General features: G+C 37.5%; 1 protein-coding gene across 18 annotated transcripts; it reads right to left on the reverse strand.

Moving 5' to 3' along the window:
* Positions 1 to 25,309: 25,309 nt before the first annotated feature.
* LOC107809406 (uncharacterized) lies at positions 25,310 to 109,895 on the reverse strand. 18 transcript variants are annotated; one of them, XM_075229620.1, is made up of 46 exons: positions 109,089 to 109,895; positions 107,947 to 108,014; positions 107,412 to 107,505; positions 100,313 to 100,356; positions 100,095 to 100,163; positions 95,223 to 95,281; positions 93,983 to 94,175; positions 92,873 to 92,941; positions 92,696 to 92,775; positions 90,378 to 90,527; positions 87,588 to 87,651; positions 82,267 to 82,368; positions 81,165 to 81,353; positions 78,356 to 78,483; positions 68,837 to 68,984; positions 66,402 to 66,500; positions 66,158 to 66,259; positions 64,646 to 64,704; positions 64,350 to 64,476; positions 63,469 to 63,615; positions 63,279 to 63,395; positions 61,755 to 62,017; positions 59,164 to 60,713; positions 57,872 to 59,082; positions 54,930 to 55,058; positions 54,701 to 54,853; positions 52,273 to 52,890; positions 52,125 to 52,196; positions 51,541 to 51,999; positions 51,267 to 51,450; positions 50,424 to 51,168; positions 50,199 to 50,315; positions 41,126 to 41,399; positions 35,341 to 35,454; positions 35,180 to 35,263; positions 30,487 to 30,537; positions 30,223 to 30,402; positions 29,858 to 30,132; positions 29,392 to 29,760; positions 29,258 to 29,321; positions 28,936 to 29,082; positions 27,007 to 27,111; positions 26,792 to 26,902; positions 26,616 to 26,720; positions 26,325 to 26,394; positions 25,310 to 26,198 (listed from the first exon to the last, which is right to left on the reverse strand). In XM_075229620.1, exons 3-46 carry the CDS (start codon positions 107,497 to 107,499, stop codon positions 25,492 to 25,494), a joined length of 10,191 nt encoding a protein of 3,396 aa, XP_075085721.1. In that variant the 5' UTR covers positions 107,500 to 107,505; positions 107,947 to 108,014; positions 109,089 to 109,895; the 3' UTR covers positions 25,310 to 25,491. The 18 variants fall into 18 exon arrangements, with proteins under 18 accessions (XP_075085721.1, XP_075085720.1, XP_075085722.1 ...); XM_075229619.1 differs by having other exon boundaries at positions 108,171 to 109,526; XM_075229621.1 differs by lacking the exon at positions 109,089 to 109,895 and adding an exon at positions 108,819 to 108,944.
* Positions 109,896 to 144,179: the final 34,284 nt, after the last annotated feature.

Below are 144,179 nucleotides of genomic sequence, written 5' to 3' on the forward strand. Positions count from 1 at the left end.
ATGAGCTTATTACATCGTATACTCGACGAAATTTTAGATGTCCTTCCTCACCTATAATTATCTGTAGTTACTTACCTCCACGCCCTTATGCTTGTAGGGTTGCTTCTGAACTGATATTTTGACTGTTTCTCAGTGGCACTCTCTTTTATTTTTGTAACACTTATACGGCACCTTTAACTACCCCGACTCCAATCTGAATATATCTCAAGTATTACAATGTCATAACTGCGAGGCTGAATTCACCATATTGGATTTTTACTATGTTTATCTTGCACGATCGATCTGCTGATGTGTCTGTATCCTCTTGTCTAGCCATAACTAGGCTCTTCCAGAATCAACTACTAACTACTCGTTGGCCCATTCTCATATCAATATTCCGCGTAATCTTTCTTGGGTTATTTCCTTTGTCTTAACTTGCATCTTGCACTGGCTCCTTATTTATCAATAACATTTCGGACAGGAACCCTTACTTTCTCTTCTTGACGTCATGTTTGCATAATATTCTGGAATTATAGCATATCTGTAGGATGTGAATCAGTGCAATCTCATCCCTTTTTCTCATTCTTATCGCATTCTTCCTTTACCATTCCATAGTTACTAAAACCACTTAATTCTGACTTAATGCCACATCACTCCATTGGACCCTTTAGGGGAGTACTAAGATCTAGTGCTACGATGGTCTACCTAAAGATATTTTACCTCTTTATCTTTGGCGTCTTTTTGTCATGACCCAAACCGATGGGCCGCGACGAGCACCCGGTACCTTACTCAATCGAGTACCAACATAGCGTATCTTTCTTATTACATCATCATATACACGTGATATACGGGCCTAATAGGCCGACATCATTATTTATAAACTCAAAACATAGGCCGACAAGGCCGTACAATTTTTCACGTACACGACATATGTCTACAAGCCTCTAAGAGTACATAATTATCATAAAGGTCAGGACAGAGCCCCGCCATACCAAACCATACACATCTAAATCATACTGACCAAACAAGCAACTCCGGAGTAAATGGAGTGCACCGATATCTTCTGCTGAGCTGATCGCCTACTTGGAGGACTCTCGACCTATCTATCGAGACCTGCGGACATGAAACGTAGCGTCCCCAAACAAAAGGGATGTCAGTACAAATAATGTACCGAGTATGTAAGGAATGAAAATCAGTAAATAATAGACATGAGAGAAACATGGAGTAAAAGACTCGACATGTACGTGTGCATAGCTCTGTGAGTCATTTCATTTTTATAATGTCATGCATATGCGTATAAATGTCATACCATGCATAGGTATATGCGTTCATAGCATCATCAAGCCTCTAAGAGCATCCCATCATATCATTTCAGCCATTGTGGGCAACTCATCAACGTATACCAGCTAATCAGGTGGTGGTGTGTATATAATGCCATAACCTTTTTTCATATCCCATATACATATAATATACATATATACGCGTATATAACGCCATCTAGTCATGGGTCAATGTATATGTATAAATGCATGAAATGCATAAGGAATACGTTAATAATATTTTCTCGGAATGTCATAAAAATAATATGCCTGTCGGATAAATTTTATCAAATACGTATTTTTCTGAGACCCATGAACAGAAGATATAAAAAATAATTCACATGGGGAATCAAGAATATAGACATCCCTAATATTTCTATGAATAGAATCGTTTATGAAAACTGTGCGTTTGCTCATTTCTTTGTATCGTATTGATCATGCCAAAAACAATAAGGGATAGCATTAACAACCTGGAGTAGGAAAAAATTCGTATGATATTCTTGAAAAAGGTTGCACCGTACTCCTTTAGAATCGCAAAATTTTACGTTGCTATTATTTCAATAATTCTCGTTGGAATTATTTTGTCGCAAGAAATTTTGTTAAAACTTGCTAGATTATAGCGTCTGTTTGAATGTTTGAATTTAGGAAGATGTTATAAGGTTTCTTTCAGAAACTTGCTAGATTGAGGGAGTCTGTTTGAAATGGTTGATTTTGAAAAAATATTCCGAGATCTCTTACTTTGTTTCTTTAAGTCTAACGAAGCCAAAATGCTAAATGACTTACACGTTATGATGCCACCTTTCAATTAAGGTCATTAGTCACTTATCTTAAATGGAGGGGCTGCCACATTTAGTCATTAACACATATATCCCTAATTAATTAGGTAATATTCCATTACCCAATAATTAACCAATTACTCACATAATTAAGAATTACCTAAAATACTACTCCTTTTTAATACACTTTATACATCATACTATCATGGCCATGTGGTACCTTGTATGGCACTAATCCATAAATACCGCGTATCATAGCTCGGACCGTATTTTATTCCAAATTGTCAAACTTCGTGGAATTTTATTTTCTTCGATTTCCTTACCCTCCCTCCTTCATGAATATTCTCATCACTTATTTGGAATAGCATAATACTGATAATCCCAAAATAATCTTGTTCCCGAGCTTACGTCGATTAACTTACGATGAAATATTAGCGTACAAAAAATAATACGGGATGTAACATCTCATTTCCGAGATTTTATCAATTTACTTATGGCATACTTTTACGTACAAAAATATGGGGTGTAACATCATTCCTCCCTTTGGAACATTCGTCCTCGAATGTTGACTGATGCACTTATCATTTTCATAGCTTATATATTCCGAATACTTTAGAACTTCCCTTTCCATATAGGCCATTGTTCTGTGAATAAATCCAAAGGCCAAGGCATTCCCCCTTTAGGTCTCTTTCTCACACTATGACTTGTGGTCAGAATCCTTTCAATCTCGTAACTGTTGCTACCTTCGGTTATGCAGCATGTACGACCTTTTTCTTGTATGTGCGCCAATCTCTAGGCCTCACTTTGGGAACATATACAGAACTTGACAAGATGTCCCTCTGAGCATCTATGGTATAATGAAGTTCTATGGTCGGTATTTTGTTGAACTTACAATATTGCTATATCTTATTTCATAGACCCGGTTATCTATCTGCATGACTTTACTGCATCTAAATAGGTCATACTATATCATAACACTTACTTCGATTTATCGTTACTGAGGCCTGCTACCAAACTCCAGGTTATTCTCGTTGCTTATCCCATATGTATAAATCTAAGTCCTTTAATGCTTCCTCATTACTGTTCATCTTAAGAACGACGGTCTAATCTCATCTCGTACTTTGTGACTTTTGTCCATCCATTGTTGATTCACCTCAATATTGATCTACAATATACTACTGATAACTTGAAACTTCTTACGTAAAACCTTGCCACTAGGGCTTATGTTGCATCAAGGAATATTTGAAGTGATTTCTGTAATCGTATTTCATAGTATCTCGATGTGATTCGCCTTATGGGGGTATTCTGATCTCATGCCATTCGCGAAATCTTTTCTCCTTCTCCCCTTTATTTTTCATTCTTCAAATCATTATTTAGTCGAAGGCCCAACCGTTATCTTTTATGTGTCACAATTACACCTTCATTTCACTACCAGGGCAGCATTCCATCTCTTATAAATGCTACTAGTCTTAGACTCCTTTGAGTTCATTCAGGCTATACTGAGCCTTCTATAACTTAGAGAACCCATCGGCTCTCATGTTTTCATGGGCTCAATCCCGAGAACTGACCCATTCTCGTCACTTTCTTACTCGCCCTTTCTCATCCTTACTCCTGTCATAAAACCTTGTCGTTACTATACGTTAGCTTGCGACCTCTACGTATCTATTTATATTATTCACAACCTTCCTTCAACTTGCTTGCACCATTGATTCCCTTATGTTATTCTGAAACATTAAGCGAGACATCACATCGTCTATAACTCTTCTTTACTCTCTTGACTAGATCTCTCGGTACTTAGAAACCATAGGCTGGAAGGTACGCCACTGATGACGCTGCTATCGTTCTTGGATATTGAATCCCAGTGCTTCTAGCCTTCTATCCGAAGCATGGACTATTCAAGATCTTCTGCCTTTGAGTATCTTGTACGTTGTTCACCTTTACCTTACTTACCTTAAAATCTCGCATCGTATCTTCTATTTCTTTCATGACCTCCCTTCCACATAGGTATAATTCACGTCCATAACTTGAAGCTCTATTATAATACTTGCACCTCTGGTGCATACACAATCCGGTGGGAGTTTCGTACTGACTTCTTATGAGGCTGGTACTTTTCTAACCGGCTTTATCATAGGGCCGTTATAGAATATGGTTGTTGTACTATCCCTCTGGTACCTCTGATATTAAGAGTGATCCTGTAATGTTCTCAATCACGATTTCTATAATTTTCTGGGTCCAATAATCAGATTCTTGATTTACTTCGTTGATATAACCCTTTAGTTTCCTCCTTCTTCTGATCAGCCTTTATGTAGGCTTAAGCTATCTCTTGATCTGTGGCTCATGGTATTAGTTATTGCATTTAGCCTTTCATGGGCATTGAGAAATGACCATGATACAATCCTTTAATAATACAATCCTTCATCTATGACCTGGGCTCAATTTTTTCTTTTAACTGGAATCTTCTACGGCTGTATATGCTGCATGTATAAAACTTCCAAACTCTTAAGTGTGTTCATAACGTAACTAACTCTGGATCATGAATCTAATAATTCTTTTTGTTCCATCTCAGCTTTCTTCAAACGTAAGCAATTACTTTTCCTGGTCTTTCTGCCCCTTTTTGCGTGCATACTTAGCTTATCTTCGTGCCCATGCATATTGGAATTCCATACAACTCATATGATCTTGAATATCACTTCTGATTTTACTTCCCGTTCATCAGCCACAGTAGGTGCTATTTTCTTATGGAGTGCATACAATGTTGTTGTGAGACTGTTGTTATAAGACCATTTCCTCCTTAGGTCACCCAGCTTAGGTTAAAGCTTCCTTCCTTACTTTCTCAGCCAGTCTTTCATCGTAGTATTTAAGGAGGATTCTCTGACTCATGTAAAGTTGCGAGCTAATTACACCGAATACTTAATGTCCTATCTCTCCTATAATTATCCGTAGTTTACGCTCATGTGCTTGTAGGGTTGCTTTTGAACTTAAATTTTGACTGTTTCCAGTGGCATCCTCTTTTATTTCCGTAACACTTATACGTCACCTTTAACTACCCCAACTTCTATATGAATATTTCTCAAGGGTTCCGAGGTCATATCTGCGAGACTGAATTCCCCATATTGTGTTTTACTATGTTTATCTTGCACGGTCTGCTACCTCGTCTATAACCCCCTGTTTAGCCATAACTAGGCTCTTCCTGAATTAACTACTGACTACTCGTTGGTCCATTCTCATATCAATATTCCGCGTAATCTTTCTTGGGTCATTTTCTTTATCTTAACTTACGTCTCGCACGTGCTCCTTATTTATCAATAACATTTTGGGCAGGAATCCTTACTTTCTCTCCTTGACATCGTGTTTGCATAATGTTCTGGAATCGTAGCCTATTTCTAGGCTTTGAATAAGTGTAATCTCATCCCTTTTTTATTTTTGTCGCATTCTTCCTTTACCATATCATAATTACTAGAACCACTTAATTCTGACTTAATTCTACATCACTCCCTATTCCCCCTTTAGGGGAGTACTAAGATTTAGTGCTACGACGGTCTCCCTTAAGCTTAACTTTGCTCATATTGCTTGCTTTAGGGAAGCGTCTTCCTGAATGACCATTTTCTGAATTTCTCATGAATCGTCTTCTGTTGTCCATTCTATTATCATCGGAACACAAATCTGAAATTCTCGTGATGCTGACTATTATCAAGTCACCCAGTCCCTAATTCATGTTTAATTTATCTTGTTCACTAGCCCATACTGATTTTTATTATTCTGGGGTCTAACTTTTCCCTCCGGTAGTTGCGTTGGAGTCACGAACTTATTTTTCGAAGTGAGGGTATGACTTTATGGCCTATACTTTTTTGTTGCCTCAAGGCCTGTCACCTCTCATATTTTCCTTCCCCTGACTATTGACTCTATAATACTGCCATTTTTGTTTTGATCTACCATTGTCATCCATGTTGACATCTTACTCATAATGCTTCATTAACTCTCTTCTTATTTCCCTGCTAACATCTCTGTCTATCACCTTATTCTGAAAATTTTAACAAGACATTCTCTTGCTTTTAGCTCCCCTTGCTCCATCTACTGGCTCTTCGGGTTGCCTAACATTCTCTCTCTACTAGGGACGGAAGCCATACTAAGATAATATTTATCCTTTCCAGGCTTCCAGTGCCTATCTTTGTAACACTCATATCTAGCTGTACTATTTTAAAGTGCGCCATTTGGGTGTCTCACAAGGAGACCTATTAGCACATTTGCAATATCCTTCGGAAATGTCAACTAACGCAAACAATCAATTCACCATTTTGGGTTACTCTAACCCCAGCCGGACCATGATATCCTATCCTTTTCTTAATCTATATTTGTTAGCCCCTAATAGGGTATAACTGAGATGGGTGTAGACAATTATACTTACAATGCTTATATTTTTTTGCCGGAACTGTAATACTGATAATCTTCATTAACTGGGTGCCTTGTACCTTCTTCACCCTGCTTCATTTACTTGTTGAGACTTGTACTATCTTCTGAATTCTCATTGTCTTTCACCATAGGGGTGGATAGATATCCTTGCCTTAAGGCTCCTTATCAAGAGGCTTACACATTTTAGTACACACATGATCTACTGAATACCTTACATTTTCTCATCATAAGCATTATGAAAAATCGAGTTTCTCTGACTCTACTCTTCCATATCCGTATTCAATCTCTTACCAACTGGAGGTGTCGTCATATTACGGATAAAATAGAAGCTAGGAGTTTGAATTCTTATAAATGAGTTCTACCACACGATCTAGAGTAAGAAGAAAGAGTGACAGTCCTAAATGCCCTGTAACCTCCTGCTTATAAGTGTGGTGCACAACACACCCATAAACAAGACTCTACTAGACACTGCTTGTAGACTCCCTAGGACAGACATAACATACGGGCCTAATAGGCCAACATCATCATTTATAAACTCAAAACATAGGCCGACAAGGCCGTACAATTTTTCACGTACACGACATATGTCTACAAGCCTCTAAGAGTACATAATTATCATAAAGGTTGGGACAGAGCCCCGCCATACCAAACCATACACATCTAAATTATACTGATCAAACAAGCAACTCCGAAGCAAATGGAGTGCACCGATATCTTCTGCTGAGCTGATTGCCTACTTGGAGGAATCTCGACTTGTCTATCGAGACCTACGGGCATAAAACGCAGCATCCCCAGGCAAAAGGGACGTCAATACAAATAATATACCGAGTATGTAAAAAATAAAAATTAGTAAATAATAGACATGAGAGAAACATGGAGTAAAAGACTCTACATTTACGTGTGCATAGCTCTGTGAGTCATTTTATTTTTATAATATCATGCATATGCGTATAAATGTCATACCATGCATAGGTAAATGCATTCATAGCATCATCAAGCCTCTGAGGGCATCACATCATATCATTTCGGCCAATGTGGGCAACTCATCAACGTATATCAGTTGATCAGGTGGTGGTGCGTATATAACGCCATAACCTTTTCTCATATCCCATATACATATAATATACATATATACGCGTATATAACGTTATCTGGTCATGTGTCAATGTATATGTATAAATGCATGAAATGCATAAGAAATACGTTAATAATATTTTCTCGGAATGTCATAAAAATAATATGTCTGTCGGATAAATTTTATCAAATACGTAATTTTCTGAGACCCATGAACAGAAGATATAATAATAATTCACATGGAAAATCAAGAATATAGACACCCCTAATATTTCTATGAATAGAGTCGTTTATGGAAACTGTGCGTTTGCTTGTTTCTTTGTATCGTATTGATACCAAAAGAAATAAGGGATGGCCTTAACATACCTAGAGTAGGGAAAAATCCGTATGATATTCTTGAAAAAGGTTGCACCGTACTCCTTTAGAACCGCAAAATTTTTACGTTGCTATGATTTCAATAATTCTCATTGGAATTGTTTTGTCGCAAGAAATTTTGTTGAAACTTGCTAGATTATAGCGTCTGTTTGAATGTTTGAATTTTGGAAGATGTTATATGGTTTCTTTCAAAAACTTGCTAGATTGAGGGAGTCTGTTTGAAATGGTTGATTTTGGAAAAATGTTCCAAGATCTCTTACTTTGTTTCTTTAAGTCTAATGAAGCCAAAATGCTAAATGACTTACACGTTATGATGCCACCTTTCAATTAAGGTCATTAGTCACTTATCTTAAATGGAGGGGCTGCCACGTTTAGTCATTAACACATATATCCTTAATTAATTAGGTAATATTTCATTACCCAATAATTAACCAATTACTCACATAATTAAGAATTACCTAAAATACTACTCATTTTTAATACACTTTATACATCATACTATCATGGCCATATGGTACCTTGTATGGCACTAATCCATAAATATCGAGTATTATAGCTTGGACCGTATTTTATCCCAAATTGTCAAACTTCGAGGAATTTTATTTTCTTCGATTTGCTTGCCCTCTCTCCTTCATGAATATTCTCATCACTTGTTTGGAATAGCATAATACTTATAATCCCAAAATAATCTCATTCGCGAGCTTACGTCGATTAACTTACGATGAAATATTAGCGTACAAAAAAGAATACGGGATGTAACATCTCATTTTCTAGCTTTCATCAATTTACTTATGGCATACTTTCACGTACGAAAATATTGGGTATAACACTTTTCACATCATCAATAACCCTTACTCGCCTTGCGGTAATCCTTATGTACTAAGGATAACAAAATTCCTTACTTACGAGGGTGACACTTAGGGTAACTGGCACACAGTCCCTTAAGCTTACCTTTGCTCACATTGCTTGCTTTAGGGAAGCGTTTTCCTGAATGACCTTTAAAGGTTATTCTTCTATCGTCCATTCTATTATCGCCAGAACGCAATCTCTGAAATTCTCATGATGCCGACAATTATCAAATCATTCAGTCCCTAGTTCATGTTTAGTTTATCTTATTCACCAGCCCATACTGATTTCTATTATTATGGGGTCTAACTTTTCCTTCTGGTAATCACGTTAGAGTCACAAACTTATTTTTCGAAATAAGGATATGACTTTATGGCCTATACTCTTTTGTTGTCTCAAGGCCTACCACCTCTCGGCTTTTCCTTCCCTTGACTATAGACTCTGTAATACTGTCATTTTGTTGATCTACCGTTGTCATCCATGTATCACATCTTACTCATAATGCTTAATTAACTCTCTTCTTATTTCCCTGCTAACACTTTATTCTAAAAACTTCAACAAGACATTCTTTTGCTTTTAACTCCCCTTGCTCCATCTACTAGCTCTTCGGGTTTCCTAATATTCTCTCTCTACTAGGGACGGGAGCCATACTAAGATAATATTTATCCCTTCCAGGCTTCCAGTGCCTATCTTTGTAGTACACATATCTAGCTGTACTATTTTAGAGTGCACCATCTGGGTGTCTCACAAGGAGATCCATTACTACGTTTGCACTAACTATCCTTCAGAAATGTCAACTAACACTAACAATCCATCCACTATTTTGGGTTAATCTAACCCCAGCCGGATCCTGATATCCCGTCCTTCTCTTAAACCATATCTGTTAGCTCCCATAGAACATAACTGAGATGGGTGTGGCCAATTGTACTTACCTCTGTCATTGATGAAGGTACCAAAATGCTTATATTTCTCTGCCTGATTTGAAAATATTGATAATCTTCATTATCTGGGTGCCTCGTACCCCTCTTCACCTTACTTCTTTTACTTGTTAAAACTTGTATCTAGCTTCTGAATTCCTCATAGATTTTCACCATATTCGTGAATAGATATCCGTGCCTTAAGGCTCCTTATTAAGAAGCATACACATCTTAGTACACACATGATCTGTTGAAGACCTCATATTTACTCATCATAAGCATGATGTGAAATCGAGTTCCTCTGACTCAACTCTTCCACATCCACATGCAATCTCTTACCAACTGTCTTTGTGGATGTAGGTATCGTTGTATTACGACTAAAGTCGAATTTAGGAGTTTGAATTCTTACAACTGAGCTCTACTGCACGATCTAGAGTAAGAAGAAAGAGTGACAGACCTAAATGCCCTGTAGCCTCCTGCTTATAAGTGTGGTGCACAACACACCCATAAACAAGACTCTACTAGACACGGCTTGTAGACTCCCTAGGACAGAACTGCTCTGATACCACTTCTGTCACGACCCAAACCAATGGACCGTGATGGGTACCCGATACCTTACTCAATCGAGTACTAACGTAACGTATCTTTCGTATTATACTATCGTAGATAAATGAGCCGGAGAGGCTGTCGTGAGATAAGTAGAATAAAATACAAGGAAACACTCAACATTGGACGACCTAACATGTAATACAAACTTATACATATGACATACAAGCCTATAAGACCAAAATGATCACTCATACACTGAACAAAGGCCGACAAGGCCATACAATCTTTCACGTACATGACATATGTCTACAAGCCTCTAAGAGTAGATAAATACCATAAAGGTCGGGACAGGGCCCCGCCATACTAATCGATACATGTTCAAATCATACTGACCAAATAAGTAACTTCGGAGCAAATGAAATGCACCAACATCTTCCGCTGAGCTGATAGCCTACTTAGAGGACTCTCAACCTGTCTATCGGGACCTGCGGGCATGAAACACAGCGTCCCCAGGCAAAAGTGACGTCAGTACAAATAATGTACCGAGCATATAAGGAATGAAAATTAGTAAATAATAGACATGAGTAAAATATGGAGTAAAAGACTCAACATGTAAGTCTGAACAACTCTGTGAATCATTTCATATTTATAATATCATGCATATGCATATAAATATCATACCATGCATAGGTATATGCGTACATAATAGCATCAAGCCTCTGAGGGCATCCCATCATATCATCTCGGCCACTGTGGGCAAATCATTAACGTATACCAGCTGATCAGGTGGTGGTGCGTATATAATGCCGTAACCTTTTTCCATATCCCATATACATATAATATACGCATATATAATTCCATCTGGTCATGAGTCAATGTACATGTATAAATGAATAAAATACATATGAAATACGTTAATAAGATTTCTCGGAATGTTATAAGACCAATATGTCTTTCGGATAAACTTTATCAACTACGTATTTTTCTGAAACCCATGAACAGAAGATATAATAATAATTCATATGGGGAATCAATAACATAGACACCCCTAGTACTTCTATGAATAAAGTCATTTATAAAAATTATGTATTTACTCATTTCGTTTGTATCGTATGGATCATGCCAAAAAAAAAAGAAGGAATAGCCTTAACATACCTCAATTCCATCTTTTGATGACTACGACTAGTAAATCCTTTTTATAACATCTAACCTCGAATGCTCATACGAACTCGTTGAAGGTCATAGACGTTGGATCAAACTTGGGTTGCATTCTTGATAGCTTCACGTTAATTTACATCACTAAGAAGTAATTCCCGATTCGCTTTAAAACTTAGGAACAATATTTCGTGTGGAATAGAGTTTCTATATTTCATGATTAGTTTTCCTAAGGTGAAATCTCAACAAAAACTTTGTTGATGCTAAGAATGGGACGTTGCTACTATAAGAAAAGAAATCTAGTGCCGTACAATGTTTGTCTTCTTAATAACATACTTAACAAAGTAAGATAAAGGTGCAAATGTCTTTAAACACTGCCACCACCTCCTTAGCACATGAATAGTTGGCAATTTGTTGCCAAATTCCTATAATCCCACGTGGATGTTGCCCCTTTAATCATTATCCAAAAATCTCACTTAAATCAAGAATTAACCAATTATCCACATAATTAAGAATTATCTCAAATTACTTAAAATACTACTCACTTTTAACATACCTCATACACCTTACTATCATGGTCATGTGGTACCTTGTATGGCACTAGTCCATAAATATCGGGTATTATAGCTCGGACCGTATTTTATCCCAAATTGACAACCTTCAACGAAACTCATTTTCTTTGATTCGTTTACCCTTTAACCTTCACGGCACTTACTTATCGCTTGTTATAAATAGCATAAATGCTTATAACCTCAAAACTAATCTCATTCCCGAGTCTACGTCGATTAACTTACGATGAAAGTTTAACGTACGAAAATGCGGGATGTAACACCTCATTTCCGAGCTTTTATCAATTTACTTATGGCATACTTTCACGTACGAAAATATGGGATGTAACACTTAGTAGGTGTGGGCCCCACTTATTTGATGACTAAGCCACAAAACTCTCTTAAGGTGCCATCTTGCTACATGAATTAGAGTCATTTGTTGGGCTTTTGATCAAGACTCCCTTGGCTGCCACGTTGGGGGCTTATTAAGCTTATCCAAATAGCTTAATTACTTAGTTAATCTCCCACTAAAAATTCATAATTACCCAATTATTCACATAATTAAGAATTATCTCAAATTACTTAAAATACAGTACACTTTTAACATACTTTATATACCTTACTATCATAGTCATGTGGTACCTTGTATGGCACAAGTCCATAAATATCGGGTATTATAGCTTAGACCATTTTTTTATCCCAAAATATCAAACTTCGACGAAATTTATTTTTTTCGATTTGCTCACCCTCTCACCTTCACGAATTTACTTATCACTTGTTTGAAATAGCATAATACTTATAATCTCAAAATAATCTCATTCCTAAACTTACGTCAATTAACTTACGATGAAACTTTAACGTATGAAAATGCGGGATGTAACATCTCATTTTCGAGCTTTCATCAATTTACTTATGGCGTACTTTCACGTACGAAAATATGGAGTGTAACATCATTCCCCCCTTTGGAACATTCGTCCTCGAATGTAAACTGATGCGCTTATCATTATCATAACCTATAGCCCTTGCGAATACTTTAGTACTCTCCTTGCCATCTAGGCAACTGTACTGTAAATAAATCCAAAGGCCAGGGCATTCCCCCCTTTAGGCCTCTTTCTCACACCACGACTTGTGGTCGGAATTCTTTCAATCTCGTAACTATTGCTACCTTCTATCATGCAGTCTGTACGACTTTGTCCTTGTATGTACGCCTATGCAACCCTTCTCTCATTTTTCATCCAGCCTTTAGCTAATCTCTAGGCCTCGCTTTGTGAACATATACAGAATTATGACAAGTTATACCTCTGGGCGTCTATGGCTTTACTACATCTAAGTAGGTCATACTATACCATAACTCTTACTTCGGTTTACTACCAAACTCCAGGTTACTGAGGTCTGCTACCAAACTCCGGGTTACTCTCGTTGCTTATCCCATATGTATAAATCTAAGTCCTTTAATGCTTCCTTATTACTGTTCATCTTAAGAATGACGGCTTAATCTCATCTCATACTTTGTAATTTTTATCCATTCATTGTTGATTCACCTCAATATTGATCTACAATCTACCACTGATAACTTGAAACCTCTTACGTAATCACTAGGGCTCACGTTGCATCGAGGAACATTTGAAGTGATTTTCCTGTTCCACCTGGGGGCGATACCATACTTTCATAACCGTATTTCATAGCATCCCAATGTGATTCACCTTACGTGGGTATTTTAATCCTATACAATTCATGAAATTCCCCTTCTTTTTTTTTCAAATCATTACTCAATCGAAGGCCCAAATGTCATCCTTTATCTATCACAATTACACCCTTATTCTACTACCAGGGCAGTATTCCATCTCTTCTAAATGCTATTAGTCTTAGACTCCTTTGAGTTTATTCAGGCTATACTGAACTTTCTATAACTTAGAGAAACCATTAGCTTTCTTGCTTTCATGGGCTTAATCCCAAGGACTTATCCATTCTCATCACCCTCTCACTTGCCTTTCCTTATCCTTACTCATGTCTTCTTAAATCCTTGTCGCTCTACCATACTTTAGCTTGCGACCTACACATATCCATTTATACTACTCGCAACTTTCCTTCAACTTGCTTGCACCATAGATTTGCTTATGTTATTCTGGAACATCAAGCGAGATATCACATCATCTCAAACTCTTCTTTACTCTTTTAACTAGACCTCTCGATACCTAGAAACCATAGGCTGGAAGATATGCCACTAATGACATCGCTATCATTCCTGGATACTGAATCCCAATGCTTTTAGCCCTCTATCTGAAGTATGGATTATTTACAACCTTCTGCACCTGAGTATCTCGTACGTTGTTCACCTTTACGTTACTTACCTTAAAATTTCGCATCGTATCTTCTATCTCTTTCATAACCCCCTTTCCACATAGGTATGATTCACACCCACAACTTGAAGCTCTATTATAATACTTGCACCTCTAGCGCATACACAATCCAGTGGGAGCTTCATATTGACTTTTTATGAGACTGGTATTCTTCTAACTGGCTCTATCGTAGAGCCGTTATAGAATATGGTTATTGTACTATCTCTCTTGTACCTTTGATATTAAGGGTGATTCTGCATGATCTCAATCACGATTTCTATAATTTTCTGGGTCCAATAATCAGACTCCTGATTTACTTAGCTGATGTAACTCTTTTAGTTTCCTCTTCCCTCTGATCAGCATGTATGTAGGCTTAAGCTATCTTCCGGTCTGCGGCTCATAGTATTAGTTATTACTTTAGCCTTTCATGGGCGCTATGGAATATCTATGATACAATCTTCTAACGATTCAATCCTTTGTCTATGACATGGACTCAATTCTTTCTTTTAACTTATACCGGAGTCTTCTACGGCTGTATGATTGTCAACATATATGCTGCATGGATAATACTCCTAAATCTTATGTGCGTTCATAACGTAACTAACTTTGGATCATTGATCGAATAATTCCTTTCGTTCCTTCTCAGCTTTCTTCCCCCTTGTTGCGTGCATACTTAGCTTGCGTACAACTCATATGATCTCGAATATTACTTTTGATTTTACTTCCCGTTCATTAGCCACGGTAGGTATACCACTTTCTTATGGAGTGCATACAATATTATAGTGAGACTGTCTTTACATGACCATTTCTTCTTCAAGTTACTATGTTTAGGTTGAAGCCTTCTTCCTTATTTCCTCAGCTAGTCTTTCATTGTAGCAATTAGGGAGGACCCTCTGACTCTTGTAAAGCTGCGAGCTTATTACATTGTATACTCGACTGAATTTTTGATGTCCTTCCTCGCCTATAATTATCCATAGTTACTTACCTCTACGCCCTTGTGCTTGTAGGATTGCTCCTGAACTGATATTTTGACTGTCTTCCCAGTGGTACTCTCTTTTATTTCTGTAACACTCATACGGTACCTTTAATTACCCCTAATCCTATCTGAAATATTTTTCTTTTCAACAATTGCGATCTCATATCTGCGAGACTGAATTCCCTATGCTGGGGTTCAATACATTTATCTTGTACGATCTGTTGATTTATTTGTATCCTCTTGTTTAGCCATAACTAGACTCTTCCTGAATCAACTGCTAACTACTCGTTGGTCCATTATCATATCTATATTTCGCGTAATCTCTCTTGGGTTATATCCTTTGTCTTAACTTACCTCTCGCACTGACTCCTTATTAATCAATAACATCTCAGGGGAACCCTTACTACCTCTCCCCGGCGTCGTGCTTGCATAATGTTCTGGAATCGTAGCATATCCGTAGGATTTGAATAAATGTAATCTCGTTCCTTTCGCCTTTTCACCGCATTCTTCCTTTACTATTCCATAGTTACCTTTTCATCTTTGGCGTTTTTGTTTTCTTTTCACATCTTCACTGACATCTTACTCACCTTGCGGTAACCTTTCTATACCAAGGATAGTTGAATTTCTTACGCATAAGGGTGACACTTAGTGTAACTGGAACACTTAGTCCCTTAAGCTTAACTCTGCTCACCTTCCTTGCTTTAGGGAAGCGTCTTCCTAAATGAACTTTAAAGGTCATTCTTCTATTGTCTATTCTATTATTGCTGGAACGCGATCTCTGAAATTCTCACGATGTCGACTATTATCAAATCTTTTGATCCCTAATTCATGTTCAGTATATCTTGTTCACTAGCCCATATTGATTTCTATTACTCTGGGGGTCTAACTTTTCCTTCTGGTAATCACGTTAGGTCACGAATTTATTTCTCGAAATGAGGATATGACTTTATGGCCTATACTCTTTTGTTGTCTCAAGGCCTGACACCTCTCGTCTTTTCCTTCACTTGACTATAGACTCTGTAATACTGTCATTTTTTTAATCTACCGTTGTCATCCATGTATCACATCTTACTTATAATGCTTCATTAACTCTCTTCTTATTTCCCTACTAACATTTCTGTCTATCACTTTATTCTGAAAACTTCAACAAGACATTCCTTTTGCTTTTAGCTCCCCTTGCTCCATCTACTGGCTCTTCGGGTTGCCTAACATTCTCTCTCTACTAGGGACGGGAGCCACACTAAGATAATATTTATCCCTTCCAGGTTTCTAGTGCCTATCTTTGTAGTACCCATATCTAGTTGTACTATTTTAGAGTGCACCATCTAGGTGTCTTACAAGGAGATCTATTAGCACATTTGCAATATCCTTCAGAAATGTCAACTAATGCTAACAATCCATCCACAATTTTGGGTTACTCTAACCACAGCTTGATCCTGATATCCCATCCTTCTCTTAAACTATATCTGTCAGCTCCCATAGGGCATAATTAAGATGGATGTGGCTAATTGTATATATCTCCGTTACTGTTGAAAGTAACTTGGAATGCTTATATTTCTCTGCTTGAATTGTAAATACTGTTAATCTTCATTAACTGGGTACCTCGTACCCTTCTTCACCTTGCTAATTTTACTTGTTGAAACTTGTGTCTACCTTCCAATTCTCTTATTCCTTTTTACCATACGAGTAGATAGATATTCTTGCCTTAGGGATCCTTATCAAGAAGCTTACACGTCTTAGTACACACATGTTCTACTGAAGACCTCAAATTTATTCATCACAAACATGATGCAAAATCGAGTTCCTCTGACTCAACTCTTCCACAGCCACATTCAATCTCTTACCAACTGTCTTTCGGATGTAGGTATCGTCTTATTATGAATAAGATAGAATTTAGGAGTTTAAATTCTTACAACTGAGCTCTACTACATGATCTAGAGTAAGAAGAAAGAGTGACAATCCTAAATGCCCTATAGCCTCCTGCTTGTAAGTGTGGTGCACAACACACCCATAAATAAGATTCTACTAGACACGGCTTATAGACTCCCTAGGACATAACTGCTCTGATACCACTTTTGTCACGACCCAAACTGATGGGCCGTGACGGGCACTCGGTACCTTTCTCAACCGAGTACCAACGTAATGTATCTTTTCGTATCATACTATTATAGGTAAATAAGATGGAAAGACTGCAGTGAGATAACTAGAATAAAACATGAGGGAATACTCGACATAGGATGACCTAACATGTAATACAAACTTATACATATGATATACGGGCCTATAAGACCAAAATGATCACTCGTATACTGAACATAGGCCGACAAGGCCATACAATCTTTCACGTACATGACATATGTCTACAAGCCTCTAAGAGTAGATAAATACCATAAAGGTCGGGACAGTACCCCACCATACTAATCGATACATGTCCAAATCATACTGACCAAATAAACAACTTCGGAGCAAATAGAGCGCACCAACACCTTCCGCTGAGCTGATAGCCTACTTGGAGGACTCTTAACCTGTCTATCGGGACCTGTGGGAATGAAATGCAGCGTCCCCAGGTAAATGGGATGTCATTACAAATAATGTACCGAGTATGTAAGGAATAAAAATCAATAAATAAAAGACATGAGAGAAACATGGAGTAAAAGACTCAACTTGTAAGTGTGAATAGTTATGTTTATCATTTCATATTTATAATGTCATGCATATGCGTATAAATATCATACCATGCATAGGTATATGCGTACATAACATTATCAAGCCTATGAGGGCATCCCATCATATCATCTCGCCACTGTGGGCAAATCATCAACGTATACCAGCTGATCAGGTGGTGGTGCGTATATAACACCGTAAGCTTTTTCCATATCCCATATACATATAATATACGCGTATATAACGCCATCTATTCATGGGTCAATGTACATGTATAAACGAATGAAATGCATAAGAAATACGTTAATAAGATTTCTCGGAATATCATAAGATCAATATGCTTTTCGGATAACTTTATCAACTATATATTTTTCTGAGACCCATGAACAGAAAATATAATAATAATTTACATGGAGAATCAAGAACATAGGCACCCCTAGTACTTCTATGAATAGAGTCATTTATGAAAGTTGTGCGTTTGCTCGTTTTGTTTGTATCGTATGAATCATGCCAAAAAGAATGAAGGGATAGCCTTAACATACCTGGGCCGATTCTCTTGACAATCCTTCTAACATACGTCAATCGCGATAAAATACGTAACGGCGAGATCGAAGTAGGAAAAAATCCGTATGATATTCTTGAGAAAGATTGTACCGTGCTCTCTTAGAAATACATCCCACGCTGCTATTACATAATATAATCTTCATATAAATTTGCTGAAGCTTTCTTTCCTTACAATGTGATTTAGTGAGGCTTTCCTTCGTATAAATTTTCTTCCTTAAATTTGCTAAAGCTTTCCTTCTATACAAGCATTTTTCTTAAATAATTTAGAGGGGTTTTTAATCTTAGTGGGTGTGGGCCCTACTTATATGATGACTAAGCCACAAAACTCTCTTAAGGTGCCATCTTGCTACATGAATTAGAGTCATTTGTTGGGCTTTTGGTCAAGATTCCCTTGGCTGCCACGTTGGGGGTTTATTAAGCTTATCCAAATAACTTAATTACTTAGTTAATCTCCCACTAAAAATCTATAATTACCCAATTATTTACATAATTAAGAATTATCTCAAATTACTTAAAATACTACTCATTTTTAACATACTTTATATACCTTACTTTCATGGTCATGTGGTACCTTGTATGGCACAAGTCCATAAATACCGGGTATTATAGCTTAGACTGTTTTTTTATCCTAAAATGTCAAACTTCGACGAAATTTATTTTTTTCGATTCGCTCACCCTCTCACCTTCACGAATTTACTTATCACTTGTTTGAAATAGCATAATACTTATAATCTCAAAATAATCTCATTCCCGAACTTACGTCAATTAACTTACGACGAAACTTTAACGTACGAAAATGCGGGATGTAACATCTCATTTCCGAACTTTCATCAATTTACTTATGGCGTACTTTCACGTACGAAAACATGAGGTGTAACAGTCACGACCCAAATCCCACAGGGATCGTGATGGCATCTAACCCCCGCTAGGTAAGCCAACCAACATAAACAAAGCTAGAACTGAAGATCACCAAATAAATAATAAAATAAGAATGCAAAAATTAATATAGCTATCCCTAAGAATTGGTAGTACAAGTCACAAGTGACTAAGATTAGGATTACAATATTTATGTAAAGAAAAATACATCGTCTTTTTGAAAATACATAAACAGAAATACACGATCCTAGGCTACCATGAGCAACTGGCAACTGATAACTAGAATGCCCTCGAACTCTGCAATAGTTCAGCTCCATATCTGCACGCAAGGTGCAGAAGTATAGTATAAGTACAACCGACTTCATGTGTTCAGTAAGTATCAAGACGAACTTTAACAAAGTAGTGGAAAGGTTTAGTCAAAAAGATAAGCACTTTATATAATATGTGCAGCTCATAAGCATATACAATAATAGAAAAATAGCCAAGAAATAGCGGACATAAAAATAAGGTGTATAATCAAAGAAGAAGGTAATAAGCATGCTTTTCTAAATAACCAAATCAAGGCATATATAAATTCACCAAATCCGTATATAATGGAGATTTGCACCAAGTAGCTTTAACTCGAATATTTCTACATGAATGTATAGTTTCTATGAATGATAAAGACCTAATTTTACATCAAATTCCAAATAGCATTTATACGAATGCTCCTACATGAGTCTAAAATATTTATGCATGATGAAGACTCAACATATACGTCAATTTGACACTCGCCAAGTGTCCAACAATCCACTAACAAGTCTCATGCATATATAAAATGCTTGAATGTGCATATGTCAATGATATGCATGAATATTTCTACATGAGTCTAGAATGTCAATGCATGCTTAAGACTCATCATAACTAGTATCTAGCACATTCCATGTGCTCTAACATTATACGCGTACCACTTGCGCTCATAGGGCCCAAGGTAGTGTCACACCCCAAATCAAAAGGCCATGACCGACACCCAACCTTCTTACCGAGTGCCCACATATGTCATTCAACAGCCAACTTAATACGAAAACGAGCCGTCAAGGCCACCATGTAACATTTTGAATAATGATAGAAAGCTATATGATTACTTACATCCCAAAATGACACACATAAGTATATAGGCGGGCCAAAAAGACCCCATGATCACCTGCATATCAAAACAGAGGCCGACAAGTTCGTACAACACACCTATATACAGGACGTCTATCTACAAGCCTTTAAGAGTCCAATAACATCCCTAGGTAGGGACAGAGCCCCGCCATACCCATTTCATATACATAGGATCATATCTACCAAATAAGCAACTCTGGAATAAGTGGAGTGCGCCAAACCACTGTTTAACTAGACAGCCTACTGGGGAGGTCCGTCTATCTGTCTGCCTGGCCCGCGGGCATGAAACACAGCGGCATCATCAAAGGAACATCAGTACGAATAATGTACCAAGTATATAAGGTAGATAAGAACATAATACATCAAGGTAAAAGAGAGTCAAGAAGGATCAACTTGTAACTCTGGATTGCCACTAAGTACCATGATATGCATAGCTATACCGTACGTGTATGTAACACCATCAAGATGCATATACCATATATACGTGCATATAGTGCCATCGCCATCATCATCATCATCATCATCATCATCATCATCATAATAATAATAATAATAACAACAACAACAACAACAACAACAACAATAATAATAATAATAATAATAATAATAATAATAATAATAATAATAATAATAATAATAATGATAATAATAATAATAATAACAATAACAATAATAATAATAACAATAATAATAACAATAACAATAATATCGATATGTATATACGCATGAAGACCATTAAGATACATTATGAGCATGTCGGAGTGACATAAGATCGTTACACCTCCGACTATTCTTATGTGTCTAACATGACATTATACTTCACATCATCAACCAAGGAGAACAAGACATAAGGTACTTATGAAACATAGATATGAAAAATGAGCATAAACATCTCTATTACTAAGAGTAGAGTCATCTTTGGAAAGGAATGTTTGGTTACGTTTCTGTTCTGGTCAACTTAGATCACGCCAAAAGAAGAGAGTTAACCTTAACATACCTTATATTGAACCACGACGTATCAAGCCGGAATCAGCCTCCTTCACGCCTAAGTCTACAACCAATAATAAGGGTACTAACATCAATTACGAGTAGTTCAACTATCTTCTATCGAGCGGGAAGCTCATTTTATATAAATTCTGACAGCATCTCCCATATTTTCCTTACTTTCCCAAGTCCATAGAAATAACAAGAACACATAAAACCTTCAACTATATACTTTCATCACCATAACACACCCAAACAACCCAACAACATAACACAACAATAGTCAATATCAAGTTTACAACTTCGAGTTGACATCTTGCATGTTTTTCAACACATCTTGCATGTTTTCAACCATCCAGCATATCAAGAACCTAAACTAACTCTTATACATGAAGAAAAAAGAATTCTTACCTTAAATCTCGAAAACCAGCTACAAATTAACTTAGAACAACTTCAAACAGTCCAGCAACTCAAAACTATATACGATTTCTGACCTTTTATTTCACAAGTTCTCAACCAAATAATCTAGCTACAACTTGTATGAACTCAAATACATGTAGGAGAAGTATAATCTTAACTTAATCCATCAAAAACAAGCCTTGTCTTTTGCTGCCTCAACTTGAAATAATAACCAACATAAGCACAACGCGGTAGAACTACGTTCTACAAGCACTACGAGATTCACGACACTTGATTTATGTTGTTTACCTTTGGTTTTGCCCTTGGATCATGTAGGAACCCTTTAGAGATTATTTTGGGGTGTTTAGAATCTGCTGGAGTCAAAAATAAAATAAGAACAGGAAGCCACCGATTTATACATCAAAAGAAGTTTCCTACCGCCTATGTGGATCCCAAAAGGGGCTACTTGCGTAGTCTAGCAAAAATACGAACGTCTCTCTGCTCCGACGTTGTATTGATGAGCTGTTTAATGAGTTGGAAACTAGACTCGTAAACCTTAAATATGATGGGTGGATCACCCAAATTTCAGTAAAATTATCAACGTAACTTGCGATAACTTTTGCCGACTTTTATTTTACAACTTGCTTTACTTTAAACTTAACATACGAGTATTATATGGTTAAAGTACCTCATAACATAACCTTTTTATCATACTAAGTACTCCTAGTCTTACCCCAACAGTACCGGTTATTAGATCTTTGATTCGTTTGACCCCGAAACCTTATGGTACATAATACTTGTTTAAAGCCTTCCTTAACCTTATAGGGGTATCCTCACCTTTCAGAGCTTACGTTAGTTTACTCACAATGCAATCGACAAAAAGATATGAGGTGTAACAGGTAGCATAGGCAATCACCTGACTCTGGAGGGACGGATCCATGTCCAAGCGTAACATGAAAACTTATCGTGTCATAACATATCAATATCACCATAACTGCATGACATAAATCATCATGCCATAACAATATCAATTGCACGGACAACTCACATGATATAATCATCTCAACTCACGTGTTTTGAATAAGAGATAGGTATATATCCTGCACATGGATAAAGAAATAACCATGCGGAGATGGATGCATGTGTACAAAAGATGATCTCTATGCATGATATATGCGTATGTGCAACGTATAACTACAGCTCAAGCATGTAATCAATCATATAAATAGTCATCATGTCCAAATAAAATATCAAAAGCCTAGACTTGATCTCTAACATGAATAAGAAAGCTCAAATAGTCATAAAAACAATTTAAAGCATATCATAAGTAGAGCATTTATCAAATCAAGGTATAATTAAGCTTAAATCTATCCTAAGCATGGTATAACCTTAGTGCCCGCATATATGCTCGTTACCTCGCATATACGTCACCCCCAAACACATAGTATGTAGCATATAATTCTATTTTATAAAATATTCCCTCAAGTCGAGGTTAAGCAAGACACTTCCCTTCTCCGGACTAGTCTTCAACCCCAAATCACGCATTTTCCTTTGTTCTTGACCTCCAATTGCCCAAAACCTAGCTAAATATCATTCAAGAAAGTCAAAAAATGCTAAAAGAAGCAATCTCAATTAATAAAGTTTCGATCTTTGAAGAAGTCCCAAAAGGTCAACTCGGACTCACATGGTCAAAACCCGATCCAAGGTCAGATCCCATCGACCCATAATCCCATGAGTCCAAATATGTGATTAGTTTATAAATCCGAGTCCAAATCGATATTCAAAACCTCAAAATACACTCTCTTATGTTTCACGTCAAAAACTCATTTTCTACTCTTTAAATCCTTGATTTAAATGTAATAATCAATGAACAATCATGATATATAAGCAAAACCAAGTAAGAAACACTTGCCCTCAAGGTTTGACTGAAATCCCTCTCCAAAATCGCCTTGATCCATTCTCCAAAACTCATAAAATGGTAAAAATGAGCTCAAAATCTCAAATTTGGACGATTTATACCGCTGGACCAGTTTTCCCTTCGCGGTGGAAACCATCACCTTTGCGATTGTAACTCACAAAATGCACAGCTCCAATCCTTCTTTGCGATCGCGTGGCACCACACGCGATCGTGATGCGTAACCTCCAGCTCTTCTTCGCGATCACAATGCGTCTTCCACGACCGCGATTCACAATTCCTCGAATTCCACTTTACTCTTTGCAATCGTGACCCTAACCATTGCGATCGCGATTTGCACCTCTATTATAAAAATTTGCAGTTGTTAAGTGGCTAAAAATGTTCTGGAACTCACTCGAAGTTTTCGGGACCCCGTCCAATCATCCTAACTAGTCTGTATACTCTATATGAACTTGTCCAAAGTCTCAAAATACAAAACGAGATGCTAGAACTCAAAATGACTGGTTTGGTCATTACATGCTATACCCAAAGAAGATCCTAATGCTTTGAGTTCCCCAAAGCAGCTTAGTTTCTCTTTTCCAAACCAATCTCGCAAGATCTAATCAAAACAATAAATTAGATAGTAGAAATTAATCACCGAAATCTCATCTATCAAAACAATAAATTAGATAGTAGAAATTAATCACCGAAATCTCATCTTCGTTTCTACCCATTTACTGTTCATAGAAACCCTAGTTCTTGAGAATCATTCATGAACTAGTGATTTTTCCCATTCAAATAATGTTTATCAACTCGATATAGCCCCCAAATATCAACCTTATACTAGTATTTGAATGAGGGGTTGAAATATTATCTATTTGGGTCAAGAACACTAGATTTTGACTTTGTAGTGATCGTGAAGATTTGGGTGAAATCATAAGGATTTGATCCATGGATGATATCAGAACTAACATTAAATGGTGTTAGGTATCCATAATTGTAACTTAAATGCTTACTTTGGGGTGTATTAATGATGGAAAGCCCTTCTCTCTCTAGAACTAAACCCCAAACTTCAATGGTGGAGGGGACTGGATTTGCCAGAGCAACCGTGGAGGGGACTGGGTTTGCCAATAATGTGACATGGGCTGCCAATGGTGCCTCCAGCCCTCACTTTCCCAACCCCATTGAAATTGGCCACGGTTTGCCAACCGTTGGCCAGATAGACTGCTCCGCATTTACACAATCATCACTTCAATCGCAGCTCAACTAATGTGGACGGTGCTCAGCCGATAAACTACATTGAACTAGCAAGAAATTTCATAGTGACTATCATTTTCTGCATATCAACAGCCAAAAGCTACACAATTTTCATTTAATTTTGCTTCATGCTATCATGATATATTATTAAACTAACGACGCATAACAGATTCGAACAAATATCCAATAAATTGAATTATCGTGGTTGTGTTGTTACTTGCGGGTGTTGGGTTTGAAATCTCAAAATATAGAAATGAAAGAATTCTGTATCAAAAAGACAATAGAGTTAGAAGAATTTTGTTAACGGGGTGTGCCTTTAAGGAATGGAATTCTTAGACTAATTGAACAGTCACGAACAAAAAATATACAGAAAATGGACAAAGCAGATTATGTACATAATGTACAATGTACATATAGCAAAATACTTGGATCCTTTACATCGTTCTATATTTTCCTGATATTATTTTGATGAAGCAGATGAACAGAGCTCCGACCTCGCTCTTTAGCCTTGTCAATCGTAGATAGAAGTACCGCCAAAAAGTCTTCTGCTTGGTCATTTGATGCGAAAACCAAATTGGCCTGGAAAAGCGGAAGAGAAGTTCGAGGATTGTTGTTCCATCTCTTTCCCCTAGTTGCCCAGCTTCTTTTGTGCGAAATGTGATTCTGCCTTAGCAATGTATCTGAGCTACTTCCCACAATATGTACTTCATCATCGTCGTTATCAGCATGGATTACACTATCTATCCCGATTTCAGTTTCTACCAACCACTCTGGGTTAGCAGGCACTCCTTGACACTCGGGCTTCCCATATTTTACTATACTGGAGCAGGAGACAATTAATATAAGCCTCTCAGTGAGGACAACAAACTTCCCATCATGCCTAAGAGCTTTACACATTACCAACATTTCGTCTTTGAGCATAATATGGTCGTCAGCCTCTCTAAGAATAGATACTCCAATTGCTTCTTCCCAAGAGTAAGGCCGCAAAGGAAGTTCTCTAGTTAAATGCCTTGGCAATCGGACCCTAAAGCGATGAGATCCCCGATTATGGAGTTTGCTCCGATTTCTGATGCTTTGTGCAGTTTTGCCGGTGATATCAAGGATACTGGCTGCTGGTCTTGCCACAAGTCCTGTCACTCCAAGAGCTATGCCTGCAAGAAGAAATATGTTTTGAGGCTTGAAGCTGCGATAGTCTAAATTAGTACAGAATTCACTTCCCTGGAGGTTCAACTTCGCTGCAATACTGACCAGAAAAATAGCATGGATAAACTTGATACCTGAGAGGACTCCTGGAAGGCCATGTCTCTCTGCCCCTTTAATAGGTGATTGTAATAGACCTGTTAGACCCTGCAAATCAAGAATAGGTACCAACTGTGAAAAAGGGATGAATCAAAATTGCAGGACATTTAACTCCTAATACATCCTTCTTCATCGGTGACATCTTGTCACATGAGAAATAACGAGACTCGAAGAAGCTATTCTAAAGCCATGAAGAGTCAAAGGAAGCTAAAAGAGGAAGTGAAACAGACTGCTATGCCCATGGGAGCTAAGAATTGAAAATAACATACCTCTAAAAATTCATTTATCACCCCTTTGCTATGGGAGGATATTCCCTTTTGCTGCCTTTCCATACTTCTGACAGCCTGATCATCAAAAGTAAATGCCACAATACCCTACAAGATCAAATGAATGAACACGTGGTCAGATAATATAGAGTATGAAATGATGTTTGATACAAAAGTACCTTGTGTGCAGCTTTGCTGAATTGGGTGGCAGCATCACTTAAGGCATACACGGTGTTACTCAAAAGACTAGAGGTCCCTTCTGCCATGCCTTTAATAAATCCTGCACGAGTCTGCAGAAAGAACTGGGCTTTATATCTAGTGGGAAGGCTCTGCAGAAAGAACTAAGCTTTATATCTAGTGGGAAGGATAAAAGATCAGGTAATGCAGAAAGTACCTGGAAAACACTTTGAACAGGAGCAGACAAGAAATCTTTAAGGCCAAGACCCATGCTCCTCGCAAACCCCATAGGATTGCCAATAACTCCTGCTGAACCAAATACCTGCAGCGAACAACGCTATTTCAATGCCCATGACCACTAAGAAGACTCTGAAGAAATGTACTTTGGACCTAATTCAACCCCAAAAACTTGCTAATAAGGGTGAGAATTGCCGGGACCATATAAGAAGACCAAGTCCACCTCCCACAACCGATGTGGGACAAATTAACACTCCCTCACAAGCCCGAGCGTGGACAACATAATATGGGGCCCCACCATCGGGTAAACCAAGAATTGGCATGGGTCTGACTCTAATGCCATGAGAAGAAATGGATCTTGGACCTAACTCAACCCCAAAAACTAGATCATCAGGCTGAGATTTCCCAAGATTTCCCAGGACGATATAAGGATACCAAGTCCACATCCCACAACCGATGTGGGATAACTCAAAGACTATTGCAAGAAACAAGTCATTCAGTTTACAAATGAATAACTATCAGATTGGCTAATAATTCATTGTTTGGCTCTTCAAATCATTTACCAATATAAGCAAATGGACACTTCCATGAGATCAACACCAAGAAACACATAACAGGGAAGGTTATTTCATGAACCATAACAAAAAGTATGACATTACTACAACACTTGTTCTTTAAAAAAGCAGCATCGGGTTGTTCCCTGGTCTAAGAGCAAGTACAATTTCATCCTCCCTCTGTCCCATTTTAGGCGATGGTGTTTGATTGGGCACGGAGTTTAAGAAAGAAAGTAGGATTTTTGAATTTATGGTCTATAACAAACCATAGACATTCGTGAGGTATATATCATCTCAGTAAGGGTAAAACTGAAAGTTTAAAGTTAAATTGCCTCCAAATAAAGAAATGTCATTATGTTTGGGAAAGACTTAAAAGGAAAATGTGCCACATAAAATGGGACAAAGCGAATACTATATTAAGCAGAGAAATGGATTGAAGCTCAGAAGCATTTTCACAAAGACTTATTACGGTTGAGCTTTTTAGAGCTATAGCCAAATGCTTTTTGGATAGTTGATTGTAATAAAATTACTATGATGTGAGGGTCTGGAATGCCGAAATAAAGTGAGAAATTTGCTAAAAGCCAGACGCCATCATTGGGTGTTACAGCGATGAAGATGAAAAAATGTGGACCAACAATGAGGTACTGGTACAATTTTCTTGACTAAAACTTCATAGAACTACCTGTACACTAACTGTGCAAAAAGATAATCAGCACACAGTATGCAATCTAGGTGGTACCTTGACATCAGGTATTTTAAAGTTGGATCGCTAATCGATCAGTCTATCCACAACATTCCGAGTTTCTTTTGGTCTACCCAATTCAAAATGTTTTAAGTTTGATACATAAGATAAGCCCTTTGCCCTTTCTCTTTTCCCTCCATTCCACACAGCTAACGGAATCCTAAAGCAGACCGAAAAATCTCTGACAGCAAAGACAGACAGAGCGTCAGCAACTTTTCCACCTCAAACCAGAAAACCAGTTGAAAATGGGTGGCAATATTTAGAATCTCTACTGAGAAACTTCGATTAATATTGGAATTACCTCTCTTTACACTCCCCTTCACATTAAACTACAAACTGAATATAATGAGAGTTCTTGAAGCTTGTAGTAATTTGAAGCTCACATTGATGCATGATCAGATATATAGTGCAAGCAAAGCCTACATTCAGCTCCTCAACATTGTACCGGGATCTGAAGTTCTGGTAGATTTTGATACAGAAGTCAGAACTGGGATGTTCTAGCCTCTGATTATTTGGAGATAAATTCATTCTCCATCTCCCCATCTACTGAAGGAGGACCAGAGTTTTTTAGTGGTTAACTACGGGAAGATAGTCAAGGTGTGTAGACATTTACCTTGTACATCTCATGAAGAAATTGTTGTGTGTAATGCTCGATTAGTATCTCTTGAACAGATTCCCAGCTAGCAAGCTGATGTGAAAGGATTACTTGTTTAAGGTGAATTTGTGCTCCCTCGATATCAGCAAGTGCCATAAGACCCCTCTGCAAAAGTCAGTGTCATATGACTTGAGAAGCACACATATAAATGAAGTTGCTGAGCGAAATTATAAAACAGTATTGTTCTATGATGGTTTCTCAAGCTGACTGTTAGAATTAAAAATAAGTTAAAACATTTATGAAATCATCATATGTTCCAGCATCCATCATATAGCCTTACATGTATAAGATATTCTCCAGATGTAAGCACTCCATTTCGAAGCAACCAGGGACTGCTGGAGAAACTATAGAAGAAGTTCAATGTTATAAACATACAGTAAAGTCACATGAAAACACAATATGAATTTCAATTACCTTAAAGTCAACTTCAGCGGAGCCACATCAAACAACTCAACATAAATCTTCTTCTGCCTTTTGGCGAGAAGGTGAATCTGTTGCCATGGGGCTCCAATTGGAACTATTATAGGTAGCAGAGAGGTCCTATCACTGCTTCCATGAAACACAGGAATCTTAACTGAGTAGCATTCATTTACATCTGATTTCTTGGGTGCCTGATCTATGGAGTTAGAGATGTTCATAGTAAAAACACCATCAAAAAGAGGATGGTCTGTTGAATTAGAGTGCTGTAACGCTCTGCTCTGCAACCTTGACGATAAAGTTTTAATGAAATCAAACAAACTCAAGATCACATACTGATCAAGTTCAAGATGAAAATCTGCTACTCTGCAAGAAAATAGACTTGTTAGGCAGTGATACAACAGAATAAATGTCGATAGAGTTTGGATTTTAGCAATACATTTGTAAGGAAGCAGTTACAGACCTTAGACTTATGTACTCGAAGGAGACTAGTGACAGATATCTATTATTCCACTTCGTCACCACCAATGAAAGTACCGGTTCCCGTGAGCTCTCCAGATCTGTCCTTACTCCACTAGTAATTGTCTTACTAACATCAAATGATAAGATAACAGGGTAAGGTGTACATGTTAACTGGTTATCAATTTGCAAAGAGGTGATTTGAAAAGAGAATCTCTGTTGATCTACACCCTGCGTGAAATCAACTGTAATGTCTCTTGCACAAGTGAAAATCAGTTCCTGCAAAAGAAATGTAGTAGTATGACAACTCAAGAATTTTGCATTGAAGCTTGCAATTTAATAATCTTCGATTACAACAATTGAAGGTACCTCTGGCATAGAGCTTATTAGAGAGATGCCAACATAGGGAATGTCCACCAATATTCTCTCTTTGCAGTCAGAAGAATTTTCATGCTTCAATACATGTCTATTTCTATCCTTGGACTGAGAGATGTGTGGACTCTTCATACCACTCAATACATGGTAATTTGAATCAATGATGCTCAGAATCTGTATTTGGAAATATAAACTGTCACTACAAAAGAGAAAGCAAAACAAAGATGGTATGTGACTTTTGAAGCATCATCAATGCACCTTGACTGCTCCTTCAGAATGGACAGAAACAATAAGAGTTCTTTGAGGTTTCTGAAAAAGGTAAGCAGAAGTCATATGTGTAAGCAAGGTAACAAGATTATCATATAAATGATTGGAGAAATGTTACTTACGGTCTCATATACAATATAATAAAGAGTAAATTGTGTTTAAAATAAAGAGAATGACAGGGAACTTACTTTTTGAAAAAAGGAATGGTTAGGTTATTAAACTTAAGGAAAGCACTACTAGATGAAAGCAACATAAAAACCCACAAAGCAGTATCTGTTCTAGATCAGTACAAGATTGTAGGTCTTTCAAGACAACTTCCTTTCATGTAATTTTAGGTCTACATCGTCCCCTTGTAACACCTTCACTTACTATGGTTCCAAACCTAAGAACTGTGCATCTGGAGGTCTACGCAGGATACGACCAAACCATTTCAAACGACCTTCCCTTATTTTATCTTTAACTAGTGATATTTGCACCTTTTGCTGAACGTGGTCATTTTAATCTTTTCTAATTTTCTAAGATCAATCACCAATCTTAGCATCTGTATCTCTAGTTGACACTCATATTGTGGATATGGTGGACTTTGGAAGCCCAACATTCACTCTCATATAATATTGTTGATCTTACAACTGTTCTATAGAACTTGCCTTTCACTTTGACAGGCATCCTTCTATCATATAACACTCCAGTATACACTTCTCTATTTTAACAATCCTATTTTGATTTTATGTGATATCTACATCTATCATACAATTGTTCTATGACATCGAGCCTATGTATTTGAATTGTTTCCCATCTAATCTCACCTCAATTTCACTCTTCTTATGCTGTTAAACTTGTAGGGTACATATTAAACCTTACTTTCACTTATCCTAGAACTCGCTCTCTAGAGTGCTTCTCCACAATTCAAGCTCTCGGTTGACACTTTTGTTATTGTTGTCAATTAGCACAATATCGTTGGTGAATAGTATATGTTGAAGTGTGTGACAATCTCATCCATTGGGATGGGGAAATGATGCCTAGATTTTTGGAATTCGAAATAAAATTCATGCTACTGAGCAAGTTGAATATTATTGATTATCATCCGAGTTAAGTGGGTTATGGCAAGAGATAGCCTACTATCCGGATCTCCAAGCGAAGTGTATTGATGATGCAGTTCCCTTTCAACAATTGGTTGAAAAGGAAAAGTCTATATTTTCTGGCCGATTTAGGGTTTAGGATCATATCAGGATACAAGTTTCTCTTGAGGATGCATGTTCTTAAGTTCAACAGGAAGAGAGTCGACAAGGACCCATGTTTTATTCATCATCAACTGAGAAGTTTGGGTTGGCTGTATCTCATGAGCAACTAAGGACAATCAACTCTGAGAAAGATCACATGCACAATGAATATTGTGAAAAGCCAAGAAGTACAAAGAAGACATGCTAGAAACTACATGGTAGACCAACTAGAGGTCGTGGGGGAAAACATACAGGTCTATCTAGGTGTCAGGCTAATATTGAAGAAAATGTGGAGACTTCCAGGGAAACTGCTTCTTGAGAAATTTTGTCTTCGGATAAAGTTCAACATCTTCGCCATCTCCTAAACAAACTTGATTTTTCTAATGTTGCCACTTCCAATTATGTCCAGCCAGGTATTGCCTTTAATGCTCACCTTAATTCTTCGATTATTGACTCTGGTGCCAAATAAACACATGACAGACTCCTCTAAAAGCTTTCAAAATTACTCTAAGTTCCAAAGAGTTCCAAATGTATACCTGATATTACATTATTATCCATTCTCCATGTACCTGAGTTTCCTGTTAACCTATTATCTGTTAGCTCTATCACCAAAGCACTAAATGGTAGTGTCGAATTCTTCCCTGGTCATTATGTTTTTCAGCATTTTCAAATAAAGAAGAGGGTTGGCAGTGAAAGATTGCATGATGACTTATATATGATTGATGAAACTTGAGACTTTGGTCAAGCTTTTTTTTTTGGAGGAAATAAGGATGTCAATCGAAAATAGTACAATGACATAGACGGTTGTGACACCCATCATTTTTTGTTTTAAAGAATGTAATATCCTAATTTATTTTCCAGAATTGAATGGTTTGGACATTCTTTTAGTAGAAGAAATAGTTTACTAAAAGACAACAAAGAGGTTAGAAATGAGGAAGAGATCTGTTTAATAGGCAACACGAATTGCACTCTAGTTCCTTTGCAGTTCAGTGTTAGGGTTTTAAAACAACCTGGAAAATGCAGTTCAATGGCTATAAACAGCTTGAATTATGAAAAGTAGGTATCAGTAATCAACCACTTCCGCGTACTGATCAATATTTCAAAGCAAAGCTTCAAAATTGAAAAAGAACATCAGCTTAGTAATTTGCACAAAAAGCTAGGTTTTGTCAAGTACAAATTGACTTAAAATCACATATTTATACCTTTATATAAACAGATTATCCAAAATTGATTTTTATTATTTTGTTATATGCGTATAAAATGTGTATTGGACAATTTTTACTCATCTCATTGTCTCTTACTTAAAATTGGGTAGCTCTAGCAAAATGAATTAGGAATTTTCTTCGCATATTCTAGTTATAGATCACAAACTATTTGATTTTCTCGGGATAAGTCAAAAAATGAATTCATCAATCGATACCAAGATGATGCGAAAAAATTATAATTAAGTATAGAGCATTAAGCTTTCAGAGGAGTTCCAACAATCTTAAATCATACACCATTTTTAAGGTCAAGAATTCATTCTCTAACTTTTTAAAACAGATAAAACAGATGAAGCGTGTATACTCAATTTAGCATAGTATCAGAGCAGGCAGATGTCCAGGGTTCAAGTGCCACCAATTATTAAAAGAGGATTTCACATCCATAGCCAAAGAAAAAGAATGCCCCCTAAATTATTCTCTTACACTTTCAAAGAGAGTAGAATATACTCCCTCCGTTTCAATTTATGTGAACCCATTTGACTGGGCACGGAAATTAAAAAAAGAGAGAAGACTTTTGAACTTGTGGCGTAAAATAAGGCACATATATTTTGTATGGTTATAAATCATTGCATAAAGGTAAATTGTTTCCAAATAGGGAAGGGGTCATTCTTTTTGGCACGGACTAAAAAGGAAATAGGTTCACATAAATTGAAACGGAGGGAGTAATATATTTTGAAGAGCTCTCTCATCTTTGTACTTTTTCTTTTCAACTGATCGATAAACTGGTTGTAGCTCTATGTCAATGCCTTTAAGGCATCCATAATAATATACGTAGCAAAAATTTGATGGCCTTTTGTACAACAACAACCAAGTGAAATCCCACAAGTGGGATATGAGTAGGGTAGTGTGAACGCGGATCTTACCCCTACCCTGGGAAGGTAGAAAGGTTGTTTTCGATAGACCCTCGGATCAAGAAAGATAAAAAGAAACAGTAAAAACAAGCAATATCAACAAAAATGGCCAGAAAGATAATAACAACAAAAGGCAACAACAGCAACAAGCCGTAACAACAACAGAATACCAAGAAGCTGAGGCGAAAGATAATAGAAAAACAGCAGGAACTACTAGCAATCTAGGATAGAAACTACCAGACTAATCCTAAAACTATCGGTTCGGAACAGAAATACACTCGACTAGCTACTAACTTTCTACCCTAATTCTCGACCTCCACACCCTCCTATCAAGTGCCATGTCTTCGGTAAGCTGAAGTCGCGCCATGTCCTTCTTGATCACTTCCCCCCAATACTTTTTAGGTCTCCCTCTACCTCTACTCCTACCCATCAAAGCCAATCACTCGCACCTGAAGCATCTGGGCTTCTCCTCTTCACATGCCCGAACCATCTCAGTCTCGCTTTCCGCATCTTGTCCTCCACGAGGGCCACTCCCACCTCTGCATATTTTCATTCCTAATCTTATCAAACCTGGTATGCCCACACATTCATCTCAACATCCTCCTTTCTACTACTTTCATCTTCTAGATACGAGAATTCTTGACTGGCCAACACTCTGCCCCATACAACATAGTCAGTCTAACCACCATTGCGTACCTTTGAGTTTCGGTGGCACACTTTTATCACACAAGACACCGGAGCCTCCTTTTCATCCACCCTGCTCCAATGCGATGTGTGACATCCTCGCCAACCTCCCCATTCCCTTGGATTTCAGACCCAAGATACTTGAAACTTCCTCACTTGGGATAACTTGTGAATCAAGCCTTACGTCGATGTCCGCTTCCTCCGTCAAGTCACTGAACCTGCACTCCAAGTATTTTGTCTTACTCTTACTCAAATCGAAACCTTTAGACTCTAGGGTGTGTAACCAAACCTCCAACTTCTCGTTAACACCACCTCTTGTCTCGTCAATCAGTACAATTTCATCTGCAAATAACATACATCATGGCACCTCCATTTGATGGCCTTTTGTGACGAGCAAATATTTCTGACCGAATTAGGTTATTGGTGTATATTCGTCTAACTAGTTCTGAGAGTAGGAAGTGAAATTTAAGGTAACATTATTTTAGAATTATTAACTCCAGTACGGGCTTTAGATATTTTCTATTTTACATTACAAATCAAAAATATCAACAGCTAATACCAAGCTATACCAATAACAAGAACATGATTCTGGTCAAGTACGAAAAGAACTATAGTGAATACAAGCTCTACTTAAACATTACAAACTGAATTAGAGAAAGCGAAGTACCTCGGGAGTCGCGGATAGGTATACTGGTGCATAGTCTTTCACGTCATCTAGAGCATATGATCCTATAGCACGTTCACCCGTAACCTGCAAAATCCAGAGAGAAACCTTACTACCAGAAAAACGCGAAATAATCATTCGGCTTTAAATATAGCAAAACATACCTCAATAGTGAGACGATGTGGATAGCAGGGTTCATCCCATGCATAAGGGCAAGAAGTGTAGGAATGGACCATGGTTTCAAAAGTTTCGCACCTTTGTTGGTAAACACGTAGCCTCTTGAATAGACAAAGAAGGGAAAGGGTGAATTAGCCAAAGATCAACAACTAAGTTAAAAATCAGACATTTGTTTTGCTAGTCGAAATTCTGTGGAATGAGCAAGGCTCGTAACATTAGTGTTGATTAGCATGATATAAGAGCTTTGATTATATTTAGGAGATTGTTGATTAGCATGATTTCAGGAGATTTGGTTATATTTAGGAGATTTGATTTTTATTTGATTTGATTTGATAGCTGGACTGATTGTATAGATTTATTTTATTTCCTTAACTAGCATTAGGAGCTTTGTATAAATTCTCTTGCTCACGGGATGTAAACACACACAGAAATACAAGAAGCCTTTTCTTCTTCTCAAAAATCTACATGGTATCAGAGCCATTGCCACCTTTTTGAGCAGCACTAAGGTTCCGTTTTTTATCAAAGAGGCCGAGTTTTCTCTCTGTTGGTGGCTGTCCGCAACACAAACTTCTTTTGATCCGTTTTTCTTTTGGAATTTTCTTTTATGATGGGATCGCTGGATCATTCCGAGCCTATCCCTACCACTTTTGATTATTTCATCAGAGTTAAGGTTCCGTCGAGACAGATTTGATTTCCGGCGAGGCAGATTATTTTTTAGCAATGTTCTTCAGATTTCCTTCTGATTGAGCAAAAAATTTGGAGACATTCAAGGAGACGATTTTTGGAGAAATCTTGTCTTCGGGTGAAATTCAGCTTCTCCGTCGCCACCTAGCCAACCTTGACTCCGCTAATGTTGCTACATCTAATTATGTGCAATCAAGTACTGCCTTTGCTGCTCACCTTAATTCTTGGATTGTCGATTCCGGTGCAAATAGACACGTGACAGAATTTTCTAAAGGCATTCAAAACTATTCTCCGTGTCTTAAAGGAGATAATATTAAAATAGCCAATGGTTTTTTACCACGTATCTCTGAAACAGGTTCTGTCATTTGTACTCCTAATATTAAACTATCATTCGTGCTCCATGTCCTTGAGTTCCATGTCAAACTTTAAACTGTTAGTGCCATCACCAAAGATCTAAAATGTAAAATCGAGTTCTTTCCCTATCATTATTTTTTTCTGGATCTTCAAACAGGAAAAAGAATTGACAGTGGTAGATTGCGTGATGACTTGTATATATTAGATGGAATTCAAAACTCTGGTCAAGCTTTTTTTGGGGAAAGTAAGAATGCCAAACAAGAAATAATACAAGGGCATAGACGGTAAGGACACCCATCATCCTTTGTATTGAAGAAGTTATATCCCGATTTATTTTCAAAGACTCAATTTGAATCTTTGTTCTGTGATGCGAAGCATACAAGAAACTCTTATCCTGTGAGTGATAATAGAAGAGCAACTCTGTTTATGACTATTCATTCTGATGTATAGGGTCCTACCCAAGCTGTTTCTTTGTCTGGTAATCGCTGGTTTGTTACTTTCATTGATTACTGCACTAGGATGGCTTGGGTATATTTGTTAAAAGCCAAAAGTGAAGTTTTATATTATTTTTAGTCATTTCATAAGATGATTTGTACTCAGCTTGATGCAAAAATAAAAATCTTAAGAACTGACAATGGCAGCGAATACATGGATAAAAGGTTTGGTGCTTATATTGGAGTCTGATGGGATAGTCTATATCAGACTAATTGTCCTTACACTAGTGCACAAAACGGGGTAGTTGAAAGAAAAAATAGGCATTTGGTAGAAGTAACAAGATCTCTTATGTTCATCATGCATCTACCAAAACCTTACTGGGGGATGCTATTCTGGTGGCTGCCTATCTTATCAACAGAATGTTACTTAAAGCCCTCAATTTTAAAAGATCTCTGAAAAGGGTAAGAATAAATATATTGTTCCTCCAAAGATGTTTGGGTGTGTGTGCTTTGTCCACTCTAGGAATTCTGGGAAACTTGATCCTGGAGCTATAAAGTGTGTTTTCATTGGGTATTCTCCGACACATAAAGGTTACAAATGTTATCATCTTCCCTCTAGGAGATCTTTTGTTAGCAAGGATACCTTTTGAGAATCTGAGCCGTATTTCAGTATTACTTTATCACTTCTTCAGGGGGAGAGCAATAAGGAGGAAGAGGTGATTCTACCTAGTTTCATTACTGGAACTCTTGATGACATTGTCATAGGGGAAAGTGAAATTGGTGAAAAAATTCAGGGGGAGACTATCGGGCGTTTGGATAGGCCTGATTTGAAAACTTACTCAAGGAGAAATAGGGAAAGGGAGCCTTAGCGTAACTGGTAAAGTTGCAGCCAAGTGACCAGGAGGTCACGGGTTCGAGCCGTAGAAATAGTTTCTTGCAGAAATGTAGGGTAAGGCTGCGTACAATAGACCCTTGTGGTCCAATCCTTCCCCGGACCCCGCGCATAGCGGGAGATTAGTGCATCAAAATGCCTTTTTACTCAAGGAGACATAGAGCATGCAATCTACCGAAGTTGAACCTTCATCTACTGGTGAGTTATCTACATTTCCTAATGAGTTAGATGTGCCTATTGCTCACAGAAAAGGAGTTAGATCTTGCACCACCAAACACCATTTATCTAACTTTGTCTCCTATAATTCTTTGTCTCCTTCCTATAGAGCCTTTGCCTTGTCTATTTCTTCTGTGTCTATTACCCAGAATTGGAAAGAAGCTGTTGCAGATCCTAAATGGAAACAACCTATGATTGAAGAAATAAAGGCCTTGTCAAAAAATAAGACTTGGGAACTTGTCACTTCACCACAAGACAAAGAAGTTGGTTGGCTGCAAATGGGTCTTCACTGTGAAGCACAAAGTTGATGGCTCGATTGAAAGATTCAAAGGAAGATTGATGGATAAGGGATTCACTCAGACTTATGGAGTGGATTATCAAGAGACATTTGCCCATGTTGCTAAGACAAACACTATTAGAATTCTTTTGTCTTATGCAGCTAATCTTGATTGAGACTTGCAACAGTTTGATATGAAGAATGCATTTCTTCTTGGAAACATAGAAGAAGAGGTGTATATGGAGATTCCTCCTGGATTTGATATTGCACAAAATTAAGGAAAGGTATGCAGATTGAAGAGAGGTACGGACTGAAGCAATCCCCCAGAGCTTGGTTTGACAGATTCTGCAAAGCAATGATCTCTTTCGGTTACCAACAAAACAATGTTGATCACACCCTCTTCATAAGACATCAAACGGGTAAAATCACTCTTTTCATAGTTTATGTTGATGACATAGAAATGACAAAGAGGAGATAGCCCGATTGAAGAAGTTATTGCATATGAATTTAAGATCAAAAATCTAGGAAAAATGCACTACTTGGGAATTGAGATGGCTTGATCAAAAAGAGGAATCTTTATTTCTCAAAGGAAGTATATTCTGGATGTCTTGAAAGAAACTAAACCCACAGAATCACCCATTGAAAGCAATCACAAGTTACAAAGCGGAGTTGGAGAATCAGTTGATAAGGAGAGAGATATCAGAGGTTGGTTGGAAGACTCATTCATCTCTCCCACACTAGACCAGACATAGCCTATTCAGTTAGCCTGGTGAGTCAGTTCATGCATGATCCCCGAGATCCTATGCAAGCTGTCTTTGTATCTAAAGTGTGCTCCAGCGAAAGGTATACTTTTCTCCAAACATGATCACCTCCAAATAGAAGCCTTTACAGACGCGGATTGGGCTGATTCTCTAGATGACAGAAGATCTACATCCGGCTATTGTACGCTCGTAGGAGAAAACTTGGTTACTTGGAGAAGCAAGAAGCAAAATGTAGTTGCTAGATCAAGTGCGGAGGCAAAATATAGAGCTATGGCCAAGGGTATTTGCGAACTGCTTTGGCTACAAAAGCTACAAGTGGAATTGAGCCTGTCTGAAAAAGAAAAACTTTCCTCGTATTGTGATAATAAGACTGTCATCAGTATAGCTCATAATTCAGTCCAGCATAACCGAACAAAGCATACAAAAAAATTACAACTAGTGTCTTGAGTTTGTTTTAAGTGCCATCGGAAAAACAACTAGCTCATGTGTTTATCAAAGGTCTCAACAAGCGAACTTTTCATACGTTGAGTTGCAAGTTGGGCATGTGCGACATCTTTGCACCAACTTAAGGGGAGTGTTGATTAGCATGATTTAAGAGATTTGATTATATTTTGGAGATTGTTGATCAGCATGATTTCAGGTGATTTAGTTATATTTAGGAAATTTGATTTTTAATTGATTTGATTTGATAGTTCGACTGAATGTATAGATTTATTTTATTTCTTTAATTAGCATTAGGAGATTTGTGGATGTAAACACACACAGAAATACAAGAAGCCTTTTCTTCTTCTCAAAATCTACAATTATAGGACCAAATATCAAGCTTTTTACCTTGATGAAACTATTTAAAAGGACATTAGCACTCCATATTCCAATTTTTCTGAGTAGACATGACCAAAATGGAAAGGAAAGAAATTATTGGAGTACAAGATGTTTAAATAATTGGTGGAATTTAAGGACAATTTATGTTTAGCACTCTTCTTAGTTGAGTTAAAATTTACTTTCTAAAGATGGTAAATCTTTACTGCTCTTGGAAGGCCCAATACTTTTGACACCTTAAATAAGGGAGTTGAAGAAGATAAGATAGACAGACAACAGACCAAACTAACAACACCAACAACACAAACTTTAAGAAGAGGTGATTACACAATTAAACAATTCACTAACCAATTCCATAATTTGATGAGTTTGCTAAAATTTAGACCAATGTTACCTAATTTAGTAGATATGTCAACCTATGGATGGGGAACGACTTTGTAACCTAATACTTAACCTAAAACAAACTTTGTTATGGACAAACTACTTTAAGAAATATCAATTTACTTTGCTAAATCTTAAATATTCTTATGCTATAGAGAATTTAAAAAGGTCTTTAACACAGTGATTTTGGATAAATATATAGAGATCCTCTAGAAAGCTGAAGTTTTAGACGAGGTCAGGTACACACATAAAGTGAATTTTCCAGATGTGGGAAACCATGTTGAAAACCCAATTAAATAAATAGTGTATTCACTTGTCTCCTCAACAACTTGAATTTTTAGACGAGATGGCATAGCAATCATTACATAATTGGAATCACATTTTTACTAACTTAATGTGAATATATATGTTAAAATTTGCTAATTAAGGAAAACATGGACAGTAATGCGGGTTGCAAATTAGAGATGAAAATCGCCAGTTCACCCTTATAGAACGAGCATACTCAGTGGCATTCACTAGACGTTTAGATATTTTATTCTCTTTTTACTTAAATAACTTAGTCCATTGTTCTCAAACCAGATCTGTGTTAAATGTTTTCCTTTTTGGTAGCTTACATCTTTGTAAGAATTTGCTACAAAAATTTGTCAAAACTCAAAATATACTAGAATAGTCCCCTAGTTTTAGACACTTATTATTGTCTTGTGGTATTCGTGTCCTCATCCAACCTTGTATTTGTTCACATATGCTACTAGTATCCTATGTCACTCAGAAATGAAGTCTATATCTGCATCCCAATCAATTTATGTCACATAAATAGGGTGGCAGCGGTGAAAAAATTGGAGATGACTTTAAAGCAAGACTTTTGCGGTAACCAAAATCCTAGAGAATATTTTACCCATCTAGCTGTGGCTAATACAAGGTCAAAAACTACTGTGTTGCACAGAAGGAATATACCTCCTGGGAGAAATTGTCAATACGGTATGGCATAAAGCCAGTATCATCTTCTGACACAAGAATCAAGTTTGTCCCCGATTGACCGTGAGGGCTCCCAATAATTTTATCATCTTTAATTGAGACATCAGCAGTCTGAACTTCCACACGTATCATGTTCACGGCACCAGAGAGAAAATTTCGCATTTTCACCTGAATATCACCTAGATGTTCTGGCAAGAAGCAACCGGACCATTGCCATCCAGGTTCAGCAAATTTAATAGAGACTAGCAACTCCCTGAAATATATTGACACATAATAAATAACAAGAATAAGGAGCAGAAGCAAGGAAAAATCAGCAGAAAATCACAGCTCTGCTTCTCATTCGTCCAACACGTATTGCCTCCCAGACTTATCTAAACACTTGCATCATCAGAATTGTTGATCAGAAAAGACAGCTTACCAATGACTATTCCTACAACATTTCCTCCCTAAGATCTTAACAATAACTACTCCCACGAAAAGGTGCTCTCTCGTCATCTACCCTTTATAGATTCGAGAAGATTCATAAAGAGATTCAAGTGTTTCAACTAACACCTTGTAAGTGATGACGGCAATTAAAAAGTTGATGGCATGGACGGGGTGACTACAAGATATTTTGTTACCGTGTCATGCAAGGAGAACATAGAGGATGTAAAAATGCACGGGAGAAAAATCTATTATTGATCTTTTATTAAGTGTTTTACAATAGCCCTATTTATAACTATACACCATACATATTCTATTCCTATTCCATGCGGGACTAGGGTTATTTACATAACTATCTAGCAGTACTCCTTAAGCTGGTGCATACAAATCATATGTATCGAACTTGTTACATATGTAACTAATACGAGGACCAGTGAGGGACTTGGTGAAAATATCGGCAAGCTGATCATTCGACTTCACAAACTTTGTAGATACTGAGAGTATCTTTTCTCTGACGAAGTGACAGTCAATCTCAATGTGTTTAGTTCTCTCATGGAACACCGGATTTGATGCAATATGAAGGGCATCTTGATTATCTCACACAAGTTCCATCTTACAGATCTCACCAAGTTTCAACTCCTTGAGCAAATGTTTGATCCAAACTAGCTCACATGTTGCCACGGCCATTGTTCGATATTCTGCTTCGGCACTAGACCGAGCAACCACATTCTGTTTCTTGCTCTTCCAATACACCAAATTTCCTCCCACTAGATCAAAATATCCAGACGTAGAACGTCTATCAGAAGATGATCCTGCCCGGTCAGCATCTGAGTATCTGTTGATTAGCATGATTCAAGGAGACTTGATTTAGAAGTGTTGATTAGCATGATTTCAAAAGATTTGATTATATTTAGGAGATCTGATTTTATTTGATTTTATTTGATAGCTGGATTGATTGTATAGATTTATTTTATTTCTTTAATTAGTATTAGGAGCTTTATATAAATTCTCTTGTTCATGGGATGTAAACACAGAAATACAAGAAGCCTTTTCTTGTTCTCAAAATCTACATGGTATCAAAGCCCTTGCTGCCTTTTTGAGGTGAGTTATCTCCCTCGCAGCACTAGGGTTCCGTTTTTATCAAAGAGATCGAGTTTTCTCTCTCTTGGTGGCTGTCCGCAACACAAACCCCTTTTGGTTCCATCGAGACAGATTTGGTTTCCAGCGAGGTAGATTACTTTTGAGCAATTTTCTTCAGATTTCCTTCTGATTGGGCAGAAAATATGGAGACATTCAAGGAAACGGTTTCTGGAAAAATCTTATCTTCTGATGAAATTCAGCTTCTCCGTCGCCTCCTAGCCAAACTAGACTCCCCTAATGTTGCCACATCCAATCATGTGCAATCAGGTACTGTCTTTGCTGCTCACATTAATTCTTGAATTGTCGATTCTGGTTCAAATAGACACATGACAGACTCTTCTAAAGGCATTCGAAACTATTATCCGTGTCCAAAAGAAGATAATGTTAAAATAGCCAATGGTTCTTTAACACCTATCTCAGGAACAAGTTCTGTCATTTGTACTCCTAATATTAAACTATCATCCATGCTCCATGTTCCTGAGTTCCCTGTCAATCTTTTATCTGTTAGTGCCATCACTAAAGCTCTAAAATGTAAAATCGAGTTCTTTCCCGATCATTGTATTTTTCGGGATCTTCAAACAGGGAAAAGGATTGGCAGACTTGTATATGTTAGATGGAATTCAAAACTCTGGTCAAGCCTTTTTTAAGGAAAAGATGTCAACCAAGAAATAATACAGCGGCATAAACGGTTAGGACACCCATCATTCTAAGTTTTGAAGAAGTTATATCCCGATTTATTTTCAAGGACTCGATTTGAATCTTTGTTCTATGATGCGTGTGAATATGCCAAGCATACTAGAAACTATGAACCTGTGAGTGATAATAGAAGCACAACTCCGTTTATGACTATTCATTCTGACGTATGGGATCCTACCCAAATTGTTTCTTTGTTTGGTAGTCGATGGTTTGTTACTTTTATTGATTGCTGCACTAGGATGACTTGGGTATATTTGTTAAAAGCCAAAAGTGAAGTTTTCTCTTGTTTTAAGTTATTTCATAAGATGATTTGTGTACTCAGTTTGATGCCAAAATAAAAATCTTGAGAACTGACAATGGCAACAAATACATGGATAAAAGATTTGATGCATATTTGGAGTCCAATGGGATAGTCAATCAAACAAATTGTCCTTACACAAGTGCACAAACTGAGGTCGCTGAATTAAAAATTAGGCATCTGTTAGAAATAGCAAGATCTCTTATGTTCACCATGCATCTACCAAAACCTTACTGGGGATGCTATTCTAGCGGATGCCTATCTTATCAATAGATTGCCACTTAAACCCCTCAATTTTCAAGTCCTCTAGAAACTTTAAAGGGTAAAAATGAATATATTGTTCCTCCAAAGGTGTTTGGGTGTGTTTGCTTTGTCCACACTAGAAACTCTGAGAAACTTGATCCTAAAGCTATAAAGTGTGTTTTCATTGGGTATTCTCCGACATATAAAGGTTACAAATATTATCATCCTCCCTCTAGGAGATCTTTTGTTAGCATGGATTAAACCTTTCGAGAATCTGACCCTAATCCAATATTACCTCATCACCTCTTCAGGGGGAGAGTAGTAAGGAGAAAGAGGTGATTCTACCTAGTTCCATTACTGGACCTCCTGATGACACTGTCACAGGGGAAAGTGAAATTGGAGAAAGAAATCAGGGGAAAACTATTGGGCGTTTGGATAGGCCTGATTTGAAAACTTACTCAAGGAACAATAGAGCAAAAGAAGCCATCATACAATCTACCGAAGCTGAACCTTCTTCTACTGGTGAGTTATCTACATTTCCTAATGAGTTAGATGTGCCTATTGCTCACAGAAAAGGGGTCAGATCTTGCACCACCAAACACCCTTTATCTAACTTTGTCTCCTATAATTCTTTGTCTCCCTCCTATAGAGCATTTGCCTTGTCTATTTCTTCTGTGTTTATTCCCCAGAATTGAAGGGAAGCTTTTGCAGATCCTAAATGGAAACAACCTATGATTGAAGAAATGAAGGCCTTGTCAAAAAATGAGACTTGGGAACTTGTCACTTCACCACCAGACAAGAAGTTAGTTGGCTGCAAATGGGTCTTCACTGTGAAGCACAAAGCCGATGGCTCGATTGAAAGATTCAAAGCAAGATTGGTGGCTAAGGGATTCACTCGGACTTATGGAGTGGATTATCAAGAGACATTTGCCCATGTTGCTAAGATGAACACTATTAGAATTCTTTTATCTTGTGCAGTTAATCTTGATTGGGACTTGCAACAGTTTGATGTGAAGAACGCATTTCTTCATGGATACTTAGAAGAAGAGGTGTATGGAGATTCCTCCTGGATTTGATATTGCATAGAGTCAAGGAAAGGTATGCAGATTGAAGAAAGCCTTATACGAACTGAAGCAATCCCCCCAGAGCTTGGTTTTACATGTTCAACAAAGCAATAATTTCTTTCGGTTACCAACAAAGCAATGTTGATCACACCCTCTTCATAAGACATCAAACGGGTAAACTCACTCTTCTCATAGTTTATGTTGATGACATAGTAATGACAGGAGATAGACAAAAAAAAGATGTCCCGATTGAAGAAGTTTGTAGCATATGAATTTGAGATCAAGGATCTAGGAAAATTGCAGTACTTCTTGGGAATTGAGGTAGATCCAAAAGAGGAATCTTTATTTCTCAAAGTATATTCTGGATCTCTTGAAAGAAACCGGTATGACAGGTTGCAGACCCGCAGAATCGCCCATTGAAAACAATCACAAGTTACAAAGCGGAGTTGGAGAATTAGTTGATAAAGAGAGATATCAGAGGCTGGTTGGAAGACTCATTTATCTCTCCCACACTAGACCAGATATAGCCTATTCAGTTAGCCTGGTGAGTCAGTTCATGCATGATACTCGAGATCCTCATATGCAAGTTGTCTTTCACATCTTGCGGTATCTGAAGTCTGCTCCAGGGAAAAGTACTTTTCTCCAAACATGATCACCTCCAAATAGAAGCCTTTACCGACGCGGATTGGGCTAGATTTTTGGATGATAGAAGTTCTACATCCGGTTACTGTACGCTCGTAGGAGGAAACTTGGTTACTTGGAGAAGCAAGAAGCAAAGTGTAGTTGCTAGATCAAGTACGGAGGTAGAATATAGAGCCATGGCCCAAGGTATTTGCGAACTGCTTTGGCTACAAAAGCTACTACAGGAATGAGACTGTCTGAAAAAGGAAAACTTTCCTTGTACTGTGACAATAAGGCTGCCATCAGTATAGCTCATAATCCAGTCCAGCATGACCGAACAAAGCATGTGGAAATTGATCGACACTTCATCAAAGAAAAAGTTATAACCGGTGTCTTGAGTTTGTTTCATGTGCCATCGGAAAAACACCTAGCTGATGTGTTTACCAAAGGTCTCAACAACCGAACTTTCCATATTTTGAGTTGCAAGTTAGGCATGTGCGACATCTTTGCACCAACTTGAGAGGGAGTGTTGATTAGCATGATTCAAGGAGACTTGATTTACGAGTGTTGATTAGCATGATTTCAGGAGATTTGATTATATTTAGCAGATCTAATTTTATTATGATTTGATTTGATAGTTGGATTGATTGTATAGATTTATTTTATTTTCTTAATTAGCATTAGGAGCTTTGTATAAATTCCCTTGCTCATGGGATGTAAACACAGAAATACAAGAAGCCTTTTTTTCTTCTCAAATCTACAGTATCCAATAATTTGTTCATGGCCTCGATCTTCGAACAATAATCCTTTGCATGGGGCTGATTTTATATATTGAAGAATGCGGACAACTGCATCCCAATGACTATCACCGGGAGAATCCATAAACTAACTCACCGCACTCACAGGAAAGGAAATGTCAGGTCTTATCACAGTGAGGTAATTTAATTTACCAACCAACCGCCTATATCTTGCAGATCGCTAAGCGGCTTCCCTTGTCCTAGCAGAAGTTTAGAATTCGGATCCATAGGAGTGTCAACAGGTCTACAGCCTGTCATTCCTGTATCCTCAAGAATGTCTAAGGCATACTTCCATTGTGAGATCACAATACATGAGCTAAACTGAGCGACCTCAATACCCAGAAAATACTATAATCTGCCCAGATCCTTAGTCTGAAAATGTTGAAAAAGTTGTTGCCTCAACATAGTAATACCATCCTGATCACTGCCGGTTATAAAAATATCATCAACATAAACCACCAGATAAATACAGAGATTTGAAGCAGAATGCCGATAAAACACAGAGTGATCAACTTCACTACGAGTCATGCCAAACTTCTGAATAACTGCGCTGAACTTACCAAACCAGGCTCGAGTACACTGCTTTAGACCATAGAGGGGTCGACGCAACCGACATATAAGGCCACAAGACTCCCCCTGAGCAACAAAACCAGGTGGTTGCTCCATATAAACTTCATCCTTAAGGTCACCACGAAGAAAAGCATTCTTAATGTCCAACTCATAGAGAGGCCAATGGCGAACAGCATCCATGGATAGAAAAAGGCAAACTGATGTTATTTTAGCCACGGGAGAGAAAGTATCACTGTAATCGAGCCCAAATACCTGAGTATAGCCTTTGGCAACAACACGAGCCTTAAGTCGATCAACCTGGCCATCTGGACCAACTTTGACTGTATACACCCAACGACAACCAACAGTCGCTTTACCCGAAGGAAGAGGAACAAGCTCCCAAGTACCACTCGTATGTAAAACAGACATCTCGTCAATCATAGCTTGTCACCATCCTGGATGAGATAGTACTTCACCTGTAGACTTAGGGTTGAAAACAGAGGACAAAGATGATGCAAACGCATAATGGGGTGATGACAGACGATGGTAACTTAAACCAACATAATGGGGATTAGGATTAAGTGTGGACCGTATACTTTTCCGAAGTGCAATCGGTTGACTAGAAGGAGACAAGTCCGCAGTAGGAGCAGGGTCAGGTACAGGACGTAAATAGCTAGGCCTGATGCTAGGCGCGGACGACGATGATAAGTCAGGAGTGGTGGAGCTGTAGAAGGTTGAACTGGACTAGGTGATGTAACTAGAGCTATAGGTGGTGGAGCTAGAACTGGAGTTGTAGGTGGTGGAGCTGGAGTTGTAAAGGAAGATGAATGGGAGATAGTGACTGAATCTCCAAAAGATGGAACTGGTAGCACCTCAAGAATTATCTAAGTGATTACCTGGACCTGTGAAGTATGATTGGCTTTCAAAGAAGGTAACATCAGTAGACATAAGGTACCGCTGGAGGTCATGTGAATAGCATCGATATCCATTCTACGTTCTTGACTAACCCAAAAATACGCACATAAAAACAGGAGGAGCTAACTTATCTTTTCCTAGAGTAAGGTTATGAACAAAACATGTGATCCCAAAGACACGGGGTGGAAGAGAGAATAAATGTGAGTGGGGAAACAAAACAGAGAATGGAACTTGATTCTGTATAGCTGAGGATGGCATACGATTAATAAGATAACAAGATGTAAGAAGTGCAACCCCCTAAAACGCAACGGAACATGAGATTGTATGAGTAGGGCACGAGCAGTTTCAATAAGATGTCTATTTTTCCTTTCAGCTACCTTATTTTGTTGAGATGTGTACAGACAAGATGTTTGATGAATAATCCCATGAGAGTTCATAAACTGCTGAAATGGGGAAGATAAACACTCTAGGGCATTATCACTACGAAATATGCGGATAGAAACGCAAAATTGATTTTGAATTTCAGCGTGGAAGGTCTGGAAAATAGAAAATAACTCGGATCAAGTTTTCATCAAAATTATCCAAGTGCACCTGGAATAACCATCAATGAAACTGACAAAAAAGCGAAATCCCAAGGTAGAACTGGCCCGACTAGAACCCTAAACGTCTGAATAGACTAAAGCAAAAGGTGACTCTGCTCGATTATTAAGATGCCGAGGGAAATTGGAGCGAGTATGCTTACCGAGCTGACATGACTCACACTCTAGAGTGGACAAGTGAGATAAACCAGGTACCATTTTCTGAAATTTTGACAAACTGGAATGTCCCAACCATTTATGTAATAAATCTGGAATCAGTAACAGGACAAGTTGTTTAAGGAAGATAAGATGTGAGTCCATGCGATTTTGCAAGGATAAGGTAATAATGGTGAATGATCTGCCCCGTACTGCATTTTTGTATAAAAACAAGGTTATCAAGAAATAAAACAGAGCATTTAAGTGATTTGGCTAAGAGACTAACGGCTATGAGATTAAAAGGACTACCGGGAACATAAAGAACTGAATCTAAAGGTAAGGAAGGATGTGGACTTGCTTGACCTATTCCAGTTGCCATGGTTTGAGACCCGTTTGCCATTGTGACTGTTGGGAGAGATTGAAAACATGAAATAGTAGTGAATAGAGATTTGTTACCAGAAATATGATCAGATGCACCTGAATCAATGACCCAAGACTCGGAGGTTGAAGGTTGGGAGTCACAAGTCATGTCACTATCTGTTTGAACAACGGAAGCTATCCATGAAGATGTTTGTTTACACGCTTTGTACTGAAGGGACTCAATATAATCCGATAGAGAAACTATCCAATTGTTCATAGTATTGGATCCCATTTTGCTAAAATCAATTTCTCAAATTCTTGACTAAAGTTGTATGGTTAACCTTGGAACCCCAAATTAGAACACTTTTTCTTTTTTGGAAAACATTGTTCACTCACCGGAAAACAAAAAGGTCATCAGATTTTGGTGAAACTTGGATGGGTAGGCTCCGAAAAGCCTCGCGAAAAAGCTGTCTTGAAGAAACTTTGCGAAAAAATGGCCGGAAAGTGGCCCACGCGCTGGCGCGTGAGTCGAAACCCTCGCCATAAAATTTTCTATTACCGGCACGTGTAGGCGCGTGGCAGCTTTTGTGCCGGAGAAATTTTCTGGGGTTGGTCGCCGGACGGTGATCTACCTCGTGGTGGTGTTGGTTTTTTGCACAACACCGACGGAAAGTGACTTTCACATAGACAGCCCTTAGGTCACAGGAAAAATTACACGATGACGAAGTTCTTTCTTCCCGGTTACGCTGGAATGACGCACAACGATCCTTTCACACTAATGCTCTGATACCATGTGAGAATGCACGGGAGAAAAATCTATTATTGATCTTCTATTAAGTGTTTTATAATAGCCCTATTTATAACTATACACAATACATATTCTACTCATATTCCATGTGGGACTTGGGTTATTTACATAACTATCTAACGGAGGATTAGTTTGAAATGTCCCTAATGGAAATTTCAGACAAGGGGCTTTGCATGCATTGGGGTATCATACTCCTCCCATGCTTCTAGGAGTATTATAGTCCTCCACTGCTTCACCAAACTAAATCACAATAACTAGGTGCTGGAGTTCTATATGTGCAAATGCACGTGCACTTAGTTTAGAAGTATTTAACATTTATGAGGGGAATTCGTAATATGTGCAAACTTAGAAGTAACTTGAGATATCAATGAGCAATGATAATGCCAACCACCGTCACAATATACCTCATTGTATTCGTCCACTGAATATGAGAATGCCTTCCAGATTCCAATGTGAAAACATCATCTGTTCCTTTCTGCTTGTAACACAAATCCTTGTTGCATGCATTACTGATTACGTATCTGTAGAATTATGAGTGCTTAATTATAGATACATTCCTGGCAGGAAGATGTTAAATAAACACTTTGAATATGGTAGTAGAATGACATAATTATGATATTGTAGATTACCTTGGCTGAAAGGTAATAATTCTTGTCCTACCCAAAAATGGTGCTGCAACAGCACTAACAGAAGTTACATAACCAGATTTCCTGGATGGTTGTGGGACCGTTACACTGGTCGAACCAGTAGGCGGCACAAGAGAAAAAGCGATAGACCAAGAATCATTAGGAATGTCATCCATCAGAGAATTAGGTAGATATCTACACAGTCGGACCATAATTTCACTTGAAGACAAACTTGGGTTAGGTGAATACATCCGGCAATTAACCTTCCAAGCATCACCTTCTGTTAAGCTACAAGATTTTAAGCTGGACTGACTGCTTGTATAAGACCTACTCCAGTGAAGCGATGCTTTTGAAGCATATATATCATGCTTCTGTGAACCCCGGTGAAGAACTGTTGAATTATCAAACTCGATCGATTGTGTCTCAGAGAATTTACGGTCATGTGACTTTGTGACGAGGTAATTGCTCAAGGGAGCTACAGGCAGAATGTTGCTATTCGCAGCTGTATCCATATCTTGATTAGAAGTAAAAATGCCAAGACCATCTTTCTTGCGGAGAATTAGGTCCTGCTCGTCCACATCATAGCAAGAAGTAATAACACTAAAATGGCCTTTTGTCCAGTTGACAGATTCAGACACAACAAGGGGGAAACCAGTGCAATTGTATAGCAAAAATGGAACCGAAATGCATATTTCACGAGCTCCACAGAATGCATCCATCACCTTCTCAATTGCAACACACAGAGGACCTAATAGAGTGGAGATTATAGAATAAAAAATAATAAGAGACAGAACTAATAATGCTGGTATGATGACAAAGAACAGGCATGCAAAATTCAATAGGTACCATCTGATGACTGAGGGTCAAAAGTAATAGTCTCCGACAAAGAGAACCTTGTTCCGCTGAACTTTGCTATTTCACCAAATGTTTCAGCACGTGGAAATTTCACAGCTGAAGGTTTATATCCAGGCATGTCGAAAGTTATTGTGAGGTCATGTGAAGAATCAACATGGAAGAAAGAAGTTTCAACCTGGAAGAAATGGAAAATTATGCTGGTGAAGAAACACAAATTAAAACAAATTTATTCATGAAATATTAGTAACTATAACATAGTGCAAACCTCTGACACATCTGCAGAACGACAAACACCAGCATTTTCTATTGTCACAGATACCATCTCCGGAAGATAGTTCTTTAACACCAATGGACTGCTTAAAGTCAACTGATGTACATTCCTCTTCTCGGACTTGAGCATGTAAGTTACATTGTTATGAGCTTTAAGGGGTTGTGTTAGAATATTGTTGGACAAAGAAAACCCTTTTTCTGGTGACACAGCTGACGCTAAGCACCAATCATGCACAGATATGCAGCAGCGGAAAGGGTCACTGCTTGGATGAGATGGATAGCAGACAAAAGAGCGCAAAAGGCTGATTCTATTTTCATTTGAAAGAATATTTGGAATACTGTGGGCTTCACTCCACAAGTAAGAATTACCAAGAGGACGCCATCTCATTCGTCCTGCTTCAGCCAAATGTAATGGAAGAGGAAACTGTTGACCAGGATATATGGGGTCCAGAATCTGACATGACAAAGAAGGGAAATGACAGAAGTTACGAAAAAGTGTAGGGACAGAAATCCAGCCAAAACTAAACAGATACTGGTATTCTTTTTCCTGAACCAATAGAATTACGTCCGCCTATATACCTTTGGAGAAACACCAAATGGAATGTCAAACCGTACTTCAAGAGGCACAGAAGTTCCATTTGATACTACTACCTGAAATCAACCCGAAATATGTAAAGCAGTATAGATGATCAACACTGCACAAAATATGACCAGCATTGGCACTTACAGTTGAGTACAACCGCACCATCTTCGTGTAACTCTGTATGGACACATCAATCACTACAGGAACGATAAAGCCACTTTTTTCTTCTATTCTACCGTTCCTTCCATCATTTATACTACTGTTTGGAACATTCTTAGTTGTATCAATATCAAACTTCCTTGATGATTTGGAAAAATCGACCTCAAAGTATCTAATACCAACAAGATCCATTGAAATAGGAGCAGAAGGAAATGATGTTCCCTCGAGTTGAACAATGATATAATGATGTGAAGGCTCCACCGACTTTTTGTCACCAAGTTGGTCACAGGATTGTGCAGGCCTATAGCGTAAAATTTGTTCCTCAAGACTTTCACTAACATAAACTGGAATAGAAGATCCTGGTTGTAAATACTTTCCACCTTTCACGGAGGGTACTTCTAAGCCATAACCACTCTGCTGCTGTTGATAGACATGAAACTCTAAAGGCAGCGAAGTCAGATTTTGCAGTATATAAGGAGGAGAACTCCGGGTGTCCAGATTTTCACTTATCTGAGAATTTAAGAATGATGGGATTTCAGAATGAGCAGTCAACTGTACCAGATCCCATGCATTTTTAGTCATCTCAATTGCCCTAGAAACAACCTTCACCAAAGGAAAGCAAAAGGAAAGAGACATACATCAGCTATCTCGTTTGAATTGTACTTAAAAGAGATGACCAATAAGCAATTCTGTAGTAAAATTTTACATTGTGCAATTTGTTATATTTCTGTCAATATTCTGCAAGCATACTGCAAGAATTCCTATAATTATGCCTATCAGATGAAAGGAAACTAAGGATGAGAACTTCTTTAAACAAAAAACTAGATAAGAGTAGTGTACAAAAAACAAATGAACTCATATTTAATCCTAAATCAGGGATAATTTTTTTAAAAAGAGCTTTGTAAAACATATCGAGTCCCAAGATTATGTAAAGGAGAGTTGCTTTAGCTTAACAACTGTGAGAATGCATGGGAGAAAAATCTATTTTTTGATATTCTATTCAATTATAATACAATGGGCCCAATTTATACAATACATATCCTACTCCTATTCTATGTGGGACTAGGACTAATTCACGTTATTTCAATAACTATCTAACAACAACCAGCATAAACATAGTAAAGAATCCTTTGAATATGGATAGAGATGATTCATATAACCTAAATCTGCTAAGGATGACCTATGATGCTTAGTCTATCATTTTCAAGGATGCAGCAAAATGTAATCTAGTATTTTATGACACAAGGTTGAGCTTATCTGATTAAAGCTCAGAAAGACGAGGATAACAGTGGTGATGTTTTGTTATTAGGCGTCAACTGACGTCCACGTATAATATACTATGATGCCATTCATAGGTGAGACCATTGTTGAGACAATAGAAGCGTGTAAAATTTTATTCGATGATGAATAAAGGCAAATACAAGCAACAACAACAACAACAAAAAAAACCAGTGTAATCCCACAAAGTGGGGTTTGGGAGGGGTAGAGTGACCTTACCCATACCTTGTGAAGGTAGAGAGGTTGTTTCCGGTAGAACCCCGGCTCAAGATAAAAGTAAAAGAAACAGACACAACACATAGTAACAACAACAAGATAAGGATATAAGAATAAACGCAAATACAAACAGTTTTTGAATTTGTGGAGAAGGCTTCTGTGACTTTTGAGTTGCAATAGGTTTGCCTCTCTCAATGATTACGACTAAATAGACCTTCGTAGTATTTAGTGTCTTGGAAAAGTGAGAAGCAAAATGTAGTTGCAAGATCGAGTGCAGAAGCAGAATATAGAACAATGGAAGTGGCGCCTACAAACACATCTGGATCAAGCAACTACTAAAAGAATTGAAATTTAGAAAGATTGGCCAAATGAACTTGTGTGTGATAATCAAGTTGCACTTCATATCACATCAAATACGGTGTTTCATGAGAGGACTACGCATATAGAAATTGATTGCCATTTTATCAGAGAAAAGATGCTCTCAAGAGATACTTTCACAAAGTTCGTAAAGTGGAATGATCAGCTTGAAGATATATTCACCAAGTCTGGTCCAAGAACAAGTTATATGTGCAACAAGCTTGGCGCATACGATTTATATACACCGGCTTGAGGGGAGTTAAGGATATTGTAAATACACAGCATATCAATTAGGATCACAAACCAATTAGGATGACTAGTTTCCTGTAATTATGTACATCTTGATTTTCTTTCCTAGTTTAGAACATGTATGCCTTACTATCTAAATACCCAATAGCTTGAGGGAATAATCAAGCAGAGTTTCTCACAATTCTTTCTTCCTTGTTCTATTTTCTCACAATTTCCACCAGAAAACGCCAAGAGGGATTCCTTTCTTGCAATAAATAATTTTATCAACAAATGCAACAGAGAGTTTTCTTGCAAAACAGTTAAACTAAATTACCTCAATAAGGGACTCGGTAAGATTCAAGTTAAGTTGAGTTGTCGACTCAATATGAAGATTGCTAGTAACGTCACTACTCAAAAGGGAATGGTCGTCATGCCTTCTTATGCTTAGCTGGACTTTCCATGGCTCTAGGAAAGGCTCCCACAACGCCTATTGTCCCAGATAGAAAATAAAATTAGTGAACCAGAAGTCCAATAGAAGATAAACCATGATTTGTTATCTCTACCTTGTCAATGTTATTGTAGTTCACTTGGACTTCACACTTCACTAAACCCTCCATTTCATTTCCAGCTATATTTGAGCGAAGAAGCAAGTTTGTCATGAGTAACTCCAGCAAAGGTCCACTTGAACTCCACTAGAGAAAAATATACAGGTATTAGCAAAACATTTGTAGCTGAAGAATTTATGGGATATAATTAGCAGAAATGATCAAAGGACAATAACTCATTGCATTCAAAATATAAAAAAGACAATACTGGCATGAAACAAACAAGAATCGCCCCACTTATCAGCAGTGAAAAAACAAAAGACCACACAATTAACCAGATGAAAGACCAGAAAAGCAAAGATTAAATATGACGGAACATCAGGGATAAAATTTGCAGCCTAGAACCCCACCCCACCACACCACACCACACCCCCATAAACAAAAGTTAGAAAACAACCCAAAAAGAATAGGAAAAAAAGAAAAAGATAAAAAGAGGTGATGCTTGTCCAGGACCATATAAGGAGACAATAACGAGATAAGAAAAGGAGAAAAAGAAACTCTTCCCAATTCAGTACAGAGGAGTTTTGACAGTGATGATAAAAGAAAAAATGCAACTTTTTCATGAAAATATGAGCATAATTGTAAAGAAGATGGACATAAGGCTTAACTCAACCAAAAAACTAGTTCATGGGGTGAGGATTGCACTGGACCAAATAAGGCGGCAATAAGCCCTTCTCTCAACCAATGTGGGACATTCTTAGACTCTGTGTGCATGCCGAAGGCTGGACTTTTTCGAGTGTGGACAATATAACATACGGGTGCAACATGGGGTTAACCAAGAATAGGAATGTGTCTGGCACTAATACCATGTAAAGACAATGAAAATTGGGCCTAAACTCAATTGCAAACGTTTGAGGTGAAGATTGCCCAAAATCATATTAGGTGACAATAGCCCATTTCCTCAAGTAATGTGGGAGATCTTAACAATAATAATACTGAAGAAGAAATTACAACACACTCTGAAAACCTAGAGACCGAATCCTAATTACTAACAGCCTTCCTATATCTTCGTGAGCTTCCAGGAACTAGACTTCTCTGAAACAAGATATATTTCAAAGTGCTCCTACAACTTCTAACTGACATGATGGACCGAAGGTGGCATACCAGCAGCATGCATGTTCATAACTTTACCCCCGCACTCAATATCAATGAGAAAATTCATGTAGATTACACAAGACCTTGCAAGAAAAGTTTCGTGCAAGAAAAAAGAATGCCAGGAAACAGATGTCAGTCACCAATGAGGAATAACTCCTACCATGAACTGTCAATTTACTGTTCAAACAAAAGGGAGGAACCATTAAAGGAAATATGATGATGGTCTACAGCTTCCCGGTGGTACCCATAAGAGCATAAATCATTAAATACTTCTAAAGATAGTAATGGATTTAAGACAGTTGAATAGTGTTAGTTAGTTAGTTGTTATGTAAAAAAGCATAGTCCTACATGGAATAGGAGTAGGGAAGGTATTGCGTATTGTTATAAATTGGGGTACTTATATTATGGTTAATATACATGAAAAATATATTTTCCCGTGCTTTCTCACATGGTATCAGAGCAACTAGTGAGAAATCCCCGCTATGCAGTAACCAGCGAGTCCGGGACAGTCACCGTGCCTTTTTCCCGGTGAATTCAGGCTTTTTTTGCGTCATCCCTTCTCCGGTGGGTTTTTTTACGAACAATAACAGCACCAGCAGGTGCGGAATTCTCAGGCGACCAAATCCCAGAAAGCCACACCGACAGAAACCCAGCCACGCGCTCTCACGCGCCTCCAGAACTTCTGACGCCGGCGGCGCGTCGGACCCACGCACCAGCACGTGACCATTGTTCCGGCCATTTTTTGGAAATGTTTCTTCAGGACGGTCTTATCGTCTAGTAGTTCCGACCAGGCCCATACTGTTTTCTTTTTATTCCGAACACTTTGAGATTTCTCCGACTACACTGATTTTCCGGCAGCTACAGTAATTTTTCGGCAAATACAGTGCCTCTTTCGTCTGTTTCAGCGAGTTTCAATTGATTCTTTCTGTTATTTGGTGATAATTTTATAGACCTCTCTTTAATCCAACGATGTCTTTGGGAGTTGATGTTTTAGGGTCTAAAAACACGGGCTCTGGCATTTCCGGTGTATGATTACCTCAAAACCTTTAATGGGAAATTCAAACTACTTAGCTTGGGGTTCGTCTGTCGAGTTGTTGTGAAAGGTCAAGGTGTTCAAGATCATTTAATCAAAAAGTCTAGCGAAGGAGATGAAAAGGCCAAAGCACTTTGGGAGAAGATCGATGCTCAGTTATGTAGTATTTTGTGGCGATCTATTGATTCCAAGTTGATGCCCTTGTTTCGTCTATTCCAGGCATGTCTTGTTGCCAAAGGATATACTCAGATATTTGGGCTCGATTATAGTGATACTTTCTCTCCCGTGGCTAAAATAGAATCAGTCCGTCATTTTCTATCCATGGTTGTTGTTCGCCACAGGCCTCTCTATCAATTGGACATTAAGAATGTTTTTCTTCACGGTGATCTTGAGGGTGAAGATTATATGGAGCAACCACCTGGTTATGTTGCGCAGGGGGAGTCTCGTGGCCTTGTATGTCACTTGCGCCGGTCACTTTATGGTCTAAACCAGCCTCCTTGAGCCTGGTTTGGTAAGTTCAACACAGCTATCCCATGACTCGTAGTGAAGCTGATCACTCTGTGTTTTATCGGCATTCTACTTTTTCTGGTGGTCTATGTTGATGATATTGTTATTACTGGCAATGATCAGGACTATGCTTATTTACATAACAGCTAACTAACTAACAAATAGCAAGAGATCAAGTTATCAACATGCATTTTTGAGTCCAATCTAGCAAAAGCACACTGCAGAAATGATGTCGGTAGAGATAGTGCTATAGAGTTGAAATCACCTTTCCATCAGCCAAAAGAAGAGAAAACTTTCTAAGCTGGATTTCAAATTTCACTTGACTGACACTAAACTGAGAAGGCCCAGCTGCTGGACTTTCAAAATCCACAAAGTGCCAGAAATAAAGAATGTGATCTGATAACCATACATCCAGACAGTGACATTGAAGATCCACGTTCGCATGGATATGCTCAATGCAACTAGTGCAAATTTCAGCTTCCAGGTTCACTTGAAATAGTTCAAACAGGGGCCATGTGCGTGTCGTATCATCCTTTACTAGCTCCACTGTACCCCAGGTTTTATCTAGATCAATTTTCAATCTCATAATGGTCCCGAAGTTAAAAAGTTTAGCATTCCTAGCTTGAAAGCCAACAGTAAAAAGGCCATGTCGATTTCCATAAATCATGTTTCGTAAATCATTCATGTTCTTTTCACCCTGCTTCACCTCTGATGTGTCAAAAGCATCACTTCTAATCCAAGCAGGAACATGAATTTGGACACTAAAACTTTCCAACTCAACATAGTGAATTCCAGAAACAAGCCCCACATTTACTTCAGACGTCAAAATATTTGGACATGGATAGGAATTTTGTGGGCCATCATTTTCACCATCCTTGAGTTGGTCAATAGGGACATGTGCAATATTCTTTGATAATGAGTTTGTCATTAAGATCTTGGGTTGTTTTGTAGAGGAAGAATGGAGTACATTGATGATCGCAACCCAGTCAGACAAATGTATCCAAACATCTAGCAAAGACATGGAAACAGAAAGCATATTTGCACCCTGATCAGACAATGAAAATGTTGTTACAATAACAGGTAAGCCAGAGTTAGAACAGCATTCTGCAAGCAAAACAGAGTTCAGTGATGAGAATAGCTGTAGATAAGAGAAGGAGATCCTCAGCCTTGAGAGTTCATCATTTTTTAAAGAGGCAGAACACAGCAACTGCATGTTAACCTCCCCAATGAGATCAGAAGCAACTGATTCTCCTTTCTGTTCTCGCCATTTTATGGACATTGACCTCACAGAAGCTTGGATTATCATGAAATTTTCAGGAGAGGCTTGAGGCAGAGATGCGTCTTTTTCCTTTTTTCCCTCCTTGCATAGAAAAAACTGTAAGATATCAGATTTGAATGCTAAGGCTTGTTTATTTACCGAGGAAAACTGATCTATCATATCCATCATTGCTTCACACCCAATCATGAGTGATGCACCTGTGCACAAAGAGCAAATACTGAGATGCAAAAGGTTTGCTTGAATACTCAAGAAAACCTATGACAGAATCTGATTCTTACCTTCAGCGTTGAGTTGACAAACCTTGACTATTGTCATAATGCAACTTGGATAACAGGATACGACATCGCAACATTCACATTGGGATGGTAATCTCACCCATACATCAGCACTAAATGGCGCAATCAAGATGATATTTGCCCAAGAGGGGCCATAAAAAGAACCTGAACAATTAGATGCTTCTTCTTCCAATTGCATCAAAGATAGAGATAAGTCATATCCAAATAAGTCTAGACAATCATTTCTGTGAGCAATTTCATCTTCTGTAACCAAGCACTCCGCAGGAATATCCTTCAGCACAAACTTTGCTTCACCATTTTGCGTGAAACCAGAATATAACCGTTGTATATCAAATTTCAGAAATTGAGATCCGCTGGCCCCCGTCGGTATAAATAAGTTGGAGTCCAGTATCTCAAACATAAATTCAGTGCATACATTGTCTTTTGAAGTATTAGAGTTAGAGCTTTCTGTAATAGGCAATCCACCGGGACTGCTCAAATCAGATAAGGAAAAATAACCAATGATAACTGCAAGGAACTCAGGCGGTAAAACACAAGACACATTCTGGATACTGAAACTCATTTTCAACGGTGACTTTTCACTTTCTTTCCTGACACGTAGGTTCAAAGTTGGAGAGGAACTGGATGTCAAGGGACCCCAAAGGAAATCCTGCATCATTTGAGTCCACTGTAAAGAAGAAAGAGCCAAACCCTCAGCAGAGCAAAGTATATCCAGATAGTCAGCGCAAATACACAATGCAGACTTGACATTTGGAAACAGAAGAGTTCCAATCACGTAAGGGGGTTCATGAAAATGAACTCTGCAGCTGCTGAGCTCCAAATCAATGAAATACGCCTTTTTAGCATCATAAATTTGAGAAGACGACTTAACAGAAAATGGAAGCTGACTGTTAGATCTATTCTCTATGTCGGCCTTAGGATTTCTGACCTTGCAGTCCCTTAAATTGAGAACCTTCCTCCACTCAGGGAAATTTTCGTTTGAGAAACCTCCAAGATTAAGTAAAGAACCAGTATCTGTTAGGGTGATGAAAGGGAAATGATCCAATGAAATGCTTGCCCATTCAGACACAGAAGTTTTAAAAAAGTTGGAGAAACCAGAATTTTGAAGCGAGGAAAGAAAACTAGGAATGCAATTGTTGCCATTCACTAAAGGGTTGCCCGCAACTCGAAGAGAAGTTCTGATTTTAGATAGCTTATCAGCAAATCCTACCAAAACTCCAATTATAAAACGGTAGCAGTGAATATCAAGACCACTTAAACTCAATTTACATTCATGACCAATGAATCCTGAATTCTCACAGTATTTGTAATGGAACAGAATGCACGGATCATTGGTACTACTTTTGTTATCGGAATCCCCAGTTTGACGACCAATTCTGACACCATTATCATCCTGATACATAGATCCTGACGAGCTTCGAGATGAGCAAAAGGTAAGGCTTTTCCCTTCACTTCTACCACAATAATCATGGATGTTTATATCCTTCACTGAGGCCCTTCCCTCTAAGGACTCTTTTCCATCAAACCTGCAACTTCATAAAGTGAACGCTTAATACAGAAATGATTTGAAAAGGATCTCTCCTGGAACACAAGGAAATAAATGATTGAAGGATAGATACCAGACAACATGTTGTTTTTACTATTTTCTTTTATTTGATAATTGTGGTGTTCAGGCAAGCTTGCGCGCACCTCGACTTATTCCATGGATACCTTCTACCTCCCACCAGCACAAAAAGAGAAAGTTTTCTAATATTTTCTTTACAGTGAATACTTGAATTTTAAAGGTTAAGTCGAAATACAACTATTTCAGCCACAACTTCAAATGCACCTTTACTCCTCTATTTGTTTTCTCGCCAGATAAGTAGTCAAGCTCACTTGCTGCCAACCAACAACAAAATAAAAACTTAAAACAAATTCAGCACCCTAGTGTGTAGCCTAGCAGCCAATGAAGCTGCCATGAAAATAATGGATTCCAGCAGAGACAAAAAAGTAATATCATTCTTCATCTGCTCAAGTCTTCGTGGGGAGATTCACACAAAATCTGTACTAGTGGGAGGACAGAGATGCCCGTGGAATAGTCTAGGTCCACACAAGCTAGCTCGAACACCACAGTTAAAAGGAAGCACTTCAAAATGTCTATCTGATTTCGAAGAACATATTAATAGAATTTAAGACAATGGTCCGATCAATGCTACAGTTTAGACTCCATCATGGTGGATGCCATGACTGATTTACCTGAAATTGGCATTGTATCACGGATGACTTGAGGTGAACAAACAAAAACAGTGCAATTTTATCAGAGCAGAAAATAACTCCTCTATCGGACGTGCCACTTTTTGTCAACTGTCAAGTATTTTGGCACTAGAGAAATTCTTGTAGCATTCTTGCGGTGAAAACCCAGGATGGTTAATAGACAGGCTCGTTATTTATGATATGTCTAGGAGTATAAAGCTGCAACACGATTTCACTTACCAACTTTGTGTAACATCTCATCTTTTGTGTATTTTCGCTATTACTAATGGTATATCCTTTTCTGGTTGATAAAAAGTAAAACAATATGCAAATCCACATACCGAATATTTAATATCTGAAGCAAAAGCATGAGACTGCAAGCATTTTCTACATCACTTTCAAAATCGATCAAGAAACCAATAGATTTCACATTTGCAGCAATGGAGAACCAAAAAATCGCAGATATCCCACATCCATTAACTGTAGTTGGCGCCAAGGAGTCTGATGATAGACGCAATATATCAAAATCTACAATTAGTTCCATAATTGCCCCGTATAGTAATGGTGAAAAGTGAGCAAGAACTGATGAAACCTCAATATCAACCTGAAAGCAAAAAAGCAACCTACATTATAAGCATCTGATCAAACATAAAGAATACTTTGCGAATTAGAAAACCTAGCAAGTGGAGTAGCATCATAACAGTCTAACAGAACTTGCTCCATACAACCACTCAAATCGGCAGATGTTTCAGTTTGTTAGTGTGAAAATTACAACTTGAACATCTTCTTCATGCTTTACATCAGCTATTATACCTTTAAGATTGTCCACATGACCCAAATTCTGCAACTTAATACAGTGATTAAAACTTGCCATGTTTCACCAGATATGAAACATTACTTAAAACAATATATCCACCAATAATCACCAAAAAATGGACATCACCAAGATTGAATTTCTAACCTAACCTTTTTAGGAACAAGTGCAGGTGTTGATGCCATTGGTAGATTGCTCATTTCATAACCTATTCACAGGTTTTGAGGCGTGGATACAGCCTTTTTGTGACAACGTAAAGGGATAGTCGTGTTCGCTATATGCCACTCTCTCCCTGTCACTACAGTACCCTAAAATTAAAAAGGTATCGAAGACTTTGTACTATGTGATAAGCTAGAGTTTTTAAAATTTGAACGAAACAACAAAGATAAACCACCCTAAAGTATTATTAAAAAAGTAAATTAGACACCTGCAATAATAAAATAAATAGACAGTCTTGGAGTAATAACAAGCAAGATTGATAAACTTTGATACTATATATTCTTCAAATTAAAAGCAAAATGGACATTTCCCTCTATTTGTTTTTTACTGACCTTTGCCTGCAAGAGTAAAAGTAGTTCAGCATAAAGGTAACATGGGATTTAGTAGGACTTCTATCAATTATATTAGTCAAAAAGCAATAGTCATGCTTTCCCATTTAAAATTTAACGGTATGGGTCATTAGCTCTTCTTCTCTGCCCCACACGAAACTGGGCCACCCAATTAATGAGAAGAAAAAGAAACATCTTTAGTATCTTGAAGGCAATAAAAACAATGAGCTTAAATGTGAAAAAAATTATTTGTAAATTCAGTAGTTAAGCTTTTCACTTTTGACCAGTCAAGAACATAGACGCAAACAAACAGTAATTTGTAAACAAAATTAGATCCTTGCACCACTAGCAATATCCATCAATTTCAATTACACAACAACAAATTCAAGGCTTAAAAATGTAAGACCCTATGATTTCAAGAGAAAATAAAGACTATTGCAAACCCAAAATTGAATTGGTAATGCTAAGTATAGAAAACATAATCATGAAAATGGTTCCCTTACCTCACAATTTTTCAACTCTGATTCGTCAGGAATAATGCACAATCTCAAATTGATATTGGTACTAAATTTCTCCAGAAGGTTGACAGTTCCAGAGGAATATGAAGTCAAAAATTTTACCTGCAGCAAGAAGTCACACTTAACTGACATCATACGAGTAGGAAATTGAGTAAAAAAGAGCAAAATGACTGACCTCAAGATCACTAATGTTAATCTCAAAGTGATCATAGAGATCTTGAAGCTGACAACCCAAGACAACATCACTAGTGCAACAAGATGATGCTAATAAAGTATCTCTGTCACCTTTTGATGCAAAGGTTAATTCCCCTGCTTCCAGAACCTGCCCAAACTAGAAATTTCAGGCCACTAAAAATGCAATACTACATTAATAATAACAATGCCTTCTACGTCTCGATAGAAAATTGGTCAAGGACACCATGCAAGTGTCATGGGTCACAATAAAATTACAGGAGGCGAACCAAATGTTCTCTCAGTACACTCAAGTCAGGACTTAATTTTTCGAGGTTGAAATATCTACACTTCACATCTTTCATGTGAGGTTATTAGATGCCAAGTCCGAGGCAAAATTACTTGACAACAAGGAAAAAAATTTAAAAAAGGTAAACAGACATCATTAACAAACTATCCACGTAAGAATCCCAGCATATTTTGCAGAATGAATATAAACTACAACCTCATTTAGGGAACTGAACAAAACATACATACACCTTTCATGTGAGGTCATTAGATGCCAAGTCCGAGGCAAAATTACTTGACAACCAGGATATTAAAAAAGGTAAACAGACATAATTAACAAACTATCCACCTAAGAATCCCAGCATATTTTGCACGGTGAATATAAACTACAACCTCATTTAGGGAATTGAACAAAATATACATGTGATTTGGAATTGCAAATCCAAATATATCTCCCATGATTACTGCCCAGGTTGAATGGCGCATATTTAGTTGTTACAGACCTAGAAGGAATATCAAGGTAGGAGGAAAGTCTGGAAAGTGAAGAGCTGAAAGACAATGGGGAGACTATAATAATGGGAAATGGGGATAACGCACCAAAAATGGCTTGGAATAATTTACCATCTTCTGCATGTCGGAATTTGCATCTCCAGCAGGAACAAGGACGGTAATACCCAATATATGGACATTCCATGTAACAATCTTGCGATCTGATAAGACGTGCCTGTGGAGAAATATAAAACGTAGGAATAACAGCAAGAGCAGGAGGATTAACATAGATACCCAATTGATTTGCATCAGTATAACCCTATTACATGGACAAGTAATATCCATGTGTTTGACTAGGAGGCAAGAAGATCTATTTAATAGATGAGCTTGCTAGATGTACTTACCCAATTTTAGTCTGAAGTCGTGCATTAATATTTTGAATTTTGTTGATGGACGACAGAATCTGAAACACGGTACAATATCAAGTCACGACAACATCTATCTTGTCAAAACCTTGCTTTATTAATTAAAGCAACTATTAGCTTAGGTATAAGAATGCTAAGTTTTAATGTTACAATGTTAAAAGTTATACAAGGAGAGTTAAAACTTCAAGTTGAATGTCTTCCCCCCATTAGAAAATTATCATGAGTGTTGCGTTTGACATCTATAATTGGGTTATCCATACATCAAACCATCAATATCTCTCTTCTCTCTTCTCTTTTCTCTTTTCTCTTTTCTCTTTTCTCTTTTCTCTTCTCTTTTCTCTTTTCCTGACATGGTATTTGAGCATTTACAATTTCTCGGTAGAGACTTATGGCATTCGTCAGCAATCGAGCAATCTAAAGTTTCTCCCTTTTCCTAATTTAGGTATTCTACTTTCTGGTGACTGTTCTGGCATTATGTCTTTTTGAAGTAACCATTCCAATGACACTCTCTCGCACTAGTGACTAGTCCAGCCAGCACATGTTTCATTTCCATTGATAATTCCGAAGGCACAGTGCCTCTTTCTAGTGATCATCTGATGCCAATCTGCACTTCCTTAAGGTGACTGTTCCAAAAGTACTGGGGCTCTTTCCTGTAACTTCTGTGGTGGCCTTGCCTTATTCTGGTCATGTTTTGCAACTTTTTTTGGGGTGATTTTGAAAACTATCCTTTTTCAGCAACATTCTATGAACTTCCGATAAGTTGCTCCAACTGCTCCGTCAGTACTGTTCTGACAACTATTTACTCTGATTTCAAAGTAATCAAATTTGTTACCTTAACTTGCATTTGGCGATATGCTGATATGTAACTTATAACGTTAGTTTTATAAGAAATTAAGATTTAAAGTTGTTAATCACCAAACTTTTCATGAAGTGTTCTGGCTGCACTACTTTTCGTTTTCAAAATAAGAACTGATCAGTTTCCCTGCCTCTGACATTTGGCAGACCTGCCCAGTGTTGAGAGTTATAGTCGAGAAGTTAAGTCTATTAGTTAGATATTGTCTGCTTCGACAAATATGATATATGGTGCGTGTTTGACTACTATTAATAGGTGTATTTATTCATCAAGTTATTAATGTATCTTTTCTCTGCTCCTATGCTTGTTGCATTAGTAACTTGATGCTCTCTGTCACTATTAGGACATCCATTGCATGATTCATTATATAAGAAATATTCATGCAAAAAATATTAAAGGCAATCAGAAATCAATTATTAAATGAATGCAACACATTGATACCGAACACCACCAAACAGAATGTCATGTTTTCAGTATTACCTTTTGTACGTAATACAATAAAATGTAACTATGTTTATCAGTGGATTAACCTGGAGGCTAAAGTGGAAATAAGACAGACTCTGGATTAAGCGATCTCAAAGAGTATCAAATTTTATGGATCTCTAAGTACAATAATCATAATAACTCGAATACTTTACCATGTCCTGCAGAGAACAGGAGTGTTCCAAAAGGAAAGAAAGACTCGTAATATTCTTGACACATTCTAAATCACAGGTTATGTGAAGTGGCTGGATAGATGCCTGTTTACACGAACGTAGAGGATGTAAGTCCTTGAAAAAACCTCCCATTCAAAATTAAATAACTCATGATAGAATGTTGTGTCAATAGTTAAAAGCTTGTAACTGACCTAAATATTGTAAAAAGCAAGGAAAATTATAGTACCTTCACAGATAAAGTAGCAGCCTGCTTAAGATGCGACATGTCAAGTTGGAAACTTAGAGAAGGTTGATGAATACTTGGCTTGCCTCCATCAGAATTTACCTAAATGAATTGATGGTTAACTAGAGAATTTTAGGCAATAACAGTTTACAAACATACGCAAGCTCAATTGGTTGCAAGAGGTGTTGGTATTCTATCACAAAGAACATCATTTCTTGCTGGTGAGACAAGGAAAGCACCATGATACCTATATCTGTTTAATAAAAACTAAACGAAAAAAAATACATGTTCTATTATTTAAAACGTCCCCCAAAAAGAAGGGTGTCTGGAAATAATTTTTTTTTCCAAAACAATGCACCAGCAAAAAGATGCAACCCGGACATAACATTGAACTGGTGAACACGTACCAATTGTAAGGAAAGACTGACAATTCAACATAATATCGTGGCCTTATTCTCCCAAAGACATACATCCAATGGTCAGACTGTAACATAGCCAATAAAATCGAAGGTCATAATCCTCCAAAGGTAATCTTTATGTTTTTATAATTGTGGTGTTTTGGTCAGCTCGCACGCACCTCGACTAATTCCACAGGATACCTACTACCTCCCACCAGTACAGCTACCAGATAACTCTGTCCATCAAGGCTTGGGCAGATGTGAATGCAGCTGTTGATATTCGGAAAATGCTACCACTTGCTAGGCCCTCTCCCTCACTCCCACGGCTGCTTTTGGTGAGCCTCGCTTTGCCCATAGAAGCTAGTCAGTTTTATTCTTTGGGTGAAGTCTGGGTTGTCCGGAACTTTTCTTTCATTCGTCATGTCTTAGGCACTCCATACATGTTGTGGGATCTAGTATATGTTTTGTCATGTAACTTAAAGTCTCGCATGGCATGTTTTAATGACTATTTTAAAGATTATGTTGTTTTATGATATTTCAAATGTTTAGGCAAATGGGCCATGCTTTATGATTGAAAGTTATTCTTCAAATGTTTATGAATTGTATCCATGCATGGGCTATGTTAAGTATGTCATGTTAGGTTTGTTCGCTTGATAGTAAGCATAAGGCATTGGTTGCTGGTCACGTCCCTCGAGTTTTGGGGCGCGACAGAGTTACATATGTACCAAGCTTTGTAAATTTGCCCACTTGAGGAGAAGTGTTAGCTTAGAGTTAGTAATATTTAACTCGGCAAACATTGAATACATCATATTTTATAAAAGAATAAATTGTATGTATAATGCATCTATAGAAGCACTTATGCGCAAAACACATTCTCTTGATTTCATATCTTGTATCTCACAACTGTATCAATGTGTCTGCTCCCCAATAAAGCTAGGATACACTACCCAACCAACTACCCAAGCATCCACTACGCTCACATATCCAGATACAAAGTATCTCGAGATAACTAGTTCAATAACTTAAGAATTGAAATAAATGCATAAGACTTTGAGGTTAGGATTTTGAAAGGAATCGATTGTTCTCAGCTTCTTCAATGCTTTAGTAGTTTATTGTTACCAGCCAAAATGTTTTCATTAGGTCAAAATAATATGCAAGTCAAATAGAAAATAAAAGTGTGTGCACAAATATAATCCAACTATGATGCATATGATGGAGGGCAAGCTGATGAGGGCGGATCAAGCAAGGCTGGCAGGCTTCTAGGCTTCTAGGCTTCTAGGCTGGCAAGCTTCTGAAGAAGGCGAGCACATGCCACCTTAAGTGATCTCACATCGGAATGGGAGAGGAAAGTGAAGAGCTTTATAAGGCACAACATAAGTTCACATGGTACGCGCATTTTTAGGACTCGATGATGGCGTACGCCTAGGGACAAATCTATGAGGTCTATTGGACCAAAGCGGACAATACGTGCCATGGACCTAGGTCGTGACAAATATATACCGGTATCTAAGTTGAATCTCTCACAGTACGATGGTGGGGCAAACCTCAACGAGGATGCTGAGTCCCAAGGGGGGTGAATGTGACACTTATGATGCAGGGCGGACTGACGAGGGGAGGTCAAGCAGGACGGGCAAGCTTCTAGGCTGGCAAGCTTCTGAAGAAGGGGTGCACATGTCACTTTAGGCGAATTCAACATCAGAATGAACAAGGAAAGTGAAGAGCTTATAAGGCACAACACAAGTTCACATGGTACGGGCGCTCTTGGGGCTCGAGAATGGCGTAGTCCAGGGATTAATCTGTGAGGTTTATTGGGCCAAAGCGGACAATACGTGCCCCGGACTTGGGTCGTGACACCAGCATAGCAGCAACTAACTAACCACCTAGTTGATAAGTTGTTCTAAATTTATGAGCCAAAGCCAAAAACGGAGCACTAAGAAAGTATCAGAAAGAAAACATTTAAATTGTTATCAAGATAGTAATCTTCTTGATGTGAATCTGGACATGCCACTTAGAATACTAAATTCCTTAATAGAGACTAACCCTTGTTCGTAAAACGACTTGTTTGTTGAATGGATTGAGCATCTCAGCCGAGTTTATTTCAGCAATGATAACAGCACCCTCTTCCCAAGTCTCACACCCAACAAAAATCCCCTTAAGTACCATGTTGGCAATGGCATAACCCAGCTTCCTAGAAGATAAGGCAGAATAGCAACTTGTAAGTTCACCTTAATATAAAACAATAAACATAAATTAGGTATCAGCCCAAGGATCATGAAAGACATAAACACGCATATAGTATATGTATGAATAGTCTTTGACGTTGTTCAATAAAACCAAAGACATCACATGCATATCTACAATCTGTGCAGCTCAAACTGATATATTCTCCCAGAAATTTTTAAAAATATAAAGTGATGCTGCATATGAGCTAAGAGTAAAGGAGACTCTTCTGCGGCAAATGAAAAGTAAAACAAGACAAAAACAATAAGAAAGAAATTAAACAGGACAAAACTTAAAGAGATCTTGAAAAAAGAACCACAGAGGTTATAGGAAGTTGAGGTGGAAATAGGCAAGCTGATAGAGGAATTGGGGGTACTTGATAACAAAGTAGAAATTGAGGTGCTAAATGAAGAAAAATCTTTGAAACACGAGAAATTAATAAATAAATAAAAAAGAAACTTATGCTCATCGAGCATAAAAAGAAAAAAAAAACTAATGGGATGCTCCATATGAGCTAAGAGCAAAGGAGATTCTGCTGGGGCAAACAAAAGTAAAATAAGACAAAAACAATAGCAAAGCAATTAAACAGGAAACTTAAATTAAGAGATCTAGAAAAAGAAGCAGAGGTTATGGGAGGTCAGGGTGAAATTAGGCAAGCTGATAGAGGAATTGGGGGGACTTGATAACAAGGTATAAATTGAGGTGTTAAATGAAGAAAATTTTTTGAAACACGAGAATCCAACGACAGATACTTGCAGTTACAGCAATATCCCAAAAAATTAGATGGAGAAGAATCTAGAGTAATCTGGCTTAAAGGAAATACCAATACAAACTTCTTGTTCCATCAAATACAGAAGTAAGAAATAGAGATAACTTCTCTAAAAGATCACCATCAGTGGAATAGAAGCTCATGGAAAGGACCAAATTGAGGAAACAATTTTGGGCTTTTACAGAATTCTTTCTGATAAAGATAATAACTGGAGCAAAAGATAATAAATTGCAGAATCCAATTTCATCGAAGAATATCAAGAGGCTGATTAGAAATAGATGATGTGTAGCTCTGGTGGTGTCAAAGCACTATGCCACATGGTTTCAACATGGACTTTTCTCGGAAGGAGGTGGCACGTGGTTAAAAAACACCTGCGTCAAGCTATTACCTACTAACTCACCATTCTTATGAAAAGACCTTCAATACCTCTTTGTTGCTTTGAGGTGGCATAAAAAAAAGAGGTGGCAAAGTAAGATTTCAGAAATCAGCTTCATATGAAAGTTTGCTATGATCAGAAGGAAGAGGTGGCAAATTGTTATACCCCATGTTTTCGTACGTGAAAATACGCCATAAGTAAATTGATGGAAGCTCGAAAAATGTGATGTTACATCCCGCATTTTCGTACGTTAAAGTTTCGTCGTAAGTTAATCGACATAAGTTCGGGAATGTGATTATCTTGAGATTATAAGCATTATGCTATTTCAAACAAGTGATGAGTAAATTCGTGAAGGTGAGAGGGTAAGCAAATCGAAGAAAATAAATTTTGTCAAAGTGTGACATTTTGAAATAAAATACGGTCCGAGCTATAATACCCGGTATTTATGGACTAGTGCCATACAAGGTACTACATGGCCATGATAGTAAGGTGTATAAGGTGTGTTAAAAATAAGTAGTATTTTAAGTAATTTGGGATAATTCTTAATTATGTGGATAATTGGTTAATGGGAGATTAACTATTTAATTAAGGAATGGTTGGATAAGACTAACCCTCCCCCCACGTGGCAGCACCCCCAATCCCCATGTATGACTCTTAAGTCATTAATATATGTGGCAAGATTAAGAGATGTGAGAATTTGGCAAGTCTTATAACGTGAGTCACATTATTCATTTAATGAAAGAGATCCATTTTTAAGTCTTAGGAACATGAGTCATTAGTCACATATTCATCCAAGGACAGAGAGCCCATTTAAGTCTTAAGAACAGAGAGTCATTAGTCACATATTCATCATGGGATGTCCTCGGAGGTTTGATGATGTTATGCACGCATATACCTATGCATGGTATGACATTTATACACATATGCATGGCATTATAATATTAAATGATTCACAAAGCTATTCAGACTTACATGTCGAGTATTTTACTCCATGTTTCTCTCATGTCTATTATTTACTGATTTTCATTCCTTACATACTCGGTATATTATTTGTACTGACGTCTCTTTTGCCTGGGGACGCTGCGTTTCATGCCCGCAGGTCTCGATAGACAGGTCGAGAGTCCTCCAAGTAGGCGATCAGCTCAGCGGAAGATGTTGGTGCACTCCATTTTCTCCGGAGTTGCTTGTTTGGTCAGTATGATTTAGATGTGTATTGTTTGGTATGGCGGGGCTCTGTCCTGACCTTTATGACAATTATGTATTCTTAGAGGCCTGTAGACAGATGTCATGTACGTAAAAGATTATATGGCCTTGTCGGCCTATGTTCAGTGTACGAGTGGTTATTTTGGTCTTAGAGGCCCATATGTCTTATGTATAAGTTGGTATTACATGTTGTATTCTACATATCTCACGGCAACCTCTCCGGCTCAGTTATCTATGATAGTATGATACGAAAAGATACGTTATGTTGGTACTCGACTGAGTAAGGTACCGGATGCCCGTCGCGGCCCATCGGTTTGGGTCGTGACAAAAGTGATATCAGAGCAGTTCTGTCCTAGGGAGTCTACAAGCCGTGTCTAGTAGAGTCTTGTTTATGGGTGTGTTGTGCACCACACTTATAAGCAGGAGGCTACAGGGCATTTAGGACTGTCACTTTTTCTTCTTACTCTAGATCGTGTGGTAGAGCTCAGTTGTAAGAACTCAATTTCCTAAACTCTATCTTATTCATAATACGACAATACCTACATCCAGAAAGATGGTTGGTAAGAGATATAGCTGTGGAAGAGTTGAGTTAGAGGAACTCGAGTTTGCATCATTCCTATGATGGATAAATGTGAGGTATTCAGCACAACATGTGTGTACCTTACGTGTAAGCTTCTTGATAAGGAACCTTAAGGCAAGAATATCTATCCACCTCTATGGTAAAAGGCAATGAGAGATTCAGAAGATAGATACAAGTTTCAACAAGTAAAAGGAGCAAGATGAGAAGGGTACGAGGTACCCGGTTAATGAAGATTATCGGTATTTTCAGCTCCGGCAGAAAAATATAAGCATTGTGACTTACCTTCAACAGTAACAGATGTATGTAGAATTGGCCACACCCATCTTAGTTATACCCTATTGGGGGCTAACATGTGTAGTTTAAGAAAAGGACAGGATATTAGGATCCGGCTGGGGTTAGAGTAACCCAAAATGGTAAATGGATTGTTTGTGTTAGTTGACATTTCCGAAGGATATTACAAAGGTGCTAATAGATCTCCTTGTGAGGCACCTAGATGGTGCACTCTAGAATATTACAATTAGATGTGAATATTAGCATGAAAAAAAAAATCAGAAGATAGGCACTGGAAGCCTTGAAGGGATAAATATTACCTTAGTGTGTCTCCCGTCCCTAGTAGAGAAAGAATGTTAGGCAACCCGAAGAGCCGGTAGATGGAGCAAGGGGAGCTAAAAAGCAAAAGAATGTCTTGTTCGAGTTTTCAGAAAAAAGTGATAGACAGAGATGTTGGCAGGGAAATAAGAAGAGAGTTAATGAAGCATTATGAGTAAGATGTGATACATGGATGACAACGGTAGATCAAAAAGATGACAGTATTACAGAGTCTATAGTCAAGTGAAGGATACGAGAGGTGACAGGTCTTGAGACAACAAAAGAGTATAGGCCATAAAGTCATATCCTCATTTCGAGAAATAGGTTCGTGACTCCAACGTGATTACCAAAAGGAAAAGTTAGACCCCAGAGTAATAAGAAATCAGCATGGACTGATGAACCAAGATAAACTAAACATGAACTAGGGACTGAGTAATAGTCGGCATCATGAGAATTTCAGAGATTGCGTCCCGACGATAATAGAATGAAGGACAGAAGAATACCCTTTAAAGGTCATTCAGGAAGACGCTTCCCTAAAGCAAGCAAGGTGAGCAAAGTTAAGCTTAAGGGACTGCATGTGCCAGTTACACTAAGTGTCACCCTCGCGAGTGAGGAATTTCGTTATCCTTGGTACAAAAGGATTACCGCGAGGAGAGTAAGGATCATCGATAATGTGAAAAGATGCCAAAGATGAAAAGGTAAAACATCTATACGTAAATCGTCGTAGCTCCAATTCTTAGTACTCCCCTAAAAGGGGAATATGGTGTGATGTGGCATTAAGTCAGAATTAAGTGGTTCTAGTAACTATGGAATGGTAAAGGAAGAATGCGACAAAAAATGAGAAAGGGATAAGATTGCACTCATTCAAATCCTACAGACATGCTATGATTCCAGAACATTATGCAAGCACGACGTCAAGGAGAGGAAGTAAGGGTTCCTACCCGAGATGTTATTAATAGATAAGGAGCCAGTGTGAGACCTAAGTTAAGACAAAGGAAATAATCCAAGAAAGATTACGCGGAATATTGATATGAGAATGGGCCAACGATTAGTTAGTAGTTGATTCAGGAAGAGCCTAGTTATGGCTAGAAAAGAGGATACAGATAAATCAATAGATCGTGCAAGATAAACAGCGAACCCCAACATGGGAAATTCAGTCTCGCAGATATAACATCGTGACCTTGAGAAATATTCAGATAAGAGTTGGGATAGTTAAAGATACCGTATGAGTGTTATGGGAAGACAGTCAAAACTTCAGTTCAGGAGCAACCGTACAAGCACATAAGTGTGGAGGTACGTAACTAAGGAATTTTATAGGTGAGTACGAACATCAAGAATTCCATTGGGTATACGATGTAATAAGCTCGCAGCTTTACTAGGGCCAGAAGGTATCCCTAAGTACTACAACAAAAGATTTGCTAAGAAAATAAGGAAGAAGGCTCCAACCTAAGTTCAATGACCTAAAGAAGGAATGGTCTTATAACAACAGTCTCACAACGACATTGTATGTACTCCATAAGAAAGTGGCACCTACCGTGACTAATAAATGGGAAGTAAAATCAAAAGTGATATTCAAGATCATATGAGTGGTATGGAATTCCGGCATGCATGGGAACTAAGATAAGCTAAGTATGCACGCAACAAGGGGGCAGAAAGATCAGGAAAAGTAATAGCTTATGTTTAAAGGAAGCTGAGAAGGAACGGAAGGAATCATTCGATCAATGATCCAGAGTTAGTTACGTTATGAACGCACTTAAGGTTTCGGAGTATTATCCATGCAGTATATATGTTGACAATCATACAGCCGTAGAAGACTCCGGTATAAGTTAAAAGAAAGAATTGAGCCCAGGGCATAAACAAAGGATTGATTTGTTAGAAGATTGTGTCATGGATATTCCATAGCGCCCATGAAAGGCTAAAGTAATAACTAATACCAGGAGCCGCATATCGGAAGATAGCTTAAGCCTACATGAAGGCTGATCAGAAGGAAGAGGAAACTAAAGAGTTACATCAACTAAGTAAATCAGGAGTCTGATTATTGGACCCAGAAAATTATAGACCTCGCGATTGAGAACATTGCAGGATCACTCTTAAATATCAGATGTACAACAGAGATAGTACAATAGCCATATTCCATAACGGCTCTACGATAAAGCCAGTCAGAAGAGTACCAGCCTCATAAGAAGTCAATATGAAGCTCTCACCGGATTGAGTATGCACCAAAGGTGCAAGTATTATAATAGAGCTTCAAGTTGTGGATGTGAATTATACCTATGTGGAAGGAAGGTTATGAAAGAATAAAAGATGTGATGCGAGATTTTAAGGTAAGTACGGTAAAGGAAGGTTGTGAATAGTCCATACTTCAGATAGAAGGCTAGAGTCGCTGGGATTCAGTATTCAGGAATGATAGCAGCGTCTTCAGTGGCATACCTTCCGGCCTATGGTTTCTAGGTATCGAGAAGTCTAGTTAAGAGAGTGAAGAAGAGTTAGAGACGATGCGATGTCTCGCTTGATGTTCCAGAATAACGCAAGGAAATCTGTGGTGCAAGCAAGTTGAAGGAAGGTTGCGAGTAGTATAAACGAATATGTGTAGGTCGCAAGCTAAAGTATGATAAAGCGACAAGGTTTTAGGAAGACAAGAATAAGGATAAGAAAGGGCGAGTGAGAAGGTGACGAGAATGGATAAGTCCTCAGGATTAAGCCCATGTAAACAAGAAAGCTGATGGTTTAAAGTTATAAAAAGCTCAGCATAGCCTGAACAAAACTCAAAAGAGTCTAAGACTAGTAGAATTTAAAAGAGATGAAATGCTGCCCTGATAGTAGAATAAGGGTGTGATTGTGATAGATAAAGGATGACGTTTGGACCTTCGATTGAGTGATGATTTGAAGGGATTTCATGAATTGTACAGGATTAAAATACCCACGTAAGTGAGTCACATTGGGATGCTATAAAGTACGGTTATTGAAGTACAGTATCGCCGCTAAGTGGATCAGGAAAATCACTTCGAATATTCCTCGATGCAACGTAAGCCCTAGTGGCAATGTTTTACGTAAGAAATTTCAAGATATCAGTGGTAGATTGTAGATCAACATTGAGGTAAATCAACAATGGATGGATAAAAGTTACAAAGTACGAAATGAGATATGGCAATATTCGTAAGTACGACAAAGTACCGACCGAAGAACTTCAATACACCTATAGATGCCCAGAGGGACATCTTATCAAGTTCTGTACATGTTCCCAAAGTGAGGCCTAAAGATTAGCTAAAAGCTGAAGGGAAGAGTCGCATAGGAGCACATGCAAGGAAAAAGTCCTACAGGCTGCATGGCAGAAGGTAGCAAGAGTAACGAGATTGGAATAATTCCGACCACAGACTGTGGTGTGAGAAAGAGGCCTAAAGGGGGGAATGCCCTGGCCTTTGGAATTATTCACAAAACAGTCGTCTAAATAACAAGGGGAGTAATAAAGTATTCGGAAGACATAAACTATGAAAATGATAAATGCATCCGTCAACATTCGAGGACGAATGTTCCAAGGGGGGAATAATGTTCCAAAGGGGGGAATAATGTTACACCTCATGTTTTCGTACGTGAAAATACGCTATAAGTAAATTGATGGAAGCTCGAAAAATGTGATGTTACATCCCGCAATTTCGTACGTTAAAATTTCGTCGTAAGTTAATCGACATAAGTTCGGGAATGAGATTATCTTGAGATTATAAGCATTATGCTATTTCAAACAAGTGATGAGTAAATTCGTGAATGTGAGAGGGTAAGCAAATCGAAGAAAATGAATTTTGTCAAAGTGTGACATTTTGAAATAAAATACGGTCCGAGCTATAATACCCGGTATTTATGGACTAGTGCCATACAAGGTACTACATGGCCATGATAGTAAGGTGTATAAGGTGTGTTAAAAATAAGTAGTATTTTAAGTAATTTGGGATAATTCTTAATTATGTGGATAATTGGTTAATGGGAGATTAACTATTTAATTAAGGAATGGTTGGATAAGACTAACCCTCCCCCCACGTGGCAGCACCCCCAATCCCCATGTATGACTCTTAAGTCATTAATATATGTGGCAAGATTAAGAGATGTGAGAATTTGGCAAGTCTTATAACGTGAGTCACATTATTCATTTAATGAAAGAGATCCATTTTTAAGTCTTAGGAACATGAGTCATTAGTCACATATTCATCTAAGGACAGAGAGCCCATTTAAGTCTTAAGAACGTGAGTTCTTCATAAACGTGAGTTCTTCAAAGGGCATAACAATTCCATACCAAAATTAGATAATGTTGGTTGTTGATTCTGTAAAGCGTAAATTGCAAATTCTAAGCGAATCGGTTCAGGTATGTTAAGGCTATCCCTTCTTTCTTTTTGGCAAGATCTATACGACACGAACGAAACGAGCAAATGCATAATTTCCATAAATGACTATTCATAGAAATATTAGGGGTGTCTATATTCTTGATTCCCCATGTGAATTATTATTATATCTTCTGTTCATGGGTCTCAGAAAAATACGTATTTGATAAAATTTATCCGACAGGCATATTAGTTTTATGACATTCCGAGAAATCTTATTAACGTATTTTTTATGCATTTCATGCATTTATACATATACATTGACCCATGACCAGATGGCGTTATATACGCATATATTATATGTATATGAGATATGGGAAAAGGTTACAGCGTTATATACGCACCACCACCTGATCAGCTGGTATACGTTGATGATTTTCCCACATTAGTCACATATTCATCATGGGATGTCCTCGGAGGTTTGATGATGTTATGCACGCATATACCTATGCATGGTATGACATTTATACACATATGCATGGCATTATAATATTAAATGATTCACAAAGCTATTCAGACTTACATGTCGAGTATTTTACTCCATGTTTCTCTCATGTCTATTATTTACTGATTTTCATTCCTTACATACTCGGTACATTATTTGTACTGACGTCCCTTTGCCTGGGGACGCTGCGTTTCATGCCCGCAGGTCTCGATAGACAGGTCGAGAGTCCTCCAAGTAGGCGATCAGCTCAGCAGAAGATATTGGTGCACCCCATTTGCTCCGGAGTTGCTTGTTTGGTCAGTATGATTTAGACATGTATTGTTTGGTATGGCGGGACTCTGTCCCGACCTTTATGACAATTATGTATTCTTAGAGGCTTGTAGACAGATGTCATGTACGTAAAAGATTGTATGGCCTTGTCGGCCTATGTTCAGTGTACGAGTGGTTATTTTGATCTTAGAAGCCCATATGTCTTATGTATAAGTTGGCATTACATGTTGTATTCTACCTATCTCACGGCAGCCTCTCCGGCTCAGTTATCTATGATAGTATGATACGAAAAGATACATTATGTTGGTACTCGGTTGAGTAAGGTACCGGGTGCCCGTCGCGGCCCATCGGTTTGGGTCGTGACACAAATGAAGCAAGGAACTTCAGCCCAATTAGCCTCTTACGTGAACTATCTGTGAGATTATGGCAACACTTCAAGCACAGAGCTATAGGTGTCTAGAACAAGCTGGTATCTAAAACGAAAGCAGATTGATAAACTTTCTTCATTGCTTGTCTATTCCAATTTAAAGTAGGTCACCAAGTTCGGCTTTTGAGGGAAGCTAAATCTTTAAAAAATATAGGAAAAAGGAATCGGTTAGGAGAAAGGATATAGAAAACTTGAGTATAGATTCAAAATCAGAAGCAACTTAAATTTTGAACCCTAATGACCAGAAAAGGAAAAATTTCGAATTCGGTGTCACATAAGTTTGTCCTAAAGATAGGGACATGCCACCATACATGCTCCGTATAGTAGCAGAAATTTGTTTAATGCTGAACTTCAATGAAGAGAAATAGATTTTATTGTCTGCAGGAGCATCATCATTTGGTGGCAGCACAGGCTGGAACTTTGTCGCTTCATATATATCCTGTTAGTACAGAATGTCAACAATGTTAATAATAAATAAAAATGCATTATTAACTATAGCATAACTAACATAAATGCCAACAACAGATGTTATCCAAGTTTTTCTATTTGAAACATCCATTTGTGTTCTACTTAGAAATGCGGCTCTTAAGTTGGATGGACGATCATGCAGATTGTGAGAAGCTGTAGAAATCTGGAATATTTTGTATTTGGAATATCCATTAGTATTTTACTTAGAAATGTGGATTTTAATTTGCATCCTCGATCATATAAAATTGGACAAACGAAGATGCATTGACCTACGGTTGTAAGAGAGTCGTGTGAGAAGCTGTAGAAATCTGGAAATTGTTCTTTGAGGGGTGATTGCCCCAATCTTCATTCATGCTCAGAGGAGGATTTGTTGCAATCACCAACATTCATCTTGATTTTTATATCTAAAATTTCCAAAGTTTATCTGCCCTGATAAGTTGTTCCCCTGAATTCCAAAACTAGAGTTTGTGCACCACCTATTTCCAATTCCATATTTTGTAGTAACAACTGTTTTTCAGAGGGCTATTGCATGTAAATCAAATCTCCAATGTCACTTGAGAAATAAACTTCTGTTGTGTGCTCTCAAGTCCCTGACTTCCATCTCCCTATGCACCATGTTTCTTGTAACAATGTTCCATGTATACAGATGAAATTGTCTCATTCCTCTGTTACCTCTCTAAAGGAGTCATTTCTTGTATGTCCAGTGTTTGTCCATTTTCTTTGGAATTGGAATTATTGACATGGTGTAAATTGGAATTCAGTCTAAAATGCTATTGATCAACACCAATTTGCCACCAAAGATAGGTACTGTCTTTTCCAGTTGGGTAACCTCTTTTCACAGTTGTCCAGGATGATTTGCCAGATTCCATTTGACTTTTACCTTGCTCCCAGTTAGCAACCGAGATAGTTTGCTAGCAAAATATCGATCCTACAGCCTGACGTCTCAGCCAACCTTTGCATCGTTGTACCTTATTGACTGCAAAGATGTTGCTCTTTGCAAAGTTTATATTGAGTCTAGAAAGAGCCCCAACAACTGCGAAATCAATTTTAAATGCATGAGTTGGTTCTCGTCAGCCTGACATAGAATCAGTGTGTCATCCGCATACGTAAAATGTGAGATTGATGAAACATACAAGTTACCATTGCCTGCTTTAAAGCACATTAACCACTTTCCATATGTTACATATTTCAGTACGTCGCCCGGTCTATCTGGTAGGAGATAATTAGATAAAGGATCTCCTTATCTCAATCCTCTCTATGCTAGAAGCAAACCTTCTCTTGAGCCATTTATGATTATAGAGAATTCAACAGTAAATATGCAGAAATATATCCAGTTTGTCTATTCTTCCTTGGTAAAAGGCCACGGAGAAGCTATCCACTCCAGGTGCCTTACACCTGCACATGATTTAAGTATCTCAGCTGCCTCTTCTTCAATAAAAGGTCTTTAGACCCAAAAACTTTCCTCTTCTGATATCCATGGAAGATTTGAAACGTTTAAAGTTGGTCTCCATGTCTCGGGCTCCTTATACAGATTCAGAAAAAAAAAAATGCAGAATGTGCTCTTTGACTACAAGGGTGTCTTCCATGTCCTGCCTTAAGATTTATGTTTGCCAATGGGGTTGTGTATTTTCTGTGAATATTGGGCATCTTCTAAACCGTATCTTAGCCGCAAACACCTTAATTTTTGCCTCCAAGAAATTTCTTTACATTTTTGCCACCTTGCATAACCCATGGCTTAGCTATATTCTTTAAGATAATTCTTCTTTTGTTAATTCTCTACTTACTTCCATTCTATTAAATTCCAATCTTGTTATTTCCATTCTTTTAAGTTCTTTTTCAACATTGTCAACTTTCTAGCTAAAATGAAATTAGGTATGCCATTGATGTGGTAAGAATCCTATCACTGCTTCACTAGATTATGTTCTCAAATTTGAGGTAAGAGCTGCCTCTTTCCTGTTGTCCACATTATAGTAATACTGGACAACGATCATATAAGATCTTGGGGAATATTGATAGTATGATGAATTTGATGTTATTATCCCACTTTGACGAGTACAAGAATCTGTAGTTCCTTGATGCAATATTTGAATTGTTATCCTTCGCGCAAGTGAATCTCCGCCAATGGAGGGGGGTCCACCATTCCTTCTCTTGTCTAAAATCAGTGAACTCCTTCATGTAATTAACGGATCCGGCACTAAGAATCATTTCATTAATGTGTTTGGCAATACTAAAATCCGGACAAACTACTCATAGTCCTCCCAATAATCTCCATATAGCGTCTAGCTTATGTCATAGGCCATCCCCTTTTCTCCATTTTAGGCCATAAACTCTGGATAAAACCCACCAAACTCCCCTTTGTGAACCTCCTCACATTTACAATCTCTTTTCTCTCAAAGTGTGATTGTACCTCCACTCCTACACTCTACTACCACTTCTTCGAATCCCACACATTCGTCAACCCAAAAAAATGAAAATCAAAAATTGCTGCTCCCGTTTTCTGTTTCATGAATGCGATAAACATATTTCTGTTTCTTCAACTTGTGAAACAAATATAATTTACCTTTCATTACTAATCAATTTAATAAAAATAAATTTTATTATATGCAATGCAGATACATGGAAGTAAAGGAAAGGGGAACCATTAAGGCACACCTTGACCACATCATCTGAAATAACACCAGAAAATTGGCTAGAATCATCAGTTCCTCCAGCCCCAAGCATGCCGCGTGATAGCCAATTCAACCATCCACGAGGCTTGTTGGGTAGATGCTCATCTTCCAGAGGTTTAACAGTATTGACACTGTTGCTTACATCACTAGAAGATGAATTCAGCAACATATCCTGTAAACCCAGAAACAAAAAGTTTTTATATTTATGTGTGAGCATATGTATATAAGGGAAAATTAAACTAAAAAAATGAAATATTCTAACAAGGAATTTAAGTATACCAGATGTGAATGAGTGTAAGGAATGAGTGATCCAAATTGTTGAGCGTGTGGACAGATGAAATCACCAAGAAATGTAACATATGACTATTTTGTTTATGCAAAGAGAGTTAAAAAGCTTAAGAAATGCCCTAATTCCTCTATCCCCCAAAAAAAAAGAAAAGAAAAGGAAAAGTAGGATATCAAAGTGACTCGGTTAATTCTATTGCCATATAAAGAAAACAGTGTAGCCCAGCAACAAAACTTTTTATATATTTATGTGTGTATGCGCATGTGTGTATACAACAACAACATACCCAGAATAATCCTACATAGTGGCATGTGTGTATAAACGGGAGTTATTATTTCACGAAAAAGAAGAATAGAAATGCAAAAAAGTTGATAAAAAAAGCTGCAGACCTCCCCCACCACCCCCCCCAAAAAACCCCAGAAGAAAAAAATGTACTACTAATAGATAGATTATGTCAGAACACTAAAAAAAAAGGGGGTTTTGGGGGGGGGGGGAAGCAAAAAAAGTAGCACCAATTTCAGACCCCCCCCCCCCCAAAAAAAAAAAAAGAAAAAGAAAAAGAACATTAAAGTGTGAAGGTTGATTCTGTCACCATTTCAAAAAAAAAAAAAAAAAAAAAGTGACTTGGTTGTTTTTTGTTCATACCATGCATACATTCAATGATCAAGATCTCCAGTGAAGCATTTATGCACCAATTAATTATAATCATATCAGCTAATTTATTCTTTTAATTGTGGAAGGAATTGCAATGCAACACAGTTTTGGCAATAATGACTAGTTCTTTCAACTGCATACATACCTGTAACTCACGTTCAGCAACAGACCTGTAATTTAGGATGTCATCTACTTCAGATTTTTTCTCTATTTCCTCAAGCATATGAAGAACATCCACATCAATCACCTGAGATACAAAGTAAAGACGAACAGTGATCAAAATTCAAGTTCAATGAAACTGTGCAATGGGCATCCCAGAACAGAAGAATTTTTCAGTATTTCCAAAACAATCTATAACCATGAAGTGGCACCAGAAGAGACAAGTGGGGGAAAAAGAAAAGATTATTCTCAGGTTTACACTGTCTGCCCCTAAAACTTTGTGCCAAAATTGAAAAGTCATTAGGTATTCAGCCTAGACCGGTTGTCTTCACACCTGCTGTAATAGATTTCTTCAAGAGGTTTATAAAAGTAGGTTCAAATGATCTTACTCTCTTGCCTTGTTTTCAAAGGAAAAGAGTGTAAACTCAAAATCCATGGTTTCGCCGTAGAACCGTAATTCTCCAAGTTCATTCAGAACCAAAAAAGAAGCGATTTTTTTGCAAAACTTGCTCACCGTGCAAGTTCCAATTATACATCACATTAACATCCATTTTAGTAAAGTCGGTGTAAAAGATGAAAAATTACAAGAAATGATGCAATGTAAAAACAGCATTTATATGGAAATTTTTTGGAAAGGCAAATTATAATTAGCTCAGGTATGCGAAGTAATACCATATAATCAAGTTAAAAACCATTTTAATATTGATTTAGATGTAAAGATGCAATTTTTAATTTCTAATTCATGGACAAGATAGCAATGGCTAGATTCTAGATAGAGATGCTTCCCCACTTCTCTAGCTTCTATCAACTAAGAGCAAGTAATAACAAAGAGGATTTAAAGATAGACCACCATTTCCAACATGATCCGTTTACCGGAAATGACAGCTTATATTCAAAGTGAAACATATCCAATCAAATTATCGTATTTTTATTGTATGGATTCAACAAGATCATATAGGGAGGTCAACAAGATCGTATAGGGAGGTAGCTGCTTGGTCTTTATCTCTCGAAACGAATGTCACCAGACGTGTGTTGGCAAAGAAGTGCTCTTTTTTATTTGAAAGGAGGGGACTGAGAGAAGAATTCATTTTCCAGTTACATGCCTTTGATTGTTGGGTGAGCTCGATGGAAGCTAAGTTGTCTGCATAAAGGTTGACCTGATCAGAAGAAACTCTATTGATCATCGGATTTTCATTAATGTGAAAGTTGATCGAATATTGACTAAGGTGAATAAATGGAAGGGAGATCTTTCCCTAATACTCGGTCACTAGTCCTACGGTACTTGCATATCGGTCTAAAGAGGATTTAGTGTTCGATGGTGAATTTAATCGGGATACTCGTACACTTATGGGTTTATGAGCCTCTTTTTAGCCAAAGAACTTTTGAGGATTACAGATGTTGGCCTAAGTTTAGAAAAACACGTCAAAGATGAAGTTGTTAATCAATCACAATGGCCATTTTTTTAGTGCTATCATTTTCAGAGATGGTAACTTCTGCGATAGTACTTTTCGTTCACAAATAAAAGGATATGAGGTTGCCCTAGGGTTCTGGTTCAATGGCGCGAAATGTATGGTATACGCACATCACGAGTTCGAATCTTGCTCTCAACCAAGTCTTGTATTTAAGTAGAGAAAGGAAGAAGGATGGACCCAGTATACACCTAGTTTCAAAATTGAAAACAGTGAATTCTTGGTTATAAAGAAGCAGGAAAAAGATCCTAAACCTAAACGCTCTCTCCTCTCTGGCAATGCCAATAACTATTTTAAGGAGAATGGCGCCCATGGTTGATCACCAGCCTCCAGTAGGAGAAAAATCACCAAAATAACAGCCTACATATGCTTCTTTACTCAAGCCAACATAATCTACTGCTGCTTGTGCACCGTTGAACTTAATAACCTGTGGCTTTCGTTCATGGAGAACCAACTATCATGCTTGAATATGTAGATTTGGATGCCTACATTCAGGAAGAAAATTTGCAGTATGCTCTTGTTGTTAAGTTTTCTTAAGGGAGACCAAAGATGCATGATCTAAGAAGAGTTTTTCCTCCACAATTTCAGATCAAAAGGGATGGTGACATAGGAGTGGCTCTATAGAGGAGTAGTGAATGGTGGGGTGAGCTCTATAAAACGCAAAACTAAAAGTAGGAGCAATAGTCGATTTCTAAAGAAATTTTCACACGACTTGGTTTAAGTACTCAGAGCACCAAACAAAGTGCCATTCTTTAACTGCCAAAAATCCGAGAAAAACAGGAATAATATGCATAAGTTGGTTCTTTATGTGCAAAAGAGCAAGACAGATTGTCAATCACTACTGCAGCATTGCAAAATGTTTGGGATTAAATGGGAGATGCCGCTAGTTGTTACCAAATGTTTTTCGAATAATATTTTAGGAGGAAAAGAAGAGTATGGCAGGTAATTGAAAAATGTTACCAAAATGCTTTCGGGCAATATTTTAGGAGGAAAGGGAGAGTATGGAAGGCAATTCCACTTGCGCTCATGTGATCTATGTGGAAAGAAAGAAAGAAAGAAAGAAATGGAAGAGCATATCCTTTGACGGATGCGGCGGATTGGCACTAGAAAGATCCACTTGGTAAAAGGATATGAGATGCGGCGGATGGCACTAGAAAGATCCACTTGGTAAATTGGCAGACCATTACAACACCAAGGAAATGGCGTGGACTTGGAGTGGAAGATCTTAGGGGCCGTTTGGTAGCATGTATTAGAGAAAATAATACATGTATTAGCTTTGGTATTATTAATCTTTTGTTTGGTACACTTTTTCAACCTATGTATAACGAATACAAGTATTAGTTATACACCATATTTAGTATTATCTTATGCATAACTAATATATAGCAAATCATGGTATTAGCAATACCAAGACTATTAATACATGCAAAAGCATGGTTAAAGAAAAAATTGCCCTTGAAGTCCCTCAAAGCTAAAGAATGTGGAGGGTATTTTTGTAAACAAAATATTTTTTTAGAAATTATATAATGCATGTCATTTTTAATACACCACACCAAACGATTATAAGAAATAATACCAGCATAACTAATCTTTGCATTACTAGTCCCGCATTACTAACACCTTATTCAGTATTATTCTTATACATCCTACCAAACGACCCCTTAGGGTGTTCAATAGAGCTTTGTTGGGAAAGTGGTTATGGAGATTTGGGGTTGGAGGATCGCGCTTTATGGATGGAGGTTGTAGTAGAGAAGTATGGCTCTATGGAAGGAGGGTGGAGGACAATGCCCATTACAGGTCCTTTTGAGTGTGGTACGTGGAGGAGCATTATGAAGGTTTGGGAAGTCTCCAGTGGCAATGACAGTTTTAGGGCTGGGGATGGAAGGAGAATCAGCTTTTGGAATCATAAGCGGTGTGGGGAGGATGCATTGAGGACTCCATTCCCTCATGTATTCAGAGCTTCGAATCAAAAAGAGTTGATGGTTCACCAGATTCGCAAGGAGCATGAAGGGGAAGTAGCATGGGATCTCACATTCAGATGGAACCTACAAGATTGGGAGATACGGGAGTTCCAAAGTTTGATGGAGTTGCTATACATGCAAACCAGGCCCCAGTCAAATAGTGACTCATGGAGATAGGCGTTGAGGAGTGATGGTTTGTTCACAGTCAAGTCCTTCTACCAGAATTTGTTGGTGGGAGAGAAAGCCTTTTTCCCACACTTACCGATTTGGATTCCTAGAGCACCTAGGAAAGTGTGCCTTTTTGCATAGTTGACAGTAAGGGGAGTGATCTTGACTGTTGAAAATCTTCGAAAGAGAGGAATTACACTTGTTAGTTGGTGCTATATGTGTAAAAGCTCAGGGGAAGAAGTTGATCATCTTTTGTTGCATTGCCCTGTGTCCTCGGCTTTGTGGAGGGTGATCATGAACTTTTTTGGTGTTCAATGGGTGATGCCAAGCATTGTAAAGGAAATGCTATATAGCTAGGCCGGTTTCCGTAGAAGAAGAAAGAAAAAGGCGTGGAAGTTTGCCCCGTTAGCTCTCATGTGGATAGTTTGGGGGGAGAGAAATAGGAGTCTCAAGCCATCAGTTCTCTTTTCAACACTAATAAAGACATCATATAAGTAAGCAACGCATCCAATACACTGTTTATCAGAATAAGTTTTCCAGCCAAAGGAGAAGTATTGGGTCTTCCACCTTGTTAGTATCTTCTCACATCTCTCTATTACCCCATTCCAGATATCTTTTGATTTATTTTAAGCTCCCAATGGCATTCCTAGGCATGTGGTTGGTAGGGAAAATAAGAAACTTTTTAACTTGAACACAAATAGAGCACAATGATATTTTTGTTGGTGAGTAACAACAGTTCTATCAAATGGTTGTGGAAACATATCAGAAGAGTAAGAAATTCTAGTTGACTTTTTTCTCGCCTTCCAAATTCAACTATAGGCTAATTTACTTAGGACCCGTTTGGACATAGATTCCCAAATATTTTATGAAAAAGCTGATTTGGGTGAAGTTTGATTTGAAATTGAAAATGTGTTTGGACATGAATTTTGGGGCAAGTTTTGACATGTTAAAAAGTCGTTTTTTTTTGTTTGTTCAACTAAAAAGTCCCAAATTGTCATGATTTGGCCCAAAAATAGGTCTTAAGCTATATTTGGGATTTGAAGTTTTGGTTTTCAAAATCTCCCAAAAACAAGATTAATTCTAAAAACAAACACATATTTTTGTTTTTGAAAAAAAAAAGGCCAAACGCCTACTTAGTATGGAGGATCCAGGAGAGCATTCTGGGTCCATGCTAACCGTTTCCTCGTCGCCATGAGAGATTTAAGATACATTTCCCATCTTGAAAAATTTCTCCAGTATCCTTTTTCCAGACATTCTCAAGTATTGTTGTATTATTCGTTTCATTAGGGGACACAAGGTTCACAGCTAAGCTCATGTTAATCCTGAATAGTAGAAGAATGAGATTTTTATGTCAGGTGTTGGTCTATAATTGCAGGAAAAACAATGCCAGTTTTTATCGTGATGAAGAAGTGCAAATGCATTCACAAAAGGCTGAAAATGCAGAACATGGAATATGTGGGATACAAACACCACAAAAGCAATCAGACATACAATTATTTTGGCACATTTCCATGGGAGTATATGAGATATTCCTTGTTCTTCAACTCTTTTCACTCATAGAATTCTCTGGATTTCTTAATCTCTCTCCTAATGAATTTCCCCTTTAATGGGAGAAATTTAAACATTAAAGGAATTAGCATAGCACGGGTATATCAAAAGAGAAAAAACAAAAAAGAAACTGATAGGCAACTAGATTGGAAGTCACTAACCTGATCTTGTCGAAGGCATTTCAGTTTTATCTTGTACAAGTTCACATACTTCCGGCGGCGATTTCTAGCATGAAAAATTAAGTACAATTACTTCCAAAACTGTATCAAATTTTAACATATGGTTAAAAGGGAAAAGCCAAATGTCTCATCATTTATGAATAATTGGTGTCGAGTGTCCTACGTTAGTAAGGGAATGAGTTGTTGTCTTCTTGTATGATTTAAGACAATTCTCATTTCATGATCTAACTTTTGGGTTGAGTTAGGGCCAATCCATTTTCTTTATAGTCGGCACACTACATTAGTAAATGGGACTGCTATATTGATGAAGCAAAGGCGTTGCAGGAAGCAGTTTTACTCCAAATCACTTCAAAGCAACTAGCTCTTTAAAGGGAAATCATGGAAAATCCTTTTAAGCTAACCTAATGCTTATTGAGGAAAAAACATGAAAGCCTAAAAGCAAAATATCTTCAATAATAAAGGTTGCATGCTCCTTAATTGTATCCATAAGAGAAGAATCTAGAGCTATAGCCCTAAACAAGGTAAGATCCCCAATTTTCTCAATCAAAAGCTTATTAAAACAAAATAAGAGAAGTCAAAACAACTAGGAACAAACCCTAAGAACTAAGAAACTAATCAGATAACAGCAATAATAAGACTCTAAAATTACCAAGTAAAAGAAAGTAGCTAAAGATCAGAGTGCAGCATAAACAGTAACACATTCAACAGTAACTTTTTTCCTCCCTCTGCACTACATCAGCTCCCGGACTGGAAAAAAGAAGTGCCCTCTTTTCTTATTCTTTCACAAGATAAAGCGCACCAAGAGAATACTGAGTATGTACATGATAAAGAAATGGACCTTGGGCCTAACTCAACCCTAAAAGCTCGCTCATGGATGAGAATTGCCCAAGATCATATAAAGAGACCTTCCTATCCTTTAATGACCGATGTTGGACTCAACACCCCTCCCCTCCCCCCGCAAGCCCAGGACTAGACATCTGGAGCGTGGACAATATAAGATGGGGGTCCAACATCGGGTGAAACAAGAATTGGGTGGGGTGGCTCTAATACCATGATAAAGAAATGTACCTTGGGCCTAACCCAACACCCCAAAAGCTAGCTCATGAGGTGAGGATTGCCCAAGACCATATAAAGATTTCCCTGAAATCCTATAGTGAGCTAATAACTCTAAAAATGTCAACCCATATACATCTATCATGTTACTCCATAACGCCAAAAAATATGAACATGTATATTTTAAGCTGTACATTGGTACAGCTGCATCAAAACTGCTTCCTTTCCTTTTTACACAACAAGCACTTAAATTGTGTTATGTAAAGATATATCTCAAAGTTGAAATCATGGTAAAATATGCCACCTTCTTAGGCACTCTTTTCCAATGATCTTCGGCCAAAGAGTAGTAGGGGTGTCAGATGTAGGTAGAATTTTATACAGTTAGCTCCCTTCCAGATTTGCTGAGGAGCTGAACCATACTATCAATCTCCAAATCATGGTAATCCCTCCTATGCCACCTTCTTAGGCACTCTTTTTCAATGATCTTTGAAAGCCAAAGATTTACTAGTCAGATGTATGTAGGATTTTATACAGTCTGCTCCCTTCCAGTTTGCTGAGGAGCTGAACCTTACTATCCATCTCCAAATCTAGGTAATCCCTCCTAAAAGTTATCTCCCATTCACCAGTTTTACATTGAAGAGCATATCATAAAATTATTACCTTTCTACCATTTTCCACTTCAAAACTTCATCCTTTTTTATCAAGTAAAAGATAACTTCACTGAATAAAGGGAGGAAAAATATCCCCTATACAAGTGGTATACCAAAAAGTAGAGAAACTACAAATATGTATCTTTATGAAAGACACCCCCCATCCTCTACCCACTTTAAAACTTCTTATGAAAAACACCAAAATATACCTACTAATTGATGTACCCGAGACGCATTTCCTCTAGCTCCCGAGAAAGACATTATATGAACTGGATTAAAAGGGTCAATCATCCTAAAATTAGGATTCATTTCTTGTCGCAAATATTCACTTGTATTCATTTCTTGTCGCAAAATATTCACTTGTAGCATACCATATTTCAATGGATTGACATAATTTTTCTACCGCTTGTACATTCCCATAATGATGGTGAAACTCTACTTGAATCCATTTAATTTTTTTTACCGACAAACCTGTGCTCGAAAATCAAAATATTTTGAGCACGGGTTTTTATGGTCCAAGACTCCAAGTGTATCTTGTCTTTACTACGAATTATTTTCCTTAACTGTGTCCATATCAGTCACAGAAGATAGAGGATACAGGGCGAAAGAAGATAAAGGAAATGGTCAGTGCACCAAGTAGTCGGCATGCCATATTTCACCTGTATTATGGCTTCCACAACTACTTGAATAATAATCTATTATACAAACCTGGCCTTCTTCCTTAACCTTGTCCAATTCCATCCCACAAGTTCCATCCAACACGGGGTAGCACATGGTATGCCAAGACGAAAAGACGGGCCAAGGTATCAAATATCATCAAAATTTCATCAGCTGGTAAATAAGTTTTCTTTTTAAATAATCAGTAGCGTGAATTTCAATTTCAACCCTGACGAAGTGCAAATGAACATGAAACTTAAACGAGTATGAAGAATTGAAATGCCAAATAATTGACTGTATTAGACTGATATCTAATGAACAAAACAACAAAGAAAGAGCTCCTAATGATTTTCCCATATTGGTTGGGGGGGAAGTTACATGATTTTCCCATATTGGTTGGGGGGGAAGTTACAGCCTCTCTCCAAGGTACTTCCAAGAAGTTCTCATCAACCTCTGTTGAACGTCCAGTAAAACAGATTGCTGTGCATACTGCCACCATGCTATTTGCCAGCCTTTAAGCTTTTTACCTAAAGGACTCCACCAAGGACGAAACCGTCCGTACCTACAATGCAAGGACAACAAAACCGAACATCAAAAAATTTAGAAAGGGTAAACGATTTTCTGATGGATGTTTACTCAAATAGTAAAAAGATTAGGTGGAAAGGCAATTCTATATAATATTTTTTTTTGCGGGGGGGGTGTTGTCCTGGTTAATAGTGGTCTGAATGCTCTTCCTACATATATAACGTCTCTTTATGGCATGCCAATGAGAATTGATGCACTGAGGAGGAATTTCATTTGGCAAGGTAATAAGGAGTAGAGATGCTACCGTAGATAGTCACTCACATGCAGTAAGAAGGAAGGGGGCTAGGGAATTAGAAACCTGAGAAAGCACAACAGGACTCTATTGATTTAATGGGATTCCCTTTGAAGACCAAGCTTTGTGGAGAAAGGTGATAAATGACAAAAAGGGGACAGAAGGGCAGTGGTGCACAAGATCTGTTACCAATTCTTATGGAGTGAGTGTATGGAAATCAATTAGAACCCTTTGTCAAGATTTTGCAAGTAACATCAGCATTAAAGTTGGAAATGGCTTGAAGACTTCCTTTTGGAATGATGACTTGATTGGGAATGGCCCTCTCAAAGAGATCTTTCCAGATATTTTCAGCTTAGTACAACAACCTGATGCAACTTTAGCTGAAATTTGGAGTCAACAGAGCTGGGATCTCACCTTTAGAGATATCTGAGTGACTGGAAAGTGCGCAGGTGACTGAATTCTTCAGTCTTCTACAGATTTTAAGGGGAACTGCTGAACAAGAGGACAAGCTAGTGTGGGTTAGAACAACAAAGGAACTTTTTCAGAGAAATTGTGGTAGACGGGTATAAATTGTGGTACTCAAGACGCGTTGGGGACAAGAATAGGGAAGGTATTTTAGTTGACAGGGAACTCAGGGAGTTAGTGGTCGAGGTTAGGAGGGTAAACGATAGGTTGATGAGTATTAAGCTTGTAGTTGGAGGGTTTACTGTAAACGTGGTTAGCGCGTACGGCCCCAGGTAGGATTGGACCAGGAGGTCAAGAGGCAATTTTGGGAGGATTTGGAAGCAGATATTTGAAAATGTATTCATTGGTACATTGGAGCAAAACCACTGTATACAAGTGGTTTCCGGATTCATTGATGATTGGATGTGATTAGGGCAGAACCACGTGTTGATATTCCAATACTAAGCCATGCAATACAAGGAACATTAAGGAGTGCGACAAGCTAAGAAGCACCTCTTATGAGAAGCATTACTTCCTATATCTTGCACATAAATAAGAGGAAGTAAAGCTTAGTGGAGATATTTATCTCTGTACGAACTCAAAAAATAGAGGGGGAAAAAACATGTGGCAATGTCGTCAAAAGCCGAAACAAAAAAACTACATATACGCAGCTGCATGCTTTACCCAATAGTTGCACTTAACTTTCAAATGATAGCACGTCACTTTTCCTTTTTCCAGTCCATGTTAGCACTGCTCAATACTAATAGAGGGGATACTGCGCCAAGCATCATGCTGCTTTTCTTTGTTGTGGAGCACAAATTCTATACCATCCGAGTATTATTGAGCTTTCTGGAGAATAATATTTTTGTATAGCTCAGTTCTAGCGTGTACTTACATGTCTTGGGGATTTTATCCCTTTTTTGTTATTGCAATATCATTTGTAATTATGGAGATGAGAATATCAATAAACCAGACATGCTTTCTTCCCCAAAAGCTGTTTGAAAATGTAATACAACAGCTTAGCACACCATTCTATTCGCATAAAGATTCTTTCATTCTCCATAAACAAGATTTAAACAGCTCGGGTAATCATGAAAATACATCGAGTGCTTTGGCTTAAACAATCTCAGATTCCGCTTTGAGTTGTTGCAATCAAAACTTCCATTGAGAAAGATGAAGGTCAAGGGAAGGAATATTGTACAAATCTTAGATATTAATTAGAAAAGTGAAAGATAGACAAATAGCAAAGCAATGTAACTATTGTAAATAGGCTGACATCTAGTTCTCAATCCTTCTTTCATGAATGAAATATTCTTCATCATAAAAAATGGAAAAGGGAAACATAACAAAAACAAAGTAAATGTCTTAATTCAAAGAGTGAAAATGAAATAGTTCAAGATAAAATTATTGAGCTCCTCAACGAACAGATATTAACTAAAAAATACACGAGGCGAATGGTGACATCTTACTTCTCTCTCAATTGACATGTCAGCAAATAGTCACAAATGCTCAAGATTTGTTGTATTTGAATCTCATCCAGAGAAACATCCTAATGTGCAATGAAAAAGGAGATCAACAACTATGTTACTGTGATACTGAATTACAAATGAAATTCTTTAAAATGATAGGAAATATCCTGTACAAACCATATTATTCAACTCTATACTTAAGAAGTATTGCGGAACATCTTTCTCAAGCCTTCCTGAACGGTTCACCTATATCAGAATTGGTGACAGCTCATTAGAAAACATAAATAAAAGAAGCATAAAGTTTACAAACAGAACAACACATTGATTTGACCTTGTAATATAAATAAGTGTGTATGAGCCCATTAAAAGGGCCGGCTAACTCTTCCAAAATCCAATACAGATCTAAGTCAAAGGCAAATTTCCCAAGTGGAAAATAAAACTAAAACTAAATAGGAAATTTTGAAATAACCATATAGAGCACACGATCATGTTGAACCGTTGGTTTTACTTTTTAGTAGGAAAAGGGGGGGGGGGGGGGTCTCGTCTGTACAGGTTTTTCATTTTCTTTAATTGGAATTGAATCCAGTTTTGCCGCAAATAAGTAGCCGGTTGATAAAACATATTTCATCTGCACATCACATAAAGCATATCAAATAAAAGTATGGCTCGACTTCAGATGGAAAATAAGTTAAGACTTGAGAATGCTGTTGATGCTTCAGTCCAATTTTTATTGAACGATTTAGACTTAGGCACTTAGCACAGTAATAAGAAAAGCTTCAAAGGATTTCTACCGCTCACATTTACCAGTTCAAATACAAGAGGAGAAGTTGATGAAAAGATATCCATCAAAACAGAAGCAGCCTTACATCATAGTTACATTTTGGAGATGAAAAACTGCCATTTTAGGGACGCTGTTAACAAATAAAATGCACCTTAAATAGATAGAGCGATTCATATAGCTAATCCCGAGTAATTGGAATTGAGGTACAGTTGATGGTTAAGTGATGTTGGACAAAAAGCTGCTCTTTCAGGAAGTAATTTATGGAGGACCTATTGCCTGGAAAGAAAGGCATGGAACCAATTATTAGATGTCAATAATTGGGAAGTTCACAAGTGGTCCGGTTAATTTTAACCTATATAACAAAGAAAGCAATAAAGTAACTCATTTTAGAAAGTGGTGATTATTAAAGACCCAAGTATGACTTCTCTTTTTTTGTTTTAATTCAAAACACAAAAGGAATAGACAACTAACAACAGAACAAAAGGTTGAGTACGAGGTTCACATACCGAAAGAGACAAAGATACATCTAGTGGGACCAACATATATTTGTCATCATTTGCTTCCAATTCTCTGCCCTTACTGTTAGAATCCACTGCATAGTCTCTCATCACCTCATCAGTACTTTGGAAGGTAGTACAGTAGAGTTCCAGTCCTTTTACTTCAACAAGTTTGTTGACACGCCCATCTCTCATTTTCCCACTAGATGGACAAAGGACAAGTAAGGTAAACGACACAAATGGTGCAGGTGTTGATTCTTAAAAACCAAAGAATGCTTTGCAGAAGTATTTGCAGCCAATATTTGCGGAAATAACTCTTGCACAAATGAAGCACATATTGTAAGAGGACAGCCCGGTGCACAAAGCATCTTACGTTCACACAGGGTCCGGGGAAGGGCTGCACCCTTAGGGGTATGATGTAAGCCTATTAGGGTAGACAAATGAAGCACATGTTGTGAGTTTTATGGATTGAGAAACACCTGTAACTGCCATTAGTTATACGGAGAGAAATTGTTTTTGGAAAAGGAAAAAAAAATTATCACCGCGACTTCAAAGTATAATCATAAAAATAATTTGTTTAGTTTCTAATAAGATTGACTAGTATATTAGATAATGACAAATTCTCCTTTTAGTACATGTCAAATACAGAACCGTACAGAATAGCTTCCCAACCCATTGCAATCTGGAAGCAAATTTATAAAACTACTCTAGCACACTGAAGCCTGACTCTAGATATGCGCAGACTGATAGAAACATTGACCAAATAATTGCTGGCATTGTATGAAGGGCCTAATACTCCTATAATATCATACCCGCCTTTTAAGCATTAAAGAATTCCAGTTCCAAGGAGGAACACAAAATTCTCCTTGCATTAAATAGACTATCTCATGCATGAGAAATATGAGCTTACACTGTTAAAGAAAGAACAATATATTTTTCAAGCATAGCAAATTCATCAATGTAAGTGACTGCATGAAGAGAACATGGAAAAGATACAAGACCAATTAGAGTCATACCTAACTAGCTGCCTCATAATTGTTAAACTTGACCTTTTAAGCATTAAAGAATTCCAGTTCCAAGGAGGAACACAAAATTCTCCTTGCATTAAATAGACTATCTCATGCATGAGAAATATGAGCTTACACTGTTAATGAAAGAACAATATATTTTTCAAGCATAGCAAATTCATCAATGTAAGTGACTGCATGAAGAGAACATGGAAAAGATACAACACCAATTAGAGTCATACCTAACTAGCTGCCTCATAATTGTTAAACTTGACAGCTTCATACCAAAGACAGTTACTGCCTGACAAAAAAGGAAACAAGTAATTGCTTAGAACATCACATGAAGGTTAATGTACATAACAACAACAACAACAACTGTGCCTCAATCCCAAACAAGTTGGAATCGGCTATATGAATCCTCACTGACTATGTTACTCCATATAAACTCATCTCAGGCCAATATAATCCAGAAAAAAAAAATATTCATAGAAAAAAAAGTGTACTAGAACTTCATTATATTTTCTACTGACACATAAAGGCTAATATACATTTTCTTAAGGATCTCAGGAGGTTAATTTTGCTAAAATTTGCAACTTCTGACTGATCTGGTTGTTTTGATTGCCATAGTATCCTTTTTTTTCCCCTTTCCTGACATCCAGTTTCCTTTGACTTGTATGGGTTCTTATGCAATAACGAATCGGCTTTACTCTTGTACATGTCGGTTAGACTAACCTAAAAAGCATGAAAGGTTACTTGATTTGAATCTCCATTTGTATTTTCCACACATCATTAGACATGATCTTAGATTAGATGAAACGAGCACTTCTTGTTTCATTTAATTCTTCTATGAATCATTTTTTTTTTTTGCTAAACTTCTATGAATCATTAAGCATTCAACTGTTCCAAGATATAGAAAAGATTTCAGTATATATAAATGGAGAAAAAAGGAATTCATATATTGAATGCATAAATACCGTAAAGGATATATATATATATGAATGAGCCATCACTATTATGAGAATAGTAGTAAGAGATACAAAGAGTTCCTATAATCGTGTGTTTATACCAGAGATCGGTTTTGAGCCCCTACCTGTTTATCCTACTTATAGATGAGCTAACTGAAGATCTCAAGAAGAAGAAAAGGCTTCTTGTTTTTCTGTGTATATTTACATCCCAAGAACATGCTACTTATACAAGGTTCTTATGACTAATTAAGGAAAGAGAATAAAGGCTAATTAAATCAAATCAAAACAGTCACGTTGATTCGGGAATCAATATTCCTAGAATCAAGCCTAAAAATCCTCCTACAATCAATACTCTTCCTCAAGTTTGTGCAAAGATGTCACACATCCCCAACTTGCAAATCAGTGTGTGAAGGATCGTTTGTTGAGACCTTTTGTAAGCACATCAACTAGTTGTTTCTCTTATGACACATGAAGCAAAGTCAAGAAACCCTTGTAATCATTTCTTTGATGAAGTGTCGATCAATTTCAATATGTTTCATTCTGTCATGTTCAATGTTCTAAAAGGCTTTCTTGGGACTCAAGACTAGCAAAAAGCCTCAGTGGAGCTTAGTTTTGTGATGCTTACGCCTCAAGCGCCCGACTGTGCGCCTTAAACACGCCAAACGCCCAACGCTTAAGGCTCGCCTAATAGTTCATATGCAAATCATGTGTCGAATTCTGTAATTAGTACTGTTGACCATCAAAATTCTTTAACAAATAAGTGATAAATGTTCTATTTTCATCTATAGAAGTATGAAGATTGAGAGTAACTCAAATAACGAGCCATGGTATTGCAGATTTACTAATTGAGAGTATCGTCAGAGCGAATATCATTGAACCTCTTTTAAAAATAGATAGCTGAAGTTTATATTTTCACTTGTTATTAATTTTCATGTCTTAGTCTTATATCTCTCAGGATTATCATTCTTTTATTGTTTTGCTATTTGAAAGCAATTTTGTATTTATTCATGAAGGAGTGATGTTTTAAATTATAATATTGATACAGTTTATTGATTATTTACTTTTAGGGAGGTATAATGTATAGTCTGATAACATTTTTTACGAAATTGTAGTTATTTAATTGTTCGACAATTAAGACATTATAGTTGATTTGTACCTCATAATAACTTAAACACTATTGCATTGTTTATACTAGTAAAAACATGCTAGATATTTTATTTTTTATGAGTTTCTTTAATCCTTTTTAATTTTCTTAAAAATTTAATGTGCTTTCTATAGTTTTCGTGTTAATAAGTTATTTTATTGATTTATAAATTAAAAAATTTAAAGATCTATGGGGCTTATGCCCCATGTCCCGGGGCTTACGTCTAGGATTGTGCATTTGGATCGGAGCTCAATTCAGATTTTCGGATTTCGGATATTTGGATCAGATATGGATTATGTTTTTAAAAATTTCGGATATCCGGATCGGATTCAGATTGGTATAATTTTAACCCGATCCAATCCGAAATCCGAAATTATTTTTAGGACATGTATAAATACTAAACTTTAATTTTAGGGTTAGGTATTATTTCATCGAGCCTCTCTATCTCTAAGCTCTTTTCAGAGAGACTGCTGCTCTGTTCCACCTATCTTCTCTGTGTTCCGACTATCGGCGGTGACCGGACGACACCTCTTGCTTTATCGACTCGAATAATCCTATGAATTCAGCTTGCCTAACCTTCCAGCAGAGACCTTTCGGTATGAAACGGTCTAAAGTTGTTACTGAATGAAGATCTAAGTCATGCTTGCATTTTATACATTATGAGATCACTAATTGCCTTTTATGTTGCTAAGCTGTGTGTTGAAAAATTTTGTTCTGTTGTTGATGCAGAATGGATGAAATGATGCGTGGTTAGAGGGGATGGGGGGAGATGGCTGCGTTAGGGGATAGATTAGCAATAGCCTTAATAATACGTACAATCTGATCCGACAATCCGAAATATTTATCCGATCTAAACTTTAAAATCCGATCCGATTCGATGTTAATTCGGATCGGAATCGGATTGCATTTTGTAGAATCCGAAATGTGCTAAATCCGATCCATGCACAGCCTTACTTATGCCCCGTGTCTCGGAGCTTACGCCTCGCCTCGTACTAAGTAAGATACTGTGGCTCGCGCCTCCACCTTTTAGAACACTGGTCATGCTTAACAGGATTATGAACTATACTGATTGCAGCCTTGCTATCACAATACAAGGAAAGTTTTCCTTTTTCAGACAATCTCAATTCCTCTAGTAGCTTTAGTAGCCACAGAAGTTTACAAACAAACTGGGACATAGCTCTATATTCTACCTCGGAACTTAATGTAGCAAGTACATTTTGTCTTTATTTCTCCAAATAACTAAGTTTTCCCTCTTATGAGTGTACAGTAACTAGACGTAGACCTTCTGTCATTTGTACATCCAGCACAGTCCGCATCTGTATAGGCTTCTACCTGGAAGTGACCATGTTTGGTGAAAAGGAGAATTTTTCCTAGCGGAGACTTCAGATATGCAAAATGTGAAACACAACTTGCATATGAGAATTTCAGGGATCATAGACTCACCAAACTGATTGAACAAGCTATATCTGGTCTAGTGTGGGAGAGAGAAATGAAAAGAAAGTGAAAAAGTCTGGTGGGAAGTGGCTGGAGCTAGGGGTCCTTTTTCTCGTGTTAATAAAATTGCATGTGTCCTACTTTTCTTACCCATGACAGATGTTAACCATTGGCCCTTTCATCAGTTAGAAATTAAGGCCTTTCTTCATGGCAATCATGAGGATGAGGTGTATATGGAGCATATGTCGGGCTTTGTTGCTCAGGGAAGTCTAGTAGACTTGTATGCCAACTGCGCTGATCTTTATATGGTTTAAAACAGTTAGCAAGTTTAGCACAGTTATAAAGGAGTTTGGCGTGATCCTCCGCTAAGCTGATTATTCTATTTCTTATCTATACCCAGCCTTGGACCCGTGCATCTATTTAGTGGTCTATGTTGATGATATAATTATCATTGGCAGTGACCGATAGGGTATTGATAGCTTGCAACGACATTTCTTTCAGCATTTCCACACCAAGGACCTGGGCAAGTTGTATTTCCTAGGTATTGAAGTAGCTCAATCAAGATCAAGCATTGTCATTTCACAACCGAATGTCAAGACCTACCGATACTCCAGGAGACAGAGATGACAAACGATAGACCTACCGATACTCCTATAGATCCGAATGTCAAGCTTCAGCCAGATCCAGGGGAGCCTCTCTGTGACCTTGGGAGATACAGGAAATTAGTTGAAAAGATTAGTTGGAAAACTGAATTATCTCACTTTGACAGAGTAATACAAAATCTAAAATATGAATTCCCTGTGTGTGAAAAAGGCAAAGTCTCAATTGTAAATGATCAAAATCAGATAACATTCTGCACCTAGAGTTCTCAAGCAGCTTTAAAGATCTACGATTTCATCCCCTGGAAAGAGAGAATGGCTATCGCCAGCAGTCCCACCATTTATCGATTATGACTCAGTTCCTTCAATGATTTATTTAAAAGCCTCGAAAGGCCACATTTGTTCAGGGCAAGAGTTGTAGAGATAAGAGAACTAGTATTAGTAGGCAGAATGAAATGCAAAGAAGAGATCTATAACTCTGAACTGGAATTTCGCAATGTTAAAAACATACAAAAAAGGATCAATAAACTAACATGCAAAAAGAATTCCCTAAGCAAATATAAGGTTGGAATTCACATCGCACATCTGCCTATAAAATCTAGCTAGTTCTTTGACATAAGCTGTAAATCATCTCCCTTAATTAAAGTCGACCTCACATTGAAAGCACATAAAAGGCTTCTTTCCTTGAGAAACTCATAGATGTGTCTTCCCAACTCTTTTATATCTAGTAACTCCTTTTATGGCCAAATTTATGTGCTTCATCCCAGATATTAGGTGCATTTGACAAACAAGGGACATGAAGGGCAATAAGGTGAGGGAGGAGCCCGGAGAAAAACTAGCACCGAAGGATTGCAAAAATCTGAAAGTTAAGGACCAAAAGAATAGCCCAACAAGCTCATGACTTCAAACGGAAAGCAAAATAAGTACACAAGGAAAATAAACAATCTCAAATACAATTGGGTAGAACTATACCGAAGAGGTCAGCATGTCACGATAAAGAATATGAACATTTCTGATGGACAACTGGATGTTGTCAAGGACCTGAAGAAGGAAATCAAGAAAAAGTATTAGAGGAAGAATAAAAGCCAATGGGTACACAACTAAATAGCACAACGAAGCCAAAGAAATTTGCAAAAAAGAAAGATCCCAGCGGGTCCAGTCAGCGCCTTTTAACAAATATATAATACAACCTTTGCAGTAATGTATGACGTAAATGAGTTTCCAGCCCGACTATCTGCAAAAACCAAAAGATTCTTTAAGAAGTCCACAAAAGAAGATAGAAATTAAACGTACAGACAATCAAAGTGTTAACCTTTACTATGAGAAAACCGACTAAGGTCAGTGTAGGAAATACAAGCTTAACATGAAACATTAAACCAAAAACAGCTACACTAAATATGAACATAATAGACATTCTGTAGTGAGATAAAAATAGGAAAAAGAAAGTAGCCTAAGTTTTGTCCTCCATCATCTAACCGTATAGTTAAAAAAAATCTAAGTGGCCCCTAGTCCTGAGAGGACTTACCAAGCTTGTGGTTATTTTGCTGCAGCAAAACTGAATACTACACTCAGATGCCACCATCTTTCCTTTTGATCAGTAAATTAAGCTTTTAATAACAGAAATAGCCATGTACTAAGCTAGCGCTGGACATTACAAAATGAGAGGCCCCGCTGTACAAAAACAAAAAGGAAGGGCTCCCCTATACAAAGTTATGCCTGTAATGAGCTAATAAAGACATTCATGCCGCTTACATCAAAAAGATCTTGTAAATTGCAAGAAGAAGCCAGTAATCCTAGACATCTAACCCAAGAGTATGGCCTACTGGGTAATGAAGTAGGATGACAACCATGAGGTCTCAGGTTCAAATCCCAGCGAAAACAAAAATACACCAAGTGATTTCTTCCCATCTGCCTAAACATTAGTGGGTAGAGTTATCTGGTACGTGTGCTAGAGGTAGCAGGTACCAGATGGAATAGTCAAGGTGCGCACGAGCTGGCCCCTACACCACCACCATCAAAAAAAATCCTAAACACATACACGTGAGGTTCTACATTGAGTTGCTTCTGCCTGCAAAACACCTTGAGTTTCTCTCATTCCAAAGTACCTAACAAACTCATACTGGAATTGCTTTCCAGTATTTTCTTAGTGGTTTAGAGACACTGCAACTCCTGCAGCAAACCAATACGCTTGTATTGACTAAGGCATAACCTAGTGCTATCCGAAAATTGTTGGAAAGAAAGCACCCATAACTGTCTTGCTGCACTCCAATGTAGGAACATGCGGTTATTTGTCTCCTTTTCCTAAAAACACAAGAAATACCTATTGGACATGGCCATTTCTCGATAAGTTGTTTTAGGCGAGACATGCTTCATAGGCTGCTACCGACAAAAAAACGTGCTACTTTATATGGAGCAATTGATTTCCAAATCGCCTTCTATGGTCATTGACGAATGCTATTTGCCCCATTATTTCACCACTTACAGCATGACACAACTGAGAAAACCCCACTGCATTGTCCTTATCATGTGAGTGAGTCTGCCTTTTCTCTATCCAAATGTACATGTTCTAAAAATCATGGAGTAATTGGGCTAGCCTATTCACCTATCGGTCGAAGCATTGTCTTCTAAAGTTTAGGTTCCACACCTCCCTATTCTATACTGATTGTTTGTGACCTCTGTATCCACAACCAAACTAAAAAAATCCGGGGATTTGATCTTGAGAGAAGTGTGACCCTCCAAGCATCTTGCCAGAAGTTAGTACTTCTTTCTTCGCTCAACCGAATTACAGTGTTTGATTCAAATCTGACCAGAGGTTACTAATATGTTTCCATAATGTAAAATATGAGGAGAGTTCACAGGATTAGTATTTCAAACTTCATTTTCCCCGTACTTACAAGCTCTAACCTTTCTCCACAACCCACTCTCTTCCTTACCATACCTCCATAGCCATTTTAGCTATTTCACTAATAAGTTATTAAGGAAAGGGTGGAGGTCGAGAATTAAGGTAGAATACTAGTAGGTAGTTGAGAGTGTCTCTTTCCCATACTAGTAGTATTAGTGTTAGTCTTGTATTCTATTATTGGTAAATTTCTACTACTACATGTTGTTCCTTTCGCTTCGCTTTCTTATTCTCTTGTTGTTATTACTGCTTGTTACTACTCTTTCTTTTCATCTTTTCTTGAGTCGAGGGTCTCTCGGAAACAGCCTCTCTACTTTCTAGGTAGGGGTAAGGTCTGTGTAGACACTACCATCCCCAGACCCCACTTGTGAGATTATACTAGGTTTGTAGTTGTTGTTCACTAATAAGTTATTATTGTGATTCTTTTAAGATTCCCGATGCCAAGCCCACCTTTTCTTTTTCCAGAGTCGCAATGTCCCATTTTATAAGATGGAATGACCTTTTCTCTTTCATTCCTTCCCATAAAAAGGTCCTTCTCAGCCTATCAAGGGACTGTAGCACAGCACCTGGAATAGGAATAGAGACTTCAAGATCAAGTACACTACTGATCAATGTCACTCTCCTCCAAATGATAGATACTGTCTCTTCTAGCCTACAAGATCTCAAATCATTCAATGATGCTTTGCCAAAAAGAAACAACCTTGTATTTGCCCCTAAAGGCATTCCGAGATAATCAGCTAGTCTCTGCATATCCAGGAGGATGTTGACAAGGAACAACTAGCTCTTTCCAAAAATTTATTCACAAGCTTGATATTACCTCAAAAATTAACAGCATCACCTTTAAGTACATCAACCAGGTCTGCTCAACATCACACTATATAGGATATCGTAGCATATAAGACATGGGATACCTCCATTTCCCTTAGCGAATTTCTTCTAGAAACACTGCCCTACACAGCAAACTGCTCAACGCCTCCATCTTCTGGACAGATGTCTGGGCTGGAGAAGAAAATTGATGGAAAATTTCCCCATCTATATAGCATTACTGCTAACAAACTTTGCACAATGCCACGTGGGAGCAGGTTGGCAACCAATTTTCAGAAGAAACTTCAATGATTGGGAAGTGGAAGATATCTGTCAACTACTAAAATTCTAGAGCCTATAGCCTTGGATGAAAGTAGGGAGGATGCTCAAACTTGGATGGCCAGTAGAGATAAGAAATACTCTGTTAAAAGCTGCTATAATCTTCTTCAACAACAAGCTGGGCAGCAGGAGGAATCATGGCCATGGAAGATGCTTTGGAAGACCAAAGCACCAACAAAAGTTGCTGGATTTGGGTGGACTGCAGCCTGGAATAGACGTCTTACTCAAGATATGCTACAAAGAAGAGGATTTGCCTTATACAGTAGGTTTTTTTACTGTGAAGAAAACCAGGAGTCGGTAAATCATTTGTTTCTTCATTGCCGGCAGTCTAGACAGATCTGGGATCTATTCCTTAATATCTATGGTGTGAAATGGGTAATGTCAAACAGTGTTAGAAGTCTGCTGGAAAGTTGGCAGGGTCAATCGGTAGGCAAAAGGAAGAAAAAGATATGGATGACTATTCCCTTATCCATCATGTGGACCATCTGACTGGAAAGGAACAAAAAATGCTTTGAAGATCAGAGGACCCAGATTCCTACGCTAATAAATAGTTGCTTGCAGAATCTCTATATTTTTGGTGCAAGGAAAGGGGAGCAGAAGACTTGGTGCAGTTATTAGATTTTATGGAATTGTAGAAGCTTTATTTGTAATTTCTATCCTATGACGTTTTGCTTGTACTTTGAAAGTACCCCCTTGGTACTTTTTTGAAGTTTCTTAATAAAAGTTACCTTACCTAAAAAAAAATGGGGAAGGTGACAAAGAGTCCCCTAGTCTCAACCCTCTCTACGAAGGGAAAAATCATCTAAGGCACCATTTATTATCATTGAGAACCTCATTACGGAAATACAAAATCTTATCCATTTCACCCATTTTTCCCAAAAATTCATCTCTCGTTTAAATGCAACAAGAAGGACCAACTGACATGATCGCTAGGTTTTCTCTATGTCCAGCTTACACATGATGCCAACTTCTCCTTGCTTTCTCTACTGTTCGGGCATTTATTTGCAATGAGCACAGTGTCCATGATTTATCTTCCTTTGACAAAAGGAAGTTTCGAAATGACTTGTAGAAACTTCCACCTAGCTTAAAGGACTAAATCCTTCGGCTCCTGCCTTTTTGACATCAACAATATAAAAGAAGCGTAGAAACTCTTTACAAACTTCCCTGGCTGGTGAAAAAAAATTCACATCCTCGATCACATCATCTCTGATCACCAGCAATGCTCGTAGAAAGCCATATGGAATCTATCAGGACATAGTGCCTTAACTCCTTCAGAATCTAACCTACTCCATTTCTCAATCGAAGAGGGCCTCTCTACTCATTCCCTCTCTAGATATGAAATTCTAGGGCAGTCTATTTTAAATAGCCGTCTCCATGTTTTCATCTCCAGTAAGTTCTTGTAAATATGACAATTTTCATTTTAATAGCTTACTTGTGTCTTCACATAAAATTCCGGTAATCCTCAACTTGTCAATCATATCATATCTCATATTGGTTCACAATTTTGTGGAAAATTTTGTGTTCCGTCCACTAATTTTAACCACAAACTTCTCGACATCTTCCATTACCCACCATCATTAAACTCTTTAATTGAAATCAAAGTATGGAAATACTTATGAAAGACACTTAACAATTGCATGTCGAGTTCAAATAATCTAATTTTAGATGAGATGAAGACATTAATATTACAACTTAATCATTTACTATCTTTCTATCAAGTATATTATGCTATTTAGTCCCAAAATAAAGAAGACAATCAGTAACTTCTGTAATTGGAAGAAAAGGTAGAAATCTCCGGGAAGTGAATTCCCCGACTCTCGACCTTCTGCCACACTCTAATTTTCCTGCTTAAGCAAAGGCTTAAAAGAGGAGCAAAATGAAGATTAATCAAGCTTTCAATCAAATTGACTTCCTAATCAGTGAATAAGTAAGCTTTTCGACATTATTGTAAGTTATCATTCAAAATTCGTTGAATTCATGGTTGTTGGGCCCTACATTGATCTTGGTTTTTCATAATAAAGAAAAAAAGACAAAGGGTGTGTGATATAGACAGGTTATCCTAATGCTTAGTGGTTGCTTCCATAGCTTGAACCCATGACCTATAGGTCATACGAAGACAACTTCACAATTGCTCCAAGGCTCCCTCCGGTTTTTTCATAATATATCATCCATTTAATGGACTTTTTCATGTGAATTTCATTCATATTTGTTGATCGTTGAAATATGGTGGTGGTAAACCTAGTTTTTAAATGGAATTAATAAAAATCAAAGTTGGGGTTGAAGAATATTGCAGAATATATTTCGAGGAAAAGTTTTTTCTGCAAATTTTATATTAAATGTGACTGAATCTATGTATGATGCAAAAGCATATTTGTCCTAAGTCCTCAAATTTCAAAAGTCCACTTGGGGTATGAATGCATTTTTGAACCGCAAGTTGATTTTGCCTGTGTTTTTGAGTTAGAATTAGTTTGGGATTGTTTCTGAATGTTATACCTTTTTGAATCTAATCAACAGATTTTCCCTAATCAATTCCAAACAATGGATCTTATACTTCTTGCTAGATACGGTAAGTATTCGTTCATACTTATTGAGTGTATTACTTGTGTGCCTTTTACCTTCTTTTTTCATTGACTAATTGTATGTTACCTACCCATATTACACGCTCCGTCCGAATTTATATGGCGGTGTTTGAATGGGCAAGGGTTTAAAAAAGAAAGACTTTTGAAATTTGTGACCTAAAGAAAGGCATAGACATTTGAGTGGCTATAATTCTTATCATCAAGGGTAAAATAAAAAGTTTAAAGTTAATTTATTTCTAAAAAAAAGGAAACATGACATCCTTTTGGGGACAATGTAAGAAGGAAAGTAAAGGGCAGCCCGGTGCACTAAGCTCCCGCTATGCGAAAGGCCTGACCACAGGGTCTATTGTACGCAGCCTTACCCTACATTTCTGCAAGAGGTTGTTTCCGTGGTTCGAACCCGTGACCTCCTGGTCACATGGCAACAACTTTACCAGTTACGCCAAGGTTCCACTTCACATGGCAGAAGGAAAGTATGCCACTGAAATTGCGACAGAGGCAATAGTTTTATTGTCCTTTTGTTTTTTTTAACCTAAACTTCATTCTGGACCCAATACTTTGAACGTGCTTTGAGCATTTGAGTTGGTTCGTGGAAAAGACTAAGGAGCATCCCTTGAGTCGTAGAAGGCATGAGTGTGTGACATGTAAAAAGCCTTGATACAAAGTATACACGAGGGTTGAGTACTACAATTTATGTGATACAAGTAAAGAGAGTGCTTGTGAGGTCCTTTTATCCACTCTTTTATCCACTGATCTACTTTTTTTGTTCCAAATTGCTTTTTCCAGGTTCAAGAAAAGTAATGAGTGGAATTGTAAAATATGTCATACATAGTAGTAGATCTCTGTGGAGGAGAAAAATATATAAACTTATGACTTTAGAGTGTTTGCTGATCCTAATGAATCATACTTGAGGAGGAAAGATAGTAGAAAGTTGAGAAGTGGATCACACCATGGAAAGGTGCAAGAAAGTAATACTCCACAATCTCATTCATACTGCTTAGTGATGCCTACAATGACTGATGAAATTGGTGATTGTGATAATCTTGATGGCTACTATGATAATTATGAAGTTGTTGGTGAAGGAGCCTAAGAGAGGACATGAGATTAATGATCATGGAGATAAAATGGCCAGTAGCTCCTGCTGGTGCTACGGACCTGAGAAGCAAGGACCTGATCACTTGAATGTGGAGTCAATGAGAGCTCAAGTCTTTCGAATTGTTCTCCTCTCATTCTCTTATGTGAAAAAAAACTTATTTCAGTTAGTTGTTCGGAGATAATGAAAAGAAAGATCAATTCGTTCATATCCTTCATTTAAAAAAGTGAAAAGAAATAGATTCAAATGCCTTTCTCGTCAATGTAGAGAATTTCAATTCTTAAATCTAGATAATAAGTCGTCATGCTGACCATTTTCATCACTTCGTACATATCATACCATGAGCAATGTGGTCGAACGGTTTTAGTTATTGCATGATTGTGGAGTTTTTCCTTGTGAATAACTTACCAACAGTTAATCGAGACCTCTTCTCTTTTATGTTTATACATTCCAGTAGAATGGCACTGTCGGAATATTCTAGTCTCAAAAGTCTCTTAAGTCTCTTTGCTTCAATATACATTTCAACTAAAGTAATCAGTCAAAGTCTTTCAAGTATAAGATGCTAAAGCACTCACCACATACTCGTCTTGATAATTTTGCAAGTTCTGCAGCAGCAAGTTTGGCCTTTTTCCCAGCGAATTCTCTTCTCTCTACTTCATCCATCCTCCACTGTCATAAGCATGAGAAGAAAATTGCACCAAAACTTTCAGAAAGCAAAAAGATAAGAGAGATAGGGAACTAAAGTTGTAACTTTTCACGTACATGCATGTATATGTCAGGTTATTTTAGCAAAGGATGACTAACCAGCAATTTGCACTTTGATGGTTAAACAAAAGAAAGTGCACCTCTAAGAAATTATCTCAACTACTTTAGTGTTGGCTGATTAAGATAGAGTGAATAATTATCAATTTATTCAAGCAATCAAAAGTAATAAAATACTCCCTCCATTTCCATTTGTGACACACTTTCCTTATTAATTCGTTTCAAAAAAAAATGACACCTTTCTATATCTGGAAACAATTTAACTTTAAATTTTTCCCTTTGCACATTTTACCCTTAATGAGAAGCTTTTATAGACACACAAATTGAAAGCCATACAAAAGCTTTTACCCTTTAAGGTTTTAACACCACAAGCTTCAAAAGTCTTCCTTCTTTCATAAACTCCATACCGAGCCAAACTAGTTCACATAAATTGAAACGGAGGGAGTATCAAGTTTATCGGCCTTCCATAAAGCATGTTCTCAGTCAAATGAGAAAAATAACAGATCTGTAAAACCGTGTAAATCTAACAACAATATATGAATATTAGCACACTAATACACATATCATCTCACTTATAAAGCTAGCCTTGTCAGAATTTTCTGAAAACTCGAGACAATTCCATGGAAATAGTTTAATGTACGCCGGCTTAGGGATAAAGAGGCCTAAGATGAAAGCACGCCATCGTTCATTAATAGCTAACAAAAACCATATCAAGAGGCTCCAACATCGTACAACTTCTCCTGATCTGGTCTAGATTTCTACCCCACCAGAACAAAGCATGCAAAATATGGACTGCAAATGAGAGTTAAATTCCTTTAAAAGGCTGTGAGATTCATTTTCATCAAAAGCACCAAAATAAGCACGTGGAAATCAGATTCCATTGTTCTTCAAGCAATTCTTGCACAAATGTGAGCTGAACTATGTATGATATTAACCAATTGGTGCCCCTCAATGCAACAAATCCCCTATCTAATCACAATGCAATGAGGTGAAAAATATATATTTCACCGATATAGCTATTGAGTAACTGAAGACGGTCAATGTCAGAACTGCAACAAACCCTGTGTTAGATCACAACACAATAAGAGGTAATTCTCAGCAATCAGCCTCCAATCACGACAAACCAATTGACATAGACTTCTTTCCTATATTAAAGTTATCCCCCATCAGAATAGCGCCAAAAGCAGCCTCCTGAACAAATAGCCTCCATAGGAGCTTACCAATAGAATAAGTGCTATGAACTCGGAGCTCCAAGGTTTCACTTTCACAAATACTCAGCAATAATCAGCACTATCAGAACACTACAACATGATTTTATGCAGAAGGTACTGTTACAGTTTCTTTCTTTACCAACTTATCTCTTCCATTAGTTATTAACTTTGAGATACAGAAGTTGGTACAGTCTATTAACTAATTCAACTCCCAATTTTATGGACATTCTATATGAATTGATCCGTAGATCCTAATTCAAGCGGATTTGAAGAGATTGCCTGATTATTGTAGGTCATCTTCGACGCCATTGCTGGAGTGATGGGCACATGCTTCTCAGTATGGAATTAGCATGACCCGGTGAAATGTTAAATGCCCCGGACCAAGTTACTATTATTTATTTTTCGGCTTTTGCGTCAAGCTTATCAATTTATTTTAATAAATGATTGGCTACATGAATCCTGTCCCTTTTAATGCATCGGAGGGAAGGATGCAGATTTAGGGGCTTCAAAAGCTTTCAAGGTGAGAATGAAGTACTAAGGCTTTCAAGGGTTGTGTTAAGGTTTGTAGTACGTGGGATGGGCATAGAAGCTAACTAAGGTGAAGGCTATAATAAATTGGTCAATCCTTAAGAGTGTTTAAGAGGTTAGGAGCTTTCTGGGTTTAGCAAGTTTCGATAGGAGGTTTGTGAAGGGATTTAACACAACGGCTAATCATCTGATCGGGGTGATTAAGAAAGATAAGGGTTTTATATGGGAGCAAGAACAAGAAGGAGCCTTTAAGACTTTGAAACAAATGCTCAATTCGACTCCTTTGTTGCAACTTCCTTGAGAATACCTTTAAGGTTGAGTCTAATGCTTCGAGATAGGTATAGGTGAGGTTCTTATGCAAGACCAAAGACCTTTGTATGAAGAGGATAGGTGAATCTATGAAGAGGATATATGAACAATACATATCCAACTTGAGAATAAGCTTATATTAAACGAAGAGGAGGATGAGGAGGAGGAAGATGAAGAAGAAGGAAAATAGAGAATAGAGTTTGGAGAAGAAAGGGTAGTGATCTATAGGTTTATTCACCGCTTGTTGATGCGGGAGGCTATATTTGCTAAAAGTTTAAAAGAACTACAAAATGTAATGAGTGGCTTAAAAGGGGACACCTGATGAAAAAAATTATATTAATCATTACTCTACTTTCATATTAGACCAAGCCTTTAGGTCATTTATGTAGATTTGGTCTAAGGTCGTCGCACTCCTACAACCTCATAGCAAAGTATGTCGATTAGCAAGCCCCCTCCTGTCAGAAACTCAGAAAAGTATGTGGCATCAGAGGTTGTTACCCCGTGGGCAATCGAAGGGGCTGATCTTCAGGGGAACTTTTTGGTTGTTATCGAGTAAAGATTATGAATATATCTAGACAGCTTTTTAAGAAAAAATTACATAAATTTTTAATATATATATATATATATATATAGATAGATAGATAGATAGATAGATAGTCATGTTGGTTTGGTTCGTTTTATAGTTCATACTAAACCAAATTGAACCAACTACATGTCGATCTTCCGAGCCAATTTGATTCTATCTTCCGGTTCAGTTTGATTTTTTGATATTTATTGAACACTCATCAATCATCATTACTGATGTTCCTCGCGCATAGTGGGAGCTTAGTGCATCGGGCTGCCTTTTTTTTCTTTTTTACTCATCATTACTGATGTTGAATTTTCTTAAGATAAACAAAAAGATTCGGTAACAGTGAATTATGGCATAATACCTCTTTCTCGTCCCGATGAGATGCACATACTAATACATCCTCTAAACTGATTATGACAGGATCCCAGCCAAGCTTTTTCCACGGAATTTTAATACTCAACTTACCAACATGACCTACAAAAGCAAACAAATAGGATCTCATCAAGAAAAGAAAACTTGGATATACAATGTCTGAGAAAACAGCTTATAGATTTTTTATAAGTACAAAATGGCCTAAATGTTACAAAGTCATCAAGAAGCATCAAATTCAAAGGAAGCAAACAGGAAAAGTAGAAAGAAACCAAAGTCAAAGGAACAAGACTTCGAATTCTGTGAACAATAAACTTCGAATTCTGTTAAAATCTAGCTGACATCCCATTAATTCAACAAAAGCTAACCGGCATGCATTTAATGGAATCAGAATGATGACAAGAATTCCTGATTCCGATTCTTTTTGGTGTCAGGGTCTTCTCGTGTGCACCTCAACTAATTCCACCGGTTACCTGCTATCTCCCACCAGCACAAGCATCGGGTAACTCTTCCTACCAAGGCTTAAGTAGATGGAGAGAAGCCACCTAGTATTTTTTGTCTCCGTTGGGTTTTGAACCTGAGACCTCATGGTTATTCCCCGTTTTATTGACCACTTGGTCACACCCTCGGGTGCCCTGAATCCGAAATTTAACTCAATCTAGTTTCTTTTCATTACCAGAAAAAATTAAGATTATATGTAAGCACACTAACCATATCAGCCAAAGTTAAGCTTTCCTAATGCTAGCTATATTACTTCACAAGACTTAAGTATAACTAAGTAATACCAACTAATGTCAAAAATTGGTGAGTGCAGACAAGTGAACACCTTACGGAGAGCTACATTGAATAACTGTAAAATGTTACTAAGAAGAAGCGGATAGTGCTTGATGGGGGAATATATCAGATGAGCAGGCTACAACAGTGAACAAAGTTTAAACATTTGGCAGTAATAAAAAGTCAAGAATGAAGATGATAGGATAATATAGGACAAGGTGATCAGGAAAAGCAAAAGTAACATTAATTTGCTGCCTTTGTGTGAAGAGATGGAAGGATGTCAATCACTTTATTCAACGCAAAGTGGGAATAAAAGTTTGGAATCTCATGCTGAATGTACTAACATAGACATAAAGCTACAAATAAATGAATTAAGCCAGTCTTTTTATCACTGATTATCATAACCCCAATAGAGGGAAAATATGTTGGACCCTTTGAAGTAGCAGGACTACAAGGTTCAGAACTTTTACCTTGCTTCAAAGCAAATGGCAACTGGAGATAATCGAAAGCCTCGAGAATAAGTTCCACATCTTCTAATAATACTTCTTCTGCATTGCACATATTAAAACTCACTTTCTACCACTTATAACCAAATCTACTAGAGACATGATAATGGCAAAAATAAAAGAGAAGAAAAAAAGAAATTAGTAAAAGATGCATATACTGGACGAATGACAGTCCTTCAACTAAATTTTACCACCTGACGCATTACCACTACTATATTGGTCTTTTCACTAGATTCCATTATCATCTACATAATAATCTCTTTGAATTTTCTCAAAAAAAAATTCTCCAAGACAGGTTAGCACTTTGTATTAGTATAAACAATATAAAAGAAAAAAAAATTGCGGTGAATAACAATAAGCAGACGGTAGAGTAAGGGGTTTAGTTGAGTACTTACCATTCCATAAGGTGATTTTCAGCTGCTCCTTTTGGATGTCCTTAATATATTGACCTAGATAACCCAATATCAGTTGCCTAACGAGCCCTTCAAACATCCTACAAACTCACAAATCAAAAACCGTATACTATAAAAAGAATGATCTTTTAAGCAGTGGGAGCATAAAACAATTGCCCGCGCACTGCAACCCAATTCACTATAACTGAATAGGATTTCTATGGCATGAGAAAGAAAAGCTATTATTGCACAGTAGAAAGCAATCAAAGATACTTTCGCCGGAGAAAGAATGGCGTGGAAACGGTTCCGAATGCCGAAACGGTATTTTGGGACTCAAAATTGGAAACGTTTTATGGGAGAAAGACACAAATGCCCATGCAGAGCAAAATAATAACAGTCGATGCCCCCTCTTCCCCTATTTACCGGACATGCCCCAAAGATCTTAACTCAAAGCAGCTCGCTGGCCCCCGTCCTTCAATTTACATATTACTAATTCCTATCATTTAACATATACCTTTCGTTATATTTTTGGTTCAATTATATCCTTAGCGTAATATTATTGGTTTAAATATACTCATCTTTCGTTAAGTTTATCCAAGATGGATCCAATCCTACGTGACACTCACATTTGATGAGGTGGATGCAAGAAACTAGTTGGAAAATTTTTTAAAAAAATGACTTATTTATTACGGTATACTGTTATATTATATTTTATACTATAACAGTATAGTATTATATTACTATAACCATGACTTTAGCTTGCACAATAACACCTAGATGTTTCAACAAATAGTAGTCGAAGTATACTATTATGATATATTGTATACTATTACAACATTGTATTGCAGTATATTGCATATTATTACAGTATACCATTATAGTATATTATATACCATAACAGTATATTGTTGCAGTATAGTTATATACTCCTACAGTATATTGCATACCGTAGCGATATAATGTTAGGTAACTGTGTTCTTCTTCGATTATTACAGTATATTGTATACTATAACAATATATTGTTGCACTATAGCTATATACTCCGACAATATATTGTAATAATGTAGCAGTATATTGTTGTGTAACTGTGTTCTTCTTCGATTTTCAGCTGAAAAATTCGATCTCAATCACCTCAAATCAGCTCAAATCACCTCAAGCACTCACTCCTACAATATATCGAGTGAGTGCTTGCTTGAACTCGGAATAAGAGTAGTCCGTAGGCTTATTAGTCGAGTGAATGTTTCGAACTCGAAGTAATGTATCCCGTAGGCGTAATGGTCGAGTGAATGTTTTCGAACTCGAAGAAATGTAGCCCGTAGGCTTAATGGTCGAGTGAGTGCTTGCTCGAACTCGGGATAAGAGTAGCCCGTAGGCTTATTAGTCGAGTGAATGTTTAGAACTCGAAGTAATGTAGCCCGTAGGCGTAATGGTCGAGTGAATGTTTTCGAATTCGAAGAAATGTAGCCCGTAGGCTTAATGGTCGAGTGAGTGCTTGCTCGAACTTGGGATAAGAGTAGCCCGTAGGCTTATTAGTCGAGTGAATATTTCGAACTCAGTTTTCCTTCATTTGGATTTCGGGTACTGAGGGTGACTTTCCTTAGCACTAAGTCCCCAAGTTTAAAATGACGAAGCTTGGTTCTTCGATTATAGAATCTTTCGATTCGCTGCTTTTGGGCGGTCAATTGGACGAGAGCAACTTCTCGTTTTTCATCCGATAATTCGAGGCACTAGCCTCGTTATTTGACTCTTCTGTTGTATATCGAAACCTGGCACTGGGTTCCCCGACTTCGACTGGAATCAAGGCTTCGTAGCCATATACTAAGGAGAACGGGGTTGCCCCCGTACTAGATTTTGATGTTGTTCGATATGCCCAAAGGACTTCCGGTAGGATTTCTCTCCATTTTCCTTTAGCGTCATTCAGCCTCTTCTTTAGGTTTTGAATGATAGTTTTGTTCATTGATTCGGCTTGTCCGTTCCCACCGGGGTGATACGACGTTGATAATATCCTTTTTATTTTGTGGTCTTCGAAGAATTTCGTCACTTTGCTGCCGACAAACTGTTTCCCATTGTCACACACTATTTCGGTGGGTATCCCGAATCGACATACGATATGATCCCAGATAAAGTATATAACCTCTTTCTCTCTTACTTTCATGAACCCATGTGCTTCAACCCATTTAGAGAAATAGTTAGTCATAAATAAAATGAACTTAGCTTTACCTAGGGCCGATGGCAGAGGGCCGACGATATCCACTCCCCATTTCATGAATGGCTATGGGGATAGGACTGTGTGAAGTTGCTCTCCGGGCTGATGGATCATTGGTGCAAACCTTTGACATTTGTCACATTTTCGAACAAACTCCTTTGCATCTTTGCCCATATCGATCAAATAATACCCTGCCCTGATTATTTTTCAGACTAATGAATCGGCACCGGAGTGATTTCCATAAGTGCCCTAGTGCACCTCACGTAGGATGTAATCGGTGTCTCCTGGACCTAAGCATACTGCCAATGGTCCATCGAATGTCCTTCAGTATAGCGTTCCATCTGCAGTTTTGGTTCGTAGGGCCCTCGAATTTTTAAGGTCCGATGAGAGCTTTCCATTCTTTAAGTATTCAATATACTTATTCCTCCAATCCCAGGTTAAGCTCGTAGAATTTATCTCGGCATGACCTTCTTTGATCACGGATCTCGAGAGTTGAACGACAGTCCCTGAGCTTATCTCGCCTTCCTCGACCGATGATCCCAAATTTGCAAGTGCATCAGCCTCACTGTTTTGCTCTCGTGGAACATGCTGTAAAGTCCATTCTTTGAAATGGTGCAAAGTAACCTGTAGTTTGTCCAAATACCTTTGCATTCTATCTTCTCGAACTTCGAAGGTTTTGTTTACTTGATTTACCACCGGCAAAGAGTCACACTAGGCTTTAATGACTTCTGCTCCCAAGCTTTTAGCTAGCTAGAGACCTGCAATCATGGCCTCATACTCGGCCTCGTTGTTAGTCAACCTAGTAGTTTTGATAGATTACCTAATAGTGTTACCCGTGGGTGGCTTTAAAATGATGCCTAGCCCGGACCCCTTCATGTTCGAAGCCCCATCTGTAAAAAGGGTCCATACCCCCGATGACGTACCCGATTTCAATAAGAGTTCTTTTTCGACTTCGGGTACGAGGGTCGGCGTGAAACCGGCCACGAAGTCCGCTAAAATTTTATACTTGATGGTTGTACGGGGTTGATACTCGATATCGTACCCATTAAGTTCGACGACCCATTTGGCCAATCGGCTTGATAGTTCGGGCTTGTGCAAAATATTACGAAGCGGGTAAGTGGTTAATAAGCATATGGGGTGACATTGAAAGTACGGTCTAAATTTTCTAGAGGCGTTTATCAGTGCAAGTGCCAATTTCTCTAGGTGCGGATATCTAGTTTCTGCTTCTCCTAAGGTTCGACTTACATAATAAACGGAAAATTATGTACCTTGCTCTTCTCGAACTAGGACACCGCTTACTGCGATTTTCGATACTGCCAAGTACAAGCATAGTTTTTCGTCTATTTTTGGAGTATGAAGCAGTGGTGGGCTCGATAGTTATCGTTTTAATTCCTCTAATGCCTGTTGGCATTCCGGGGTCCAAGCGAAATCGTTCTTCTTTTTTAGTAGAGAGAAAAATTTGTGACTTCGATCTGACGACCTTGAAATGAATCGGCCTAAGGCTGCAATCCATCCCGTTAGCCTCTGTACGGCTTTTACGCTATCCACGATGGCAATGTTTTTGATGGCCTTGATTTTATCGGGGTTAACCTCGATCCCCTGATTTGACACCATGAAGCCGAGGAACTTGCCCAAACCGACCCCGATGAGCTCCATGTTGTATTTCCTTAAAATCTCAAATATTTCCTGCAAATGGGTCAAATGGTCCTCTGCGCGCAGGGACTTAACTTGCATGTCATCAATATAAACTTCCATTGATTTACCTATTTATTCCTTGAACATTTTATTTACTAGGCGTTGGTAAGTAGCTCCTGCATATTTTAGCCCGAAGGGAATCACATTATAACAATATGTTCCATACTTGGTAACAAATAAAGTCTTTTCCTGGTCTTCCAGGTTCATTTGGATTTAATTATACCCGGAATAGGCATCGAGAAAAGTAAGGATCTCGTGGCCGGCCGTGGCATCGATCATGCGATCGATGTTGGGCAGCGGAAAGGAATCTTTGGGGCATGCTTTGTTCAAATCCTTATAATCTACACACATTCTAAGTTTGTTCCCTTTTTTAGGCACTACAACTATATTGGCTAACCATTCGGGATATTTCACCTCCCGAATGGACCCTATTTTGAGAAGTTTGGTTACCTCGTCCTTTATGAATGCGTGGTTTGCCTCGGACTGGGGTCTTCTCTTTTGCTTCACCGGTCTGAGCCTAGGGTCCAAGCTTAGCCGATGTGTCGTTATATCCGATGGGATTCCTGTTATATCTAAATGGGACCAGGCAAAATAATTTACGTTATCGATAAGAAATTGAATAAGTTTTTTCCTGAGTTCGGGGGTCAACCCTGTTCCCAGGTATACCTTCCGTTCGGGCCAGTGCTCGATTAGTGTGACTTGCTCCAATTCCTCAACCATTGATTTGGTAGTGTCGGAATCATCGAGAACCATGAAGGATCGAGGGATCCTTTGATCATCATCTTCATCGATCTTCTGATTTTCTGGTCGGGTTAAAGCTGATGTTTGTGATTGCTATTTGGCATCTCGTTCCCCCTTTGAGCCCGATCCCTTTATTGGCGAAGGCGGGGATATCAAATTCGCTTCCTCGACGGCAAACATTTCTCTTGCGGCCGGTTGTTCTCCGTACACTGTTTTGACTCTCCTTGATGTTGGGAATTTAAGGACTTAGTGTAGGGTCGAAGGTACAGCTCTCATGTTGTGGATCCATGGTCTTCCAAAAAGGGCGTTGTACCTCATGTCGCCTTCGATTACGTGGAACTTCATTTCCTGGATGGTCCCGATCACGTTTGTTGGTAGAATTATCTCGCCTTTAGTGGTTTCACATGCTATATTGAATCCGTTTAGAACCAGGGTTGTGGGTACAACATGGTCCTGTAGACAGAGATGTTCCACGACCTTCAATCTAATAATGTTGGTCGAGCTACATGGATCAATTAACACACGCTTAACTTTAGTTTTATTCATAAGTACAAATATTACCAGTGCATCGTTATGAGGTTGTATGACTCCTTCTGCATCTTCATCATTGAAGGACAAAGTTCCTATGGGTGCATAATCCTGAGTTCGAGATCGCTTCTCTCTCACAATCGATGTCTTTGTGCATTTAAGCACCGGTCCTTGAGGGGTATCGGCGCCGCCGATGATTATGTAAATGACGTGTTGTGGTTCTTCTTGTTCGTTTTGCTTGCCAAAATCCCTATTTTTAAAATGGTTCTTTGCCCTATCGCTTAAAAATTCTCGAAGGTGCCCTTTGTTGAATAACCGGGTTACCTCCTCTCTTAGTTGCCTGCAATCTTCCGTTCTGTGGTCATGGGTGCCATGATATTCACACATTTGATTGGGATTCCTCTAGGTAGGATCGGTCTGCATGGGTCAAGGCCATTTAGTGTCTTTGATGCGTTCGATGGCCGACACGATGGCGGATGCATCAATGCAAAGTTATACTCCGATAACCGAGGCGCTTCCTTAGATCCAGCTGGCCTGTCGAACCTACTTCTGTTCATCAGCCCCCGAGACCCTTGACCTCGATCACTTCTTTTGTTATTTTTTCTTGGGTTATGTCTCGATTCACCGATTCTGTGGTTTTCGTTATACGGTTGGTATCGATCCCTGATCGGACCTTGTTCTCGATTAATATCCCTTCGAGCAGCGGGTTCAGCTCCTAACTGATCATCTTCGCCCCTAATTTTTGATTGGTATCGATTATGCACGTCGGCCCACGTGATGGCTGGGTATTCGATCAGGTTATGATTTAACCGCCGTGAAGCCGTCGAACTTCGTTCGTTCAAACCTTGAGTGAAAGCCTGAACAACCCAATCGTTTGTGACTGGTGGCAGATCCATTTGTTCCATTTGAAAACGAGATACGAACTCCCTTAGCATCTCGTTATCCTTTTGTCTTACCTTGAAAAGGTCCGATTTCCTTGTTGCGACTTTTATGGCGTCGGCGTGTGCTTTTACAAAAGAATCTGCTAACATGGAAAATGAGTTGATAGAATTCGGTGGTAGGTTGTGATACCAAATCATTGCTCCCTTCGGGAGGGTCTCTCTAAATTTTTTTAACAACACAGATTCGATTTCATCGTCTTCTAAATCATTGTCATTGATGGCACACGTGTAAGAAGTGATGTGTTCGTTGGGGTCGGTCGTTCCGTTATATTTGGGAATTTCGGGCATACGGAATTTTTTGGGGATTGGTTTTGGGGTTGCGCTCGAGGGAAAAGGTTTTTTCACGAATTTTTTGGAATCCAATCCTTTTATCATTGGTGGAGCTCTAGGGATCTGATCTACCCTGTAGTTATATGTTTCTACTTTTTTATCGTTGGCTTCGACTCGCTTTGTGAGCTCTTCGAGTATTTTAGCAATTTCGGGAGTAGTCCCTGATTCTTGCTCATTTGACCTCACTATGGCTGGCTCCGTTTTGTGGGCAATTTCTCGGGGTGGACTGGGCTCCGGCTTGCTCGGTAGTTGGGTTTGGCTCTGCAACTGAGCTATTGCTGCCTGTTGAGCTTGCAACATTTCGAAAATCATACGCAAGCTGACGCCGTTTTCCTCAACGTTTTGGGTATCTCGAGCTGCAGACCGAGTGCCACCATGAATGCTATTTTTAGGTTCAGAATGTAGGTTCGCCGCAATGGCCACATGCAAATTGATATCTATCGGCACTTCGATTCTAGCTCCAATGACGTTGACAAGTGGTCTTTCAGTACTGGGTGTCAAGTTGTTGTTCTCATCTTGAAGACTGGCTTTGTTGTCGATATGTGAGGCCATTTGGTTAGTAGTTAGTTGTTGCTAATCGGAAATCCAAGATACTTTCGAAAACAAGCGCAAAACGGTGTGTTTTTGCAGATTCGTATCAAATAACCACTGTTTTCCTTAGCCTCACAGTGGGCGCCAAACCGTTTACCCGAAAAATGGATAGAGTTGAATTTGTACGCAGTTCTCAGGGTACGTGGTATAGCTTGATACAAATCGTAAGGATAAATAGAAATATCAAATATGGATTGCAAAGAACGCAAAATAAACAAGGTTGGAAAGAAGATGATTTTTAGGACTAAGCACAGTGAATCAATTAATGAAACTTAAAAGAATAATCCTTGAATATAGGAGAATGTGGTGCTTGAATTACAATGTAAGCTAAAAACTGCCCTCTACAGAAATGTAGCCATCCTCTTTATAGTGGAGGATCTTACTTTAGATATAATTAAAAATACATAGTAGAGAACCCATGATAAATCAACTTTTCCCTAATTTCTGCCGAGATTCTCTCCCTTAGTGTGTTTGCAACGGCTCTTGTCTGTGAGCTCGAGCTCGATCGGCCTCGGTGCTTGTCGGTATTGCTTTTAGAACTCGATATGGACTCGGGATCAGGTGATGATTCGAACTCGATCCCGGTTGGCCTCTGCCCTTTAAGCTCTAAATCATCTCATCATAGTTCGATTCAGACCCGAGCTCGATAATGACTTCGAACTCGGTATTTGTTCTATACTCAAAATTTGAAGCTTGTTTGTACCACCTTCGGAACCCATCTTGATATTACGAAGTCTTTCTTTGATCCATTACGTTTCGACCCCGATCAATCGTACGAAGGCAGAAATCTATTTCGACCGTATACATAATGGGAGCATAAAACAATTGCTCGCGCACTGCAACCCAATTACTATAACTGAATAGGATTTCTATGGCATGAGAAAGAAAAGCTATTATTGCACAGTAGAAAGCAATCAAAGATACTTTCGCCGGAGAAAGAATGACGTGGAAACGGTTCCGAATGCCGAGACGGTATTTTGGGACTCAAAATTGGAAACGTTTTATGGGAGAAACACACAAATGCCCATGCAGAGCAAAATAATAACGGTCGATGCCCCCTCTTCCCCTATTTACCGGACATGCCCCCAAGATCTTAACTCAAAGCAGCTCGCTGGCCCCAGTCCTTCAATTTACATATTCACCATTCCTATGATTTTAGCAAAATCGCAAACCTCTGCAATAAAATCAAAGGAAAAAAGGGCCAAATATATCATGTAATATGAGAAAAGATTTAGATATACCTTTCGTTATATTTTTGGTTCAATTATATCCTTACCGTAATATTATTGGTTTAAATATACTCCTCTTCCGTTAAGTTTGTCCAAGGTGCATCCAATCCTACGTGGCACTCACATTTGTTGAGGTGGATGCAAGGAACTAGTTGGAATTTTGTTTTTAAAAAATGACTTATTTATTACGGTATACTGTTATATTATATTTTATACTATAACAGTATAGTATTATATTACTATAACCATGACTTTAGCTTGCACAATAGCACCTAGTTGATTCAACAAATAGGAGTCGAATTATATTATTATGGTATATTGTATACTATTACAGCATACTGTTGCAGTATATTGCATATAATTATGGTATACCATTATAGTATATTATATACTATAACAATATATTGTTGCAGTATAGTTATATACTCCTATAGTATATTGCATACCGTAGCGATATTCTGTTAGGTAACTGTGTTCTTCTTCGATTATTACAGTATATTCCTGTAATAAGGATATTCCTTCTGCGTCCGAAATGGATTTTGACCCCAATGATTCTTAATGATTCCACACCAAATTGATTTTAGTCCAGGGTCACAAGCTAGAGGTTATATTCAAAAAGAATTTTTACTGATAAATGGAACCAGTTTAAAACTTGGTTTTTTGATACTTATAGTAAGGAAGATTTAAACAATATTTCACAAGAGTTTTATGAAACTTGTGCTTTACATAATCAAATTATGTATTTTGTTCCTTGGTTTATAACCACATATTTACCACTTTTTATAAAAGTTTTGGAAAGATCTTATAAAGACGGGAGTGACAATATTACTAAAGCCATTTACCCTCCTCAATCATCTTTTGTTTTACCTAATAATACAGGTATTACTTTTACTGCATTTCAAAAATTTATTGATGAAGATGTTGCTGCAGTCAGCATCGCAGAAATTAATAAATTAATTTCTCAAAATAATTATTTGAGTTTATATGTTAAAGTTTTGGGTGAAAACGTTAGTTTTCTTAATAAAAAACTTGATGATTTAACAGTCTTGATTAAGGAGATGAATACGAAAAAGACTTTGACTGATATTGCCTCTTCTTCAGGAAGCAAATCAGAACCTCAGATTGTTGTTACTCATATTCAAAGACCTCCTGATATTCAGGATTTTAAATTTAAATCTTTTGGAGACTTAGAAGAACTTCTTGATAAAAAGTTATCCGGTTTGAATATCAAACCCATTGATTTATCAAATGATTTTGCTGATAAATTAGATTCTACTTTTGACTATAAAAAGGATGTTTTGTCAGAGTTTAATAAACTCAGAAGTTACCCCAAAAAGAATAGTAAGTTTGCAGATAGCAGATATGCTGATAAACCTAGAATGCAGACTTATTATTACAATCGTCCTACTCCTCAAGATGTTTTAATAGAGGAACGTGATTGGAATCAGACTAATACGTCTTACAGTGGTTCCGAAATTTACGAATGGAATCTTGATGGTTTGACTGATAGGCAGTTAACTATTCTAGTACATAGAATGCTTATGTATGCAACTATCTGTAAAAGTGTAAAAAATACAGATAGGAATATTTGCAGAATGATTGTTGCAGGTTTTACTGGCCAACTTCGTGGCTGGTGGGACAATTATTTGTCTGTCGACGAAAGGGCAATGGTTATTAACGCTAAAGCCGTTGACGAAGGACTTGATAACTTAGGCATGACCCTAGTGGCAAATAGAGAAGATGCCGTTTATACCCTTATTCTTACTATATTAGAACACTTCAATGGTAGATTTACCAACCAAAATGAAACTGTTCGTACTCTCCTTAATAGCCTTAGATGTAAGACTTTAAGTGAGTTTAGGTGGTATAAAGACACCTTTATGAGTAGAGTGATGGAACTACCAGAAAATAAGTTTGAACATTGGAAAGCTAAGTTCATAGATGGCCTTCCCTCTTTATTTGCCGAAAGAGTTAGAAAGGTTTTAAGAGGTAGTTATGGAGAAATTCCTTATGCAGACTATACCTATGGTAAATTAATAGGAATTTGCACACAGGAAGGATTAAACCTGTGCAATGAATTAAGATTGTCCAGACAACTTAAGATGGATAAGCTTAAAGAAAGAAACCAGTTAGGGGACTTTTGCGCCCAGTTCGGTTTACCCGAAACTTCTACTCATAGGAAAAAGAAACATAAGTATCATAGATACCCCAACCAAGACAGTCCTTATAGGAAAAAGAGATCTAGATATAGATCCAAAGAAGAACGAGAAGCCAAGAAAGCACATCGCAAGTCTACTAGATTTACCAAAAATAGGTCTAAGCGAGATCTTGCTGACATTAAGTGTTATAAGTGTGGTAAATTTGGCCATATAGCTCCAAATTGTAAGCTTCAAAAGCTGAAAACCTTAGGACTAGAAGATGAACTACGTGATAAGGTTTATAGTTTGTTATATACTTCTGGATCAGAATCTGATTATTATTCTGAATCAGAATCCGAAGCTGAAATTGATTTGCTTGATTTATCTGATAGTGATAAAAATATTGATAATACTTGTACAACTTGCAAAGGTGATACATGTACTTGTGATGATGAATTTTATAAATTACAATCACAGTTTCAAGACCTAAACATGAAAACTATTACTTCTGATAATATAATAGAACTTTTAAAAGAAGTTAATGATGAAAAACTTCGTGAAAAAATTATTAATTTGGCTGCTAGTTCAAGTTCTAATTCAAGTTCTAGTTTTGCAAAACCTTTTGAAAAAGAATTTGAATATTCCCCGCCTTATTCCTTACTAGAGGTTAATAACCGTTTGTTAAACAAAAATGCATCTCCAGCAAGAGATTCTTCTTTCGATGATTTAAAAATTGAAGTTGAAAACTTAAAACGAGAGATCAAATCTCTTAAACAAAATCAAATGATTTGTGATCATAGGATTACTCAGATTGAGAAAATCAATTCTCCAGCTGAGAAATCTAATGATAAAAACAAAGGTATTTTTGAAAATGATATTGAAGAAAAACCTATTAATTTTAATCCTAAACATGATATGTTTCTAGGAATGATGCAAATTATTACTGCTCATAAATGGTACATCAAATGTACTATTCTCATTGATAATAGTTTCTCAATTACAAACATTGCCATGATTGATAGTGGAGCAGATGTTAGCTGCATTCAAGAAGGTTTAGTACCTACGAAATATTTTCAAAAAACTACTCATATGGTTAGATCTGCATCCGGACATGCTTTAGATATAAAGTATAAACTTCCTAATACGGGTATTTGTCAGAATAAAGTCTGTATTCCTCACTTCTTTTTCTTGGTAAAAAACCAGTTATACCCTCCAATTATACTTGGAACACCGTTTATTAACGCCGTTTATCCTTTTACTAGCATAGACTCGAAAGATTTTACTGCTACTTATAAGGATAAAGAGATAAGTTATACTTTTGTTACAGATCCAGTAACTAGAGATATTAATGCTTTAATTGATATGAAGCAAAAACATGTTGATTCTTTACAATTAGAAATGTTTAGTATGAATATATTTGATACTCTGAATTCTACTAAAGTACAGGAAAAAATCAAATTGATTTCCGAGCAGATTGCTATTGATATTTGTGCTGAGCATCCTAGTGCTTTTTGGAATCGAAAAAAGCATATTGTTACTCTTCCATATGAAGATAATTTCACTGAGGATGATATTCCTACTAAATCTCGACCTTGTCAGATGAATGCAGAATTGGTGGAATTTTACAAAAAAGAGATTGATAGTCTGCTATCAAAGGGTTTGATAAAACCCTCAAAATCTCCTTGGTCTTGTACAGCTTTTTATGTTAATAACGCAGCTGAAAAGGAACGTGGTGTTCCTAGATTAGTCATTAATTATAAGCCCTTGAATAAATATTTGAAATGGGTTAGGTATCCTATTCCTAATAAAAGAGATTTATTGTCTAGATTATATGACGCCAATATATTTTCAAAATTTGATTTAAAATCTGGTTATTGGCAGATTCAAATATTTAAAGAGCATACTTATAGAACTGCTTTTAATGTTCCATTTGGGCAATATGAATGGAATGTTATGCCTTTTGGTTTAAAAAATGCCCCTTCAGAATTCCAAAAAATTATGAATGATATTTTCAACCCTTATCTAGACTTCGTCATTGTATATATCGATGACATTTTGGTATTTTCCAAAACACTTGAAATGCATATTAAGCATTTAGATATTTTCAAAAGAATTGTTATACAAAATGGTTTGGTAATCTCAAAACAAAAAATGAGCTTATTTCAAACTAACATTAGATTCCTAGGACATTATATTTGTCAGGGGAAGATTACTCCTATTCAACGATCGATTGATTTTGCCTCAAAATTTCCCGATGTTATTACTGATAGAACTCAGTTACAAAGATTTTTGGGAAGTTTAAATTATATTTCACCTTTTTATAAAGATTATAATTAAACAGATTATATCTGTTGAAGACTGGGGTATATCCACAATGAAGGAAAGGCAGATAAGCCTTAACAAAAATAAAATGAATTTTACTTATTGGGATTATATCCAAGCTTTTGATAAAGTATTATACTACAATAATGATAGACACAAACATACTTGGTTTATAAAAGTATGTGCAAAGATATTTGCAACAACTGTTCCTAATTGGTTTCTAAACTGGTGGTCATACCACGGTCCAACAATAAAGATTTTACCAGATCCATTTCTCATGTTATACAAAGAATGGATAAAAATTTCTCCTTTTATTAACGATTTATACCACGCAGATCATATCTGCTACCCAGAAAAAATTAACCAAATATATTTCTTTCTGGAATTTTCTATCCCTTGGATACACAAATGGAATCCAGAAGTCGGATTCACTGAAGAACAAGTCCCCTGCTTATATAGGACTTTTTACAATAATTTTTGGGACAAGTTAATGAAGAAGGATCCCAAAACAAAGACCTTATATGGTCAAGAGCTCTTGGATTCAATCGAGATGAAGATCCGAGAATATTCCAGTAAACCTCAGAAAGAGGTAATTGATGACAGTTCAGTGAGGCATATTGCCAGAAGGATCTCCTTTCAAGAAGGAGATAAAACAGAGATGATTAACAGTTACTTGGAAGAGGTTAAAAGAAATTTACTGTCTTCCATTAATCAATATAAAAAGTCAGATACGTCAATGCAAAGTGAAACAAGCAACGATGATATTGCTGAAGATTCTCAGCCCATTGAAGCAGAAAGGATATTATCTGAAGAAGACTTACATGATACAGAAGAATTCATCCGCAAATTGAAAAAAGCGGAAAAGAAACCAGCACAGTGAAACAGCTGGACCCCACTCAAACAGTGAAGCCGCCGGACCTACAGCATAGTGAAGCCGCCGGACCCACTCGAACAGTAGATACACTGTTCATCAACAGTAAATACACTGTTTCTACAGTAGAAACACTGTTACAGGGACCCACGGGGACCCACTTTTACTGTTCATAGATTCCTTTTCTTTTTCTATTTATAGAAGTCATTCGTTCATTCTTAAGAGGCAGACGTCAAGACTCCCTCTCTCTAGAACTCTCTCTCTCTCTCTCTAAGTGTAAGTAAAGAGTTAGTTTGAAGTTTGTAGATTGTAATAGAAGAACAAATAAATAAAAGTTTTCAGTTCTTCATCTTCAGGGCCTTGCTTCTTGGCCACAAGGTACATACTTCTGTCTTTCTTAGTTTAGATTTTCTTCTAGTCTCTCCTCTCTGGCCGTGACGATGTCCGGCTAAGAGACTTCATATCTATGTTGAGTATCTAACTTCTCTCCTATATACACTATGAAAGCGACGGCATCTATTAAAATATAAATGAGTTTTATATATAGAGTTTTGACTTGGTGTCAAGATGGTTGGTACAGTCTGATATAACACTACTCTTATTGGCTTTGCCTTAGTGGCTCCGTCTAGCCAGCCGTGAACCTCAGCCCGATAAAGGAGTTAAAAGGGCATCTTCTTTCACGGTTAGAACTGCTAGACACATGGGCTCAATAAAAGTATGTATTATATTATGACAGACCCCTTGCTTGAGTAAAGGTTTTTAACCTTCCATACAGTCATTAAACTATATATAAAATTCAAGTATATTTCAATTCTTATCCTTACTGATTGTGCGGATTACCGCCAGTCTTTAAATATAAGGGTACTGAATTAGCTAGATTAAGAATTCTCAAATATGTTAAAATAGAAATCTTTAACTGGTGGAAACCTTCCAGGCATATAAAAGCCAGATGTGAGGTGTGAAACAAGTCCAGTTCCCGGTCAAACGGTGATTTCTGTTTTAATTTAATTGAGAAGGCATGGCGGATTACCGCCCGCCACTTGATCCTGTTAAATGGTATCAGAGCCTAGGTACTTTCATGGTATATATAAGATAGATATGAAATATTCGACATAGATATGTTTCTGAAATGTGGATTTAGGAGAAACTAGTATGAAAAATACTAGATTGGAAGAGGTAGATATACCTCAAAACCTTAATTTGTTAAACAAATGGACTATTCCTAAAGTCCCTATTAGAACAATCTATGATTATGGATGGTTTGATAAACTCTCTTCTAAATAACTTATTAAAACAACTGAGCAATCTTTAGCTTTAAGTTCGTCTGAACAGACTATTCGTTTGTTAAACAAACATGATGTAGATATTCATAAACACCAGTATAATTATTTGCATATTGGTATGGTTCAAATTGCTTTTAAGCCTTTAACCCTTAAAGGGTTACCAGAGACATTTTTGGCTGCTCTCAGAGATGCCAGAAATTTGAATTTTAGACAGTCTCTGATGGGTTCTATTGAATCTACTGTCGCCTATGGCCCAGTATATTTTAATACTCAACCCAATTTGCAATTATCTTTATCTGATGTTAATATACTTGATGCATTAACATTAAATGTGAAAACGCATGGTTATAATTATGCGCCTGGTTCTGAACTGATATGTTTATCGTATAGAATATATTTTAAATTACTATCTACGTTAAACCCCAGATGTAAATTATATGATACATCTGATCAGACTATTCTAGTGGAAACGAATTTTGCAAAGTCTAAGGTCACCACGAGAAGACCTATTAAGTGGGAAGAAATTAATTTTCCAACCACATGGACTTTGGATTCGGTTATATCCCCCAGTCAGATAACTGATACTGTTAGTAATACTGAGTATTCTCATATTACTCAAAATCCGGATGGTAGGATTTGCATTCAGTTTGACGATAATAGTTCCACTTATAGTAGACAGTCATTTTCTAATAATAGAATGTTGCCTACTATTAATTCTAGTTATAACAGACATTCCTTTACTAGTCGTAGACTGTTGCCTGATATTCAACACATTTCTCCTGTTGAACCAGTCTATGGACCAGCTAGAAATCGTGCTGCATCTTTACACACAATTTCTACTAAAGTAGGTGATAAACCTGTTGAAAGGGTTAAGATTAACCCCAAAACAAATATTGTTCAGGATAGTGATAATATTTCTGATAAGGATATTCCTTCTGCGTCCGAAATGGATTTTGACCCCAATGATTCTTAATGATTCCACACCAAATTGATTTTAGTCCAGGGTCACAAGCTAGAGGTTATATTCAAAAAGAATTTTTTACTGATAAATGGAACCAGTTTAAAACTTGGTTTTTTGATACTTATAGTAAGGAAGATTTAAATAATATTTCACAAGAGTTTTATGAAACTTGTGCTTTACATAATCAAATTATGTATTTTGTTCCTTGGTTTATAACCACATATTTACCACTTTTTATAAAAGTTTTGGAAAGATCTTATAAAGACGGGAGTGGCAATATTACTAAAGCCATTTACCCTCCTCAATCATCTTTTGTTTTACCTAATAATACATGTGTTACTTTTACTGCATTTCAAAAATTTATTGATGAAGATGTTGCTGCAGTCAGCATCGCAGAAATTAATAAATTAATTTCTTAAAATAATTATTTGAGTTTATATGTTAAAGTTTTGGGTGAAAACGTTAGTTTTCTTAATAAAAAACTTGATGATTTAACAGTCTTGATTAAGGAGATGAATACGAAAAAGACTTTGACTGATATTGCCTCTTCTTCAGGAAGCAAATCAGAACCTCAGATTGTTGTTACTCATATTCAAAGACCTCCTGATATTCAGGATTTTAAATTTAAATCTTTTGGAGACTTAGAAGAACTTCTTGATAAAAAGTTATCCGGTTTGAATATCAAACCCATTGATTTATCAAATGATTTTGCTGATAAATTAGATTCTACTTTTGACTATAAAAAGGATGTTTTGTCAGAGTTTAATAAACTCAGAAGTTACCCCAAAAAGAATAGTAAGTTTGCAGATAGCAGATATGCTGATAAACCTAGAATGCAGACTTATTATTACAATCGTCCTACTCCTCAAGATGTTTTAATAGAGGAACGTGATTGGAATCAGACTAATACGTCTTACAGTGGTTCCGAAATTTACGAATGGAATCTTGATGGTTTGACTGATAGGCAGTTAACTATTCTAGTACATAGAATGCTTATGTATGCAACTATCTGTAAAAGTGTAAAAAATACAGATAGGAATATTTGCAGAATGATTGTTGCAGGTTTTACTGGCCAACTTCGTGGCTGGTGGGACAATTATTTGTCTGTCGACGAAAGGGCAATGGTTATTAACGCTAAAGCCGTTGACGAAGGACTTGATAACTTAGGCATGACCCTAGTGGCAAATAGAGAAGATGCCGTTTATACCCTTATTCTTACTATATTACTATACCCTTATTATATTACTATAACCATGACTTTAGCTTGCACAATAGCACCTAGTTGATTCAACAAATAGGAGTCGAATTATATTATTATGGTATATTGTATACTATTACAGCATACTGTTGCAGTATATTGCATATAATTATGGTATACCATTATAGTATATTATATACTATAACAATATATTGTTGCAGTATAGTTATATACTCCTATAGTATATTGCATACCGTAGCGATATTCTGTTAGGTAACTGTGTTCTTCTTCGATTATTACAGTATATTCCTGTAATAAGGATATTCCTTCTGCGTCCGAAATGGATTTTGACCCCAATATATTGTTGTGTAACTGTGTTCTTCTTCGATTTTCAGCTGAAAAATTCGATCTCAATCACCTCAAATCAGCTCCAAATACGATCAAATTTCAGTATGAACTTTAAGAAGGTACTACAAGCAATATTTAATAGTACCCACTTTGAATCAAACAAGACATCTTCAAAATAAAAAATTTAAATTCAAGAGCTTCAAGCCCAACAATGGTGAAATTCAAATATACATAAAAATTCATATCCAGGAAGCTTACTTGAAGGTACTATAAGCAATATTTTATAGCACCCACATCGATTCAAACAATAAATCTTCAAAATAAAATTTTAAATTTAGGAGCTTCAAGCTCAATAATGGTGGGTCTTTATACACACACAAAAAATATATCTAGGAAACTTAATGTTACATCCCGTACTTTTGAACGTTGGATTTGTCGTAAGATAATTGACATAAATTCAAGGAAAAGACTATTTTTGAGGTTATAAGTATTTATGATATTTCAAACAAGTGATAAGTAAGTGTTATCAAGGTTAGGGGGTAAACGAATCGAAGAAATTGAGTATCGCCGAAGTTTGTCATTTTGGGATGAAATACGGTCCAAGCTATAATACCTCGTATTTATGGAATAGTGCTGTATCACATGACCATGATAGTAAGGTATATGAAGTATATTAGTATTTAAGTGAATTGTGTGCTAGAATTAATTATGTGAATTATTGGTTTAGTGGAAAATTAACAAGCTTATTAGAAAATTGTGGATAAGCCTAATGGACCTCCCAACGTTGCAGCAAATGGGGTTCTTAATCAAGCCAAATGGTGACTCTTTGGTTTATGTACTAGGTGGCATATCTATACATACACAAGTGCAAATGATGATAAGATAAATGTACTATATATATATATATATATATATATATATATATATATATACACACACACACACACACACACACATATATATATATATATATAAATTGGGTATTCTATTAATGACATGTGTAAGTGGTTAAAGGCCCCTTTTAAGATAGACTTTGCTACTTTGTTGGCTTCCAGGCCGAAGACTAGTGGTAGGTGGTCCTGCGGAGCTTTCGGAAAAGGGTAGCCTTGTGTGTAAGCACAGCAATGAACCGCGACGAACCCTAAGACGACCTATCTAAGATTAGGGGGGGGAGAGAGAGAGAGAGAGAGAGAGAGAGAGAGAGAGAGAGAGAGAGAGAGAGAGAGAGAGAAGGTGTTGCACATTAGTGTTATATATACATAGAGACACTATATACATTTTCTTAACTTCTTAAAGTGGAGAAGATTTTCTTTAGGAAAATATGGGCAGCAACGTTTTCTAGAAGGTAAATTACATTTCTTCTCAATAAAAAGATACTAAGTCCTACGACTAAGGCGAGTGCAAAGAACATAATGATTATACTCACGTCGGTTTCCTTTAGCGGATACGAGTTGAGCTCTTGAGCCAGTGGGTTAAGACCAGGTATGTTAAGGCTATCCCTTCTTTCCTTTTGGCATGATCCATATGATACAAACGAAACGAGCAAACGCACAACTTTCATAAATGACTCTATTCATAGAAGTACTAGGTGTGCCTATGTTCTTGATTCTCCATGTGTCCTACTATCATATCGTTTGTTCATGGGTCTCATGACATTCCGAGAGATCTTATTGACTCACTTCATTATGCATTGCATTTATTTATACATGTATATTGACCTATGACCAGATGACGTTATATGCGCGTATATTATATTAATATGGGGTATGGGAAAAGGTTGCGGCGTTATATACGCACCACCACCTCATCAGTTGATATACGTTGGTGATTTTACCCACAGAGGCTGGGATGATATGATGGGATTTTCTCAGAGGCTTGATGATGTTATGTACGCACCGACCTATACATTATATGATATTTATACGCATATGCATGACATTATAAATATTTCATGATTTACAGAGCTATCCAGACTTATAGGTTGAGTCCTTTATTCCATGTTTCTTCCATATCCTTTATATACTGATTTACATGCCTTACATACTCAGTACATTATTCGTACTGACGTCCTTTTGTTGTAGATGCTGCATTCATGCCTGTAGGTATAGATAATCAGTTTGACGAGCTCTCATAGTAGACAAGGTTAGCATTCAACGAAGGATTGGTAAGACTCCACCTCATTCGGAGTGCAGCCGAGTCTATAAGTCATCGTGTCAGAGTTTTGCTATAGACTTATGGGTAGGATGGTACCTTATCCCATTTGATGTCGAATAATCTTAGAGGCTTTGTAGACACAAGTTCATTATGTACAGTATGTAAGAGGCTAGGCCCGTATGTATTCATGTTTTAAGAACGATGGTTCATTGATACAGCGTTTGCCCACTTATAGTTATACATTATGAGGTGTGGCCATGTTAGCCCATTATAGTTGCAGAAGAAAAAAAGAGTTACAGAGTGATTTGCTCGGGCCAGTATGGCACCGGATGCCAGCCACGCCCCCCAGGTTTGGGGCGTGACACTTAATATATAACCACAACAACACATGGGTTCAAAAATATAAATAAATACATAAAAAGAATATACTAATATAGAAAGAGAATTTTAGAGTGAAACTCATGTACAATAATATGAAAACTTATTTTAAATTTACATTGAAAATTCTATAAAAAAAATTGGGTAAATGCATGGGTTTGTACTGGATTTTCGTCATCCACTAAAAAGACTAAGCTATGGGTATTTTTTGAAAGGGGAAAGGAAGGTTTGGGGTGTGGGACTCTGCTTGTTTAGAGAAATTGAAAAGGCAAAGGGGATTGGGTAGGCGGGTAAATAGTTTAGACCATATAGGTAGGAAAAGTAAATTCTCTGGGCTTGGGTATTAAAGGGTAAATAGTTTGGACTTAATAGGTATAAAATGAGATTTTTCCAAATCTAAAATCTAAAATAAAATAAAAGCTTATAAAGTTTAATTCTCACGATAACAAGGATGTTAGTGTTGTTGGAACATTTAATTCTCGTTCCAAGGTCCAAGAATCAGATAAGGATCAAAGATAATAGAAGAGTGAGAATTTGGAAGAACCACTAAAAACTCCATTATTTTTCTAAACATATACTCAAACGGTTTACCAACATTTTGAATATAATGATTGATCATATAGAAGCAAATTGCCGCAATAATAATGGCAACCCATAATTAAATGTTATTCTCTTGCAAGTTTTGAGTTTACTCCTACTATAATGATCCGGGCGATCGTTTTGAGTATTGTAGCATCGTTTCCCTATTTATTGTTTATTCTATGCTCGTTTGTTGTTATGCAACTTACTGAGGTTGCTGATTTGGTTCCGGGGATGTTTTGGAATGAATTGTGACACTTAGTCCCAAGGTTAGAAGCCTAGTTGTAGAGTTGACCGGATATTGACTTATGAGTATACGACTCCGGAATAGAATTTTGGTGGTTCTAATAGCTTCGTATGGTAATTTTGGACTTAGAAATACGCCCGAATTTTGATTTGGAGGTCCGTAGGTCGTTTTGGCTTGAATTGACGAAAGTTGGAAAGTTGAAGGTTTGGAGAGTTGAGAAGTTTGATCGCGAGTTGACTTTGTTGATACCGGGCTCAGATTTTGGTTTCGGAAGTCGCAATAGGTCCGTTATTTCATTTATGACTTGTGTGCAAAATTCGAGGTTAATCGGAATCGGTTTGATATGTTTCGACATCGATTGTACAAGTTGGAAATCCATTAGTTTTAATAGGCTTGAATTGGGGTGCGAATTTTGTTTTTGATGTTATTTGATGTGATTTGAAGCCTCGAGTAAGTTCGTATGATGTTATAGGATGGATTGGTATGTTTGGATGGGGTCCTAGAGGCCTCTGGTATGATTCAGATTGAAATCGGATTGAATATTGGGGTTGTGAAATTGCTGGTGTGTTCAGATCTGGTGCCACCGCACCTACGTGAATTTGGCCGCAGGTGCGGAGCCGCAGAAGCGGCCAAGGGGTCGCAGAAGAGGGACTGGAGTGGTAGGTCCGCAGATGCGGATGTTGTTGCGCAGAAGAGCATACGCATGTTCAGGCTTGGGACCGCAGATATGATTGGTCGACCTTTTAGTGACTTCCGCAGATGCAGATATTTGACCGCAGAAGCGGTTAGATTGATCGCAGGTGCGAGATGCCTGGCAGAATAGATATAAACGAGGGTTAGAGTATTTTCTTTATTTTTGGACTTTGGGAGCTTGGATTGAGGCGATATTTGGAGGAGTTTTCACCTAGATTGAAGAGGTAAGTGATTTTTGATCACTTTTAATCATGTATCTTAAATACCTATTGATTATTTCACCTATTTATCATGAATATAAGTTAGAATTCGGGGATTTTGACTCATGTATTGAAGAGTAATATTTGAGGGTTTGAGGTTCGATTTGTAGTCGGAATTGGATAATTTTGGTATGGTTGGACTAGTTATTGAATGTGTGTTCGGATTTTATGAATTTTGTCAGGTTCCTAGGCGTGGGCCCGGGGTTGACTTTTTGAATTTGGTTAAAGAACTTAGTTTTATCTTATAGAATCGATTCCTATAGCTTGTAAGTGATATTTATGGGATCAGACTGTGCGTAGCAACAAGTCTTATTGGCACGCTTATGGGATCGGGCTGCACGCCGCAGCATGCCATGTTAGCTTATATTAGCGCTTGGGCAGGATCCGCCCCTCCAGAGTCTGACATACCATCAGTGAGCGCAGGTACCGAGAGTGCTGAGCGATCGAGTGTGCTGAGCGATTGAGTGTGCTGAGTGATTGAAGTGCTCAGTGATATTGATTACTCCGAGAGTGTGAGAACATTAGTTTATCACTATGATGCACTACATGTGACATGCATATTTGACATGTAGACATAGAGATGTAACATTCCTCATGCTAGTTATACTTGGCATATTTTATCAGTATTGAGCTTAAATTATTGAACTTGAAAGCATGTCTACATTTCTGTAATGTGTACGAACTGATTATGGAAATCTCTTTGAGTTATTACTGTCATCTCCCTGTTATATCTATACTGTCATTATCTGGATTCAGACTGTACTTTTCTGAGCTCGTCACTGCTTTCAGCCTAAGGTTAGTCATGTTACTTATTGAGTACATTGGGTCGGTTGTACTCATACTATACTCTGCACTTCGTGTATAGATCCAGGTACATATGGACCCGGCAATTGCTAGTTTTGGTGCAGTATCTGCTTGGAGACTATTGAGGTAGCTGCTATGACGCCTGCGGACCTCGACTCTCCTTCCTTTTAGTTTTATTCTGTATTGTTCAATTTTTTTATACAGTTGTATTAGATATTTATATACTGTGTTGGCACTTTGTAGCTCATGTAATCAGTGATACCCGGATTTTGAGGGATTTTGTAATCAAGTCGCAGTTGTCCTTATCGGTTATTTATGAGATTTTCACCGTTAAAACCTATTGTATCATGCTTTTAATTTAAAACGCGTAGTTATTTTGTGATTGTCGGCTTGCCTAGTAATATGATAGGCGCCATCACGACATGTTGAGATTTGGGTCGTGACAAATTGGTATCAGAACCCTAGGTTACTTAGGTCTCACGAGTCATGAGCAGGTTTAGTAGAGTTTTGCAGATCGGTATAGAGACGTATGTAATTATCTTCGAGAGGCTACCGAACCATTAGGAAACTTCACTTTCTTGTATTCTTGTCGTGCGAATTTGTTGATTCCGGAAAACTAAATTTCTATTATTTTATTTTCTCACAGATGGTGAGGACACGCTCGACCAAATTGGGCGGGCGGACACCAGTACCACCAGCTAGGACCGCGAGAGGCCAGGGCCACGATAGAGGCTGAGGTGCAGCTCGTACAACAGCTAGAACAGCAGCTGCGGAGCCACCAGTTGTGTAACACCCCGGAAAATTTCGAAGTACTTAAGCGCTATTAAAAAAGTCGATATGCGCTAATTATATTATTTTATGTGTAGACAAGGACTATTATATGAATGATATCAATTGATCATGATAATATATGTATGAGGTACATTAAGAATGGTTTATGGTCTAAGAAGAGCCCCATGGCTAAGTCAAGTTGAAATATTTATGATGGAATAAAGTTTCAAGTGAGTTCGTACAAGACCTAACTTCAAATGATCATACCTCTCTTGATAGGAAGATTTATATGGTGTATTACCTATCAAATTAAATCCCTTTGAGTCTAGTTTTCAACGCTTCAAACCGTTCATCATTTGGACATTCCTACAAGAAGTTATGACCAAATTACCAAAGGCTGCCAGGATGCGATTCTGCGATCAATTCTGCGACCATTATGCGACCGCAAACTGGTCACAGAATGGACCAGAACAGCCCAGTTCTGGGCACCGAATTGTGCGACCATTGTGCGACCCGCACACTAATTGTGCGGTCCATTGTGCGACCGCATAGTTGAATTCGGAGGGTTAATTTTCCTCTTTTCATAACCCGACCCCATTTTGATAAATAGGCTTTGGGGCTTATTTTGGGATATTTTTCTGAGGGTCTTAGAGAAAGGTAAGAGCATTTTAGAGAGAGAAGGAGGGAACCTAACATTATAATCATCCAATCTTGCATCAATCTTCAAGAATCAAGAAAGCTAATCACAAGATCTTCATCTAAGAGGTAAGGTTCCATACCCTAGTTTCCAATTTCGAATTTTTGTTAAAGATGGTTGATTTGGAGTATGATTCTTGGGTATAAGAGCATTATTTATACATGCTTGTACTAATAAGGTTTGTGGGAAGATTGTTGAGCTCAAATAAGTAAATATTGGGTTGTGGAGTGAAGGAAATCTTGTAGAAGAACCTTGTAGCTAGATTTACACACCTAGTGTTTGATAAAATGCTCAAATGAGCTGAGATCATGAATATCTTCCTAATAATGGTTCAATTTTGTTATGTCTCAAAATAGATTAGGATTGCTAGAATTTTCGGAACGTTGTAGTAATTTAAGGAAAGCTCAAAGTAAGGTATGTTGGCTAAACTTTCTCTCTTGGAATTGAATTCCATAATGTTTTCGTAAGTTTCAAAGTATGGATTGCATATTAAAAGGTTATGGCTTTGAGTCGTGTTTCAATGAAAGATAGTATGCCAAATTGTGTGAGAAAATCTCAATATTCTTAAGACTCTTAATTGCTCATATGTGTACCTAAAGTCTTGATTTGGAGATGTCTTATTTTGATAATCTATAAAGATAGTTGGAAGTGAAATAAGTTAATTTGGGATATAGAGTATGGCCAACGTGCCAAGAATTTAAGTTATGATTGTGGCTAGTAGTGCAAATGATTTGAGAAGATGCGATAAAGAATATGAAACGAGCCTCGACTCAATTGTTTAAACAAAAGACTTCGAAGATAGAATTGCCTAAAAAGCTTTTGTACTCAATTCATGCCCATTAGTAGTTGCTTTAACTAATATTTTGCTTTATAAAGATATCTATTGTGATTCGAGTTCTATATGTACTCATGTGTTGAAATTGTACACGGTCATTTCTGGGAAAGAGTATTGCAAGAGTAAATGGTGTATTGACTGTTTATGATTTTTCATGTGTGTTTCTATTATTGGTTGGTATGCCTCATTCTTTGGGAAGAAACCATTTATGTTTGAAGTTCCCATTTCAAATGGATTGGAAGTATATGATTTCTGAAATTTTCTATATGTTGATATTTGATGGTGATCTTTGAAATTGAAAGAGGTGAAAGTGTGGAATATGAAATACGGCCATCGTATCAGAAATAAAGAATCTTGTGAATGGCCTAATGAGCCAAGGAAATATTGTAGTTATGAATGACTGGAAATACTAATGAGAATTTATACAATGTGAAAGATGTTGAGGTGAGTACAATTGTATTTATGATATTTCTGTTTGCAAATCAAATCAAAAATATTTTTGGAAGCATCATTAGCAAAACCGAGGAAAGGTGGGTCATAAGGGCCATACCTGAAACTACACGTGCCGGTGTAGGGGTGGATTGGGATTATTCCCCTTATTTGGGATGAAATTGGAACTTTTGAGAAATTGTGATATTATTCCCCTTAATTGGGATGAAACTGGAACCTTTATGGATTGGAAAAGTCAACCCACACGACATATGTGGGAAGGCGGCCTAGCTGATCGGGTGGAGATCAGACGCCATGTTGCGCACATGGTGGTACTACTCTTGGTAACAACTTTCTTTCGCATCACCTATCAAATCACATTGTCCGTGGGGAGATGGCCCAGCTGATCGGGCGTGATCGGACTCCATGCTAACAAAGCCAGTGGTATATCGATGCTAATGATCTCCCAACCAAAATTATATAAGAAGTTCGTATTTTGAAAATTATTATGTTTTAACTGGACGTTTGGATATTATTGATTGTGACTTGTCGTTTCTATGTGTTGCCTTTTCTTATATGGGCATTCTATTTTGAAAAAGGATTTTTGTCACGACCTAAACCGATGGGCCGTGACGGGCACCCAGTACCCTTACTCAACCGAGTACCAACGTAACATATCTTTCATATCATTCCATCATAGGTAAATGAACCGGAGTAAAGCATGAGGGAATAAACTTATACATATGACATACTGGCCTATAAGACCAAAACGATCACTCGTACACTGAACATAGGCCGACAAGGCCATACAATCTTTCATATACATGACATCTGTCTACAAGCCTCTAAGAATACATAATTGTCATAAAGGTTGGGACAGAGCCCCGCCATACCAAACAATACGCATCTAAATCATACTGACCAAACAAGCAACTCCGGAGCAAATGGAATGCACCAACATCTTCCGCTGAACTGATCGCCTACTTGGAGGACTCTCGACTTATCTGTCGAGACCTGCGGGCACGAAACACAACATCCCCAGGCAAAAGGAACGTCAGTACAAATAATGTACCGAGTATGTAAGGAATGAAAATCAGTAAATAATAGACATGAGAGAAACATGGAGTAAAAGACTCGACATGTACGTCTACATAGCTCTGTGAATCATTTTATTTTTATAATATCATGCATATGCGTATAAATGTCATGCCATGCATATGTATATGCGTTCATAACATCATCAAGCCTCCGAGGGCATCCCATCATATCATTTCGGCTACTGTGGGCAAATCATCAACGTATACCAGCTGATTAGGTGGTGGTGCGTATATAACGCCATAACCTTTCCCATATCTCATATACATATAATATACGCGTATATAACGCCATCTGGTCATGAGTCAATGTACATATACAAATGCATGAAATGCATAAGAAATACGTTACTAAGATTTCTCGGAATATCATAAAATCAATATGCCTTTTGGATAAACTTTATCAAATACGTATTTTTCTGAGACCCATGAACAGAAGATATAATAATAATTTACATGGGGAATCAAGAATATAGACACCCCTAGTACTTCTATGAATAGAGTCATTTATAAAAATTGCGTATTTTGCTCGTTTCATTTGTATCATTTTGTTCATGCCAAAAAGAAAGAAGGGATAACCTTAACATACCTAAACCGATTCTCTTGACAATCCCTTTAACACCGTTAATTACGACAACACGCAACAGCGGATCAAGTAGGGGAAAATCCGTATAATATTCTTGAGAAGAATTGCACCATACTCCCTTAGAATCGCAAAATCCCGTTGCTATTACACAGTATAATTTCATATGAAATTTTGCTTAACCAAGAACTCCCGATGCTAATATAATATGGAGTCTCGCTGAATTTTCAACTCCCCTCCAAAATGAGTTTTTGATACCAATTGAAGCTAATTATAAGGATGACTAATATGAACTTTCCTTCTACGTGTTTGATTGCTAAGAGTATTGACCATGTGTCTTCCTAATTTAGTTACTTAAAGTCAAGAGTCATAATACCTTTCTCCACTTGCTGCCACGTGGGGGCTTTGTCCCTACCTATTAATTATCCACAAATCCTTAATCAACTATTAATTCCCCACTAAACCAATAATTACTCAATTATCCACATAATTAGAAATTATTTCAAATTACATAAAATACTACTCACTTTTAATACACTCTATATTCCTTAATATCATGGCCATGTGGTACCTTGTATGGCACTAGTCCATAAATACCGAATATTTTAGCTCGGGCCGTATTTTATCCCAAAATGTCAAATTGTGACGAATTCATTTTTTTCGATTTGCTTACCTTTTCTCCTTCACGAATTTACTAATCACGTGTTTGAAATAGCATAATGCTTATAATTTCAAAATAACCTCATTCCCGAATTTTACGTCGATTAACTTACGACAAAATTTTAACGTACGAAAATGAGGGATGTAACATCTCATTTTCGAGCTTTCATCAATTTACTTATGGCGTACTTTCACATACGAAAACATGGGGTATAACATCATTCCCCCCTTTGTAACATTCGTCCTCGAATGCTGACTGATGCACTTATCATTATCATAACCTATAGTCCTTGCGAATACTTTAGTACTCTTCTTGCCATCTAGGCAACTGTTCTGTGAATAAATGCAAAGGCCCGAACATTCTCCCTTTTTGGCCTTTTTCTCATACCATGACTTGTGATCGGAATTCTTTCAATCTGGTAACTATTACTACCTTCTATCATGTAACTTGTATGACTCTGACCTTCTATGTGTGCCTATGCGACTTTTCTCTCCTCTTTCCTCCAGCTTTTTGCCAATCTGTAGGCCTCACTTTGTGAACATATACAAAATTAAGACAAGTTGTTCCTTTGGGCGTCATTAGTCTTACTACATCTAAGTAGGCCATACTATACCATAACTCTTAATTCGATTTATCGTTACTGAGGTCTGCTACCAATCTCCAGGTTACTTTCTTTGCTTATCCCATATGTATAAATCTAAGTCCTTTAATGCTTCCTCATTACTGTTCATCTTAAGAATGACGACCTAATCTCATCTCATACTTTATGACTTTTGTCCATCTATTGTTGATTCACCTCAATATTGATCTACATACAGTATACCACTGATGATTTGAAACTTCTTACGTAATATCTTGCCACTAGGGCTTACGTTGCATCGAGGAATATTTGAAGTAATTTTCCTGATCCACTTAGCGGCGATACTGTACTTCAATAACCGTATTTTGTAGCATCCCAATGTGATTCACTTATGTGGGTATTTTAATCCCGTGCAATTCATGAAATCCTCTTCAAATCATTACTCAAACGAAGGCCCAAACGTCATCCTTTATCTATCATAATTACACCCTCATTGTACTATCAGGGCAGCATTCCATCTCTTCTAAATGCCATTAGTCTTAGACTCTTTTGAGTTCATTCAGGCTATACTGAGCTTTGTATAACTTAGAGAAACCCTCAACTTTTCTTGTTTTCCTGGGCTTAATCCTGAGGACTTATCCATTCTTGTCACCTTCTGACTCGCCCTTTCTTATCCTTACTCTTGTCTTCTTAAAACATTGTCGCTTTACCATACTTTAACTTGCGACCTACACATATCTATTTATATATTTCACCACCTTCCTTCAACTTGCTTGCTCCATAGATTTTCTTATGTTATTCTAGAACATCAAGCGAGACACCACATTATCTCAAACTCTTCTTTACTCTTTTAGCTAGACCTCTCGATATTTAAAAAAAAACATAGGTTGGAAAATATGCCACTGACGCCGCCGCTATCATTCCTGGATACTGAATCCCAATGCTTCTAGCCTTCTATCTGTAGTATGGATTATTCGCAACCTTCTACATTTGAGTATCTCGTACGTTGTTCACCTTTGCCTTAAAATCTCGCATCATATCTTCTATCTCTTTCATGACCTCCCTTCCACATAGGTACAATTCACATCCTCAACTTGAAGCTTTTATTATAACACTTGCACCTTTGGTGCATGCACAATCCGGTGGGAGCTACATACTGACTTCTTATAAGGCCTGCACTCTTCTAACTGGATTTATCATAGAGCCGTTATAGAATATGGCTATTGTGCTATCTCTCTTGTACCTCTGATTTTAAGAGTGATTCTGCATTGTTCTTAATCATGATGTCTATAACTTTCTGGGTCCAATAATCAGACTCTTTATTTACTTAGTTGATGTAACATTTTAGTTTCCTCTTCCTTCTGATCGGCCTTTATGTAGGCTTAAGCTATCTTACGATCTGCGGCTCATGGTATTAATTATTATTTTAGCCTTTCATGGACGCTATGGAATATCCATGATTCAATCTTCTAACAATTCAATCCTTTGTCTATGCCCTGGGCTCAATTTTTTCTTTTAACTTATACCAGAGTCTTCTACGTCTGTTTGATTGTCAACATATATGCTGCATGTATAAAATTCCGAACTCTTAAGTTAGTTCATAACGTACTTGGGTCATTAATCAAATAATTCTTTTCGTTGCTTCTCAGCTTTCTTTAAATGTAAGTAATTACTTTTCCTAGTTTTTCTGCCCCTTGTTGCGTGCATACTTAGCTTACCTTAGTGCCCACACATGCCGGCATTTTCGTACATCTCATATGATCCCGAATATTACTTTTGATCTTACTTCCCGTTCACTAGCCACGGTAGGTGCCACTTTCTTATGGAGTGCATACAATGTTGTTGTGAGACTGTTTTTACATGACCATTTCCTCTTTAGGTCACTGAGCTTAGGTTGAAGCCTTCTTCCTTATTTCCTCAGCTAGTTTTTTGTTGTCGTACTTAGGGAGGAACTTCTGACTCTTGTAAAGCTACGAGCTTATTACATCGAATACTCGACGGAATTTTTGATGTCCTTCCTCGCCTATAATTATCCGTAGTTACTTACCTTCACGCCCTTGTGCTTGTAGGGTTGCTTCTGAACTAATATTTTGACTGTCTTCCCAGTGGCACTCTCTTTTATTTCCGTAGCACTCATACAGTACCTTTACTATCCCAACTTCTATCTGAATATTTCTCAAGGATCACAATGTCATACCTGCGAGACTAAATTCCCCATGTTGGGATTCACTATGTTTATCTTACACAATCTGTTGATTTGTCTGTATCCTCTTGTCTAGCCATAACTAGGCTCTTCCTGAATCAACTACTAACTATTCGTAGACTCATTCTCATATCAATATTCCGCGTAATCTTTTTTGGGTTATTTCCTTTGTCTTAACTTACGTCTCGCACTGGCTCCTTATCTATTAATAACATCTCGGGCAGGAATCCTTACTTTCTCTCCTTGACGTTGTGTTTGCATAATGTCTTGTAATCGTTGCATGTCTATAGGATTTGAATGAGTGCAATCTCATCTCTTTCTCATTTTTATCTCATTCTCCCTTTACCATTTCGTAGTTAATAAAACCACTTAATTCTGACTTTATGCCACATCACTCTATATTCTCCCCTTTATGGGAGTACTAAGAGTTGGAGCTACAACGACCTACCTATAGATGTTTTATCTCTTCATCTTTGGTGTCCTTTCACATCATCGATGACCCTTACTCGCCTTGCGGTAATCCTTCTGTACCAAGGATAACAAAATTCCTTAATCGCGATGGTGACACTTAGTGCAACTGGCACACATAGTCCCTTAAGCTTAATTTTGCTCACATTGCTTGCTTTACGGAAGCGTCTTCCTGAAAGACCTTTAAAGGTTATTCTTCTGTCGTCCATTCTATTATCGCCGGAACGCAAATTTGAAATTCTCATAATGCTGACTATTATCAAATCACTCAGTCCCTAATTCATGTTTAGCTTATCTTGTTCATCAGTCCATGCTGATTTCTTATTACTCTGGGTTCTAACTTTTCCTTTTGGTAGTCGCGTTGGAGTCACGAACTTATTTCTCGAAATGAGGATATGACTTTATGGCCTATACTCTTTTGTTGTCTCAAGGCCTGTCACCTCCCGTCCTTTCCTTCACTTGACTATAGCCTCTGTAATACTGTCATCTTTTTGATCTACCGTTGTCATCCATGTATCACAACTTATTCATAATGCTTCATTAACTCTCTTCGTATTTTCCGCTAACATTTATGTCTATCACTTTATTCTGAAAACTCGAACAAGACATTCTTTTGCTTTTAGCTCCCCTTTGCTCCATCCAGTGGCTCTTCGGGTTGCTTAACGTTCTCGCTCTGGGTGTCTCACAAGGAGATCTATTAGCACATTTGCAATATCCTTCGGAAATGTCAACTAACACAAACAATCCATTCACCATTTTGGGTTACTCTTACCCCAGCCGGATCTTGATATCCGTCCTTCTCTTATACTACTTTTGTTAGCTCCCATAAGGCATAAATGAGATGGGTGTGGCCAATTGTACATACCTCTATTATTGTTGAAGGTAACTCAAAAGGCTTATATTCCTCTGCCTGAATTGTAAATACTGATATTTTTCATTAATTGGGCGCCTCGTACCCTTCTTCACCTTGCTTCTTTTACTTGTTGAAACTTGTATCTATCTTATGAATCTCTCATTGCTTTTCACCATATGAATGGATAGATATTTTTTGCGTTAAGCTCCTTATCAAGAAGCTTACACGTCTTAGTACCCACCTGTTCTGT

Source organism: Nicotiana tabacum, chromosome 14 (assembly GCF_000715075.1).
Source record: "Nicotiana tabacum cultivar K326 chromosome 14, ASM71507v2, whole genome shotgun sequence".
Lineage (NCBI taxonomy): Eukaryota > Viridiplantae > Streptophyta > Magnoliopsida > Solanales > Solanaceae > Nicotiana > Nicotiana tabacum.

Bases quoted from the DNA above. Each gene is read 5' to 3' on its own strand.
- LOC107809406 (XM_075229615.1), bottom strand. From the start codon at position 109,118: ATGGCGTCGAAGATGACCTACAATAATCAG. The intron at 64,705-66,157 runs GTAAAGTATTCG...ACCGTGTTTCAG, and splicing joins CCTGTTCTCTGCAGGACATG to ATTCTGTCGTCCATCAACAA. The intron at 52,197-52,272 runs GTAAGTGCCAAT...GGTTGATTTCAG, and splicing joins TGGTGCGGTTGTACTCAACT to GTAGTAGTATCAAATGGAAC.